Genomic DNA, 101,918 nt, shown 5'->3' on the forward strand with positions numbered 1-101,918 from the left:
AGCCATTAGTTACTGTCTCCTAGCTAAGAGGTATTGTCTGTGCACATGGCCGCACTGGGCCAGAGTCACAGTTCAAGCCAATTTTTCAACCACTTGACTTTTGGCGAGAGCCTCTGCAGTACTGCCGGGCATACAGTGTGAGTGGGCAGAGGTGCCGAGACAAAAATAGTGGCACATTTTCATGCACTGCAATTGGAGTAAATTCTAGTTGAGCTAAACTGGCCACAACAAATGGAGAAGATGCATTTGTGGCTTCATAGTAATAAAATAGAAAAAAGAGCATCTTGTGTGTATGTTCTCCTCCTACCATTCCTCCCCTTCCTAAGTTATATACTATATAGCTGCTCCTCGAAATCAAAAACACATAGAAGGGAAAACCTATCATTTCATTGTTGCATCTTTGGTCCGCATTTTTTCAGATGAATACAAGAAGTAAAAAGAGACGCTTAACTGGCTGTTGACCATGTGGAAGTTAGTGGAAATGAAATAAGCTGCCAAATACATTGCCGTCTTTTTTCCCCGTTGTCCAGATCTGATTCCCTTCTAAAGCAAACATCTACGGGTAACTAGCCAAACTGTTTTGCCTTTCATCGTGTCTTGAAACTGTCAGAACTCTGCAGCTTCCTCAGAGCTGAGCTTAGATACAGAAAAGCAAAAACATTATGGTACCAGTAATCTCATTTAAATTGTGGATGACGATTGGAAATATCCTGGCAACTCATTGTGCTCAGTGCTGTGTCCTGTAGACTTCCTGCCCCAGTACCAGAAATTTACCCCATACGTAGAAATGAATGCAGACGGGTCAACATGCGCATTCTTTAAAAATAGCAGGTTGTCTGTAACAGTGGGAAGAATTGTGTCTGTGAACCACAAACAGTGCTAGTGCAAGATTAGGCAATGAAGAAGATACTGAAAAAACCCCAGTGGGACTGTCTTTTGGGAAGCTTAAAATTTCCATCGTTGTGAAGTGTAGAACTGACCTAGAATGCCTAACGCAATGCTTATTAGCCTACTCTCGTATAGATGAAAGGCTCAAATTAATCATGTTCAGCCAGATTGTTTGTGCTTTGGGGTGTTTGCGTATGTGTCCCTTCCAGCTCTTCAACCTACTAGCTGAATTCTGCCAAAGCTGAGAGAGATGCGGTTTCTAAAAATCAAATTTATTAAAATGGGGGAGGAAGGCAAAACACCCCTCTGTTGGTGTCCTGGCCGGGCACCTGTTCTGAGGTGCCCCTAGGGCAGAGAGATCTTTTCCATGTCTCAGCTGGAGGAAGAACTTCAAGGAAGCATGAGCTCTTTTTGGACACCAGAGCTGATCAACCAGGAGAAACAACTCTGCAGGAAACCCCATTTCACTAATTCCAGGGTTTATGGAGGTATTCATGTTGTCTGAAACCAAAACTGCTTTGGAAGAAAAAAAACAGATTTAATGAATCTCCATTCTAAAGCATCTTGGTATAAGAACAAAGCTTTTGAAACTCTCAAATTCACATGTTTTACTGAAAAGGGCTTGGGAGGTTTTCATTTAAATGGTTCATTATGTCAGTGTTTTGCATATTTTTTTTTCTTTTAAAAGGGTTTATTAAGGTATCAGTTGACTTTATCTGAATGGCACTTTTTTCATTACTGATTTGTAAAGGGATTCAAGATTGGTGCATCTGACCCTGTATTAGTACTGTAAACATTTTTAAACCTTCTGCAGCACCATTCAGCTCCATTAAAGCTTCTGACGGTCTATCCTGCTGATTTAGCACAGCTTCACCGCATGCGACATGGCAGTGATCCCAGGGACTTAAATGGGTGAGAGGAATGTTTTATAGTATACTTTCTTTAAAAGCACCTAAAGCAGGAGAATTGCCTGAAGTTTAGTCTTCAGACTGACGTACTGACAGATTTGTTCCCTAGTCATGTGCTAATTGTTTTGGAACAAGAATCACTTGTTCCTGGATGCTTCTCCCAAAGCAGCATGTACAAAATCAATTTCACAAAACTCAGCGAGAGACCATATGGAAGAGGAAAGTGATATTTATTTTAAACAAAGTTGATTTCAGTCACTAACACATTGTGTTATAGATGTCACTCCCTTGCGCTCCCGCACCATGTACTCAGAAGCACCAAGATGTGTGTGATACTTTCATACGCACTTTTCTGTTAATGTTTCATTCAGGCCAGGTTTAGTATTTCTAATCTAAATCTCTACAAGCCACATAATAAGTTAAATTGTACTAGCATACATTCCTGCTGTTAGGTTATACTAGTGCAATTTTCTTCTGCATCTGTGGCTACTTTTAACTTAGAAAGCGGGAAATTATAAAAACAAGCTTTATTATACCCTAAACATACTTGTAAGCTGTTGATCATGCTTACCAACCACCCCCTTGCAGTGAGTAGTGCAGGAAAAATGTTTTGCTTTTTGTTATACAGGAATATGGACATTCACAGGGAGAAATTTCAGCCCGTTTTGAGCTTCGAGTGAAAGTTGGGTAACTCTTCAACCTCAGGGACTACCCTATGTAATTTTCCCCCTTCCTACATTTGATTCCTCTGCCTGAGACCCAGAAGTGGCTCTTCTGTATTAGCCCCAAGTCAGGTAATGGCCATCTTTTCTTGTCCCAAGTCAGCTCCAACGCCAGCCAAACACCTTATGCTCTTTTTAAATTCTTTTAAAATTATTCTAAGGCTATGACTATTTAGTCTTCCTTAGAAATCCTGGGTACAAAACCAAAACAGTGCTCTTAGGCAGTGCCTCCTGAATACCTATTTAACGTGCCCTTCGAGAAAACTTACCAGCTCTCTGCTAGATGAGCTGATCTTAGCGAGACCTGGACCTGCAGGTGCAGCCTGGGAGAGCGCCGAGCCCAGGCGTTAAGCCCGGCCCAGGCGTGCCCGCGGTCGCCGCTGGGCGGCAGCGCTCCCCCTCTGCCCTGCTCTGGCTGGAGGAGCCGCTGCTGCACAGCACCCCAGGGCTCAGGGGCTCCTGTCTAGCAAGGACCTCTCTGAAATGTGATTTCCAAGCAAGCAGATCTGCTGGAATCGTATTTTGGATGATGATTAGAATTTTGGAAGGACTGACAAACTAGCTAGCGCATTTTGGAAGTCTGTTTGTAAAGGCAGATCTTACAGAAAGCGGAGACCTTCTGAAAACAATTGTAACTCACCATTTCCAGGGTTTGGCTTCCCATGCCCCACTTGTTCCTGTCTCAGCAGGAAATAATTTTACCAAGAGACAGAGGGGACTGTTCAAGCATCTACTGACAAAAGGCTGAATATTATGTTGTAAATGCATGTGCTTATTAAACTCTCCTTTGCTCGAATTCTAGAGGCAGAAGACAGCACAGAACATAAAATTTCCAAGCAAAAAAACAGCAAGCAGGTCCTGATTGCTGTGAAAACTAATTAAAAGTGGTTCCTCCCTTGCAAGGGAGATGATGATATGAGCGTAAGCTCTTTGAGAACAGGTACAGTTTGGAGAAATCCTACTGAAGTAACTCAGTTGTTAACCAGAGTCAGCTTGCCTGGCACACAACTGGCAGGAGAATTGGAATGGCAACATCTGGGAAGGTGGTGCAGGGCTGGGAACCTCTCGTTGGCCGGTGGTGTTAGTTATGGGAATGTCAGAGAAGAGGGCAGTGAAATAGTTATGGCCACTCCCATAACTGAGGATGGCAGTTGCCCTCCAGACCCATGTGTGAAAGCAACCACTGTGATACTGGGCTTGTCCCCGTGAGAAAAGAGCGGGAACAGAATCGCTGCTCTTCATGATCTCCTCATGTGGACATACAGTATTAAAAACAGTTGCATGTTGTTCTTTCAGTGGCGACTTCCTGGCAGACACAGAAGCAGTCATGTTTATACTGTGATATCAACAGTGCCCTTTCTCCTCCACTCTTACCCTTCCTCAGTGAAACACTATCAGGGAAATCCACTCCTAGAGTCTTCTGCCTTGCTGGAGTCAGTGATTATGTTTAGCTCTAAATCCCAGTCTGAATACAACATCTAATATTGTCAAAAATTTTGATTATTCAAATTTGAGAGGAAAATGGTTGATTCAGGCCCATCTTAGTGAATGATCTATTATTAGATGGCTGGGATAGTTAGACATATCAGATGCATAATTACATACATCAGTGCAATACTAAGTTGTTAGTCATTCTTGCTTTATGGCGAAATACAAAGCAGTTCCTGTTTTTGATTGGCATCTCCATTACCTGCTCTTAGTAAACAGAGTGTTGGCTTTTTTTTTTTTTAATATAAAGTTGCATGCATCTTCACCTTCCATACAATCCAGTTACCCAGCCTGCTTTGATGTATGCTGCAACTAATAAATGAGCAGCTGCCATGGCTACTGTAGCCATACAAATACAAAGAAAAGCTCTTCAGCTTTTAAGGAGTGGCTGGAGGCAGGTAATTAACCACGGTTTCACTCCTTGCACACAAAGCACATGGAAAGAAACGCACCAGGCTTCCCTGTGGGTTTTGCATTTATGAGCACGTACTTCAAGGTTTGCAACATCGCTGCCGTTTCTGGGCACAGCAAGAGAGTAAGAAAATGCAAGGCTGAACGCTACAGCATTCAACAGAATCCTTACTAGCAAATCCAGTTATAGCTAAGCTGGCAATAACAAAAGGTCTTAAAAGTAATGGCAGATTCATGTTTGGAGAACTTCCTCCTCCTACTTCCTTTCCCCCATTTTTGAGAGTTTCTCCTTCACTCGGTTCTCTCCATTGCTTCAAGAAAAGCACCTCTAATGCATCCAGCATGGGAGGGTGTTCACCAAAATATTTTGCAACTTTTCTGAGCTCTTGGCTTTTTTCATATCAATGCATTGTCATTTATGTATCTTAATACACTGGTCCTATGTTTTTAAAGAATCCCTGATATTATAGAACTGTTAAACATAACTTTTTTAACATGCAGGGTAAATCACATTCCCCTATGTAGCAAATTATTATTTGTCTGTCAGCTCACAGTCAGAGGTCTGATTTCTGCCCACCGAGTTCACTGGGAAATTCTCAGTTGCCTATAGTGAGGGTAAAATTGTGTCCAAGAGTGTTAAATTATATCTTCTGCAGCATAGAAGAGCATACCCAGGCTTTCAGCCATATCACTCTATTTGCAAACAGCAGTGAAATTCTTTTTTGGTCTCCCTGAACCACGATAACATGATAGTCTCTTAAAGATATAGATTGGATTTCAGGACAGAAATTGCTGCTACCAGCTAGTTTGAATTCTTGTAGAGAAAGGCAAATATTCAGCCAGAAACATGCTGCAAACATGTACGTCCTTGTTGAGCTGTAGGCCAAGAATTGCAGCCTCTTTATCTTGATAACAAAAAACACTTACCAGGAAAGCTACTGATATTGGTTGACCGGAGGATATTTTCTTTCTGTCTCTCTCTCATGTCCCATTCAGAGATTAGTGTTCCTTACTTCACTTGTCTCTGAAATTTAAACCATTAGTGGTTGCTCTTTAAAGGGCAACAGTAGTTTTAAGTTGCTATAAAATTCATCTGAAGCTGAAATTGTGTTTTCATTCATACTTTTAGTGTTTGCCTAGTATATTATAAACTGTCTGGGGCTGTGGGCCAAGCATTGGTATAAACCAGAATACTTGGCTGGCTGACTTGGGTACCTTACTTCAGCAATCTGTTTCTAGCTCATGGTTTGACCTTCTTTGCAGCTGCGATACCTGTTTCTTTTCCTGCCAGATTTTTTTGGCTTTGGTTTTTTGTTTTCATTTACATCTTTTGTCTGAAGCAGAAAAATATCTTGGTTCAGAACTCTAACATCTGACTTCATGATTCCTCAACACTTTTTCCAGGCAAGGGTTTTAAAGCTTCTTTGACTTCTGCCCCTGCAACCCACCTGTTTTTTAAAACAAATACTGCTTATTACCTAACTTACATAGTTCTCTATAATTCATTTTTCTGAGACAACAAATAAGAGTATGGTTATAACTGCTGGCATTGAATCACATTGCTGTTTGTGCCCAGCCTGCCTACCTGTTGACTTCAGTAAGGCTGCTAATGTATGGTTTGCAAGCTTCCACAAGAAGGTATGGACAGCTCCCTCGTATAGAGGCTTGCCTTTTCAAAATCCCTGGGGGTTGCAGTTCATCTCTGTTCCTCCCCACACCTCTCCTCATTCCCCAGCTGTGTTTTCTGTGGGCTCACTCCTAAGCACATTTCAGCCTTGCATAATGCCTAACTAGAAAGGAGGGAATAGTGATGACAGCCAGCTCCCCTTAGCTGGCTGGGGAACTGAATGCTCAACATAAAGAGGGGCAATCAGCTTTTCTTCTTGGTCTCCACCATCCCCTTCTACACCAGCATCAACTGTGGGAGCCAGTTCAGTAACTGGTGAGAAACTGCAGCTGATGTGGAGTGACTGGGCGCCTCCAGAGAGGTTCAATTCTAGTTGTCCTCCGGGCTTCTGCAGTCTTTAAAAAGGCTGAGTGGGATGTTTTGTTGTCCTTCTGTTGCTTTTAACTGATTTATGTCTCTTTTAAACTTGGGGACAGTATTTGGGTAGCAAGTGAAGTGAAGTACTCCTCTTAGCATCTTTGGAAAAATAATACTTTGAAGAGCAGCAGAGAGCAACCTAGAGGGAAAATATTTCCTGTGGGACTTCCACATTTTGCAGTGATTCTAGTTGCAGCCTTGGATCATTTAGAGAATCATGCACGCTGTAGACCACCAGAAAAAAAAAATGCTAAATGAGGAGCTAAACAACTGGATTTTCTACTATTGTAGCATCCACTGGCTGACTGATACAGTCACTTTGAAAAACAGCGTATCACAACTCATCCTGGCTGAAATCTGAGTAGTGAAAGAATAGTGAGAGTGAACAGCAGGGGTAGGCATCGCATTTATATGGCTCAGTGCTGGCAAACTCGCTCCAGCTATGAGACTGGAAAGAGACTTCAAGCTCCTCTTGGGCCAGACTTTTGCTGCGAGGCCAACTGATGGCAAAGCTACAGTAGGAGGGACCACTTGGGGAGTTACAGCAGATAATTAAGAAATGTGCCTTTGTAAGGAAACGCCACTTCTTTGCACCACGGAGCCAGGCACAATCCTTGTCCTTGTGTTCTTTGAATACAAGGACAGCGTCTGCCTCATACAAGAGCAGGGTTGAATGTCTCAAAACATTTGCAGAGGACCAAAGCACAGGCAGGGCCCACTTTCCCCCATGTGCTGCAGCTCAGCCGGCACAGCAGCACTGTATGAGGAAAACATATTTTCTTCCTTCAGTAAAAAGCCCCTTGCATTAGAAGCAGCAGGATGAATTCTGCTATGCTTCCATTTTAAACTAATTGTGTATTGGGGTATACACAAGATAATTTTAAAGCAAGATTTTTCATTCCAGCCTGCAAAAGATTCCATTTTCCAGCTGCTGGAAAACATCATGAGCTGATCCTGTAATGAACTCTCTCATGTAAGAATTGCCTCATTACCATTAAATGTTGCCAGCTCTTAGGTTTGTGTTCTGCTTCATAAATTCCAAAAAGCAGCTCAATGTATTTAGGAGCTATTTCCCTGTTTTAAAAGGAACCAGAGTCTATTCCAGGACCCAAGCCAGACCCTTACCATTTAAATGAAGACAGATTGCCATGAGCTTATTTTAAAAGATGAAGAAAAAGTTTTTGCAGAGCATTTTTTTTCTTTTTTAAGGAACAAGAACTTGTGCTTTTTGTGTTTTTGAAGAACAGTGAATAAGTCCAGCAAAATCACACTATTGTATGTGCCCACTAGTCAGGTATTAACATTATAATCAATTTTTTCCCTTGGCAGAGGGCAATAAAGGGCTAAAATCCATTCTCCCTGATTCTACATACCAACTCCATAGGGTACAATTCACTGTAAACCAAGGTGGAGCTGCTTTGGAGGGACTAATGATGAGGTCTGGAGGATTTCTCCCTTCGGTTGTTAATTTGACTATAATCCAGGTCAATGTTGACTACTTTAGATCAGCTCTGTGTTGCCCAACTTCTCTAAAACAATGAAAGTCTCTTCTAAATTGTGACGGGTGGTTACTGCAACTTTTCGCTTTTATTGGCAGCCTGAAGTACTGAATAGGAAAAAGAGGCAATTTTCTTTTCTTACCTAGAAAGGTATAGGCAGAGCAGCACAACAAATTTGTACTGTTATTCATGTTGCGTATGCCCATAAGAAATAGAATGGAATTTGCTATGGGCTGCAAAAGTACTTCACAAAAATAAATTTGTGAAGGAGAGCATCAGTTCTGAACACTGTACCTTCCAGATATCTGGGAAATCTGCCTGGGCAATGCAGTATGGTGGATCTTAGTGGACAGTGTTAAATTCTTGTTGGATTTAACTTACATATCTTTCCCAAAGGAGCTGGAGAATGGAAAAAAACTATAATGCAGTTGGGCATTTGTCATTTTCCATTAAAAAGTGGCTGCTTCCGGCATGTCCAAGCAGATTTAAACAGATGAAAGGGTCAACTAAACCATGATTGTACATGTACATAAATTAAGACATGAGAGCTTCCAGTAATTTATTTTATCTGATAAAATGCTGCTGTGATTTTGACTTTGAGAAAGGAAGTGCCTTAGAAGGATCAGAAGACAGTATCCCATAGCAAACAACCAAAATTGGATGAGTTCAAAGATGCAAGAGGATAAGTTTTCAGACTGTTCAAGAAGGAGCATGCAGCTGTGTCCTAATAAAAAGAAACAAATGAAATTATTTGATCTCCTAAGGTTGTTTCCTTCATAATCTATGCAACAGAGCTTTTTTTTAATGCTATGACTTCTTTTTTTTTCATAATGTCTTTCAAAACAAGGCCTAGTGTCAGGAACCCCTTCTTTTCCAGCGTTACACCTATCATTTGGCTGTTAGGGTGTCCATTACATAGGATCCCTCCTGCACCGCTCGTGTAGAACTACAAAGCAGTCGAAAGCAGACCAGCCTGAAAGGCCATGGCTGGACCTGGACCGCAGGTTTCCCATGCGTATTGGGCAGAGGTGTACGGAGAGGGAAAGCTCCAGGTCTGACATGACAGTGCTGGGAGAATCTTCTAGTCTAGTTAACGCTTGCACCAGCAAAGTGTTGGTCTCTCTACAGTGACTTCTTTTATTATCTGAACCCAAAATGCAATTTTACTTGTCATGTCGTGACTAGAAATAGCATACTTCCAGCATGCTGAAATTCCAAGTGTGGGTATGTAAAAAATTTAACTGTTGTACCGTATTCATCCATCTCTTGGTGTTCCTCTCAGTTGGAAAAAGTGGGTTTTCTTCCACCTTTTCCTCAGAAAACCTGTTAACAATTATCATTTCTTGCCAGAAGGGCTGAAAAATTTGGCATCTGAACACCACCGCCTTATGGCATGTTGTACCTGAGCAAAAACTTGCCCACACACTTCACAAAAGCAGAGTCCATGGAAGGAACAGTTGTAGCACTTTGAAGTGCTATTTATGCTGTCAATTCTCTTTCCATAAATGTTTTTAAATCAAGGATTTAAATTAAACACTCACATTAATCACTCTCAAACTAATCAGTGAATCAATTCCAAATCTGGCAGCCAGTCAGTGTTGATACAAGATTTGCTGCATGTATACTCCCAAATTTTGTTTGCACAGTATTTTATTACAAATACGAAAAGGCAAATGCAGTTGTCAATTATGAATTAAATCAAACCAGAATAAACTGAAGAACATAACTGGTGTATATACGCTCAGCAACCTGTCAGTATGGACAAAACTACCTGCGAGTTGACATCTAGTACTTATTTGCTAGATCTTCTTGTAAATAATGAATAACCTTCTCTTTCCGCAAACAACATGAACCGTGTTCATTATTTGATATTCTTTACATTATTAACAGCTTGACAGGAAGCTGAGAAACTCAGCTGAAGAAAATATTTTGGAGATCCTATATAGTTCATAATAAGATTCCAGGCTGATCTTTTGTACATAGGCCTTCCTATTTTACTAGAAGGTTTCCATAATATTGTATTAGACAGGAAAGTCATGCTTTTGTACTTCTCTGGGGCATTTCCATACTGTAAGTATTCTGAAATATGATTTGAGTAACAAGAATAATAGAATCATAGAATCATAGAATGGTTTGGGTTGGAAGGGACCTTTAAAGATCATCTAGTCCACCCCCTTGCCATGGGCAGGGACATCTTCCACTAGATCGGGTTGCTCAAAGCCCTGTCCAACCTGACTGTGAGTACTTCCAGTGATGGGGCATCCACAACTTCTCTGGGCAGCCTGTTCCAGTGTCTCACCAACCTCATTGTAAAAAATTTCTTCCTTATATCCAATCTAAATCTTCCCTCTTTCAGTTTAAAACAGTTGCCCCTTGTCCTATCACTACAGGAAGGCTGGAGTCTTTTTTACTCAAGTAATGCATACAGTTGGCCGTGTACTTTAGAAAGTAAGAAATTTCCATCAGGGCTGTTACACTTTTACAGCTTCTGGAGCTGATGTGCCATGGTGTAAATTTCTTCTCAGGAGTGGTCTGGCTCAACATGGGTTCTAAAAGAAGCCATGTTCCCTGTTTAGCCCATGGCAAAACAAGGGAAGAAAGATGAAAGGCTCAGGTACAAAGAGCATACAGCCAACTCCTAAGCAACTGGAGAGCTTGAATACAAAATAATCCTATTCCTCCTGTGAAGACAGTAACACACAGAAATCTGTCTTTGTAGCTAAAGCTGGTTACATCCTAGCCTCAACATGCTTCAAAAAATTATTTCTATGATGTAGCCAACAATAACAGGCCATTATCTGATGAAGGCAGTGGTACCTTAAAGTCCCTCACTGAGTGATACAGAGCTGGGCCGGCAGGTTGACTCCAAAATATGCCAAAAGACAGGATGGCCCTGTGTAGGAAGGAAATTCCATAAACTGGAAGAGTTCAGTGGCCAAAAAGAGGAAAACAAAAAATCTACTGTGAAGGAAGAAAAGCACTCTGAGGTTCAAGAAGCACAAAACAAAGTCTTGATGATGTACCCCTTTCTTTCAGTCCTTTTTGTTACCTGAAATATACCTTCACAAATTAGAAACTTTGCTAGTAATGATTTTTTCCTGCATAAAAATCCTACTAATGGGTTCTATTGTTGTTATTTGCCCTTGGCTGGCCAAGAGTATGCAGGGCAGAGCCTGCAGCTCAGCCCCCTGCTTTGAGAACAGAAAAGTGTGGAATACAGAGGATTGCGGAGGCAGGGAGAAAACTCAGCAGGAAGGGTTTTGTGTTCAGGCACAGACCTCATGCCTTTTTCTTGGAGCTGTAGTGAGCATGGGGAGGGTGGGTATGGAAGCAGGGTCAATGACACAGGCAGGGTTTTATTGCACTACATCCACTTCATCTTTGGCCGTAGCAGTAGAAACCCTCTTGCCTCATGCTTTCAGTACAAGAGCCAGGACTGAGTGCCCTGGGGCAGGCATAGGTGTTTCAAGAAAGATCAAGACCGTCCTGTTCTTGCACACCCTAAAAATCTCTACAGAAGCAGCCAAGTTTGGCTTTAGGTCTTGAAATTGCATGGGGGCTGCTGAAAGTAAAGCTAGTTATTAACTGTATTAATTCCTTTCTAGAAGTAATTTATTCTTCTTCCTTTTTTTTTTTACTCCTCTTCCTCTGTTTTTGTGGCATGAAGATAACCTGCAGGGACAAATGCAAATTGGGTTTGTGCCCTTATTTCTACAGTGATTCGGATTGGTGGTGTATCGCTGGGAAAAACAGCCCTCCTAGCTGCTAGGCAGTTTTAGTAATAATTTAGACACTTTTCCCTTATTTATTGCAGACTTCTTTTCTTAGTTTGTTATTTTCTTTTTCTTAATCTAAACATCCAGTTTATACATATATAATCATTTAATGTAAGCAAAAGATTTATTCCAATAGTGATTTGTAATGATATAAAATTTAAAAGGAAGAAATACAGTTTGGTACACTAAAGAACGTAAAATTTCTGCAACATATCTTCTACATTGCATTAACCTATACTCGTCAACATATAAGCTCTGTTTTTCTAACTGAAAGACCTGCAGGAACACCACACCTGCACATTTGATTAGCTGAAGCTAAGCAAATCTGAACATTAATTCAGTAGAATCATCTGAACTGGTAGACAGCCAACTCAATTAAACAGCTATCCTGATAAGGAGAGACAAAAATGCTTTTGAAAAGACTTGCCATAGCATAAAGTACCCACCACAGTAAAACTACAGCAATAGGAAGATTATTCACAGCATTTCGTTGTTCTTTGGCATTTATTTCCTTATTATTACTGGAATCTCTGTTTGTGATGGAAGTGAAGCTTGGCATTTCGCACTGATTTAAGAGCTTGCTAATACTCAGCTCCCTGTGTCACTGAATGAATATATCCCTGTTAAGCAGTTTCAGTGTCATTAAATATAATCGTGCTAAATTAGCATCCATGGAGACATCCTGGTTAAAAGGTTTTTACTATGCCAGTGATAGTATACAAATAACATAATCCTGACAGAAAAGAAAAACCTGAGCAATAGCTAACAGAAGGAATTTGTTGTTGCTCTTCAGAACAGCAGGCAGGGAAGTGTCTCCGCACCAGCATCTCCTGGGGCAGGAAAGATTGCTTTTCTCAGTTAAGTCAGCAAAATGGTCATGGTCCCTGGGCATTGCTATTCAATACAGGTGTTTCTCTAAAAGAGATTCGTGACCACTGCAGACTGAGGTTTGGCAGAATCCTGATTTTCAGAGTGCTCGGCTCTCTTGCTGAGTGGAAATTATCTGCAATGCTGGTGTTTCTCTGGCTTCCTCTGAGCACTGTGCACAAGAACAGTTTGCTGTACAAATTCTTCGAATGATCCTCTTAAGAATTAATGTTGGAAGAAGGCTTTTTCCTTTTTGAGCTGTTATGCTTAACATCTAATTAGCCCATGGTGTCAAGGCTAACATGATCATTCTGTAGGTCAGACATTTCTCATGAGAAGTAAGGAATAATTTAGAACAGTCATTAGGAGCTGCATGGTCTTGAAAACAGAAATTCTCTATACTTCACCTCTAACTTTAGATAACTGTGCTACAGTATTCCTTCCAATTTAGTGTTCATTTCTAGGGTTACTAGATAAAATAATAAGCTGACATCTGTACTGTATCATACGCTTGATTACCTGTATGCAGAGAGTGGCCAAAGAACAATTTCAGATAACCAAGTGATCTGATGCTTGAGGGAATTTTCAATATAATTAATCAGCGTCTGGAGACATTAACTGGTTTGCTTAAGAAGCATTTTTGATTAATTGAGGTTCACAAACTAAGGTTACATAGAATGCAGAGCAACCTTTAGTTCAGCCTTGAAGCCCTGCACTGAAGGATGGTTCAGATCTTTATTTGAAAAAATGTTTTTATATGTAATAATTTGCCTCTTAACCATCCTTAATCACTAGCTATTTGATTATCATTCATCTCGTGTCCAGTAAGCTAAACTGACAGAAAATTACCTTCCTTTTTTATATAAAAGGAAGAGTTGGTCCTTACCTACATACAGAGAATCTTTGAGTAACTAATCTTTGCTTCTAGTAGTGGTGAAGCATGTTAAAGTATTATTAATACATATTCAGGTGCACACAACAAACAAACCTGTATTTTGAAACTATACTGATATAATCTATCTTTCACAGCCTGCTTCAGTCAGAGCACCAGGACTGTGTCAGATGGGAAGGAAGGATGAATTCCAGAAGGAGGAATCTCCACTGATCATGCCTCTTCCCAGCTTCTAGATATTCAAGCCCAGATACCTGCAACCAAGAACTTCACAGCTAGTTTGACAATTAAGTAAGAAGAGTGATGGACTTTCTCAGGTAACCAGGCAAAATGAGCTGTATTCTCTGGAGAGTAAGGGATTTGGGTTTATAGAACAATATTGCCTCCCAGAGATGACCATTTATGCTATTTTTACTGCATTGTTACAGGAATAACATTACCATATAGCAAATTGCTTTTTCACCAGCAGAACCTACCTCCTACGTACCACACCTTCATTTGCACTTCTTGGCAACTCTTGCGCAGCAGCGCACAGTCCCCTATTTTAGCCTGGCATACCAGATGGGACGCCTTGGCTTGTGCTTAAGACTGGAAGGCAGGTTTTGTAACATTTTGCTGCACATTTTCATGTGCTAGTAACAGGAGCACGTGATCCCTAATTCCTGAGGTACAACATCACTCCTACTCCCATGCCAAGCCTTTTCTGAACAGGCTTGGCCAGCTTTGCAACTGCAACAGTCATTTTTCTCTGATACCTATAGACAGGGACTAGAATAATACTGGCAAACCACCTTTCAGATCTTGTGAGTTAAGAAGGATCTGCAAATGTGAAAGGCGAGTATCATAGTATCGTCTAATGCCATAGTATCATGTAATGCTAGTTCCTGGATATTTGATTTAACAATCTAGTACAATGTTTCTGTAGACTTTCAGGGCAGTTTTGAGTAAGATCGTTATAATTGTCTCAGGAGCTATGACTTTCAATATTTCATTCTTTTATGTTTAGTTTTTAATTATTCCTTGTTTAATTCTCTCTGAATTGAGTGTTCTCTTTCAGCAAAGAATGAAAGAGCATGGATTATATATGGGCTTTATATTCTTATTTTCTTAAGAAATTGCTGGATGAATGAATGACAGGGGCCACATTTTGATCAACAGGTTACTCAGTCAACTCAACTGACCACTAGATTGGTCCATGTGTTGCTCATGGAAGTTGTGTAATTTCCATCCCTGGAAGTCTTTGGTTACAAACAAATGTGGCGAGGAATAACATACACAAAATTTAGGACAGAGCAATAGTCTATGACAAAGTTTCTCAGCCTTTTTTAGTTGAAGAACAAGCCAAACTTTAAGCAAAGAAATATATATCTTAGTTTTGTCATAATTGTTTTCTTGTATAACTAAACAACATGTGGGCTGAAATGGGATCATTCATGCTTTAGGTTTTTTAGTATCATTTTTATTTATTTGTTTGCTTATACTTGGCTGTATATTTCACTAACATTATGGAGTTTTAAATCGTTTGGTAAACATGGTAAGATCTGATGAGCCAGTGGTGAAAAACTGTTGAGAAGCATTCAACTAGGTAACTTCTACAGGAGCTTTCTATTCATTTTATCTACAACTCTCTGATACGTAGGCATTTGCAAGTAGGTGTTCCCTGGCACCCAGCTTGCACCATTCACTCCAGAAGAGTAAGAATGAGATTGCGAGTTCTTCCCCTGCATTCTTTTCGTCCCTTGACACACACTGTTAAGCTACCAGGGCAAACAAGCATTTACTGCTGCTGTCTGCAGTCCATTCATCCAAATTTCATTCTTTCTATGGCCTTTCTTGTAGGAGCTGTGTGTAAGGTTTGTAAAAGCAGCAAATTTTGAGGCAGGGGATTTGTCTATAAATTCTCATTTACGTCTACCTGTGTTATTTTTGATGAAGGGCTCTGACTGATAAAATTAAGTTTAATCTGTTTAAAGTCTAGATAGATACTGCTTTGCAGATAATATTTTATGAGGTTTTTGTGAACTCCAAGTCAGTATGAATGTCAGCATGGGAAATACATTTAATCTTTCCACACAGCTGTTTCTATCAGCCTTCTCCTCAACCATTAATAAACAGCTGATAAAGCTCTCAGGGGAACTTGCCATGATGTATACTGAAATTGGTTTGTCCAACCTGTCCCTTCTGTTGCCTAGTGGATGGTTAATGCTTTAAATTGGTCAGAGAGTTTGAGAAGACCTGGAAAATTTCAGGAGTGCTTACACAGGTGGTAAGAGGTCTGACCTTAGCCCACCACCTCATGTGAAATGAGAAGACAGACCACTTTTTTAATGCTGGGCTGAATTTTGTTGTTTGCTAATTTATATCAACAGCTCAGCTGCTCCGGATGGACACTCCAACTCACAACCTGGGGGGCTGCAGGTGGTGTGAGGGCAAAGTACTTCCCGCATGTCTGCAAGCTGTGAAGGGAGGCTCTAAGCGGTGTAACTAGGTAAATACTATTCTGGACTAATGCTTTAAAAAGATTGGGCTGAAAACCTTCTCTCAGTAAAATGGGTAAGGGCATTTCCATTATTTTCAGTACAATCAGAATTTCCTGCTGAAGAGGGAGGAATGTAATTTCAGAGTGACTTCCGTGACAGTAGAGACCATGCGTCCATGATTTACCTAGAAAGGTATTTTTCTAGCACCTGGGAATTTCTGTTTTTCATTTCAGTCAAAATTACTCTGTGTTTGTTGACAATATTTATTCATGACACATTGCTCTATAGCATAGTCTTTGCTTGCTGTGTTTACCTGACAGAAGTGACTCAGTGGGACAATTGTGCCATTGGGTAAATTATATTTACAGTAAAATGTTTGAGTTGTCCTTTGGCTGGAAGAGCATGTATGTGAGTGTTGCTGTTCATTGTTCATTGTGGCCATTTTAGATCTTAAAAGGTACCGAGGGAGTGCTTCTGAAAATACACACGCATTTGACTGAAGAAGTGATAGTATTGTAAGTGAACATTTGTATCAGTGTTTTGTGACCTTGAAAATGATACCACAAGACTGACAAGTGTTTTCCTGTGAATTTATGGCCATGGTCATTAATGGCATCCTATAGTGTCCCAGTGTAAACACTTAGAAGCCTGACATGACTTTATTGGAGGTACTCTGGATTTACATCAGAACAAATTCACTGGAAAGTATTCTCCAATACCTCCAGTTCAAACTTTCATGTTATTTTATAATTCAATATGGTAATTATACAAAGGGGCTTTAATGTTGGCTGTAGAAACAAAAGCCTTTTATTTGCAGCCCAGATGTAACATGTGCAGTGCTCTTGTAAAATGTCTGGTTTGCCTTCTAGTGTCCCTTCAGCTTTTGGTAGAGAGGATCACAGCTGAATCTAAGAATGAAGGTAAGTCTTGGTTTTCATGCCTTTCACAGAAAATGCATGTGGTAAACACTCCTCTTACAATTGTGCTTCATCTGTGCTACCTGTATGTACGTGCTCACCACTGGACGAAATACATGAGGTAATTTTCCAGTGGATAGCAAGTGGCTGAAAGATGGAAGCAAGTGCATCCTGTTATTTAATACTAGACATTTGGAGTGATTTGGTTTAAATGTTTAATAACACATGTAACTTGCAACTATTTATTAGATCCTTAGAACACTGCGGGTTTAATATCCCAACTAGTTGGTGTAACCATTTGGTGGTTACTGAGTGGGTATTTACCAGAAGAATGAGAGTCCAGGCAGCAGGTTCGGGAGACAAACTGCCTATGTCCTACACTAGATGTAGGAAATGCTCAAATAGTTCAGTGACCAAACCTTTAATAGTTGAAAGTTAGAATCTAGGCCAGTGGGCAGGAAATGTTATTATATATGGCTTTTCTGTCAACATGCAATGATTCAGTAGTGGCAAAATCCACTTTCTAGAATACCAATGTTCACTTCGTCATAGTGGCCATGTCGAGACTGACTGGGTACTGGGGCTTAAAGAACCTCTTACCCTTGAATGACATTTGGCCAGTATTTCCAGCTGCCTGAGCTTCATATCTTGTGAGAAGAGAACTGCTTGCAAATGCACGGGTAAATTATGCACAAATACTCTACCTGAGACACAAAAATGGATATAAAGACCGCTTTCCTTTTCACCAGTAGAGCTTGTTTCTATCCCCACAACCTTCTTCTATCTCACACAGTACATTTATTTTATTTCCATTAACAGGCACTCCGTGCACCCATTTAATCAAGGGAACGAAATAACCCAGTACTGTTGAATCAAATTCTGATATAGTTAAAATAAATGCAGATGTTTCCTCTATGGAGGCTTCCCAGGTGGTTAATTGACAGTTAGGCAAATGTTATTTTCTTGCGCTGCTAATGATTTTTTGTTAAGAGTGTCATAATACATTTATTTACCTAATCTAACATTGTATTGACAGCAGGGAGTACAATGCGCTTTTTGTAAAGTCAGTCTGAAGATTGTTATTCAAAGCAGAATCAAAGACTTACAAAGAAGGTAGGGACTTTGCTCCCATGAGGTGATAAGGGAAATTGCATTGAGACAACAGAGCAGGAGGTTAGCTTCCTGCGCTCTGGAATGGAGAGATATGAGAAGCAAAAGGGAACAGTAGTAAATCATGGGGTAATGGCATCACATTATTTCATGGGATGCCCTGGAAAAACAAATGGAAGAAGAATAGTATTATGTCTTACACATGCGCTGTAAGCATCTATAGGGTGATTGAGTGACACCTGGTCCTGAAGATGGGCTTTAAATAGGAAAATGGGGGGAGATGCTCTGTTAACTCCAGTAGTGACACCACTAACTCCACTAGAAACCCTGTCTTGAAAAGATTTCCTGAGAGCATGAAATCTAACTTTTCATTCTCCCACCCAAAAATCATAGCAGCTCAAGAGCATTCAATAAGTTGATTGTCCTGTGTATGGAAAGCCCTTGAGGTGACTCTTGCAAGGAAAACCCTGAAATGGAATGGAAGCACGAAGAAAATGGAGGCATTAAGGAAATGGAGGCTTCCTTTTTCATCGCTGTTTTAAAGCCAGCAGAGCGCCACTGGCATCAGCTTTCTGCATCAGATGGGGAAGTAAATATATTCTCTTACAAGATAAGTTGCTGTTGGAGAGCAGCAGCAGCTTGAAGTTGCTTGGAGCAACTCGAGATAGGCTGGAAGTGCGCTGTATGTGATGCCTTAAGCTGGCCCCTATGACATATACACCCAGCTAGCTTTGACAACAAGCTCTCAAGAGCACTGTTTGAAAATGACTCCTTCAATTGAATGGATGTAATGCCAAGAAAAAATATTCAGGAATGGAGCAAGTTCTCCTGCACTTCAAAAGACAATGCAACGGAGGTATAACAGCACAGTATCCTAATCCCCAGTGTGCACGTTCCCACTACAGAGATATCGGGAAAAGTCCCTGCATTTCATAGTAGCAGCGACTGATATCATTCTGCTGATGTCCCAGATCTGTCCCAGTTCTGCAACGTTACTTCTCAAATTTTCTCCAAAATCCCTAGAATTAGCAAGCATTTCCCTGTTATATGCTGCACTGAATAATCCAAATACAGTTTTTTGTATGGTAATTTTCTTTTCTCACTGACAGCTTGTGTACTGTTTCTCTATCATGAAAACTCATATTGAGTCTGGAAACAGCATTTGTGCATATTTGATGTATCATATTGATCATAACGGGGAGAAAGCCAAGAGAAGGTCTTCTCCATAGAAACGCAAGGTTACAGTGGGAACGCCGAGTCTTCTCTCAGTGATAAATGTCACTGACATTGTGATTGCTCTGCTCATGTAGTCTCGGGAGGTATCTCTATGCAATAAAATTTTTACTAACTTGCCCTTTACTTTCCTTTTTAATCTGCTCGCCATTTTGGCTGCCAGATTTTACAAAAACCAAACACACTGTATAATTTCTTTCCGAGAACCCTTTTACTAGTATCTCTAAGCCTGAAATTTTATATTTGCATGGGAACACAGTAATATCAAATAATTCAAAACAACTGATACTTCTGTAGCTATAACAGATCAAGGTCTGTTCTCAGTTGCCCATAAGAATTCAGCAGTTATTTAGCTACATATATATATAGTTTTTTGTTTTTTAGAGGGATTCATAAAGGAATTCAACAGACGGAGGAAACCTAAGAAGGGGAGCTCATTGCTACAGGATGTTGTGGGTGCCAGAAGTTTATATGGGCTCTTAGAGGAATTAGGCAAATTCATCTGCGAAAAATTCATCTGGGTTGTTACACCTAAAGACACCACTTCTGCTGCAGGAAATCCTTGACCTGCAGATTGCCAGAAGCTGATGGAAGTACCCCGGGGAAGCGATGCTATGTGCCTGCTCTGCTCTTAGTCGGTTCTTTGAGCATCTGTTACAAGGCGTTGCAGGAAGCAGGCCTCAATGGACACGTACTCTGACTGGGTATGGCTGCTGTTATGAGTCGCTTAAGGCAAATGGGACACACAAAGAGAGCCCCTGGAACTATAACTTGTGATACAGGAACATGACAGTACTCCTTCTGTTTGGCAGAAATGGGTGAGGACAGTCTCTCATCTTGTGTCAGGGCCCTGAGGGCACCCCACACCCCTTCTAGGGTTTTGGCTGCCTGGGTTCAGGGCCAGTCTAGTGCCCTGTGGCGCAGCTTGTGGTCTTAGGGAGAGAGCTGGGAGGACTCGGTGAGGTCCCTCCCAACTCCTGTTCACCTAGAATCTGGTTTTAAGCTCAGACTCTGGCTCCTTGGGTCCCAACCTTGGGTCTGTACATTGCAGCCACGCCACAGCCATGCCCATCCTTGGCTGTGGACCCTGCTGATGCACACACTGACACTGACCCATGAACTAGCTTCCCATCCTGAACCCGGACCTGCCTCATCATACATGGACTTGGCTGATGATCTGGGCTCCAGGCTGTGCCTAGTTGCCCCCTTCCAGCCTGTCCTGCTCCCTTCATGAGGGCAGTGGGATAGGCACTGTCTGGAGAGGCCATGCCCTTCCAGCCTGCAGATCCACTGTGGCTCACAGCTACCTATCTTTTAGCTTTATATCTCACTCCTTTCTGTGCCATACCAATGTCTGTAGCCTACTCTGAGGTCTGATATGCCATGACCAGGTCGTTGACTCAGTCTGTGATCCATTAAGCATGGAGTAGGGGATGAGAAGTTGGTGTTTTGTGCACCTATGTCTTTTTTGTACCTTTAACTGTGGGACATAGGTACATATCCTAGCTGTCACCCCACCATCACGTTGCCTGGCTGCCTCTTTGCCATGTGCATCTAGCACATGTGGTCCCACACACTGGGAAAAAAAGTGATAGGTCTGACAGTAATATTATGGTTGGTCACGCAGCACCATGGATCTTATAATTCAGTTACACCTTCACAAAGATTCTTTTACAAAAGTTTATAAGGTTGAAGGTTACCATGCCAAACACAAAGGTTAGGGGTATGTATGGACAAGGCTGCTCAATGAACTCCAGCAATGATGGTAAAGTGATTAAGGCATGTCTTGCCCGGGGTCTGTAGGAGTTTTCCAGGGGGTTCTTTTGACTTCAAACAGGAGAAGATAATAAAATGGCCTAGGCTGAAACATGGCTTATGGCACACTTGCGGCCATAAGTTAGGATAATGAAGAAGATCACTCCAGCTACCAACAGATTGTCTATCAACACATGCAGTGTTCAGAGTTGAGAGAAGCTAATAGCACAGCATACTCTGCAATTGGAATCTGTTAATCTAATTTGCCTCACGAGACAGAAAATCAGTGGCAGGTTTTCTCTTCCTGACTTCCTTCCTTGAGAATTCAGTGTCAAAGGAAGCTAGTGTCAAACAGCCCTGACGTATTATAATTTCTATGCACAAAACACATAATTCAAGTTTCATCACCCTTTCCTGTCAACAAGTTTCAGTGCTGTTGGGGAAGGATCATGTCTATGTTACTTGACGCCTCTGCTAGAATTGAACCACGTCCAGGCTCAGGATGAGAAACTACATATAGCAAATGATTTAGACAAGTTTCTTCCCTCAGTAAAGCATCAACTTATATTAACAAAACTTTTAAATGTTTAATATTGCATCTGCTCTTTAATTTGGTTTTGCTTTAATAAAAAATCCATTTATTCATCTCTCCAATATGCCACAGTTCTGTTTCACCCTCTTTATAACTGTGATGCACTTTTCCACTCAAAAATTTGGAGCGCTTTTCCTGTCTGCTCATATTTTCACCTTACTGGGCCTAATCTCAAAGCCTTATTCTGTTTCTCTCTGGCTGATTAACTGATGTCTCACCCCTTTCCTTTTTCTAAAATTAAGTTGGGGTTTTTCCTTGGAAGTCATCACATGTTGATTCATTTGTATTTTTGCTAATTCTATTTGTATTTCCTTTTGCGTCTATATCCTCTCCTTGTGTTTTGGGTCAAAGGCATTATAAATAAATTAACAACTCTCTCCCTGTCTGCCGGGATAACTGCTTATAAAAGTCTGGTTTCTAATTCCTTAGAGTTGATGAGGGACTTATGCCCTCAAGCATACAGTTTGGTATCGCAGCCTGTACCCTTTCTAATGAATGCTCCCATTATATGCTTACTTGTCCAATCTTCTTTTGAATCTGAGTAATGTTTGACCTCTGAGATGACCTGCAGCAAAAAAAATTCCACATTTTAATCACTTCCTATTTTATTAAAAAGAAAATCTAAAAAAAAGATAATACTTTTTTCCTGCATTTCAGATGTGCTGTAGCTTGGTTCTTCCCCTTCGTAGGGTAAAAGCAAATAAGAGCTCAGCCCTTCTTTGCTGTACCTTGTACTTCTGCACTGTCTTTTATTTCCCTCTGTGTCTGTCTCCTGCCTGCCCTAAACGGTTTGCATTTTTTAAATCCTTCCTCATATAAAAGCTTTTGTATGACTATTCATGACCATCGTCGGTCTCATGTCTTTGCATTTCTGCAGCTGTTTTTTGTGAGATGATGATACATCTGGCTATGGATCCTCCCAGTTAGACACATCCTTAGTTTCTAAAATAGAAAATAATACTGCCTCATCTCATTCTCTAGGCATACTTTTTTGATCATCCGATCATAATGTGAGCAATACCTTCTGCTTGATGTCTTTAAAGTGGCTGTATATGCTCTGCACTACAGATCCAGGCTATCCAAAACTGGCAGCTAATTCAATTCTAAAATAAATTTTAGAGTGTGTACAAAGCAGAAAGAACAGATTGACACACAGCTACTATGAAGAGTGTCCTTTGATATATAAACAGATAAAGTCTAAACCAGACATAATTTTCCAGAATCCATTTTCTGAGTGGTTTTTTACTTTCAAATATCATTGTTCAAGTCAGGCATTCGCCAATTTACTACATGAAATTCAGAGCCTGTTGGCCAAGCTTTTATGCTAAACTATCGTGCTGATTCTTCCTTTTAGTTGTATGTAGGTTTCCAACACATTCTTCTTTTTACCTGATAATAGAGAAATGAACTGGCCTGGGATGTAGATCTTTTAAAAATGGAGTCTCTCATAAAGCAATGTATGGTTTTTTCAGTAGATGCTAAGCAGCTGAACTATTAAATGCACCTGGAGTTTCAGGTGCTTAACACTTGGTCCTTACTCTCCACCAGCTTTCAAATTACCTATATGCTTTCAATTAGATTCTTTATACCCTGTCATTGGCAGGATTCACATTCTCTACTCTAGGATAAGTCACGTTTCATGCACTCACAATATCTCCTCTCCTTGCTTGCTTACTTCACCAGCCTCAAATCTGAGATCTTCACAAATACAAGAGGGAAAAATCTAGAACTACCTAGCAGTACTCTCCTTAAACTGTAAGCTAGACTAGGTCTCTTTAAGTGAGAGGAAGGGGCCCCAAGGTGAGCCCTTCTAAAGCTGGAATTGCAATCCCCTTCTTTCCTTCTGTGGTGTATAGCAGTCTTATCAAGGGACATGTTCCTAGGGGAACATTTGGAAGGGCTTCGGAAAAGAAAAAGAAGAATTAAAAAGACCATGAGAATATGGGAAAAAAGGTTAGTTATTTCTGGTTCTCAGCTGTTGAATTATCTTGAGAATGGTAGATATGTTTAGACAGGAAAAAGTTTTATGTAGGTATAAAGCCATAAGGAAATACAGCAGAGTATATTGTGCAACAGGGTTGAGGAGCAATGCTGAGTTGCTAGAAGGTGCGACTTCCGCTTCAATGAAGTGTCTCCTTAATTTTAAGGACAAAGATGTATGTCAAATCTGGCAGAATGCATGTTGAGTTTCCTTGTTATCTTTCCCTAGTCTTATGTGAGAAATGTTGTGAAAAGCTAGTGCCGAGTGTTTAAAGGTAAATTGCTGTAATCAGACTCAGTTTGATAAAGATCTTCCTCTTGCTTAGGTGCGAAGGAGAAGGTTTCTTAAAAGCAAGGAGCACTTCTGACTCTTACTATAACTCTTCTGATACGATTAAAAAAAAAAAAAAAGAGATTTCTAAAGCCTTTTATGGAGCTCCTAGCAAGAATGAGTCTCTTAACCGTAACTACATCTGCAGATCTAGTCCTTGATGTCCAGTATGCAAATTCTGTAAAGCTTGTACTTAAATAAGAGAGGGTTTTATTGATAATCTGACCTTGTATGTCCCCGATTCTGTCTTAAATAAGTGGTCCCATTAAAGACCAGGACTGTATTGTAAGTGTTCTCCGCCTGAGGCAAACCTCCTGTGAAAGTGCCTTTACATAGGACTCTTCTGAGTAAGAGATGGAAAACATTCAGATAAGTCCTCTTCAGAGCTGGAAGATTTGTGTGTCTGAGAAAAGGAAGACTAATGTGGCTTCACTGCAATACTTCTTTCACCCCTCAAGTATCCTCTGCTGGCTAGGAGCTTAGTGTGATTTTTGAATAGGGTACCTGATTTTCTGTTTGAAGGCAAATCTGAGGATAGTTACTGTGCAACAACTCTATAGAAAGATTAATTGCTTTAGGCAGACAAGACTGTGGGGATCTAACGTGTTGGACCTTGGACAAGAGACTGTTAGAGATGAGAAGAGGCTCAGCTGGCTGCCAGGTTCACAAGTAGTGGACTTCAGCCTGGTCTTTCTAGCCCTACTGCTCTGTCAAGCACCCTAAAACTAACCCACAGCCCATCAGTACAGTGAGGAAGATGTTTTCATGCTCCTTTGAGACACATGTGAATAATTAGTTGATCTTTTCTATTCAGACAAAGTTAATAGTCCGCAGTATATTATGTGTTTAGTAGACAAATAAAATATGGTGGATTTCTGTTATCTAACTCTACCATGGCTTCTTGTTGTTATGTATGGGAAGCTCCTTCGGGAAGAATTTGGTAGGAAAAAAACCTTTCTCTGCTTGATAATCCTGAAATATGAATACAGAATTGCCTGGGCTACAATGTCAGAATAATTAACAGTGAAACACCAGTGGTAAGGGACCTATCAAATGGGATATCTCTGGATCAGTATTTGGTCTGGTATTAATTCATGAAAATACTAATTAAGGTTTCTATTAAAGAATCTGGAAGATAAAATGAAGCACACAGTGATCAAATTTGTAGAGGCCAGGCTGTAGCTACAGAATGATTGATCAGGAGATTTTAGAGTAAGAAGCAAATTTTAAATAGAGTGAGATTTTAATTTAGATAAACGTTAAACAATGCACTAGAGGGTGACACTTTATAAAATGGAAGGCTGCTGATCAGAGATCGGTAGCACAGGGAAGAACTTGGGAGAGTGGGTAACAAATGGGGCACAAATCCCAATGCCATGGAGCTTTAAAAAGACAAATAACTTTCCTGGCTGCACAGAGAGTAAAAGGGAGGTCATTTGTAGGACAATGGCCGTAAGAATACCTATTCTGTGTTTCTAGTGTGACAATGCAAGTGTAAAGTTTCAACCTGTTATCCAAGTGAAATAAACTCTTTAATTGCGACCTCAAGGTTGGATGGTAAAGGAATAAAGTTTCTGATAGCGATGCAGAGCTGATAGATACATGTACACAGCCTCTGAGAGGCACATGAGCACAGTGTGCTTCACCGACAGCCCATCTCTCAGCCATGTGGCACCTAATCAGGCACCCTGCATATGATCCATTGATGCTAACTTCTGATGCATTCCTGAACTTGGCAAAATACAATGGGAGGGAGCTGCTTTGGCCATGGAAAAATGTAGCAGGATGTAAGTGTAGTCTTGGCCTCTATCTACCATCTTAACCACCTGTTCCTACCAGCTACAAAACTAAATTAACAGTATCTCTGATTGGTGGGGAAGGCTGATGAATGTCAATAATGTAACCAGGGAAAGAAGTTTGGAGAAATGGGTGCTGCTTTTGAGCTTTTTTTAGAGCTGTGGTCTTTCTTTTCTGAGTTATTTCAGATAGATTGAGGCCCTGGCAAAGCAGAGGTTTCGTTGCAGGCAGTTGCTTCTTATGACTTGGTATTCTTGGGAAATGAGATGTCTCTGGGAAGAAAAAGGGGAAGCAAACTGCTTCATGCATGTGTGGATAGGTAGGAAAAAAATATCAAGATGCTTTGATGTCTAGGAGGAGTTATAGACCAGTTATCTGGTCAAACAGTTCCAAGTCATCTCTTTGTAACAGAACTTGAATATGTAGTTATTTGTGTGTCTGTGTGAATGCCTCTACACAAGAGCGCTGTATTATGTTTGAGAAGCATTATGAAAACTCAGGTAAATTCTTTCTTGCAGTAAAAATAAATATTATATTTTGGCACTGCACCAACAATAAACCTATACATCTGGGAATCAGTTTACTGGTTACATTTTTAAAGTTATATCTTCTTTCTTTAAAAAGCACTTATTTTTCCACTGGATCATTGACACTACTTGCATACGCTTGTAATTTCACAGAACTGTAGACTCCTGGAAATCATGTAGTACAATACCCTTGTTCAAAGCAGAGCCAGAAAGAGCAGACCGCTGAGGACTAATTGTAAGGTTTTGAATATCTCCATGGTTGAAGATTCCACAACACTTCTGAGCAGCACGTTCCAGTGCTTCATCATTATTACAGGTGTTTAATAAATAATGATATTTAGATGGAACTTCCTGTATTTTAGTTTGTGCATGTTGCCTCCTGTCTTTTCACAGGGCACTGCTGAGAAGTCTGGCTCCTTCTGCATTTCCCCACCTCAGGTATTCATGCACATTATGAAGACCCACCTGAGCCTTTTCTTCTCCAGGCTTAACAGTCCCAATTCTCTCAGTCTTTCCTCCCATGATAGATGCTCCGGTCCCTTAATCATCTTTGTGGCTCTTTGCTGGACTTGCTCCAGTATACCCATGTCTGTCTTGTCCCAAGGACCCCCTAACAGGACATGGAACTAAAAATATACTGTTTCATTAAAATCTTAGAAAATCGAAATCAGTGATGCATATTGAAGATAGAGTTGGCGTCATCCAAAATAAAAAAGGAACTGGATTGAGTTTTAGCTAGAATTGAACTAATATATCCAGCTCACAAGAACAGGAAATTAAATTAGTTGAAAATCTTATACTAACAGCTCTGCTGGAATGATTATTATTTATCAAAGCAAAAAGGCAGGGGGAGATAGGGAAGAAGCAAATTCTCATTGTGACAGTACACAAACCCAAAATGCAGTACTTCCTTTATGCATCTAGGATATGCTTAAAGGATCCAAAAACCATGGCTTCATTGGGATAGAGAAGTCTTGGCCCAAGGAACTTTGAAATAAAAGGGTTTGGAAGATGACAATCTCTGGCTGAGACACTGGGATGATAGGAGAAGACAACAAAACTGCTCACGACGAGCACGAGTTACATCTTGCTACCTGTCCAGCTACTAGCAGCTTACAGGGAGTAGTAGGATGAAGTCTGTATTTGTTGATCAGCTCCTTATTATATGTGTTTTCAGGGTGGGGGTGTTGTGTATATGTGTATCCATATAGCTACACACATATATCTATATAGATGCATTTTTTTTTCACTCAGTGAAAAGAGAATTATTTACCTCTTTTACAACAGGATCTGGATGCTGTTTGTGGATTTTGGCTGCTAGTGGTATATTTTATTACTATCATTAAAGATTTTTATGATGCAGGGCAGGGGTTGTCTAAGTGCTGTGTGGGAGCTGCTAACTTCACCTTGACTGATACCACATGCATTAGTTGAACAAATAGGTTAATGCCATTCTTGTTGATACTGGATAGGTGCCATGCCAGAGCTGAGGGGTTTAGTCTGTGTTGTTTGCTGTTTTCTGAACATATAATGGATCATTATTTTAGGATAAATTGGGCTCATTCCTAGGTAAAGCCAAAGTGTTTAAATTTCTTTCTTTTCCTGTCAAATATACCATGGCATAAGAAGCCAGAGGATTTCTTTACTAAAACCACAGGGCACAAGAAGAAACTGTTCTTTCAGGTGTCAGAAAGCCTGTTTGGAAATTTCTGTCACGTTATTTTAAACCAGAGAAAAGTGAATTTTTCACTAAAACTCTCAAACTAAAACATTCTGACAGCTGATATGGTATGTTGAAAGCTTGTCTTTGCTTTCCCTGGCTTGTTACTGCCTTTCTTAAAGGGAAGTGGAGAGGGGGAGAACATTAGTGATATGTACCACTGACTCTTGTTAGTGCAATTTTGTCTAGTTCAGAAAGTCAGTTTAATACTACGCTATTTCATCTCTGTTTCAATAAGGAATTTAAAGGGCTATTCAAGAAAATGTAGAATTCTGATGTTGGCCAAGTTATGTAGCAACCAGGTGATATCCTCCTACACTTCCAATGCTCCAGCCATCTGGATTACTGCAGATGTCTCCCTTTGTGCTCGGTAAATACCCATATGCAGCATACAAGAGGTGGGTGTACACATGGCTGCTGAAGCACTGATGCTAGAGGCCAGCCTGAAACAAACCTACTGACAAGTGGTCCATTTCTCTGGAAGAACTTGGTCATGCACTTCAGAACTTTGCAAAGAAGCATCTTCAGCCTGGTTTGATTTTTCAGTGAATGGCATAAAACATAACACTGATCTTAGATAAAAGGTAGAGGTTATCCAAAACAAATATGTCCCAATATTTGTCCATTTTAAAGGAACTGTTACAGCAAAGTGGAGCTCAATGCTTTTACCTGCTTGAACCTTCTATGCCTATGGCTTGTGTCTTTGGTTTTAATATCCTTGTCCTTCTGCTTATGGTGATCCTGGCTTGCAGAGTGTTTGCAATTAAAATTCTCATGCTATGATGTGTCACTGATCTTCATAATATTCCCCTGGCTTCACAGCAACAAGCGTACTTGGCAATTTCCAGTGCTGACAACTCCAGTTTTCTTCCTCTGCTGTTCAGGTGTTCCGAGCCACACAAATCTGATAAAGCACAGAAGCAGTGTTTCTGACTCAGCAGGGCTTTGTACCAAAGTGAGGGCAGGAGAGGTATTCTGCCGAGTGCCCAAAATTGGCTGGCATCTCTGGATGGGAAGTGAAGTGAAAAATGGAAGATCACCTTGTAAGCAGGCCTGGTGCCATCCGAACAGATGGGCTGAAGCATAAGCAGCCAAACAGTCATTTAGGAACACAAAATGGATTTGTTGAAGGCAGGTTTCCAAGCATGAAATGTCAAAATGGTTGCCTGTGTCAAGCCTCCAAACCTGAAGGGAAGGATATGTGCAAGTAGTGTGGGATGAGCTAACGCTGAAAACAAACATGAAAATCTGTCTTGGATCCTTTCCTGGATCCATTGAAAGATTTTTTTTTTTCTTTCATAGCTGTGAGACCTAGAAGGGATGAGTCAGAGAAGAGTCCTGCAAAGCAGTATTATTTCCCTACCACATGGATCACTTTCCACAAACTGTGCTGACAAGGTAAAGAAATTATTTCTTTTGCCTCCCACAGATGTTGATGTGCAAGAGGCCCATAACATTGCTCTGGCTGGTTAGTCTTTGGCAGCTGTATTTAATAGCTTCAGGACAAATTCTGTAGTATTAGCCAAGCTCTAAATAATTTATTATAGACAGAAATATACCTTAGTAAAGACTTAAAAGACTTGGAGTTAATCTCCAATAACTATGGAGTTGTAGTGAGGACTGAATTGCCTCGCTGTAATAAGTACTCAGCTCCTCTCTGGGACTTTTCTGCTTAAAAGATCAACAACAACAAAGGGGAGAAAAAACCCAACCCAAATTTCCATAACTCTAAAACTCAAGATGTTAGGATGATAATTGATGGAAATGTGCTTTGCTGCTTTTCTATCCACTACAAAAGCCAGGCAAACATTTATTACTTGTCTGCTGATCAAAGGTGCAAAGTAGAGAAGGGCTTACTGAAAGAGAAATGTAATGACTTGAAAAGAAATAAGTTTGCAGGTAAGATTCAAGGCACAGGCTTCAATTGCAAGCTAAGCTTTATCTGAGCTTACATTGTTATGCCCTGTAACTGGTGCCTTGCAGTTCCAGTTTAGGAAGTGGAGAATGAAAGGAAGCATTAATCTGGCTGAAATCCACATAACAGGATTGTGTGCAAAACAAAAGTGAAATCAGACAGTGCAGTCGGTGAAATAGAGTTTGAGGAGGAGGGGGGAATATGCTAGAAACAGCAGTTTTCTAACCTCTTTACTGCAGCTGAACAAGCTTTAAGAGGCATTGGGATTTATTCTTTGTAATGAGAGAGGTAGGAAAAATCGGGACCTAGTTACTGTTTGATTTTTTGCAGCAGAATATTCTTACCAGAAGTAGGCCTGTTAGAGCTTGCTGTCAGGGAAATGATTTGCATTTGGTAGAACTGCCCCTCAGTTCCTCCAGCTCACGCTGCCCTTGTGGCAATTTAACACTGGTCATTTGTTGTACGCTCTGCATTTGATGTTTTGATTTTCACCAGTTGCTCTGCAGAAGACGATTGTGCAACTGTCAAGGATCTTTGGGAAAAGGCAGAAAATATGCATTTAGATCTCAAACTCCAGATGAGGAAGCCTATTTAACTGTTCAGTAGCAGAAATTGCTTAAATTATGGATAATCTCCTGCATAAATCTGTCTTTTATTTCATAAAGCTTCCTATCCATGCAATTTGGAAACTTCTTTCGACAGTGAAAGACAAGAGGATTCAAGAAAAGGTAACAACAAATTAAAAAAAAAAAACAACCACCCTCCTTCAATTGTAACCCTGTGGGTGACCTAGCTTTATCTTAAAGGGAGAGGATCAGAAGTTTAGCTGCAACTCTTTGCTAAATGTCAGTATCTGGGAGTAAGGGCTATGCTTAAGTTTTTATAAGAGCTTTGTGATTTTGAGAAAATTGGCGCTGAGAACAAACCATTTTTGACTCTGAGGAAATTACTGGACACTTAAAGCAATTGGGGTCTGAGACCATGAAGCTTTAAGAAGTCATTACCTGCCTGTTGAGGATCACAAAAATCCATATTTCACTGCTGTCATGAGCTGTTTTCAGTGTAATTCCAGTTCATCTTGAGTCACTCACCTCCATCCTATCTGGCTGAAGAAATTGTTAAATTTTCTTTTACTTTTGATATTCTTGAATCCCCTTGTTACACTAAGGGGGGGGGGTGTGTGGTATATCTGAGAAAACTGATTCCTAAATATGTGTACAAAAAAAAACCCAGACTTTGCTTCTCAACTCTTTTCTTAGCCATAAACATTAAGCTCTGCTGTTCTCTGTGCTGTAAGAGCTTTGTCTCTACTAAGAGATGTTAATTAGTCTGCGATCAGTTGTAGGGACTGGTCAGTATTTGGGCTTTTTGTCATGTAAATCTGTGTAAAATAAAAGGTTCAGTCCTTGGCAGTAGGGCATGTAATTTAGGTTCTTAAATGTTTTGGTAGATCATGATTTCTTGAGTTAAATGCAACATGACTATCCTTAGAAGAACTGAATTGTTATCCGAAGTTGTTGCAGTTTCACAAGGAAATGGAAGATGTTTAGCACGGCAGGAGAAGGGGCAAGTCTGGAACTGGGCCATCTGAGTTACTGTTCTTCTTCATCCAATATGTGCTCGATATTAAGCTATGCGATGAGCACTCAGAAGCTGCCTATAGCAAGAGCTGAAATTCTGCATTCCTTTGAAACAGTTAAACTTCTTTGCTCTTTGTACACTAAATGATGTTGAATAGCATACTTCTCTAAATGAGAGGTCAGCAAGCAAAGAAAGGCACATTCCTTTGACATGATATATTTTGGAAAAAAAAGTACCAGGGCTATAACTGGTGGGGTTTGTGTCTGTGGGGGGGAAACCTGCGTTTTCCTGTTTTGGTACAGTAACGTTCACTATTTTCTTTCTGACTCCTAATGTTTTTGCAATGGCTAACAGCTCAAGCACTCTATGCTTAAAGAAACTTTGTATTCATTCTCCTTGGGTTTGTCTGATGTTGGCAGGGCTGATATTCACCAAATACTAACATTTGCTTCTTTGACTCTACAAACACGGAGTGCAGTTGAGCTCAGCAGGTTGCCCTGCATGGTGTTGAGAATAAGCTTTTTGTTTCTGAGGACCATGTTCTTTTATCTAGCAGGGTAAATCCTTTAGATTGTTTGCTTAATACTGGCTCAATGCCTTTTAATAAATATTATAAGTAGATGACTGTTTTTTTTTCTTTGAGGGTTTTTTGTAATTGTTTTTTCAATATTCACCCATTACTGATCTGGACAGGTATTAAATTGAAGCTCAGGAGGGCTGATGGATCCATGCTAACACCGCTATTGTCATGTTCTGTTCAGACAGTTTTTGTCTGATGCTTATAGTGCTGCTTGTACAGTCAGGGAGGCAAAAATCACAAGCAGAGGATGTATGCAGGGCTAGTTGGCTAATAACTTTGAGTTGGTCAGGGTTTGTCCTGACAGCTGAACTTCAGAGGATGTATAGATCAGTCATAACTCGAACATTAATTGGTGAGACTGAATGATTTAGGGACCAACCTGTAACTTGATGCTAAATTAAATTGTTCCGTATGTATAAGGATGTGAGTATCTTCAGTGCAATATCCTTCTGGCACTGCTGCTCCGAACTGCTGGAAGAAATCCATTTAATCAAAACATGCATTCATGTGGTTATTAGCCTGTTAGTCCCAAGACAGAAAGCTTTATCAATATAAAATGAACTGAATGTGATGCTATTATTCATTCTCTTTACATTGCCTGATATTATGCTGTGAATGTAATGAGGCTTGTTGAAGAACTGCTGTTCACTGTGATGTTCCAGAAAAGATATGCATCCTAGGAGACTTGTTCACTGATCAAACATTTTAAATGAAATACAACATTAAAATAAGTGTAATGGTTTCAATCTGACCTCAGATTTGCATGCTCACTTTAATGAGTTGCATTTTACTCTGGAAACTAGATATCTAAAAATGCTGTTTACTGGTTGCTTAGAAACTTTACAGAAACTGATCATCAGAAAGAACATTAGGCATGAAATATTTCAGTAAAGACCGAAGCTGTGAAATAAATGCATATTGTTCAGAAAAGATAGATTCTGTAAATTACCACAGAATCTTATTAAGTCCAAGAGGTAAACAGATTATAAGGACATGTGTATAGATAAGAACATCCAGACTTATACTAAGAAGGATAAACTTGCTTGCTTCAGCTATACTGTATGGTTTAGAAAGACTGTTTCCATACTGGCAGTGTATTAAATGTTTCCTTTCTTGGACCACCTTCTGGAATCCTTCCTTACTGAACATATCAGGCCCAGGAGCATGAACTTCAGGGAGTCTTGGTATGATCTAATAATTATGATTTTTAAGATGTTCTCTCCTATTTTTAACTCAATCTTGAATGTTTTAAGGTATACAAATCTGAAAGCTTCTTAACAAGCTTTATAGAAATGGTATGAAAATGTGTTTTATGGCTATATGGTAGAGTTCCTTTGAGAGTAAGTGACATTTTAACAGCATAGTAGAGTTTAGGAGGTAATTCTGGTTAAATGAGGCTTCTATCTAGACCCGTATAGCTACTTACTACAGGAATATGTATTTTCTTAAGAGTAATTCTTATCTAATTCTATATATTGAATTTTTTTCCATAAAAATGATTATGATTAAGTTCTTGGAAGGTATGAGGCATTTCATATTAATTCAGTCTGAGTAAGGAAATGAAAGAAACAGTGTCCTAGGATGTGGAACTGTCATTGACAGATGAAGTAGAATTTTTTTTCTTATAACTCAAAAAATAAGCTCCAAATAAAAATGAAAATGAAGGAACTTAGAAGATATAGAAAAGAAGACACCACAGAGAAAGCGAAAATATAATGGTATGTTTTGATATGGTTACTGCTTCTTTTGGGGGCCTGGAAAATCCAAAGCCCTGTGAATTTTAGCCTTGGAAATGACTGCAAGCAATCCTGAAACAGCAGCTGAATAGCCCTGGAAATGAGTTTTCCTCTGTGACTATGCAATGGGTTTGTGGTTTTAATGACATGGCCGACTAATCCCAGTCAAATCCATTTCTGAGTATATAAATCAGAAAACTTCGCTCCTGCTGATAATGCCATAGTATAGCTATAAACATGTCAGTTATTTTCTTGTCAAATATAAAAGGCCTATTATTTCAAGGTGTTTGAGGCCTCTCTGCTTAGATAAAATACAATAGAAAGCACGTATGTGGTTTGTTTAATGGTGTATATGCTGGGAGAGTTATCTCCGTTCCTTGAAGTAATCTTTCATTTGGCAAAGCAACAAAAAAAATCTGCCTGTGTTGCTAGTTTGGGTTTCCCTTAATTAGCATTTGAGGAAATGACTTTTCAAGAGTATTGTAAGGTTACCTCTTTCTAAAACATGGCTGTAAAACTTAGATTTCCTGTTGAAAATGCCAGCTGGACCCAGGTAAAACTTTTTTCTGAGAGAAACAACAGGACACTTTTTTTAGCTTTACAATTAGCTTCCAAAGGACATCTGACCAACGTTAAAGAAAATGGAGGAATCGTCATTTTGTGCTGAGAAACCACCAGCTTTTCTTCTGAATCCTGGCAGTAAATAGCTACTTCTTACAGCTTCTCCAGCCAATACTTCTTTAGAATTATTTTTGAGCTACACACCAGCCACAAGATGAATGCTAAAATAATTTATCTAGCTAACAGTTCATGCATAAGAGTGATACCATCAATGAGCATCTATACATGAGCATTAACAGATGGGGTTTAATCCTTTAGGGGAACCACCAAATGAGCTCTAGGAGTCCAGAACTGAGGCAGCACAGAATTTGTGCATTGTGCTTGGCATTGAGAATATGTATGTCTTTAGTAATTAACACAGCTGCTTTGGCAGAACCCTTTTCAGCCTCTTTTTGAAGGAAGTGAGCTGTATCTGTCTTTCTCCCCCAGTAACTGTGGAATTTATGGATAGAAGAGTCTCAAAGATGTAAAACACCCACACACTTAATGAAAATAAGATGAGTAAGAGGGGAGGCATCCTATTAAAACTGCCTTAAGAGTGGCATTTCATCAAAGAGATCATGCAGGGGAGAACAATCATGAGTACTTCAGACACTGAAAGAGCTCCAGTCAGTGCAGGCACCTCTCAGGTATTTAAAAAAAAAAAAGAAAAAAAACAAAAACCCACCCACCCCCCAAAAAAAACCTCAACAAAACAACAAACAAACCCCAAAACCAAACAAAAACCCCTCAAAACTCCAAAAACAACAACAACAACAAAACCTCAAACCCACCCTGGAGAATATATCTGAGAAAATCCTTGACTCAGATACCTGGTAGTAGTTGATTCCCTGCTGCATCTTGGTTAACAAATCAATCAAACAGAGGACACCAGACTGCTGGAGACCAGGCAGGATATTCCCTTAACTGTCATGGGAGAGCTATTCCTTGCCATGAAAACATATTTGCCTTTCTAGAGTTCATAGTTCAGTCAGTGCTTTCTAAATGAATTCGATTAGAGTTGAATAATAGCACCTATGCTGAGTTGCATCAAGCTGTCTTTCCTTCGAATCACGGTCCTAACTGTGACGGAGCAGGATTTGTAAGTCACTCTAAGGTCTGAGTAGGAACAGAGTATCACTCTTCTTGTGAAGATGTTCCCGTAACACAGCTTATCAGACGTTTGCTTGTGTAGTACATTGTTCTTTTGCCTTACCTTTTGTTTGCCTCAAAAATGGCAACTCTGCCGAGTTTAACAGTCAAAGTCTTATCTCAAAGTAACTGTGAGCACAGACAGTGTGCACAAAGGATGGGTCTTTAATCAAGGAGAAAAAGCTTGCAGGCTGCATTTAACCTTTGGAATAATTTATGTTGTCAGCCCATACTCTGAAATTTTGGTTAGAGGCACCTATAAAATATTTTATATAGATGAAATAGAGGTTACAGTCTTTGTGCACAGTTTACAGACAGAAGTTCTCTTTTACAACTACAGTCAGCCTGGACTGCAGAAATAATTTCTCACAGCTTTAAAATCTGCATTACTTGAATCAAAATGGCACTGTTGAACTTTGTGAATGGAGTCATTACATGGCCAGCAACATTAGTATGACTGAATCTGATATGTTTGACATGCAGTTCCTGAAATTATAGGACTACAGGCATTTTAAAGGACACATTTCATGTCCTCAAGTGACAATCTAAGACTTTTACAAGAATCAACTCTTCCAAGTGGGAAAGATTTCAGACATCTAGGCAGCCTGGAGAAGGGATACTGAGGATGCAGCTAAAGGGTCTGAATGGGACACATTACCCAGCAAAAGACCTAGCAGGTTTTGCTGAAATAGCTGGCACTTGATCTCTGCTCTGAGATTAACAGTACCTCCCATCACACACAAGTTAACCTCTAGCTGGAAATGATGCTGTCTCTTAGTGTGTATAGGAGATATGAGATTGATCATTATTGCCAGTGTGGTAACAGTGATAATGCTTGTACTATGGGTATGGTAGCCCAAGTGTTACTGTCGGGTTAAAAAAAGAGGGAGGCGTCTGTAGTCTGGCTTTGTTTTGCTTTTCTAAAGATTTCTGTATCTAAAGACGCATTTGGTGTAGCTGCCTCAAGTCTCCAGTACAAGTGCTTTGTGAGATATGTGGGTATTATAAATGACACAGTACTCCTCTACTAGGACAATTGAGAAATCTGCATAGCTGTTAATGAGAACTTCATTATAATGGCTTTAGACAGGTCAAGTTAAGTTTAACAATAGTGGTATGCCTTTTCGTATGTAAAAACTATGCATATGTTAAATTTGAGATGACACTATAAAAGTGCTTCTTGCTTTGAATGACTAAGGTGTTATGATTTTTGTGGTTGAACAGACGCTTGACTCATTTCTCTAATGAAACATTTTCACTGATTTCTGTTCTTCGTTGTTCTGAAGCATAAGAAGCACTAACTGATTGCTGTGTATCCCTGGTGGTATGTCCAGAATCTGAAATACTTTGTCATTCTCTGGGGATGATGGGTATTATGTTGTTTAATGTTTTATGCTTAACACCATCATATCAAAATGATTCTTGTGTCTTAACAGTTCCTTGCAGTTCACAAATTCATTTGGAAAACTCTACCTTCTAACAGAAATGGGTAGCTCAGGTATCCTCTTTGTCACATTAGCTTCTTCTAAGCTCATTTGGATCAATATTTGAGAAATTGCATCAGAAGAAATCCACATTTGCTCTGATTTGGCTTTATGCTAGACTTTCTACTGTAGTTGCAGAGAAATTCCTTTCAGGATTGTATGAAGTTTGCCAGGGATGTGCAGATTCTTCTTTTTTCCGCTTAAGTAGATTTTCTTCTTGAATTGTGATAATTGGTATTGAAGCTTGGATGTTTTGCCCCTTCATATAAACATCTTTGTTGAATTACCGTCTTATGATTGAAACATAAACTGGGTCTCTGCTGCTTTGTCAGATGTGACTAGTCAAATTTTCAAGCATATGTTATGTCTATCTGTATACACACACTTTAAGATAAGCAAGTTTTGGTATTGTCATAAGAAAACAGCTACTAATACAAACCACTTGAAGGAAGCACTATGCTAAACAAGAAACCTAATCTTACGGCACCGAGCTGCCATTTTGACAAAGGCAGGAGCTATGGTCCCTTAGATCTTGAAGAACTTATCTAGCCGCTTATGAACTGTGGCAGCTCTTGACTAATGGTGTATTCTGTTCTTATTTTAAGAAGTTGAAAATTTACTAATCTAAAGGGTCAATGCTTTTTTATATTTTGGAGTCAGAGTTTGAGATGGTCTGCTGAAGAAGTCTTACACTGTTGACATTTAAAATAGGATTGCATTACATTTCCTGGAATATTATTTTTTTCATTTAGGCACTTTTAGTGGCACTGATATCACTTCAATCAGATATGGTCAGGTTCTTCACTTAGGCCAGTATCACGACAGAATGACTTCTGATGACAAGTATTGCTTGGGGGGAAAGTGGTACAGGCTGGCTGCCACTTCTGAAATCTAGTAAAATGAAAAACCTTAACAGAATAGGCAGTACAGTAGAAAGCTTAAAGATTAGAAAGAGGCGAAGCTGGACTTTTACAGCATTATTTGAACAACTGGTAGACCAGTGTATGTAAACACAAAAATGTCAAGGATTGAAGGCAAAGAGAAAATATTTCAAAACTAAGATATATTCCATTACTGTAGCTTTATTTGTGTACAAATGAAACACATTGGATTTAATTAAAAAACTCTCCCTGTCCCATCCCACTGTTTCCTCCCTTTTTAAACTGTGAATAAGTCTGCCAGATACAGATGGATTAGATTTAATTTACGGGACCTTCATGTTGGCATTTCTAATGCCACTGAAAGACAAGAAACCTACCAAAACTTAGGTAGCATTTAAAGTTCTGAGACAGTGAAACAAAACAGGTGCTTGTGATGCCTGTTTTCTTAATTGAATTTTTTCAGCTGTGCCCTGTCAAACTAGCTTATCACACCATCAGGTGTACTGAACGTGTGTTACAATTAAGAGGTACTGGGCTCACGTGCACTCAGTAACACATGTATATATTCACATTTCTCCCCAGGAAAATAGACAGAAACATAACAGCTCGATTCTTTTTTTACCTATTTTAATATGAATTAGAGCAGAAAATGCTCAAGAGGCATTAAAAAAGCTAGTGGAAAATGCTTTTCAATGCTAGGAATTCCAGGACTGCCAATCCCAACAATTACAAAAATGATTTAGCCTTTCAAATTCTGATTTCTTTTCAGAAAAAATTCATTTGGCCTTTCTATTCAAGTTTTGAGGTTCATGCTTTCAAGCTTTTCTGTGCAACTGAAAGCATTAGAAACTTTTTTCAGCATAGGCAAACATCTTTGATATAATTGCACAGTTCCAGCAACCAGCATGTAATATCAAATAATATGATATTAAAGCCCAGGAACTGCAAATGCTATTAACACAGAGGAATTGGGTCTTTGGTTCTTTCTCTGGTGTTCATGCCATGCCACACCTCTTTCTTTATGGTATTTGCTTTGCATCCACAGGAATATTGTTATAGGCTACTACAGCCTGAACTCAGTCCTTAGGACAAAGGGGGCAACCTGAATTAGTGATAACAATCTCAATAGTTGTTGCCTTTCATAGTAATGTGTGGTATTTTCAACGAGGGCTAACATAAAAAAAATTGCAATCACCCTGTGTATAGGACTCAGAAGTGGTGGCATTGCTGTTAGAAATTTTAAGCATGAGCAAATCTCAGGTAGCTGCTACTTCCATTGCAGTGCTCCAAGAGGCGCTGTGTTTGAGCAGGACTAACTTTACATGGTAGGAGAGGACGTCATGCCACAGCTATTTTAAAAGGTTGAATGGAATTACTGTCACAAACGACTAGGCTCGTTCAAATCATTTAACAAAAATGAGTCCTGCTTAAAGATAAGTGCTTGTGAACCTTGTATGCCTGCAGTAAACCTGGAAGTTATTAGAAAATATTTGCTAAAAAGTTCCTGTTGGAATTGTGTGAAGGGCTGCAGAAATGTATGGTCACTTGTTCTTTTCTTCAAATCTGATGTATTTCTTTAAGTGGCCTAGGACTTGGGGGGAAAATGGTGGTTTTCCTTTTGTCACAAACTGCACAAGACAATGTGATTTTAAAGGTTTTGGCAAATCTAAAAATGGACCTTATTTCTTCTCACTGATTTTCAGTTTCTCTGTTACAGTTCTGCATTTTTTATGCTTTGACCCTAGAAGTAGGATCTTGATTAGTCTCTGTAGGATATAATAGCTTAACTGCTGCAAAGCTTAGCTTCTTCAAACCTAGTTCTCTCCTTAGATATTCCAGTGAGACGATGGCTTAGGATATAACAGACTTTATCAACAGGAAAAACGGAGACACTATGGTTAGCTTATTTAAAATCCTGTGTTAATCTGTCCCAGGAAGAGAAAAACAGCATGAGACAGTGTAGACATGTTGAAGATGTGAGGCTGTAAACAACCAAAGATCAACTTTGCTAAAAGGGAAAACAATTTGCAGTGAAAATTATGGGAGATATAAAAGACGAATTCTTAAAAGCACCTGCTTTACTGGAATCTATATCTACTGAAGAAAAATCTTTAGGAGTCTGGTTCTGTAACCTCGAGCAGCAAAATCAAGATTTTTTTGGTTCCCACTGCATATACACATAAGTAACTTCTAATTAATCCATGTTGCTTCTACAGCGTCAAAGGCTCCCAATAATAGTTTTATTTTTCCCCCTGGATGGATTATTTTTCCACAAGTCAATGAGTGATGAATCAGAAACATTTACAGCTTGATATCTTTTTAGTTCAGCATATTAAATAAGCTGTAGATATATGGCTGGATAGATGTATGATTAGATACAACCTAATGATAGACTAACGATAGATATAGATACAGAGATTTATGATTAAGTAAATCATAGATATGATAGGAATCAGAAATATACATGTAACATATATTTGATGTGGTATGACAAATATGATCTAACAATATCTTAATGCGTCTTGTAATATGATGATATTATAATCTTCTGACCTTAAATATATTATATGAAATATGTAAGATATACTATAGAAAACACATCTCTAATTAGATATAAACACATTCCGGGCAGTTCTTAAATAGTATATAGAATCTTCAGGTTTATAATTTACTTTAAGCTGAACTTCAAATAGGAAACAAGCTTTTCACTGATCTATCACTGCTGGTTTCTGTAGTCTATAAATAGGGTTGTATCCTCAGAACTCCTCAATAGATTTGGATTACGTTGGAGGCCCTTAAAGATGGAATGGGAACTGCCTAATATTTTTACTGAAAGAGAAACTACTTTTTTTTTTTTCTTCTGAATAGGCAGTTGGCATGCTGAATCTGTACAGAATGTCCCCACTAGCCAGATGGTGGGGAGGAGGGTATACGGTACAAGTTTCAACTCTTTTTAAATTAAATCCCCCTCTGGTGCTTCTTGGCTTGTTGCAGATGCACAGAATGCAGCTGACATTAGTCACTGATTTACTGGAAGGGAGAGAAAGGGGCACCTCAGGGCCCTTTTAACCCCCCCATTGCGACAGGCTGATGGAATATACCCTCCCCATTCATATCGTATAGCCATGGGGTTTGTTCATCCCATATCCACTCCTGCCAACTTCAGCTGGGGCTGTATCCAACCCTTGGTGATGTATGGACTTGAGTCGTGATCTATTATTTAATACAAAAGTTAGGCTAAAGATGGCGATGTTGCCGGGAAATACTCTAGCACCTATTTCCAAGGCAGACAGGAGCCTTTTTGTGCTGCCCTGAAATGGATGTTTGTTTTTTTAATTCCCTTGTGCTGAAGTTTGATATTCATCAGCAGTGGTATGGGAACACTTCTGAGCATTTGCTCCCACCTCTGTTTTGTCCTAACACAAGCTTGTGCAGCTGGGTAGGAAACCAGGTCAGAACAACCTTGTTAAATTCGGGTATTTTTACTAAGTGTACTTCACTAAGTTTCTAAGCATTACGTAACCTGTGTGTACAGTTTTCAGTCCTCCCCTTGCAGCCTTATTGTTGGGGTCAATTAAGAATGCATCTGAATACAGATTTAGTCTTTTAATTCACCACTTGGGGTTACCTTAAGGTTAGGGGTCTTTTACGCTAGAGCAAGTAGATGCAATAGAAGCACGCTACATTAATTGCTTTTATCAGTAATGTCTACCAGCTTCAAAAATGTGACCTCAGACCACTTTTGTTAAGACACAAGGGAGGAGAAAACCCTCTGAATGGTAGACTTCCATTTTTATACACATAGTAGTAATTCTGAAAATGAAAAGGGATGTGGAATGTGAGCTGTCCTGTAAAACAAAAGTTTATAATGAATTTCTCCCAACCTGAAAAGCTACCACATGCTTTCACTTGATAAGATTTTTGGCTCCAAGTCTGAATAAAATTACATAGTCCAACACATTATGCTTAAGTGTGTTATCAAACAAATTATCTTGCTCTTGCCAGGAGCCGAATCTTACAACTATGTAAACATCTGTTTACTAACTGCCAGCTCCTTACTGAGCATTACCTTCTCCCCCATTTTATCCCATGAATAGTCTTGAAAAGGAACTTGCAAGTGCTGAGAGACTTGGCAAGATTACTTGTCTGTAATATATGCTGAATTCCTGAAATTCTTGGCACATTAGCTTTGAATCAATTCAAACTCAAGTACTTCACTACTGCTGGTTTTTTTTTTTTTAAACTGTTTAATTGTTTAAATGTCTTTATTCTCCATCACAGACATTTTGCTGTAATGTAACTGAAATATTTTAAAAGTAAATGCGGTGCTCTTCTTTCCCATTTAATGAACTGCAGTTAACCCTTCAGCAAGACATAAACCTTCATGAGGGAGTGGTTTTCCACCTTGTGCTATGCTCAGGCCTTAACATGGCTGTAGCTGCAGCTGACAGCGCAGAGGAGCGGTACCTTTGTCTGGTAGCAGACATCCTAACAAGGCATGTTGCCTGCCTCAGCTAAGACTTCCAATAGTAACTTGCTTCACAGCATATTCCACTTACAGAGCACAATCTCCTTGGACATATCTCTTGGCTGTCTTTTTCCAGGCAACGGGAAACTAGCTCTTTACTTCACAAAATAGGTAGGATTGTCTCCAGAAGTGTGAAGCCTCGGTAGGTAGGATAGAGGCACTTCTTTCAAGAGCTTCCACTTTAGTAGTGAAGCTTTTACTGGAGTAGTCAACTTGGAAAACAGTCACTGAGGGTAAAACAGAAACAGCTGAAGAGCTCTGTATTTCCTAAATGAAGGGAGGAGAAACCTTTATGGAAAATAGGCAATAAATATTTTTAATTATTTCAAAACCGTGCAGCTGAAGGAAGAGAATGGCAGGTGAGTCTGGACTATGTGGGAGAGATTGAAGGTATCGAGAAAAGTATAGAAGATGAAATACAGGTTTGAGACAACAGTTGTGCTATGGTCAGAAGGGGAATTCACCTGGTTGTTCTCTGAAGGACATATTAAACCAGACTTTCTTGAATCCTTTGAGATTGTATGTTCATAACAGTTCAATCTGATTTAAGGTTGGAGCCCCCATAGTCCCGGCACTGCCCCACACTGCCTTCCTGTACCAGTTCTGGGAGTTCAGCAGTAACGCCACCTCTGAGGTAGGCTTTCTGCTTAGCTGGATCGGTCCCCCTGAGCTGGGTTACCACGAGATGACAGTGCCAGGGCCAGCACACAGGAAGCGCAGAACTGAGCATCAGCAAAAGGAGAATGGTAAAAGCCTGATTTTATGTCAACTTAAGTTGCTGTGGTGCTGCACCCCCTCTCTGAACGTAGAAATTAGTACGGCCGCTATTTAGCGATGGGATGAGAGGGTTTCATTTGACGGTGTTTTAAAAATCAGTGAAATCTAATTTAAGACTGTCATAAACCAAAGTTACTTAATTAGCATAATTGTACAGTGTCAAGACAGGGCTGAGCTAAGGTAATTTGAAAATGTAGCTATGCTTCTTACATCTTAACATGCTCAGATTTATAAAACGAAATGAGTACTTGTTTTCTCTGGGAAAACTGTATCGTTTATCTTCTTTTAAACTTGTGAACTGATTTTATTATTTTATATATGTATGTGTGTGTGTGTATACACACACACACACATACATATATAAAAACATTCAGACTTTATATAGAATTTATATAGAATTACCATGGATTTTTACTCTGGAGATTTCTGTTTGGAGCTGAGGTGATTGCTGCTTTCACCTATCAGTTGAACACCATGGATGGAAAGGATGTGGGGAGAAAATATGGAATACATTTACAAATGACACAAGCCGTTTAAAGTGTGTAAATTAGAAGTCCCAGTATCATCCCTCCCCTGTCCTGAGTCCAGTCATACAGGTGCTCTGTAGAGAACTGTAAAAGCACTGGTGAGTTTTTTGGCATCAAGATGAAAGACAACGAATAAGAGATTAAATCAAATGAAAGTCCATCTTGACAGAAAGTCATTTTTCTTCCAGAAAAGCTAATTTGTGCTCAGTCTATTGAGGGTGGTTTGAATTATACCTAAAGCAAATAGTTGAGAAGCCTGTTTTGACAGAAGGATCACATATTAACCTTTTCTGCCCCAAACTGAACTGCTATAGAAGGGTTTGTCATATTAAAATACTGTTGATGTTACGATTCACAAAAATGTTTCCCTCTTTATAAAACACAAATTTCTTATGAAATTAACAAGATCTGTAGTGTATTTCATTAGCATTACTCAACACAGACAGAATTTAAACACATGCATCTTTAACGGGATCCTTTAAGAGGAACTGGAAGTTCACTTCAGAGCAACGAGTATTTCAAGTGCTGTTATGGTCTGAAAAGTGACTTCAGCAGAATTCTGTATAATAGATCTCCAGTCTGTGAGCCATGCAGTTACAGGTATCTTTGATACATTTATTTTTTTTCCCTTGAGATGAAGTTGAATTGATTGTGATCCTGAAGACCGAACCAAACCTGAAGTTAAGCTTGCGTATACACTTGCTGCAGGTTAAGGCCTATCTGTTTAATGCCATTAGACTGAATTCTCCCTTCTTTCTTTCCAACTGATTGATGGTACTATCTGGAATGTCACACATTTATTACCTTTTCATTTTTCCAAGCCTTCCAAAGGTTCTTAATTTTTCTGAAGATGGAGAAAGGCAACTAAAAGCAACCTTTTGGGTTGCCTTTAGATTCATAGTGAGGCTAAGTATGCTTTTTTACAGCTGTCTATTCAAAAATATAAACCCAGACAAAAAAAAAAACAACAACCAAACAAACCCCAAAGAAACAACCTAACCATTTTATCAAATCACTAGGTTTCAGCCCTGAAGGCCGCTTGCAGAAGGAAAGGTCTGACTTGGGCATCAACAGGAGGCAAATTAGGAGACTCCTGTGGGGGAGAGGGATGGGGAGGAAATGGGGTGGGAAGTGGGGTGTGGTGACAGGATGACAAGAACGTTTTTGTTTTGCTCATGCAGAACATTGAAGTGGTGACAACACACCAAAGGAAGGAGAGCGCCTGGGGCTGGGGGCTGCTTAAATTGGCACTGAATGCTCAAGAAAATCTGCTTTCCTAAATGCAAGCCTATTATCAGCAGGTCCACTTGTTTTTAGAAAGTATTTTCAGGTCTGCAAACTAGAAAGATAAAAATAGCGATCTAACAACCACTAGGATGTTCAGTCTTTTTTCCCCTCAAACCTATCAGTATTGCATATCCTTTCCAGCACTATTTTTAAAAAAGAGATTCTAGCTGTGAAGTTTAGAGATTGTCTGGCCTTTCATATTTGAATTTGTAATTGTTGTTCTAATTTGTGTATGCATTTTCACTGGAATTAGTTGTGGCTAGACACGTTTGCTCATTGGATATTCAAATGAGCATTTTATTGCTAAATACTTTACAAGAATAAAAAATGTAAACCAAATATTATTGTAATTTTTGAGTACAACTGGTTATTGTAAGCAAATATTTTTCTTTTTAATTTCAGACTATCTCCACAATCATATTCTAGTATTGTTTTGGGTTGCCAAATAATGCCACGCATTTTTGTGAGGCTTTCTGAAGATATTAGGGCTGTCCTAATACTCTTCTGTATCAAGCTGACATTAAGGTCAGGATTTTTTAAGACACAATATTCAGCAGCAGATGGAAGTAAAACACTTTGAGCCTTGTTTATTTAACAGTCACAGTTTGTAGGTGTAGAGCGTGGCGGAAACAGTAACATAACTTTCAAGGAATGGATATAGTCCTGGTATAATGCAGAAGAGGCACTTCCCAGCTGCCTGGCAGGATCACAGGCTTGCCTGATTGGCAGATGTACCCTAATGTGAAAGAGAGTAAGCTCTATGTTAAGCTTTTTTAGTTCTCACTATACAGTAGGGCTTTCTTTTGACTTTCCCCTCTTTTAAGACACAGGAACAAAGATGGTTCCTTAGTAGGTGGACTTTGTTACTGATATTTAGATCTCAATAGCTCCAGTTGTGAACAAGCTCAGTAACGTTCAAGAATTCTTTCCCAATCTTCTCCTCAAAACTCCTCAAAGCATAGTATAAAGAAGCCCAAGTATGTTGTGGATGTAAATAGCATTTGGACCTACAAGCTTTGGGTTTTTTCCTTCATGAAAATATTTACCTAAGCTTTTCATATTTAATGGTAACATCAGATATTGAAAGCAAGAGCTACCTGTTTTAACAAAGTAACTAAATGTTTTTTCCTAATGAGTTATTGTGCATTGCTTTTATGTTGAAATTGAAGCATCATAACTAGCATCAACGTGGTTCTTTGCTTGCCTTACAAACAAGTTAGCAGAAGCAGTATCTTGGAGAAGAGTCATTGCTACAATGATGGTGTTACTTGCTTGTAGCGGGACACTTGGAGTAACCATGGAGATATTCGAGTAACATGGCAACTATGTGGGACAGGTCTGAGCATTAGGTATTCTCAAACAATTAACCTGCTTGTTGTCATCTTATTTTCCCGAATGCAAATATCTAGGGCCTGTGCTTTAACTCTTGCCCTTGTAACTCTTCCCTACCTCTCACAATATATTGATACATTTATATATTTTAGCACTCACACATTTATCTTCAACAGCTTCAAAAGTACGCTTTCTGACTGCACCTTGTTTAGCTAACGGGTTGGGAGATTTAATTAAAAATGTTTAAAATTTAGTTCTGTTAAATGCTGCTTATGAACTGACAAAGACCGATTTTTGTTTCTTCTGCTGCTGAACAAACACAAAGTGAAGGTGACAGGTCGTTAATCATGAGATGTCAATACAATTGTATTTCTCAGACCATGTTATCACGCTCCTTCAGAAACGGGGTGTAAAGCCTACAATTAGCATGCCTCCATTAGATTTTGACCTTAAAAGTCAAAAGGCGTTTTGTTCTTACTGGTGCTGTGCATCGTACCTTAAATATAAAATTTATTATCTCAGTGGAAATTACTTTTCTTTAACAACTTCCCCAGCCTTAGAGCTCAGCATTGGAACTGTAGTTTCAAATAATATTCCTTCGGTGTCTAGGTAAACATAATCTAACTGCTAAAGCATTTGCTTTACACGGTACTTACCTAGTGATAAGGGTTGGTGGTTATGCAGCTGGTAGCTAAAACCAGGTTTTAAAAGTAGCCACTTGAAGCGTTTAAGATACTGTATTGAGTCCTTCTTTTTTTTTTTTTTAGTTTGCTAAAATTTGAAAGACCATGATAACTTGTCTGGTGATTTGAAAGAACGGAACTGCAAGTCTAGCCTGGGTATACTGTAACCCTAAAACCAGCAGCTACTCCGTGTGCGTGACACCTCGGAGGCAGCCAGCGCAGAGGGCGGCAAAGAAAAACTCTGAAGCGAGTGGGTGTCGCGGGATCGCTTTCCCACGACCAGCCCAGGGCCGGGGCTCGGAGGGCCGGGCTTGGCTCCTGGCGCTGGCAGGGGCCCGGCGGACCGAGGGCACGGCCGCGCCCCGGCGCTGGGCGGCGGCAGCGGGCCTCACCCGGAGCCTGGGCCGGAGCGCTGCGGGCCGCGGCGGTGCTCCCCAGCTCCCTGCGCTGGCGGCTCGGCTCCATCGTCCTTACGGCAACCTGCCGCTTCTGGCGGGGAGGCGAGGAGAGACCTCCAGAGCTCCCCGCTGCTGCTGGAGCGCTTACACACCACATTCCCGTGGCGACGCACCCCGCCCCGGACCGTGGCTATAACGGCGCCCCTCCCCCCTTCCATGTCCCGCTCTTGGGGCGCAGGCGCCCGCCCCGATGGGGTGGGGGGATCCCCCCCCCCCCCGCCCTTCCGCCGCCGCGCCCCGCCCCGTCCGCCGCCTCTCCCCTCCCCACGCCGCCCGCGGAAGTGAGCGGAGCGGGGATGCGGCTGTGTTGCTGCTGCCCCCGCTGCTGCCCCGAGCCGCGGAGGTGAGAGCCGCGGCAGAGAGGAGGAGGAGGAGGAGGAGGAGGAGGAGGAGGAGGAGGTGGCGGCGGCGGTGGTGGTGAGGGCGCTGCCGCTTGCGCCCCTCTCCCCCACCGCACCAACCGCCGCCCTGCTCCCCGCGGCGGCCTGCGCCACAGGGTGAGCGGGTGGGGCCGGGGCGGCGGAGGGGAGCCGCGGCGGGGGCTGCGGGGCGGGGGTCGCCCAGCTTTCAGGGAGCCGCCGCTCCCCGTCCGCCTGGCGCTGAGGAGACGGGGTGGGGGGGTTACTTGGGGTGAGGGTTTATTTTTAGTCCGCGGGGAGCCCCTCCCCGGGCGGGACGAGGCTGGCGGCGGCGCCGCTCCGTGTTGCTGGAGCCGCTGGGCGACTAATCCTTATCCTCGGTGGCCTCCGGCGGCTCTGCGGGCTCCCCGTGTGTATGTGTCTGCTCCGCGCTGGCCTGAGTGGAAAGGCGGTGGAGACCTATGGGGCTCGGCTGTTGTAGTCTGGGTATTTTTTTTATTATTATTTTTTAAATTTCCTCCTTTTTAGCGCTGGTTTCTCTTGCAGATGTTGCTGCAGGTGGGGGCAGAGGGAGCAGTGTGATTGCCTGGGATCTTGGGGCATCTCTGTCTTCACCTTTCAGCTCCCACTCCAGCGCTGCTGTTGCTAAAGACTTTTGTAACTCTCGACTCAAGTACGATTTCGATGGAAAATGAAGGTAAAGGTCTCATCAGAGTCACTGACTTCATTGGAGCTAAGAGGATTTTTGCATGCAATTTGGTGACAACTCCTACTGGTGCGTGTGTATGTTTTACCGTTCCAGGGGTTTGCAGGGTTGCTCTCGTGTGTTAATCTCGTGGTAGGAATTTTGATCTGCGTTTTGTAGTTTAAGACTTGTAGGACCGTGGTTTTTCTTTATTTGTACTGCTGCTTGTTGAACTAACCAGACAGATTTTATTCTCTCTTGACAGATACTCAAAACATCTATGGGGTGTTTTAGTGCTCTTTGTGTTTGGAATAGAAATCTCTTGTTTAGATACGGGCTTCTGAGCAGTAGTTGCTTGTATTTGCTTAGATTATATGCTTTTGATAAATTTTATCTTTCAGGATGAAATTGAGAAGCATTAACTGCGTTTTTGTTTTGAAATATTTTTGTGCATATTCTGTGTTCTTAAAATGTCTTGATTTTGCTCTTTTGGGCAATATTTAATTAAAGTGGCGCTGAAGTTTTGCATTATACCGCTTGAAAAATCTGGTATAGAGTTGTAAACTCTATGTACTGAAAGAATTTGCTCTGTTATGCTTTTTCCGTCTTGTCTAGTTGGGAAATGACTTAATCCAGGGAGGTATTTCAGTTTTAACATGTTGGGCTTCTGTTTATGCTCTGGGAACCTTGAAAGTCCTTTTGTATTGGTGATAGCAACTGTGAGCTTCGCTGATTTTTCCTTTCTGTTCTACTCTGGGTGTTGAAAGTGTCTGAAATGTATTATTATTATTATTATTTTTTATATATATATATCTATAAGAAAACTGTTGTTTCCCCCCAACCCCCTTATGTCTTCAGTAGTCTTTGAAGATATTAGGTGGATTTTTTAAGTGTCTACCGGATTTCCTTTGCAATAGTCTGTTATGTGAGACATAGGAGCTCCTTTTCCTTCCACCCCATTCTGAAGAGAGAGTTGCTTTTCTAATAGTTTGACCTGAATGGAGAAATGGATTGAGTTTGTCTAATTATTTTCCATGGCTGGATGTTGTTCTCTTTTGAAATACGGTTGTCTTCCATGACTGGAAAGTTGTAGTAATTGTGAAGTCCAACCTATGTTGAAAACTACATAGGTTGTTATAATCTGGCATTCAGAACTCTTTTCTAATTTCAAAATAATGTCTTCCAACTGAATATTTGTAATAAAGAGCACGGAAGGAGCACCTTCAGGTAGAAGGAATTTTGCAGTGTCGAGGAGCATCTCTAAAAGATTGATCTCTGTTTTGGAGGCTAGGTAGCTGATAGAAGTGGTGTCAGTGGCTTTGCGTTTCAGTCACTGTTGCAAATAAAACGATTTTTTGAATGGGCAGCACTGGGGGTGGGGAAGCAAGGCAGATGGAATGTCATTGAATAGAAATATACTTACGGGGGAAAAAAGTAGCTGTCTGACATTTGTGTGCCAAACCCAAAATGGCAGGATGGCTTCTAATGCCTTTTAGTTCTGTTACCAAACGAATCGTGTACCATAGATGTAGTTTATAATTAAGTTGCATAAGTTAGTACGGCCCATTCTAATGTTTCTGAATGCTGGTAGCACAAAGATGGCATTTCTTAAGTTTCTTATGGAATAAATAATGTTAGTAGTGTTGGTATGACAGAAGTAACTTTAAAAAGCTTCATCTAGGGGAAAAATAAAAGATCAGACATGTATTTCAAAGGCAGAAATAAGTGCTATGGCTTGTGGAGGGCTTTCAAAATGGAGTAGGTTGCTGAGGGTAGGAGGAAAGCTAAATTTCAGTATGAATAAAAATAATAAAAATACTGAGTTGTCTCTCAACATTTGAATTACTTCCTCTTGTCTTTCCACTCCCCCCTCCCCGCCCCGTCTCATAATTTAGTATCTGGGGAGGCACATATATTTACAACTGTCTACTGTCTGTTTTGGTGTTCTTGGTATTTCTGAGCTTTTTTATTCATTTGACGTTTTCAGACAGCTAGACACTAGTAGTCTTCATATTGGAACTTTTTAACACTCTTTACAGGATCCTCAATGTATTTTCTCCAGGAGACAGTTGAAGAATCTTTGTAATCTTGTAGAACAAGTTAGAATATCTTTAAACTTTTTTTTTATTTGTAAGCTTGTGTTTGAAAGGTCTCTTTAGTTTGGTTATTGAGCAAGAGATTTCAGATTTGTGCCTCCTCCCCCGGTACTTGAATGAATATTCAAGATCGGGAAGCGATAAGATGGTTTGTAAAACTGATGTTTTTCTGTGTTAATTCAGTTTTCATTATAGCAGGATTGTATGTTTACGCTAAGCTAGTTAATGGTTTTGCCTCAAGACTTCTGGTTCCTCTCTTATGTTGGGATGATTAAACTTCTGCAAAAATTAATGAGTCTGATGGTAATGGGGAAGGAGAGATTTTCCCATCATAGGAAGACTTCTACTTAGGTCAATAAAACTGTGGCTTAGAGGAATGATGTTTGTATTTCTGTTCGGAAAGACAGAATTTTGTGACTTCTTCCTGTAAGTGGAGCTTTTTCTTAAACTGTAGACAGTCAAGAGAACTTGCAACTGTTAGACAAAACATAACTCTGAGTGCAAAACTAGGCTTTGTAATTTTTTCTCTCTGTTGTTGCCGTTGGGATGTCTTCAGTAACTTTCTATAATTGTAGTCTGATTTTTTTTTTTTTTTTCCCTTTTGTCACTAGCTTTCAGATTGTGACAGGTTCTTTGTTTTGCTGAAGATTGTCTTGTAGAAGACTGCCTTTTAATAGAAAAATAAAGAATACGGTTTAGGTTGCATCAACTTTGAGCTTCTCTGCTCTGAGGTCAGACTATGTTTACAAATGCAAATTGTTAAATAGGAGTACTGCTTTGTTACCAAGACCTTCTTGTAGCATGTGTTTTCAGATCATTAAGTGCCTAACAGAAGAGGTCAGAGTAACATTTTTCTCACCTGTAAACCAAAACGACTTTCCCAAAATCATGTAGAAGGTTGGTACAAAAGCTCAGACCAGATTTACAGGAGTAAGAACATCATACGGTGATTCTGAAATCCTCCTTAATCTTCGTTGTTTTGAGTCCTGGTTAATTTCAGCTAATCCTCAAAGATGCTGTTAATTTCAGCCTGTAGTCTGTCAGTAATTTCAGGATAGTTTTGATAATTGGATGAACAGTGAGATAGAAGTCAAGATTTTTTTTTCCTTTGAAAAAGATGCTTTAGTTCTTCACAATCCTGAGATGACAAATGGATCATTTTTGTTTGTCATGTGCTTGCAGTGCAGTTGAATTTCCTAATGAGTTTCATGGGTGTTTTTCTTGAACGGTGAAAATGGGCTTAGTTGTTAAACACAGAAGATCAGTGAATAGATTTTGATTTTTGGGGGCAGTGAGTTAGCACCCTGGACTTAGCTCATAATGGATTAGGCAGCTGTAAGTACTGACAAATGGGTGGAGCGTGTGTACATGCAACTGAAAACAGAGGGGGAAGGGATGCCTGCAGCAGCAACAAGAAAACAATTTAAATTGTTCTAGAGTGGCATCATCAGTTGTTTCATGAAAGTTATAGCCAAAACAATAAGGAAGAAATTTGTGATGAAAAGATGTTAGAAATCCTGAAATGGACTTGGTGTTATCACAGCAGTTCATGTTCCTTTTGATATGTAGATGATTTTTTATAAACTAAAGGTGAAATGAGAATTTTAATATTCATTGATTACTGTTTCTTACCATGTGCAGCGTGCAGAAAATTAGAACTCAATACTTTACACTTATGTTGGCAAAAAAGTCACTTCTGTTTAACTTAGAGGATAAGGTAAGAGAAGAGATTTTTCTTTCTTTTTTTTTTTCTTTTTTTGAAGTGGAGAGCCTTCACTGAAGGCCAGTTCTAGTAGATACCCTCCTCTCTTAAGAGTGCTTTGGTAAGTTAAAGAACTGCTAAGTTAACATAGCGCTTGTCTTGCATTAGAAACAGACTTCCTCTTTAATTGAACAGTCATTGTAATTTTTTAATCTCTTGTTTGACTCGTTGATGGAGCGTTAGATAGCTTTAGTCTTTCATTTTTTTCCCATGCAGATAAATCAGTAATATTAATCTGTAATAATCTAGAAGTGGTTTAATGTGGAATCTGCTTGAGTTCAGACATCACAGAACATATATTTATTATTTTCCTAGCTTTGTAACTCCTTTACGTGGGGAGTCTATGGCATAATCTCTTCTTAGTGAGTCAGGAAAAACAGTGGTGTAAGGAAAATGCAGACAATTTTCAGAGTAGCTAATTTAACAAAAGAGAAACAAACTCTTTACCAAAAAAGCAAGCAAATAGTTTGACAAGTGTGTGGTGATGTTGGGATGCTCTTCTATACGGCTGAATGAAGTGGTCTCATTACTGCTGAAAGAAGATCCTGCTCTCAGCTGTGTTCCTGCTGTATGTGTTGTGTTGGCTGTCATGGTTGTTGAGTTTGTCTGGCTTGCTAGCTCGACAGAAGGTTAGCCCAGCCCTTCTTTCCTCTTGCCCCTGTTGAACAGCTTTCTATTGAATTAGTAAGTTGAATGGGCTCATGAAGCATCCACTTAATGCTGAAAACTGAGGGGCAAAGCAGTGAGACCTCCTCCTTTTAGCATAAGCAGACCATTAGCTTGACTCACTTCTTTATGTAGTTATGCTTCAGTTCCATATAAATTCAACCTTTTGGGTGGGAGTGCTGATCTGCCCGAGGGTAGGAAGGCTCTACAGGGAGATCTGGACAGGCTGGATTGATCTGCCAAGGCCAATTGTGTGAGGTTTAACAAGGCCAAGTGCTGGGTCCTGCACTTGGGTTGCAATAACCCCATGCAACGCTACAGGCTTGGGGAAGAGTGGCTGGAAAACTGCCTGGCAGAAAAGGACCCTGGGGTGCTGGTTGACAGCTGGGTGAACATGAGCCAGCAGTGTGCCCAGGTGGCCAAGAAGGCCAACAGCATCCTGGCTTGTATCAGGACTAGTGTGGCCAGCAGGAGTAGGGAAGTGATGGTGCCCCTGTACTCGGCACTGGTGAGGCCGCACCTTGAATATTGCGTTTGGTTTTGGGCCCCTCAGTACAAGAAGGACATTGAGTTGCTGGAGCGTGTCCAGAGAAGGGCAAGGAAGTTGGTGAAGGGTCTGGAGAAAAAGTCTTGTGAGGAGTGACTGAGGGAACGGGGGTTGTTTAGCCTGGAGAAGAAGAGACTGAGGGGAGACCTTATTGTTCTCTACAAATACCTGAAAGGAGGCTGTAGCGAGGTGGGTGTTGGTCTCTTGTTCCAAGCTGCTAGCGATAGGACAAGAGGAAATGCCCTCACGTGCCAGGGAAGGTTTAGGTTGGCTATTTAGAAAAATGTCTTCGCTGTAAGGGTTGTCAAGCATTGGAAGAGGCTGCCCAGAGAGGTGGTAGAGTCACCAACCCTGGAGGTATTTAAAAGACCTGTAGATGTGGTGCTTAGCAACATGGCTTAGTGGTGGACTTGACTTTGTTAAGTTAACGGTTGGACTCGGTGACTTCAGGGCTCTTTTCCAACCTAAAAAATTCTATGATTCTATAGATGACAGTGGAATTTTGCAAGAGTGGAATAAGTTAATAAATAGATTTTAGTGGAGACCTGCTTTTGAATTGGTGAAAGGATTCAGATGAACCTAATTGAGACTGGGTGATAAATTTGGCATTTACAATGTGGTTCGTAGAAGCTAGAAGGAATGATAAAGTTACCATGCAGAGAAGAGAAGGAAGGCCTGGATGCGTTCCTGTGCTTCTTGCTGTAGGTGTGCCTGCTCGAGCAGGGGGATTGGACAAGATGATCTCCAGAGGTCCCTTCCAACCCCTACTGGTCTGTGATTCTGTGAAGATAAAATACGATAATCAAGGTATAAATCTGGGACACACATCTGTTTCTAGTTATGTGTTTTGTAAACTTTTTACTCTAAATAGTGAGAAGGGATAAAATGGATGATAGGTTAGCAGATGCAGCCTACAGAATCTTTAACAGATGCTTTAAAAATATTTTTAAGTCATAAATTTTCTGCAGCACTTTTTTCTGCATACATAATTCACAGAAAAAAGCTTGGCGAATACAGTGTTGCTGCTTTCTTGATACTAATTATAAGAAAGCCTATTACCATAAGGAGAGTAATTATGCAGTGAGTTATGTTTGCATTTAAATTGGCACTGACACTGGCTTGGTCCTGAGAACTGTTGCAAACAGTAAGTTCAGGATTTTTTTTAATCAGAAGTTTATTCTGTCACATTATGAAGTAACTGCATAGCTGACAAGGATATAATCAACGACTGGGTCTTGGAGCTTCATTCATTATTTTAAACAAATAAATATTGAGCAAATAATTCTATCGGCATTTTTGCCTAATGCAATTATATGGCCACTAATGTCTGCATGTGTCATGGATACGTTAGTAGTATATCAGAGTGCTAAAATTCTTTATTAGTGTTTGCTGTTCAAGTGCCATTCCTTCGTTTTGAGAAGCTCAGCACTTCAAAGTGTTATGAGATAGAAGCAGACTATTGGAAAGGAGCCATATGATGTTATATCTAAGCTTAAATGGTCTCTTCTAGAAAGCTAGCAACCCTCTGGCAAGATAAATGACTGATATTTAGACCCAAAGTCTTCTGGCCTTCAACTTCTAAAAGTTTTCATGTGAATCAGGATTTAAGCAGAGGTGTATGCTTTTTGAAGTCAAATGAGATATGGCCATCAGTGCTCTCTTCCTTGGGTGATGAGTTTCTGAACTGAAACTTTGCTTTCATCAAGGCATTAGCACTGTTTTGATCATTTTAGTGTGTGCTTAGGATTCTGTATTTTTTGTTCTTCTGATTAATAAGTAATGACAAATGTATGACATGTTCAAGCAGACTTTTCCAGTGTTCAAGGAGTTTTTTGAACAGGAAGAATCAAAGCTGAATATTTTGGCCAATGAAATACAGGTTGGTCTGATACGTTTTTCAATGCGTTCTTGATAACTCTGATGCAACCTCGGGGCTTTCAGCAACCTGAGGCTTTAAATTCATCACAGTACATCCTCCAGAGTATACAGAAATGCTCTAAATGGTAAATCTTTTGTAGCGATTGAATACAAAGTTTGAATGTTTGGCATTCTTAAGTTTCAACTGTATACTACATAAAAGGGCTAAAGGAAGATAAGGTGGTTTGGACAGATGTGGTATTGGGGGTTTAGTTTGAATTTTGGTTGACATTACTCCTACAATCTACAGTAATGCAGTCAGGTTAGGACATCATTATTTTAGTGAAATATTTTCTCGAGCTGGAAAGCGGGCAGTTGTAATTCACAAGGCTTGCGAGATAACCACATGGAATATACTATGATTACAGAAAATTGCTCAGCTTTGCTGTTGAGCTGGTAGCCTCAGTTGAACTAGGTGTCCTACTTTCCTTTCTATTTTTTTTAAATTAAAGAAGACATGGTGAAACCTCCTGAAAGAATAAGATGCATTTCAGGTTGTGGAGATGTGTTTCTCAGAAGTGTCTTTATAGACGATATTTTTTAGTACTTAAATATTTTTAGTACTTGAAAATAGAATCATAGAATGATTTGGGTTGGAAGGGACCTTCAAGATCATTGGGTTCCAACCCTGCTGCCATGGGCAGGGATACCTTCCATTAGACCAGATTGCTCAAAGCCCCTTCCAACTTAGCCGTGAACACTTCCAGGGATGGGGCATCCACAACTTCTCTGGGCAACCTGTTCCAGTGCCTCACCACCCAAAATAGTTTCTGAGCTTTGTAGATTACTGTAGAGTTAGTAAGTTGAATGTTAAATGGAGCACTGTATTATTTGTTACATTGCCTGAAGTAGATGAGGTTGGGGATAGGTGTCTCTCTTAAATATTTTACAACTTCTAAGATTGGGCAAACCTTGAGATTCAAGATGGTCAGTGCCATCAGAAATTCAGATTTCTGTTTCTTAGTTTGTCAGAAATGCAGGTGTGTTGTGTACCAAGGAGTAGAGATCTGCATTATGGTGGGTGGTTGGCCATAGTGAAAGTCCTAAGCACTGCTGAAATAGCACTCAGAAATAAGGCCATTTTTTTCAGGCTCACAGGGCAGCTTAGCAGGTTGTTCTCGTAACTTGGGTATTTATATTTCTGTGGTTAATGGGCGGTGTCTGTGCCAGGTTGAATATTGCCCTTTGTCTAATGTCTTATGAAATAACGCACAATAGCAAGGGGCTGAAACTGTGACCTCCCGGGATAGAAATTGCTCTGCAAGGAGAACTCATTAATGCAAGCTAGTGTTTCTCTTTCCTTCTGGCTGTTTTAGAGACAGAACCTTTCTGTGTACCCTTCTTTTGATGTGGGGACTCCTGGGTTTAAACTAAAATACTGTTGAATAGGAACAAATTTCTTTGAATATTAGAATACAGGGCTGCTGCAGCTCTTTCCCCAGAAGTGAAAAATCATCACACTGTCCATTCAAATGAAGACAGTAGACAGTAACTTCAGAGCTTTCAAAAAAAAGTATTTCTTCTCCTGAGCAAACAGGGCATGGTAGAAGAAAAGTGGCTCATTAGTCTGCAGACTTCAGTCTTCTGCGGGTGGTAAGGGACAGCTTTTTAAAGTGGCAAGTAAAATACTCTTTTTACAAATTGGTCGTGTATGTTGTTGCTCTAAGAAAGCAGCATTATTTCCCATAAAGGTATTTGCCAGAGTATAACACACTCTGACCAGGTTCTTTTAGATAATCCATGATTGGAGGGTGAAATGTTTAATATCAAGTGTGTATTTGAAGATATTTGTTACATGGGATTTTTGATTTAACAGAATGATACATGTGTACTGTGTTTTAAGTATATTTTGTAAGTTACACTTAAAATATAGAAATTGCAATACACAGTTCAATCACAATACCAATGTGATTCCTGTTACCAGCCTCTATAATATGCTCATTGTCATGATGCTGGGCAGCCCCAGTCGCCAGAAAGGAGGATGTGCACTGAAACCAGCTCAAACCTATTGGTCTCTGAAATATTGTTGGATATTCAGTGCATGTGTTGGGCTGAGGCACATAAGTATCCCCCCACGCTGGCCTGGCTAACTCAGACACTCACATTCTTTTGATTAAATCAGGGAGAAACAGTTATACCACTATGTGATCAACTCAACCGACAATTATTTATCCAAACCAAAGGCCACCCTCTGGTCCCCATTGTGTAGAGGTAGGGTTAGCCTCTTTGGAACAACTGTGGTTAGTCACACCCTATGTTATTTTCTGAGCTCCGTGGGTGCATTGCCCTTGCCCATCTCCTCTGAGCCTTCTGTTATGGGGGTTTATTGGTCAGTTGCAGTATTTGAGTATTTTTCGTATCAAAATTTACAGGGGTTTGAGGCTCATTGCAGAAATTGCTAGCTGAGAATACAGGAAGTGTAATCGATCTTCATGATTTACTCAGATATGAGGCACAAACAACTCAATTCCATCACTGCAGTCTGTGTAGATATAGCCTTCCTGAATATAACCTCCAATTTTCTGCAGATCATTAAAAAATTAGTTAAAAAGCCAAGAATAAGACATTAAATAATGGAATGTATTTAATCAAGGTAAGTTTGTAGCTTGTCTGCATTTAAAGTTTGCAAACTTGGTTGCACTGATTTTTATTTTACTAAATCTGTATCCACTGCACTTGGCTACTTCCACCCGCTTCTTTTGTTAGCGTAACTGGTGAATTCCTTTGGAGACTTAATTCCTGTTAAGATCTGTCAGGATTTCATGGAGAAAGTTGCATCATAGTCACAACCATGTCCGGTATTGTTTATTGCAGAACAGTCTGAGGTCTTTTCACATGTTCCTCTCCACCCTGCTTCTGCTTCTGGAATCCTGCTATGCATCTGGGTTTGCCTCTGGGTATGCGGTTGGTCTAGGACTTAACTGTGACCATTGAGCATGCTTAATGCTTTTTTTCTTTTGTGCTTGGATTTTTGCTGTGTTTTGTCATCACGTGGTCATTGTTCTGTGGCTGGGACCTATACTGAGGTTCTAGGAGCACCTTGCCTTCTAGACAAATGGGGGTGGTAAAGATTGCAGAAACATCTAGTGAAATAGATGCTTTTTAGGTCATTGCTAGAAAGTGACTCTGTGGAATCACAGTCATGATGCTGAGCAATGACCTATTTAAATGGAGAGTCTGAAGATGGCAATAAGATGATTAAAGATCTCCAAAACCTCTAGCCACCATGTCCTAATGAACACGAGAAGACTTTGCACTGATTCTTCATATCTGATGGAACCGATAGAAAAAGAGGTTTACTTCCATTCTGGGTAGAGTCTTTTCCTTAAAGATACCTTTCACAGCCAAAAGTCTTTGAGTGGGAACTATTTCCAAAGTCCATGTTCACACACACGGAGACTCGGGCCTCTGTGCCCATTGATATCTAGTTCATCTCTAGCCCTGTGTATTTTCAGAATGCCAGATGGTGCAAAAGGTGTAAGCACTCGGTATTTCATTATGTTACTGTGTGCACTGATGTCTACAGTAGCTGATCTATCTGTCGTTACCCCTCTGCATCCACCATCCTGGCTCTGAATTGTACAGAACTGGGGAAGAATGTGCTTAGTAGGATCTGAGCTTTTTAATCCTTTTAGTATACATCATGTGTAATTTGATCACACAAAAAAGTCAGGAAGTGAGAAGCTTGTAAGTTTCAATCTGTTTTCTATTCAGCAAACCACATTTTTATTATGTTGTTGAACATTGTCATTTTTTTCAGTGTGGGGAAGGTAGATGAAAAAATGGAAGATAATTCTTATGGTGGGTGAGGAAGTGCTGATTCTTTTGGGATCCCAGTAAGAAGGGCACAAACACTTGCAGATCACTGTTACTAACTCAGAAAAGGTGACAGCAAAGTATAAAATCATACGTCTTTTCTGACACTGGGAACCCTGAGATGATAGGGCTTTGGATGGATCTCTGGTTAGGGCACAGCACACTGTAGATCTCATCTGCTCTAAGTTCACTAGTACTCTCATGGGGTTTTGCTCACAGTACAGGTTAATCAATCACCGGTAGCAGTTGGGTCTGGAATGTGGGCTTTGATGTATCCCTTGGACAGCATGCTCTAATATCCTCACCTCAATAAAGCTGCAGTTCCTGAGCAGGTGCATCTAATATTTGAAGTGGAAAAGACAAAGTACTCTACATATACTTAAGATTAAATGCACATAGGTTAATTACACTGATTATGTGTACCTTCATTAATTTTACTATTGATTAGACACAGCATGATTCAGCAGCAATTGCGTTCTATCAGCGATGCAGAGGCATATACCGGGCTGTGGGTCACAAACTGCTTGTACAATAATAGCCTTACAGGTTGATCACTACAAGCAAATCAATAGGTCTTTGTAGTACTTGAGTTGGCTTCAAAGGGGTTCAGTTTTACAGGGGCTGATAGGGTCGGTTCAAAGTGACCAAATCAGCTCTTCAGATGGATGGGAAGATTCAGAAGAAAGTTATAGGTATGGTTAAGAGGCAAATATTGGAAAACACTCAGAGTCAATGCTTCTAGTCATCTTTATACATTTCCAGTTGTGCCGCAGTGTTTCCCAAGAACTGGCTCTACTGACCTGCAGTGTCCCAATTAGACTTCTTGTGTGGCAGGGTAAACAGTTCTATGAGATTAGAGTGCCCAAACCCAGAGGCATTCTTGACTCTCAGGTTTCTGAAGGAACTTCTCAAAGAATCAGCATTTCTTTTTACCTCAACTTAAATTTATTTTTTAAACCTCTTCTCCCCCACTTCCCCTTCTACTGTTCTTGGTAGCTTTGTTTTTACACCACCTTTGTATTTTGCACTTGTGGATCAGTTGAGTAACTGCATGCAACATCTATAGGACTTAATATTAACTAATTAGCCTAAATGTTTTAGTCACAAGTTTGTCTTAAAAAAAGATTTTGCTATGAGAATGTTCTAAATTTTTAGACCACTCTCAGTGAATATATGTCCTGCCATTTGCATTCTCTGAGGAATCAGAGCTAAAATTTCCCCTTTAAAAAATTATAAAAGTATCTCAATGTCAGTGAGCCCTGCTGATTGATAATGGACTGTTCCTGCTAAGCTGAGAAACAGAATGGTAGAGATAGGTTGTTGGTAATTGGTATTGGCCATGGTAGAAAGAGGGTAGGCAGAATTTTGTGGGGTATGAAGAAGAAGAAATGGTAACACATTTCTGTTAACTGGTTAACTAGATTTTCTTTAGAGAAAACAATTTCTGGTACTGTAAGCCTTCCAGACTAATTTGTATTAATTTTGGTAAACATACTTTGGTCACAGTTCTGTGGTCATATGATTGATGCGTGTTTCTTGGTCTAGAAGTGGTGTTGTGTACATTGGAAGTGGTCCAAGAAAAGGCCTTCCTGAGGCAGCTATTTATTTTTATTAGTTAGCATCCTGCTCCTTTGTTCCTTGGTAGAGTTGGCTGCAAGCAGGGAATGGGAAGCTGTAGCCATAGCTCCAAAAGCTTCAGCAGTCATGTACGTGCTGCATATCTGATATAGCAGCATAGACCAGTATATTTTCTTAGCCCAATTATTCATATAAAAACTTGCCCTGCAACGAAGTGCTGAAGTGTTTTAAGGTATCAGCTGATAGATGCTTGAAAGTGAATTGCCTCATAAGATGGGAAGACATCTTGCTATAGGTAGGACTCCTTTAATATAGAACACTGGTTTTGGGGATAGCTTCTGTTGGCTATGCTAAAAGGTGTTGCAGAAGCTCACTTTATATTTTGGAAGGTAGTGATGAAGGGAACAGTGATCAGTTTCTCATTGGGTAAGTAATTGAATTTATGTCAAATGTTAGATATTTGAAACTGTTCTTTTCTGAACTACAAGTGTGGTTTAATCTGCACAGGCTGTAGAGGTTTTGAAGAAATTAGATGAGTGTACATCTACAATTGTCTTGTGATATGTAATTTTGCTCTAGAGAAAGCAGCTGGCTGTAAAAAAAACCTCCTGAGCCTTTATTTTTCTAATTATTTACCAAATTTTCTCTGTAGATTTTTTCACTGCATACAGTACAGTATTTTTCATAGAAGTGGAATATGAATGAAACACATTCAAAATCAATGCCTTTTTGAGTCTGTTACAAAAAGGTTGTCGAAATAGACTTTGTAGCACAGTTCTGTGCTAGTGAAGATTTATTTGGGAAAGCCCGATCTTTAAGAGTATGTTAACGTTTCTGTTTAAGGTTTTTTAAACTTCTTAAAATAACCTTAAAAAGCTCGTTATTAGGCTTTCTGAAGTCCTAATTGATAATATTAGGGAAATGATCAGTTATATGTCCTTTTTTTGGAATTGTTATTTGTCTTTAGCAGCCATGTCAGTTGTTACAGGGAAAAAGATTTTTCTTAGCACTAAAATTTGTAATGGCTGTCAGTTCATTTCTGCCTACTCTTACTGGGAAAGCTTGGCTGCTCAGCATTTTTGTTGAGAATGTGGAGTCGTCTTGGTCAAAGTCATATGTTTGTGGTTTTGTTTTGAAACAGCACTTAGGCATAATGGTTTTCAGCCCTAAACTGATTTTTGGTAGCTTATTCCATGAACGCAGTATATATTTTCAATAAAAATCAAAAGCTAGTACTCTAGGATGGGAAACCTTAACGAAAAGAGCATGAGCCAGTAATTTGGTAGGGTGTTTTATCAAAGAGTGGAGATTGTGGCAAAATTCTGGGTGAGTAGTTTAGAAAAGTGTGTGGTCTGAAACAGAAGTAAGGTTAAAATAATAAAAAAGTATAAACATTTGAAGTATGAAAAGTCATCCTCTCCAATGGCAATTTCCTGAGAATTTAAGTGATCTACCTTAATATTGATTTGTGTGTGTAGACTTAACAGCGGCTGGAACTGGGTGTGTTCTTAATTGCAGAATAGGCGAATTTGAATAAAACTGTTTCTTCCTAGGAACTGAATCTTGTGAATATAAACTGCTTCGTGGATGCTGGTAAAAGTGGTGGTATATTTAACCAAATGCTGTCTGTCTGCAGGGAAGACTTGGGTGGGCATGCTGGTGCATCACTTCCCATGATGCAGTTTTAGGGAGATGGACTTGTATATACCAAAGGGTATACTGTGAGGCTTAGAGTCGCAATGTCTGTATTCTTCCTAACTGGATTACCTGCCATTCTGCTGCTGTTGTGGTCAGCTTAAGTTGCTTTAATAGTTCTGTTTTGTGGAGTGACTCTTATGATGCTGTGCTCTGTGAGAAGTCTTAAACTGTGGAGCAAGTGTTTGTTGTTCTGGTCCAGAGTAGTGTAACCTTGTTGGTGTAAGGGCTTGCTAGCATTTGGTTTTGTAAAAAAAAAAAAACCTCTTGTGAGGAACAGAATTATACTAATGATTTTGTTTTTCTTCGTTGTTGAAAGTAATACTTCTTTTCAAATACTTTGTGTAAACATACGTTGAGAGAGAAAAATATGTTATTTTGTTGAACCATGGCTAAAATATTTTTTTGACTTAATTTCTTGTCTAATTTGAAGACTGTAAAGGTATTTGGAAACAACAACTTGCTAGATAATTGTTGTAAATGTATATATTTATAGTGTATAATAATGTGTATTCACCATCATTTTAAGGAACACTGACATCACTGTATATACTTCAGGTTTCAATAAGTATCTAAACGATGCTAAAGCATATTTAAGTCACGTATTTTGTAATACACTATAAATTTGGCCACAGACTTTCCAGTTCTGGTTTTTGCATAAACTCATCATTAAAAGGATAGTAAAGTACAAAACAAAGTTCTTTCAGTGGAATGAAATATGGGAACTGCAGTGGAGGCGTGGCAGAGCATGGCTGAGCTGCAGTCCGGCAGCCCAGCTGCTCGGTCCCCCTGGCTTCACGCAACAGAAAGCTGAGTGGGGTCCAAGAGGTTCTCCCTCTTTGGAGACCAGTAAACACACTGTTAAGGTGCAGTTCTTTCGTCTGCCAGCCCCCCCTGCCCATGAACTCAACGCCCACAGCCCATATCACCTTGTTTCTCCTCTTAGTGTCTAGACCTGCTTTCTTATAATTACAGTGAAGGAGCAAGTCTTGTTGGTTTACTGTTTCACTCGGCACTACATGGCAGGTGTAGAGTTTCCAAGGGTTTTTCTTGAAAACGAAAGGATGTGAATTCCAACGGTAGCACTTTCACCTTTGTTCATTGTTCCCTTGGGCCCCTGGGATGAAGCCTTTGTGTAGTCTGTTTAGGTAAGCAGCTAAAAGAACAAATGTTGAGTTGAATTAATCTCAGCTATTGTATTTGAGTATACGGCAGACAGCGTGCGGTATAGAAAATGAAGATTGTCATACCTTTTGTAGGGCATAAAAATGCTGGCAACTTTTAATGTATTGTCATCTTGAAGAACTTTATGGACGCTGAGAGTTAAAATATAAGATAGAGGAGATTAAAAAATTGTCTTGTATAAAAGCATAAAACTGCCTATTCAAATCCCCTGCAAGTATAATGGGAAAACCATTTCTGCAGTGTGCATGTTTACATGTCACAGAATCACAGACTGGTAGGGGCTAGAAGGGAACTCTGGAGAACATCTCGTCCAACCCCCCTGCTTGAGCAGGTACCCCTAAAGCAGGGGGCACAGGACCACATCCAGGCGGGTTTTGAATGTCTCCAGGGAAGGAGACTCCACAGCCTCCCTGGGCAGCCTGTTCCCCTGCTCTGTCACCCTCACAGGAAAGAAGTTTTTCCTCAGATTCAGGTGGAACTTCCTGTGTTCTAGTTTGTGCCCATTGCCCCTTGTCCTGTCATTGGACACGACTGAAAAGAGTCCAGCCCCATCATCCTGATACCCACCCTTTAGATATTTATAAGCATTTGTAAGATCCCCCCTCAGTGTAATCTTCTCCAGGCTAAACAAACCCAGGTCTCTCAGCCTTTCCTCATAAGGGAGATGCTCCAGTCCCCTGATCATCTTGGTAGCTCTCCACTGGACTCTCTCCAGTAGTTCCATCTTTCTTGAAGGTGTCTTCCAGTTAATGGAAGGGGGATGTGCATGTGGCAAGATGGATGAGGTATTAATTGTGGGTGCAGTAAGAAGGAAGAAAGAGTATCACTCCAGTTTCTCATTTAATAAGCAAGAAATTGGAAACTCTAAAGCTTCATTAAATATCAAAGCAGTGCTGAGCTGTGTGATCAATGTTACTGTTGCTCTCTTCTGAAGATTACAACATTTTAGCTTCCTAAAATTACAGGAAAACATTACTTTTTATAGCACCGATTTGAAGGTTTTGTACTGTACTCAAGTTTTATGACTTCTCTTGCATCTGTGCTCTTGCTTGAGGTTTTCTTAATGTTTCTTCTTTGTTTACAAGGAAGTGTAAATAGGCCTGCTTAGACCGTCTTTATTAATGAGTAGAAGGTAGGGGCAGGGAGTGAAATGTATCTAGAATTATTACTTTCTGACCAGGTGTTGATGGTAGTGAGTTAAAGGATTATGAATATATTTAACTGTTAGGATCTTTGTCATCACTTCACAGATCGTTACAGAAATTAGTCTTCTTGGTTGCAAGTCCATTGTTTTATTATTGCAGATGGTACTGCATGAAAATAAGCTGAATTGTAGATTTTCTTTTTGAAGTGCAAATGGTTATCAAAAACTACCTTTCAATGGCACTAGTACTGCATTGGTATATGTTGTTTGAAATTAAATGTTAGTGCTCCCTTTCACTTCAGACTTTGGTTTTGTTTCTTAGGTTGCACGTCTTCAAAACATCCCTGACGGTGACAATGAGACAATGATTCCTGTACTGTCTTCAAAAAAAGCAAGTGAATTGCCAGTTGACGAAGTTGCAAGCATTCTGCAAGTAAGTGATTTGGCATCTCTTAACAATGCACTGATGTTTCCAAACAATAAGTTTGGTATTTCTTAAAGACAGATCTTGTCACTGAAAGTCTATGCATTATCACACAGTTTGATATTAACTATTGTCTACTTCTAAAAGCATGTTGATTTTTAAATTGTTACTTGAAATGCTTTAATATCTTCAGAAAAACTGGGTTTTTGGAGGGGGGGGATGAGATTCAACTGGAAAGTGGTTAGATTTCTGTATGCATTGAAGATTGTTTTTTTGCTAATAAAACTCCTAGAGTCAATCTTTCTATAAAATTCTGTTCTGTTTTTCATAGCTATTGCTTCCATTTCTCTAAGGAATCCTTAATGTCCTTAATTTATTTTGGTAGCCTCCGTTTCAGGTGGAGGAACAGGATTGAGAAAGCTACCCATTGACAGATTTATGAACCACTGAATCTGGGCTAGTTTTTATGATAGATGGTCTTTTTTCATTTTCTGTATGCTTGACTGCTTGAGGAGTACACCATGATAAATGTTGGTCACTGACAACTCAAGACTTTGAAGGTATTGCTGTGTCATTTGGCTGAGTAACTGAACTCCTGATGTAATCCTCAAGAGTATAAACTATGCCCACAGTTTGGCTTGCTGAAGAGTTTTCTGCAGGGATGATCAACAGTCATTAGAGATATGAAACAGCATCTGCTTCTGTAGTTCTTTGTGAATTTCTTTGTTGAAGTACTCTTAAGTACTGCCAAATTGAGTTTTAAAATAGTGATTAGTTAGCTTTTATTGCCATACAAACATTAGTACCAAGCTTGTCTTTCTGATGTTGGCCAAATTTTTATAATCAAAGGCTATATATTTTGGTGTGGGAAATTATTTTGAAGTCTAGCTTATCAGTGTAATTGCTGACTGTGTTATTCTTTGCATATTTTAATAGGCTAATCTTCAGAATGGCTTAAAGAACTGTGAAGTTTGTCATAGACGGGCATTCCATGGATGGAATGAATTTGATATTAGTGAAGATGAACCACTGTGGAAAAAATATATTTCCCAGGTTAAGATTTTTTTGTCCTTTCTGCTTTTTCGTTTTAATGCTTGTCAGTAGTTTTGCTCTTCATTACTTAGCTTTTGTGGGCATGAACGTATTCTTATAAAGTGTGGAAACTCTAGTAGAATAGGGAATTGCAACTTCTATAATTGATATCTAATCTATCTATTGAAAAAGCTTTTATGTAGGTACATGCCAGTGTGTTAATTACATGATTTTCTTCAGTGTATGTTCATAGCTAGCCAAAGGGTGTCCCATTTATAAGTAGCCTGAGGGCTGGAGAAGCAGAATAAAGTTCCCTGTAGGCAAAGACTTGAGTATGAATCATGCTAAGGTCAGACACGAATGTATATGACTGATAAACATTTAAATGGAACATGAAGTATGAATAATTTGGTAGACAAAGTAAACTTTAAAAAGTAAAACCGCTGCCTTTGAAGTGGGGGTGGGGCCAGCCTTGATTCTGGTATTAAGCAGAACTGGCAGAAGTCAAGTGTGAATTTTTTTCCTATCAGTGTTATTTATTATGTGTATATACATAGGAGCCCGTGTAGCTTCTCAAAATGGTGTGGAAGTGTCACTACTTCCTCCTGCCCTCTGACTACATGAGCCATTTACAGCAACTTTTCACACAGAGGATTTTTTTCTAATGAATTCGTAATGTTAAATATTTTGGTTAAGGCTTCCTACACTTTGTCTGAGCAGCGTTGCAGTTAAGTTCTAAAGTAAACCCTGAAGTAATAAATGGTGAATTCAAGAGAAACTGTTTTACATGAGTGACTAAAAAGATATACAGCACTCTGCTGGTGATAGCAGTGGGAACATCATCACATACTAGCTGTCCTCTGACATTAATTCTTTATTTTATTATGTGTAGTGTCAAATTAGTCAGATGCACCAGAACACTTATAAAGCATGTTAACCAAGTCTGGTTTAGGTAGGATTTAAGATACATATTTGCTTTGAATGTGCTTATCATGTGTGCTTTCAGAATGTTCTTCACTTTAATTGTAGGAATGTTCTTTTTTGTAACATTTCTCAAAAAAAAATGACCATGTTAGCAACCAACTGTCATGTAGAAGCAAGATCCTTTACTATTTTAGCCTTAGAAATCTGAAGAAAGCATATGATCTAAAAGGAAAACTTGCATCTTGTAAAAAAAGAAATCAGTGAATTGAAATTAGGAAATATATTGTTGCCTTGATAGTGATCAGTTGCTGGGAACAGGATCAGCCTGTTACCTCAAAGACATTTTGAATGTATTTCGGGCTTCTTTTTTGTGTGCTTAAACAACTACAGGAGGGTATTCTTTTTGTCTTAAAAATGTGAATCAAGAAATGTAAGAAGCAGTTTTCGTCTGGTATGCATTGAATACACTCCATTCAAGGTCTTTGAACCTTTGAATTCAAGGTCTATCTGGTAGGTTAGAAATATTTTAATTATAGAATAATAAATTTCAAAAATAGATCAGGTGTGCTTTGAGGGGTAGATAAAATGGTCTTTCTGTCAAGAGGATGACTGAATTAATTTTCTGTTTCATTTCAGTTCAAAAATCCCCTTATTATGCTTCTCCTGGCATCTGCAGTCATCAGTGTTATAATGCATCAGTTTGATGATGCTGTCAGTATCACTGTGGTAAGGAACTAAAATTTTATCATCTTTGAGAGTACTTCAGAATGTATGACCACATGTACTTCCAACATCACATGAATGCCACGTGGGATGGGATCACTTGATTCTAATTCATTAATTTGATTTGGATGCTGCCATTAAATCTGTTAAGTTTGTGACTGGATTTTGATTTTGTTTGGTGATTTTGTTTTTGGTTTTTTGTGTGTGTTTTTGTAGTTATTTTGTTTTTGTGTGGGGTTTTTTTGTGTGTTTTCTTCTTTTTTTTTTTTTTTTTCCTTTCTTGACTGGTAGCGGTAGTATGTACCAAAATACATCAATGAATAATTATCTGGCTGTATCTTGTATCTTTACTCTTCATTGGTTGAAATACCTGCCTTAAGGCATTTGCTCAGAGGAGTAATTTTTGATGTCTTCTATGTAATTTTTATCTTAAATTATGCTTTAATTTCAAATTGAAACCAATGTAAGCCTTCTGTAAATTTATTTGAAAGATGTAATCTTTTAAAACATGAGAAAGGAGTGTAACCTGAACTCTCTAGAAGTAGCAGAAGGAAGATAGAAGCTGAAATAATGAATTTTTGTAGAAGTTTGCAGTTAAATGGGGGGCTAAAATAGTGAGCAAATATAGTACTGCTAAACATTTGTCATTGCAGCTGACACAGAAAAAAATGATAATGCCTTTGACCTTTTTAGGGTGATAGGTGATAACTGAAATTGGGTTTTCTCTATCATCAGAGGCAAGTTCTAGCTGATTTTTGTCTTGGCTGACCTTTGCAATCTCTATGTTGAGTTTTGTAATTAACTCAAGTAACTGGAGGTTTGACAGAACCCCTTTAATTCTCTAGAAAGAATAGTTTTCTTTGCAAGATAAACTATATGGCTTCTTTAAGAGAAACCATGCAACTTTGAATTTGAGTATAATGATAGTTTGGAATGGTCTGTTGTGCTCATAAGTTGAATTTAGGTAAATTATTGTATTATGAAATGTATTTAATTGTTGTGGCTGAAAGTTGAATTATTTTGGTTTTTTTTCCCTTGGTTAGTGCCCTTAAGTCTCTCCTAACCCTCTTGAGCAAGTCAATGAGAAAAGAACACTGCAGTTAGTGTAAGAGAGTATTAATTTCTGCATTCTGTGCTACAACCTGAGAAGGTATCTTTTAACAGCCTTGTGAACATTGGTAGAGGTGTCTTAAAACATGGAGAAAAGGCACGGTTGAGTTAAAGTTCATTAGTTGTGTTTTTTTGTATATTTTCTGACTAACCTACTGTTTAGTCATCTTGTTATTAATGCCCACTTTTTCGTCTAGTGAATATTTGTTTTGCTTCATTTTCAGATGATAGAGAAATTTTTCTATGACACTGTATATTTGTGCTCAGAGCCTTAGCAACAAAATTAGTTTGCTGCTGAAGATCTATGACATATTTCTTTTGGTGGCAATGCTGGCTTTTGCCATGTTTTTAGCTCTGCTGATACAAATGTATTGTAAAGCTTTTTGATCTGGTCTGGGGACTGATAAAGATTAAAAAAAAAATAATACATCTTCCCATTTGGAGGATATCCGCTTCTTGATGCAACCCATTGCACATAGACACCAGCTGAGAGACTGACGTGAAACTAGAAATGCAAAGCTGTGTCAGGTAGCATGAACTGCAGAAGATAATATTGGCTCCAAAAGAAACACGTGTAGCTGTGGTGGAAATATTCCATGGAAAGATGGAATAGATATAATATTGGAACTAATATTCAGTTGGTGAGGCTAACGTTAGTGCCATAAATCAGGCAGATTTACTGGAATTATCCTTGATCTAGTTAAGAGTTCTTCAAGGAATTTTTTCTCTTGCAAAATGGTAATATCTTGGTTATTTTCTACTAGTTACAGTATGTACTTTAAAGGCTTGCTTAATGGCTGTTGTGTTATGGTTCTGTAAGAAAATGTAACAACTCAATTTTACTAACAAATTCAATTAATGTAACAAAAATCAATCTGAGAGTGTGTTGAAGGGGAAGATATTTACTTTACACAAAATTGATCTTTGTTACTTCCCGTAATAGATTTCATTCATTTGCTCACTTTCGCATCACATGCTTATAAGCCCCATGATGTTTATGTTGAAGTGTTGTGACCAGAATTGAGTGTCGTATGGGGGACTATGAATGCTTGCTATTGAGGCCTTAGTACTTATTTGGTTTCTTTGAAATGAACAATTTTTTAAGCTTTTTGTTCGGGATCTCTAGGATGTTGGCTCTTTGGGGTGTACTCAGTGTCTTGTCTCACTCCTTGGGAGTCTTGGGCAGAGTTCCTGAGTCTCATCTTCGTCTTTTTCTCCTTGCTGGGATATTTTATGGCTCAAGACCTGTTCTTCAGCTTGCTGCCTTATGTCTAGTCTTCAGTTCATTCTTAGTCTTTCTTATATCTGGTTATTTGAATGAAACCACATCTGTGATGCTCTGTAGCAGTTAACATGTCATTCCTTTTAACCTTTGTTCTGCTTACAGAGAACACCATTCACACTTCATTCAGACCAGTTTTTCTATTTGTGTCATGGATTTCTCTCCACTGCTGTCTCTTGCTCACTCTTTAGAAACACGGGATAGAGGAATTTTTTCTTCAAAATCACTGTCTAGTTATTAATCTTATTTTTAGTAAAATCAGGTTACTGAGTTTTTGGACATCACTAGAGCAGATGTAAGTAGGTAATGGCATTGCTTTTGTAACAGAGTGATTTTGAGCATGAGAAAGTTTGTTTCCAAATCACATTGTTAATATGTAGTAACATTTATGGCTGAGCAAAACCAAGTATCATCATTTACTTTCACGACCATTTGGAGTTCTTTTATTTTACTTACTTTTGTTTTCTTGCAGGCAATCGTCATTGTTGTTACAGTTGCCTTTGTTCAGGTAAGACAGTTGTTGTCCAAATAAGATTATTGCTTTCATGTAAACGCTTCTATTTATAAGACTGAAGTAGTTGTCTTGATGCATTATGCTGTGAATGGTTGAGTAAAGAGCTCTGAGCTTTCATCCAAGTCTTTTGCCTTTTCTAAAGTGTGTGATTTGTCCTGCTTTAGCTACATGGACATTTATGTATCTGTATGGGTATTATACTCAGCCATAAAACAGTACTTGTAAAGAAGCACTCAGAATACAGTGTTGAAGTACTTTCAAGTATGTAACTTCATATAAAATAGATTTTGAAAATGTAGCTCTGGTTTCAATTTTGTACAGAAATTTTACAAAAAATAATAATTAATCTTTAAGTAATTTTCTAAGTAATAAAAAGTCCCCATTCTGTAAATACCCAGCTTTACTCAATATGTACCTAAATAAAAATTGCTTTGTGTTTGTGCTCTATATCTTTGTCTACCTTAATTCTGTAATCTGTTTATTGAGTTAGAGATGAATTGTAATACCTCTGGGGCTAAGAGCATGAACACGGTATTTTTGGTGCTAATTTGTTAAACTGTAGAACTTAATCATGTATCTGATCCCTGAGTTTAGAAGCATTACTGCAACTACTACAAAGCCCTGAAGATGTTGAAGGAAAATGCAAAGGACCTCTGCTATTCTTTCAGAAGAAATGCATGTAGGCAAATTCTTAAGTCTGTAAATTTTTCAGTGTTTTGGACCATATTTGCTATTTAAAATATCTAACATAGAACGGGTTGAGGGCATCTCTTATCTGATTGCTTGGAATATTACTTTAATACAACTTTATTAATAAATACTAAATAAATAATAATGATTTTGAGTACATGTAGGTATATCTTACTGTTATTTAACTTCTGCCTGTTTTGAAAATATTATCTGCTTTATTTTTTTAAATATCACTCCAGGAGTACAGGTCAGAAAAATCTCTCGAAGAGCTTAGTAAACTTGTGCCTCCAGAATGCCATTGGTATGGAATTTTGTCCTTTTATTCTAAATTAAGTCATATTAAATTCAGTCTGAAATGAGTAAAATAAAAAGGTTTTGCTGAACTTACCACCTTTATACCAAGCTCTTATGCTGACACAGAATGTATGTGCTTTGCTTTTGCTCATTTTAAAGACTGTTGTACAGGCCTAAAAATTACTCCACGTTGTTCCCCCTCTGACGACTTCAAATGATGTAACTGATGTGTAACTTCTAAGAAACAAACAGCAAAATAGAAGTGGTATTTTGCTGAAACCAGTAACACTGCAATGCATAGTCAGCAGTGTGAATGCTTTTATTTGACAAAATGCCAGAAAAGATGTTCTTATGCTCTTCATGTTTTTATTTACAGTGTACGAGAAGGAAGGGTGGAACATACACTTGCAAGAGATTTAGTCCCAGGTGATACAGTCTGCCTGTCAGTTGGAGACAGAGTCCCAGCTGATCTACGACTGTTTGAGGTATATACCTAATATTGCTTTAATATGTAATAACTTTTCTTTTTGTGGAACAGAGGGGAAGAGAAGATTGCACTTGTATTCAGAGGCTATAAATGTTATTGTTTGGAATTCACAACTGTATAGATAGAAATTTTGAAATAATTCAGTTCCCAAATATAATTGTGCATTCTTACAATATATGTAGTTTCTGATTATAGGACGTGAAAGGAAATAATTTTCCAACTTCATGTACTGATGCATTCTTGAAAATTTTAGTTGAGTACTTTTTCCTCAGTGTTACACAAGTTGTAAAATTGTTTCCAGTCTGAATTATAAGATATTTGGCAGCTGGTACAGGTGACTTCAAGTCTATTTGTATTAATCATTAGGGTATAGTTTCAGTGTTCTCTGATAAGGGAATATTAAAAAAAAAAAAGGTGAAATTGTGCCAGTGTAATGTTTTCTCTCTGACACTTTCATCAGTGCGTGTTGTTACACCTTCTGGTTTACTAAATATTTTATTCCTAATATTAGCACTGCTGGAAGTGCTTGAGTTGAACCAGTGGCACTATAACAGTACTTGCAGATTCTCTAAAAATGGAGTGTATACATATTCATCTTGCTTCTGGTGGTTTCAGTTCAGTAGTGTCATGTTACTTTTCTGTTAGAGTGGGCATCCTCAGGTCTGGGCTATGTATCATGTTAAAGTAATTTCTGGATGTGATGAGCTGTATATCCGTGTTTGATACTGGATTAATCGGTGCTCGCTTCATAGGCAAAGCCTAAACGAGCTAGTTTCAAGAGCACCACAAATTTGTCTCAGAAATTTGTCTGAATCGTCTGTTGTTAGCCCCTGTAGTGTAGTTATTACTTGAGTGGGTTTGTTTTTTGTGACTGCAAACAGTTTCTCCTTCCCTCAGCAATTGTATAGTGTCTGTATTGGTATGAAACTGCTGTTGCAGCAGCACCTAGTTTCTTGCTCATAAGCTTGCAGCATGCTTGCACCTCTTACAAAGGAAATTAGAAGTTTCTCGGTTGTCTGTAGCCCTACACCAGGTGAAAATTTGTGTCATCTTTATCTCAACTATTCTTGCAGATCATATGAAAGTAAGAGCATGTAATCTTGTTTTCATCTTGTCTGTACTGGGTATTGTTATGGGGTGGTGGGTTTTAAAACAAAGGGACATAATCTTTTCAGATAAAGAACTAGATCTCTTCAGCCTATTCTGATTGACGCTGTCCTAGAAAATTGTAGAATTGGTAATTAGGCACTGTTTACTTCCTGAAGCCTTTCATATATATGAGAAGTTGTTTCTTCGCTGGTCTAAATTGCAGGGGCAATCTCATTTGGTGAAACATATTTGAAGACCTTTTCTGGCCTAAGTTTTCTGTATGTTAATGAGTGGTCCATGAAGTTTTATCGTAATCTTCTCTAAAGCCAGAACATCAAGAACTAACATACCTTTAACAGTGTAGGCTTTGAGCGCAATTCCTTTTGGTAGTGACAAGAAATGTTTCAGAGCTCATGGCTAAATGTGAACAGTAGCAAAGTGGCATATTCATCCTGTTTCAGCTTGGAGTCTGAGGAATACATCACAAATACAAAATTGCTATAGAACTTTCTGGAATTAATCTCATTTTTTATGGTTTTGACTGAAAGACTCATTGCAGTTTTTGACAAGTGTCCCTTTTCCTTTATTGATACAGCATCCATCTTTTAAAAATGGGTACTGCACTGGTAACTATTTGAGAGAATAGCAGGAATTAGAGGGATTTGACTGATCAGAAAGCACTTTAGTAAAGGTACTATCCTTTTTTAACATTGACTAAATTATTTTTGATCTAGCAGCCTGTGTTCATTTTGTTGTGCAGCTAGAACTGGAGCGCATCTCAATTATCATGCCACTTAAAAAACAAATCAAAACACAAAAAAAGCCACCCCAGCTTGAACCTTGGAGCTATCAGCTATACTGTGGTGGTGCCGCCGAGTGCATTGAAACTGATTCTTATTTACTCTTTTTAAGTGATATCCTTTCAAAACATTTTGGCAGTTGAGCTATATTATGCATCCTTTGACACTGTTTTTCTTGATAAGATTATCTTGAAATTTAGTGGTATGGTCACCAATAGTGGCTTTATACGTTTTAAAAATGCAAAACTATTTTACTTAAATTTTGTGAACAGAATTTAATGATTCAGGCTTTGACTCTGTTCAAGACTCATCTAAGTCAATAGATTCACATGTAAGAATTTGTCAGTTGAGGAAAGAGATTTCTCTTCCATTCTTATTCTGATAAGTTGTTTTTGTTTTAGTTTATATTTGTAGAACAAATTTTATTTTCTACATCTGTCAGCTGACTAATACAGAATAATTCATTTTTACCTCTTCCTTCTCTAACTACCCCCACGTACTACCAGAAAACCGCAAAAGTAAAACCTAAACCAAAAAAAGGCAGCTTCTGTTCCTCTAGTCTACTTGACTGTTGCCTGAATAACATTTTCCCTATAGAGACTTAGTGGTTTTGTTTGCACAGTATGAAATATGTTTTTTTCTTAGTGAGTTCTTAATGGACCATGATAGGAGGAAGTCGGTAGAGGAAGAGTTGGGAGGTTAATATGTATGTGCACTTGCATTCCCAGTTAATTATTTTGTTTGGTGACCGAATGCATCATAGTTGCAACCTCTTGAATGTTTTATAGGAAAACAATCATGACCGTAAAATTATGAGTATACTTCGACTCTTCAAAGTGAGAGCTTGTTGCATTGCTGCAATATTCTCTAGGAGTGCTTGTTGCTTTGTTGATCCCTAAAATGTGGTTGATATTGACATTGCTTCTTACCATATGAAGAAATTGTATGTATTTTTAATGGTCAAAATTGGGAAATTTCTATTAAAACTTCCAGCTACTTAGAAGAGACTGGCATGCTTTTTTACCTAGTCTGTATTTTGTTTTCAAAGGCTGTGGACCTTTCTATTGATGAATCCAGTCTCACGGGTGAGACAGCTCCTTGCTCTAAATCTACAGGTCCTCAGCCAGCAGCAACCAATGGAGACCTCACTTCTAGGAGCAATATTGCTTTCATGGGAACATTGGTCAGATGTGGAAAAGCAAAGGTAAAATTGTTATTGATAGGGAAGAATATGTTCCATGTTTCAACTCTTTGAAGGCAGTTTTACTTTTAAAGTTCATCTGTCAATTGAGAAATGTACTTTAATGACTACATATATTTTGAGTTTTCCAAACAAATAGAAATGGAATGAAAATAGAAATTTTTACTGGAAAAATTGTAGACTTTACTGTGATGATGCACTGCATAGTTTTTCTCATTGGTGCTTTTTCAGACACCAGTTTAAAAAGAAAACTAATCTAGGGCCAGGAAGGCTCAAATATACAGGGAACAGATGATGTGAAACTCTTCTGTCTAGGATGTGGTAATGTGCTTCTAGAACTACAATCGTGTTTGAAAATCTGTAACTGAAAATACAGTTTTGGCTAGTGTTAGATAGGTGTTACCCTGTTTCAGTTTTGTTACAGGTAGTTACTAAATACTCCAGCAGTGCACAGAATGGCAGTTTGTTTCACAGAGGGGAAAAGGTTTTTCGCAAAAATATATCCTACTTGTGCCAAGAATTAATTTTATAAACAAAGCTCACTGAATCATAGCAGGCCTGATGACATTTGCCCACTATTTGAGTCAAAGCTGAAAAGAGCAACCCCTAACATAAAAATCAAACTTCAGATTTGAATTGGTTTTATTTCAGTGATTTTTTTTTTTTTTAGGGGATAGTTATTGGAACAGGAGAAAACTCTGAATTTGGGGAGGTTTTCAAAATGATGCAAGCAGAAGAGGTAAGAGTGAATATTTAGAAGTAAAGACATATATTTTGTAGGTGTATATTTCATTCATTAAAACTTTGATTTTTTTTTTTCCATAGGAACTTAGCTAAACTTAATTACATTGCTTTTAATATTTTTCTTTCCTCTAGTGAAACAAATCTTAGCTCTTGAACATGAAAGTAGTAATTGAATTCAGTGCAACAAAATATCCATAGCTGACCTAAAAATATTAACTGTGAAAATAAAATTCTGAACCTGGTCAATGGAACGAATATCATTGCAATTTGTTGAAGTGTTGTTTTTTCCAAGTGGAACTATGTTTGTGCAAAAGGGATTTGTATGACAGATTTGTGTGGTGTGTGCACAGGACTACGTTTCATTTGATTAGCAGTATACTGCAGGGTTATGTGTATGTCTCCTCCTGCTTCATGATCTCCACTTTAACCTTTTATAAACTCCGTTTGACTCCTGTATACCAAAGTCCCAGAGTGATTTTTTTCTTTACTGTGGTACACTGATTCACATGGGAAATCAGACTTGAGTGCTTTGTGTGTCTAGGGTCTTCTAGCATCTTCTCTGGCTGCCTGATCAATGTAGGATCAGAATAAGACAGTCTGTCTCCAGCTGTGAGGACATAACCAGGCATAGTACAGGCAGGACTTCTCTTCCAGATATATACAGTTCTGAAATATGCCAAATCAGAGCAACTAAGGGCATTAAATGCATCAGCCAGGAGTGTATCACAGACCATGTTGTTAGCTGCAGTGCCTTACTACACCTTTCAAGGAAATACTGCTGTCCAGTCACCAAAGTGGAATTCATTTTAATCCACATGTGAGGAAAATATGATCAGAGTATTGTAGGGTTATTTTTTATGTTTATACTACAGTAATCTCATTTTGAAAGTAAATGTTGAAGGTAAGAGTGCATCAAACTTGATACTAGCTTTCTCATATAGAGTGTATGTGCCTTTTTCATAACTTGTTGAACAAAGGTGATTTTACAAGGACCCTGTCTTCCTTTTTTTGCCATGCTTTCTATACTGTAGTCCACCATATAGTACTGTTCAAAACCCCAGACTTACCGGCATCCAATGTAAAAATCCACTTTCCTGGTTTTCTAGTTTTGATTTTTTTTAAATTAGAATTTTTGCTTCATGTCCCCTCCTCCTTTCTATACCTTTTTTTTGGCACTACATTGTCTAAATATTTCCATGATTTTCTGTTTGGCTAAATTAATCATCTGCAGAAAATTCAACAAATTCCTTTTGAGATACAATTGGTTTTCCAGTTCTCTAATGCCTCTGTCTTGAAAAGTCAGTTTTATTCTTGTTGTCAAGATCGTTTTGGTCTTGGTAGAAGTGCAGTGGCTTTTACTCAGTATCGTTTGTTCGTTTGTTTATTTATTTATTTTAGAAAATCTTTGATACGACCTTTTGTATTAGATTTTCTGTAGGCATTACAAAGCTCCTAAATAATATTTTAAATGAATTTTTTCATTTAATTGAAGGGTTCTTCAATCTTCTTGAATTCTACACAAGAATGGAAAAGTAGTCTGTTTCACAAAGTAAACGTCTGGAAGCATAGGGTATAACTGTGTCTTACTCACTGATAGTGTCTTAAAGTTTGCACATCTGAAGTAATATGTGATATAGTTCACACTTTTTAACCTGTGCTTGTTAACTGCTTCATGTTTACTGTTCATCAAGGCTCCAAAGACACCTCTGCAGAAGAGCATGGATCTCTTGGGAAAACAGCTTTCCTTGTATTCCTTTGTTATAATAGGTAAGAGAATTTATGTAATAGAATTAGAAATTATTTATGTAACTGAAACTAACATGTAGGCTTGGGGAAATGGGGCTTGATCTACCCTTAAATATTTTGACTCCTCGTTTTATTGGTTGCCTTGAGTTCATGTGACTAATCATCTGAAGATTACTAATGCAATGTAACTTTCATCATAAGGGTGTTTCCTTGCTTTTTCCTGCAAACGTACTTTTCTGACTTAGTCTTTGCCCTCTAAATGCTTCATTTTAAATTGCAGTGTGCTTTATAGTCTTATTCAAGGTGTGCGTGAGTGAGTACCTCGCTGCTGGTGTGACTGGGCAGCTTGATTGGCAGAGGCTTTCTTCACCTTTGCCATAGTAATGGAATCATGTTTTGACAGTAGAAGAAATAATAAATTTTTATGGGTAGCACGATGATAAGCTTGGTTTTGGCTATTTGAGTTCTTATTCTTTTCCCCATGAGGCTATAGTACATGTTGGTTTTATTTTCTTTACAGGAGTTATTATGCTGGTTGGCTGGTTGCAAGGAAAGCATATACTTGATATGTTCACAATTGGTGTGAGGTAAGATTTTTGTTCTTAAATAGTGTAGATCATGCCTTACAGGAAGTGTCTGAAAACTAGTGATGTGTATTATAGTACACTTGCACACAGACTCTTTTTAAATTCACATAAGTAATTTGAAATGAAAAAAGACTTTGTGCTGTAGAAGAGCAAATTCATGCACATTTTTGATGATAGGGTGTGTTCGTGTCAGTTTCTTAAACTGTGCATTTGTATGGTGATTTGAGTGTCTTATGGAACATCTGCAAACATGATAAGCACTGTACAGTTTTAATTTCTGTCACTGAGTAAATAAAGAAAACATAATTTTATAACTGGCATCAGACAAAACTAAGTTGCTGCAAGCCTTGTGTCACATAGTTCATTAGCTCATTTTCTAACATACTCTGGAAACTTAATTCCAGGCTGTTGTCTGCTGAGAATAACACTGAATTTAGAGGATCTAACTGTACTGCTAGAAAAGTTGCTGAGTTGCGAATTATGTGGACAGTGCGTAAGGCAGAAGTGTTTCTTTAAGTGACAGGATCAGGCTCTGGAGATTTACCCTTTTGGGGAGGAGAGGGAAAAATAACACCAGGATGTGCATCTGTGAGCATTGTGTAATGAGTTATTGTGATCTTGTTTACACTGTTATTTGTTTTTATTTGTTTGGTCTGGGGTTTGGGTGGTGGTGTGGTTTTTTTTTTTTTTTTTTAAAAAAAAACAAAACAAGACCTTCCATGCTGTTCCAGCACTTCACTTGCTGCCATGTCATGATCTGGAAGTAACAGCTTGTGGAACAGCGGTCACTTGAAGTGGTGGCATTTCCCACTTCTGTTTAGTGCTGACTACACATATTCTTCACAATCTGGGCTGCTTTGCACAGTCCTAATTAGTGTTTTGTGTAGGCAAAACAGATGTACATTTGATTGCCCCCCCCCCCCTTTTTCTTCATACTTTTGCATAACTAATGAATAGAAATGTTGAAGTTATTGCATTTTGTTACTGTGTTCAGTGTGTATCTTACAATGAATGGTATACAACTAGAATCACATGGCTCTGCTTTCTTTCACTTTTAACCTCAGTGAACACAGCTACAGAAGCAGTGTTCTGAAGTGTAAATGCATCATTACTATGTATTCATGTATGATATTCTAAGGCAAGACTTGTATATTTACTTTCATTACAGTTTGGCTGTAGCTGCAATCCCTGAAGGACTCCCAATTGTGGTTACAGTGACACTGGCCCTTGGTGTGATGAGAATGGTGAAGAAACGGGCTATTGTAAAAAAACTGCCTATTGTTGAAACTTTAGGTATGACCAGAATGTTAGGAAATCAACACAAATATTAATGACTAGTAGTTAAAATGAAGCAGGTATTCTTATTTTGCTAGCAAAGTGGTGGTATCTTTAAAACACTCCTAAACTAAATGCATTTTCACAGAATTCAGGTATATGTTTTTGAGGGCCCACCAACTACTTTTTTTTTTTAATTTAACTGAAATAGTCTGTCAGTATTGCACTAGCAGCACTTTAAACTGTGTGAGTGATCGGATGTACAGGGTACTCTTTTTATACTTTCTTGAAGATGTTCGTGTTAAATAAGTCTTGTAAAATGTTTTCTAAACTAAATTTTTGGTGTAAATTTAGGGATGATATTGGCAGTTGGAAACAAATCCAAGTTTGAATACTAGAAAAAGCTTTCATAGTAATGCACCTGCAGGATGTTATGCTGCTCATATTAAAACTTAAAATAATTTAAAACCATTACATCTTAAAAACATTCTGTACGTAGTTTCAGTCATGAAACATGTGAAGCACAGGACATGGAAAAGAAATAGAAATAGAAATACTAAGTTAAATAATTCTGCTGCATTTGAATTTCTTTTGCATTTGAAGATCGGAAATATTTTTTTCTAATGCTGCTGGCAAGAGTTTCATTAGTGGTGCAAGGTTTTTTCTTGCCTTTGCAATTCTTGCTATAGTGTCCAAAAATGTCAAGATACTGCAACACTGTTTCAAAATGCTCTTTTCCTCATTTAAAAAGGCATATCCAAATCTAACATTTCTGTAATCTTTTCATTCTTACTAAAATTTGCAGGTTTAGTAGTATAAGTCACGCTTTTGTGTGATGCAAGTGTTGTGGCTAGTGTTAGATGTTGCACTTTTTAGTAAAGAAGAATGAGTGCTATAAGCAGGCTCTTAGCTTTCCTCCTCACCAGGAATCACAGCTGAGATTTTAGAGACGTAGTTTGAGATACAGCAGAATGAAATGATGGAGAGGTAGTGAATGGAAGCATTTCAGAGCAGTAGTGAATTTGGGCTTCTAACTAGGGTGTTTTATTTATTGGGCAAACTTGCGAAGAACCTTGCACAGCTGTTCATTAATAGTTAAAAATCAGCTGTCTTTGTTAAATCTCATTTTGTTTTTTACGAAGACAGCTGCAGTATTTCTAGAAATTTGCTTGTCTTGAATACTTTTTAGTGACTCACAATGTTCTAAAGAAGCATTGTCTTATAAATGTTAATTGCTTATTTCAGGTTGTTGCAATGTAATTTGTTCAGATAAAACTGGAACTCTCACAAAGAATGAAATGACTGTTACTCATATTTTTACTTCAGATGGGCAGCATGCTGAGGTATGTAGTGAGGGTCTGTCGGACTTCAATTTTCCTTTTTACTTTATTGTGTGTACCAGCTGAAACATGCTTGAGTGTACTGCAGGTAAAGCATCCGTTAAAGTGTAACTTTGTTGCACCAAATTTCTGTTCCTCAACACCCACTTAATTCTGTTCTTCAGTTCACTTAGTATTGTAGCTTTTGAGTCCTCTATTGCAGTTATCCAAGCTGTCTCTGGTTACAGACAAATTTTTTGTATAATTAAGTTCTTAAATCTCTTGATGGCTGTAGGACACAATAAAACTCTCAAACTCTTCTCAGTCAGGGTTTTTTCACATTACAGTTAACAGAGGGTCTTGTCACTGACTTTTGTAAGCATAAATACTGGATTTTTTTTCATATTATTTCCTGTTATTTACCTATGTTGGCTTATATATACTGGCTTTTATTTTTCTATCCTTAGAATTCTATAGGAATACTGTAATTGCTTTTTTTACTAGCACAACTTGTTTACATCTGGGTCAAATCAGCTCCTTTTTCCTAATTGCAAGAGAACTTGAAATGGCTATATAATATATTAGCTGTTAATGCTGTAGACATGAAGGCTTTTAGGATCCTAGTGGGATGCCTGGCTTTTATGCACCAAAAATACAATTTTACTGTTTTTAACACCTCTCTGAGGTCTCAGCTGATAGGCTGTTCAACTATGACTTTTATTTTTTCCTTCATTCTTCTTACTGGATCAAAGTAGGACTCTGCTCTGCACTTCCATTCCCCTGCCGGGGTTATGCATTATTAACCAGGATAAAGGCAAATAGGAGGAAAAAATTAGAAAGCAAAAGAAAGAAGAAAAGAAGAAAGCAGGCCTAATACTGCAAGGCAACAACATACACTGCATTTATGTATGCTAAGGAATAAAATTGCTACTTTTTAAAAAAAATCAGTCTCTAATATATTTTGTTGAAGAACTCGCCCTCAGAATTTTTATGCCTTAATCTAGCACCTGCCACATTAGAAGCTGAGTAGGAGAATCCATCCATGCTGGGTAAAATCAGTCATTATGAATGGCTTTTTAAAAATTTTCTGTAGTTTATAGTAAAAAGCTGAGCTCAAAATGGTTCATAAACCCAGTGAACATTACATTGCATACTACCTTTGGCTGTTTGTCTTGCAGGTTACTGGAGTAGGTTATAACAGGTTTGGAGAAGTGATGCTTGATGGTGAAGTTATTCATGGTTATAACAACCCATCCATTAGCAAAATTGTTGAGGTAAGATGTTGGCACAGGGAGGTGAGTTTTAATTGATGACATAGCATAAGAGCTTTTTTATGGCATTGACTTTGTGTTCTGTTTTCTCCGTTTTCCTTCCTCATCTCTCAGGCTGGTTGTGTGTGCAATGATGCTTTGATCAGAAACAACACGTTAATGGGGAAGCCAACAGAAGGAGCTTTAATTGCGCTTGCTATGAAGGTGTGTACTTGATGGTGCTTTGTGGATTCATGGCAGGTGGGAAGCGTGTAGAAATAGTGTTTTTTATTTTTTTTCCTAATTTTCCTCTGCTCTGGGGCTCCTGGGTTTGTATTGCTCATCATTTGTATTGTTGCTCATCCCCTATGTTTCTTGTCTATTGGAAGTCTTTGGGCAATCTGAAAGATGAGAGAGTTATTTAGAACTGAAGTAGAATCTTTATTTTCATCTTCTTGCACCTAGGACTGTCATTTTATGTGCCACAAGCTAATTTACCTGTTGAATATTGATTGTGCTGTCTCTTTCCCAGTTCTCATCAGAAGCAGTAAGAAGTTGGTAACTGATGTATTGGTGACTGCAGCATTTATAGTGCCCTTTAAGTGAGGTAGTCTGAATTGTGGACGTTGTAGTTAAATGTTTTTGGTGTTTTTGTAATGCTGTGACACACCCATTACAGCTACTGAGAAATGTGGCAAGGCATCTTAGCACTTGATTTTTTTTCTACTATGGGAAATAAATTGATAAAAACCTTGAAAGATGAGTGCATTAGTCTTTCTCTCCCTGTGTAACTGAGGCCCGAGATGTATCTATCTTTTCCTGCTGAGACTTATTCCAAGTCCCCAGTCTTTGACTGGAAAGGAGCAGTGTGTGACGTTATTTTGGCAAGAGCCCATAGAAAGTGAGAACAGGAATCTTTCACAGCTGTTGCTGAAAAGGGAGGTAGTGAAGGAGTTGTGAAGCTCTAAGTACTGAGAATGGCTTAAGGCAGGCTGCTGCTTCTGCATCTTTTTTAATCAGCACTTTCTCCTGGACTTGGTTAAGGGTAGAGCATGGAATGCTGTGAGTTGCATCAGGGTTGGGGAGAGAACGGCATTCCGAATGATATAGATTTTGTCTGGAGTCTTCATGGTTAGTTTCAGATGAAAAACAAGTCATTTCAGGTTGGAACACACAGACTCAAAATCAGTGACTTGCCTTCTCCAGACTTTGCCACAGTCTTGTGTTATAATTTTGTGGGCCCTCCTAGCAGAGAAAGTACATAGAAGATATTAAAAAAAATTAAAAATACATTGGGGCTTTAGACATGTTTGTCAAATCAAGAGCTACATTGCTAGCCATTGCAAGACTTGTGTTTGTGGATGGTCATAATCTACAAAGTATTTCAAGATCTTTGGGTCAAAGATAGTATAACCATGTTAAATGATCTGACTTATGCTGAAGCCTGAAAGAAGCCTCTAGGTTCTTTCAGCACTAGTTTATCTAAACTGGAACAGTGTTCTCAAAAGCAACTTTGGAGATTAAACTGGTTTTTGAAGTAATGATTGTTAACTAAGATGTCTCAACAAGTTAACAAATTGCATAGCTGTTTGAAAAGAAAAGGTCCTGACATTATGGTGGTACTTCTGTTTTATACAGATGGGTTTAGATGGGCTCCAGGAGGACTACATAAGGAAGGCTGAGTATCCCTTCAGCTCAGAACAAAAATGGATGGCTGTTAAATGTGTTCACAGAACACAGCAGGTAAACTCTGTTCCCTTGTGCACTAGCTCTGTAGAATGGTTATGTACCTTGTTTAATATCCTCGTTTTTCACTTCAGAGGTTACAGCAGGCTGGTAGTGCACAGTCCTGGGAATATGTTTTGGTAACAGTCACAGTTTTAGTTTCAAACTCTGAAGTGGAGATGAGATTAAGAATCACAAGAAATTCTTGCCATAAAAGACATACTGGGAAATAATTTTAAGTATTGTGATATCTGAGACTTCGAATGTATACCTGGCTGATCTTTCCTCCTCTTCCTCCCCCCTCAAACATCTAAAGCAATTCTGCCAATCTGCTGCCGCTTCAGGGCTATGTAGTTACATAATGAATGAAGAGTAAGGAGATGCATTGATGTTCAATAGTTAAAAATTCTTTTGCCTGAAAGCCCAGGTCTTCTGGTTTTCAAGCAGACAGCACATTCCCCAGTGTTGACAGATTTTATTGATGTCAACAGTGTCCCACATTATCAATACACACCATTCTTTAACCTCTTTTTTTCTGTCTTCTTGTGCGTCCACATGCATATTTGCGTTCATATTTCATTTAAACCAATCTGAATGCTTTTGTTACAAATATTGACATAGTCACTGCCAGTCTGATAACTGGAGCCTTCTAGATAATATGTGCAACAATAGACCTTATCTTGGATTTATGGAAAATTTCCTAGCACTTCTGAGAAGAAGAAAAAAAAAAAAGGCTACTGGTAGTGTTCAAGTATCACAATAAAATCTTTGCTTTGGAAACAAAAGTATTTGACTGCTTTTATCTATATGGATAATATGGTTGTATTAGCCTTGTCTGTGTAAAGAGTAGTGAGCAGGAATTGCTATATGATTTTCATCCATGTAAGGATTTACTGTGTCTGTGTTTTGGTATCAGCATTTTTAAAAGATTGTTGAAAGAATTGGTAACAGTTTTAAAGGGAGCATAAATTATTTGAAGGCTAGGAAAACAGTGGGAATAGAAACTTAGAGCTCTATCAGTTAAGCCTGTCAGAAAGACTGAGGTAACTTGACTACAGTGCATAAATACTTCACAGGGCAAAAATAGGTGTATTAAGAGAGAGCTTTTTAGCCAACAGGGAAGAAAAGATGAGAATCAGTAACTGGAAATTGAGCTGAGGCAAGGGGGAAGGGAAAGAATTGGTTAATTTACCATTGGAGTTGTGTTCCAGGTAGGTGGTGGATTCTCAGTCCCTTGATATTATCAAGGCTAGATAGCTATCTGAAAAATAGAGTTGTTAGGCATGGGACAAGGATGCAGGTGATGTTTAATGACCTGTGCAGCTGGTCAGATGATGAACTAAATGTCTTTCAGGTCTAATGTTCTGTGTAGGTTTCATTTCTGTCCTTTCCATGGCCTCTTGTGACCCACAGTGTCTAATGTGTATGATGTCTACTGAAATGGGATATTGATTAATAGCTTGGCTCTTTTGACATTACCACTCTTGAACATTGTGAAATACACAAAAGAACAGATTTTTAGATTTAGAACTGTAACTTTGATTTCTATTATATTCTGAAGACTAGAGAAGTACAGACACGCCATTTTTACATTTGCATGTATGTGTACTTGTGTATGCGTATATTTATGTATATGTATACGTGTGCAGACAAAAATTTTTCCTTTTAGGACAAACCTGAAGTTTGCTTTATGAAAGGTGCTTATGAACAAGTCATTAGGTACTGTACATCATATAACTGTAAGGGGCAGACACTACCTCTCGTTCAGCAACAGCGAGAGCAATACCAGCAAGAGAAGACATCTATGGGCTCTGCAGGACTTAGAGGTAAGACATCTTCAGGGTCTCAAAATAACATTTTTTTTAATGACACTGCTTATTTAAAAAAAAGCACAGCAGGAATTTTTTTGTTCAGTGAGTGCCACTGAGTGGTTTAACTTTTCTTTTAAATGGGGGAGTGGAAAAACAGGTGGTGTTGCCTAAGGCCTGTATAATAATTAAATTGCAAAGGGTGAGAAAAGGCACTGCTGGTTCCTGACATGTCTTGCATGTGACCATAACTGAACAGTACATTGCTGCCCAATAGCTTCCATATCTCATTATAGATTTTGTGAATTTTTTTAAAAAATGTGAATGTTTGGGGTTTTTTTTTGTTTTGTGATTTTTTTTTTTTTTAATTACTTTGGGTTCTGTACCTTTGTTTTGTGAGTTAGGCTAGCGCAGCTGACTGCAGGTCAGGAGGTGCCATTAGGACTACAACATTTTATATTAACACGTTGTAGAGATTTTTAAGATGACTGTGAGTACTTTTCGCAAGATGATCAATAGGAGGTGATTGTGGGCAAGCATTATACATGGCTGGCTCTCTTTGGCCTCTGTAAAGAGACCTCTAGGCTGTTAAGTCCGTCCACAGCTTTTTAATGGGAAGGTATGGGTACCGTATGGCTCAGGAAATTCCCAAGGTGCACATTACTAGAAACTGAAATGATTTGCCAGGAGTGGTATCTTTTTGTGGTTGCTTTGTTTGGACAGTCATTCTTTGTGTCTGCTTCAGACCGCAGTCAAACAAAAAAACATCCAGGATAGTGTTTTGAAAAAAATGAATTTGCTTTTGTCTTACAACTCTTATGTCATTTAAATATATTTGAATTAAGAGTTCTACTGTAAAAGACATTCGAGAAGATATTGAGCATGTACTCAATAAAATTTGCCTCTCTAAAAAGAAAAAAACAAAGCAGAAAATAAAAATGTTGTAAACAACAACAACAAAACCCCCCAAAAACCCAGCCATGTGTGTAGAGAGAAACCTCAAAGCTAGGTGCTGTTCTCTTCCCATATAGTGAAAGTATAAATGCTTTCATCTGAGAACAGATAAGAAAGTTATCTTTAAAACCTGGAATATGTATGTTTTGGTAAAAAGACTATCCTTTGGAAGAAAGGAATACATGTAAGTGGGCTGTTCTGAATGCTCATGATAACAGACATTGCTTCCAAGGTTTAAAGAAGTGGAATACTCAGATGAGCAAAGCTACTCAGTGTTTCAGCACTGAGGCCTTTGGTCAATATTCAGACATATAGTTGTATGCCATTAGCTTTCATTTAAAAAAAAAAAGTTGTTTTAAATGCTTATGTAAATGTTAATTTCAAATATTTTTTTTCTTCTTTTTTTTTTTTTCCCCTCCTAAAAGTTCTGGCCTTAGCTTCTGGTCCTGAGTTAGGACAACTGACTTTTTTGGGGCTTGTGGGAATAATTGATCCTCCACGGACTGGTGTAAAAGAAGCTGTTACTACACTTATAACATCAGGAGTTGCAATAAAAATGATTACTGGAGATTCACAGGAGACTGCAGTGGCCATTGGTACGAATAGTCCACTTCCTTTCATTTTTCACTTGTTTTCTCTTTTTGGCAATGCCTAGCTAATTGTTACAAAGTGCGGGCATTAAGTCTTTAACGTTTTTGAATTCTGTGTGATGGATATAGCACGGTGGAATTAGAAGAAGTTAAAAATAACAATCCTAGCCTGAGGTGATACTTTGGTTTCAGCTTAACCTCTAGTTTTTTGAATTTGGTTAAAGTATGACTTTTGCTGTTTGAGCATTTATATTTTCTTACTGTATTTTGTTATAAGATACACTTGACTCTGATTCTTATTCTTACACCCCAACACTGCTCTCCCTACCATCAGCTTTGGATGCCTGTCTTAAAGCAACAGAGAAATGAAAATAGCCAGCAATGAGTATTTAGGATCAATATGGCACTTCAATACTCTCAAATACAGTTTTGTCCATATAACTCAGTTTGAAGTTCAAGTTCTATTAATAAATATTTAAACAATTACTTAACTTTATGTTTTACAATATAATACATTAAAGTATAGGTTCTTAAGCCAGCATATGAATTCTTTATGTACAGAATGATGAAGAAAAAGTTGAATGTGCACATAAAAAGTACACCCACAAGCTAGCAGTACTTTTGCAGAGGGCTTTTTTATCCTTGTCTTCCCCATGTCATCTTTCATTTTTTTTGTTATTTTTGAACTGTGATTTCTTCAGAGAGGACTGAGCTCTCGTGTTTACATGGCACCCGACACAATGAGGTACAGACCTTTAGACCTAAAAAGTCCAAGGAAATAAATATCTGATTAGGATAGACTTTGTAATATGTGTTTTGTTACTCTAAAGTTCAGATATTGACTCCAGCATACTGAACCAATAAGGTGTTAAGATGTTCTGCTCTAGGCATTTCAAATCTGAAATGCTGCAGAAAATACACGTTTAAAGAAAAATAAAATTTGGTACATAATGTTTTAAAAGGGTAAGTTGTTATTATACCTTTTCTATTGTTTATTTCCAGCTAGTCGACTAGGATTGTATTCCAAAAATTCACAGGCAATCTCTGGAGAAGAAATAGATGATTTGGATATTCAGCAGCTTTCTCAAATAACACCAAAGGTTTGTTTTGATATACTACTTACTGAAATGCAGTACAGGATATATGTTATATTGAGAAGTGCTTTTTTTCTGTGGAAAGCTAAAATGTGACTTCTGAGATACAAACAACATGGTTCTAATAGAAGTAGGTGATACAGTAAATTAGCAGAGGCTTTTAGTACAGAAATACGGAAGCTGTCCCAGATCAAACAAGTATCTTTTGGTTTGACATATGACCATATGAAAACTTATTTCTTTCAGCTCATACAGTATTTTTTCAGTGAGTTCATTACTTTTGTCTCTTTTAATGATGCAGTTTGTTTTTACCTTTCAATGCCTATATTGAAACTTTCACTTTGCTACTCTCAGTGAGTATCATTGCCTTTTTCTATTGTTAGACCGTTTTATTTCTTTGAATAGCTCAGCTCATGTGTATAATCCCGCAGTTTGCATGTTCAGACAGTCCATCCTTTCATAATTCATAAGAGGAGCTGTCTGTATCTTTAATGACTTTTAATCAATCTGAGGTCACTGGTTGAGAATTTTGAAAGGGTCTATTTATTAAGTTACTGCTTGTTACTTTTGAGTTTTAAATAACTAAATCTATTGGCCAATGTCAAAGTTGTAAATGTGAAGGCATAATCAAATGCAGTTGAGGTTCAGGCTTGGCTATGTTGCAAAATTTATGCATAAAAATGCTGCTCTGTTTGCAAAAGACTGCAAAGTTAGACTGCAGCTTGCTTGAGTCTGATGTAAGCAAGCCAAAAGCCAAATATTTACAGTCAAAAAATGTTCATGTCAGCTTTGTGTCTTTCCTTGGTGACTCACAAAAACAAACTTAGAAAAAAAGAGTTGTGTGGCAAATAGTAATTTTTGGTTTATTTGGTAATGCTTGTTCTTAAGGGCTGTCCACCTTAAATAACTGAAATAGCGACAAATTTACTTTGTGCATGTTTGACCTGAAACCAAATTCATTTTGTATGTATAATTCCTAATAAGATTTTTAAATAAAAATCAACCATTAAGATTGATATCTGTTTACAGTCTAAAGGAAAAAGAGATGTGAATGCTAACAGTATGGAGTTTATGGAAAGCTAAATTTGGCATGCTCAAATTTCAATTCACAGAGAAGAGCAGAGACAAAAAAAATGCTGAAAAAAGTATTTATTCAAAGCTGGCATATTTTTTAATTAGCTTTAAAATTTCAATCTGTTACTAATATGCTACACAAACTAGTAAAATTGAAATGTCCGGAGTGGCTTGCCACTAGTGCTGACATTGGAAAAGGACATTTTTTTTATAGAGTCAGCATGGTAATCGCTTGCATGAATTTAGTCAGGAAGGCGAGCAGCAAGTCATTATAACTCAGTTGCTTCACAATTTCAGAGGGTTTTAAAATTGCATATTCTGTTTTGAAATAAGTAGCACTAACTTTGGTTACCAGAACACACTTGGAGTTTTCTCTGGAATTAATGATTTTTACTCTATTAAAAACACAGCTCACTGGTACTTCAACTTTAGAGCTAGCAAGAGTACCGTTGGCCTTTGATAATATTTTTTCTATCATCTAGTTTTATAGAATCTAGTGCAATTCTTCACGTTTCTCAACTTTTCACTACTTCTTTACTGTGCTTTTAACAGATCGCAGTATTTTACAGAGCCAGTCCCCGACATAAATTGAAAATCATAAAGGTACGTCTTACTGGAGGCTCAAATACTGGACTGTTGCTATGAGTACTGTTTGTGGTGCCTTTACTGAAATTATAATGTGCTACAGCGTGCCAAGATGAAACCAGAAATGCACTTGCTTTGAAAGTGAAGTCTATTTGAAAATATTACTAGAAAAATGCATAGTGTCCACAAGGGATAGGCAGCTGCTGGTAGGCAACGTCGTGCTTTCTTCTATGTAGGGAGCTGAGGGTTGATAGAGATTTTGTCACACTGCAGTTGAATTGACTAGGAACTTGGAAGAACCATATTTCTGATACTTCTGATACTCAGAACTGGATAAAAGGGCATGAATTTCAAGCCATGTCTGAGGTAATGCTTCCATTCAGAAGTTGACAGAAGAAGGGTAGCAGAGAGGGGTATACTCAGTGTAACAATTGGAGCAATCAGAAAAACAACAGTAAGGAGAATGAAGTCAAGCATTGAGACAGTTGGAATATACTGGGAATTATAAGAGAGTGATAATGGTAATGTAAATACAGTATCATCTTTCTTTCTCTAGAGCTTTTTACTTTCTTGTAAAGGCAGATTTTTTATATATCCTAGCTTTACAATTTAGGCTGTCTGAATATATGAACTGAAGTTTAACCTAAAATCCTGTATAAAAATTCATTAAAATAGCTGCATTTTTTTACAGTGTAATTACAAGAAATTGGGGGGGAAAGGGGATTGGGGCGGGGTGATGATGCCAACCTTGCATCTAGAAAAATATTATAGAATTATTTTTTTTTTTAGTTCCTGATTTAAGCTCTTTTCCCTTTTCTTTTCTATAGTCCCTGCAAAATAATGGTGCAGTAGTAGCTATGACAGGAGATGGAGTGAATGATGCTGTTGCTCTGAAGGCTGCAGATATTGGTGTAGCAATGGGACAAACCGGAACAGATGTTTGTAAAGAGGCAGCGGATATGATCCTCGTGGATGATGATTTTCAGACAATAATGTAGGTGACATTTATGTACATGCCTTGTGCCATATTGTTTTAATGAAATGTTGCCTGGGTTAAAACCAAAAGAAGTTCACTGAACTTGTAAGTGTAGAAGCTGTTAGAGTTCTCCGGTAAGCCAGGAGAATTATCTTTATGGTGATTACCTGTATTATCCTCTTAAAAAAGAGCTGGGAACATAATAGTACAAGGGGCAACTAAGCATTTCTGTCTTTATGTATGTTAATGGAAGAAAGAATGTATTTATGTGTTCAGACCTTTTGTTACTTTGTTCTTGTACATAGATCAGATGTAAGTAAGGAAGGAGGTTATGCATGTATGTGCTATAAAAACTAATCTGTATTTCTGCTTCTCCAAGTAGAATTATGCTTGTAGTGTATTTGGAAACATAACTGAAGTGAAATTGTGAGTCTGTTAGCTGTCAGTAGGATTCATCTTCATTTAATTTCTTACTTCAGAAGCATAAATCTTATGTAAAAATGAGAGAGAGCATTCCTCTCAAGATTTAAAAATTTTACACAGTGCTGTGTAAACCCTTTAAATGTGGTGGTGTTTCAGAAAAGGAAAGGAATATAAGCTATTTAAATATCACAGGTGAAAATAAGTTACCAACTTGCTGTAACCAGCTATTCATTACTTGTGCTTTTTTGTTTGTTTGGTGTACTTCAAAAAGAGCATAGCTAAACTTCTCTTATTTTGAATTTAATCCACCTGCCTTTGGAAGGTAGTGGCTGTTGGCAGAGCTGGACTGCTGTCTAGTGACATAGCCTTTGTTTTGAAATTACGCATCAATCTCAGAACACTTCAGTTTGTCTGAAAGTATGACGCTTAACCCTTGGGAAGAAGTGAAATGTAGATGCACAGTATAAGAAAATCTACCTAGGTAGCAGTATGTCAGAGGATGATCTGAGAGTTAAAAAGTTTCCATAATAAGGCAGCCAACAGCAATGTGCTGTTGTGCAAAAACAAGAAAGAAGGGAGTCATTTTAAGATATTCAGAAGAGTACATAGGAAGGACATTTGTGGTAAGTACTTTACTTGGGCTTGCTGATGTTTTTGCTGGAATGCTTCATCCACTTTTGCTTGCTTCATCAGGAAAGTTCTCCAACAGGAGAGTAAAAAGAGTGGTGAACACTAAGGGGGGAAAAGTATGAGCTGCCATAGTTTTACATCCTTCCTCCAATCCCTTTAATCTTTTTGTCTTAAAAGTTACAAAAGGAATGCTGATGAATTATTTCTTGGCTATTGAGGGGTGTAAGAAAGAAATCAGTTTTATTTGCAGCAGAGTAGACTTGAACTAGGTGTCACTATAATTGTGATAATGTGATAGGCAACTTGCGACACATGCTGGAGTTTGAGAAGGTGGTCTATACATATTTCATTCTGGTGCAGTAGGAATACATGGTCTTCCAAAGTCATGCTATATTTCTATACTTTTGTTAGTGTGTGGGTTTGCCTTTTTTTTTTAATTATCTAACTTGAATCGGAAGGACTCATCAAGGATGATGGTGAATCCGGAACATGGATGAGATTTAATACTGACATTTCATTTTGGAAGTTAAGGGGCTGGAAAAATAACTGTTGTGATTAATCTCGTAGTCAAGTTGAAAAACAATGACCGCCAAAGTTATAAGAACCTCATCTCCATTTGTTTCTTGACATTTGTATTGCTGCTTAAAGTAATAGCTTTTCTTGGTTTGTTTTAAGCTTTTTTTGGCAGTAGTCTCGTTTGTCTAGCAATGTAATCTTTGTTTTTAATTGCAGGTCTGCAATTGAAGAGGGTAAAGGAATTTATAATAACATAAAAAATTTTGTTAGATTCCAGCTGAGCACGTAAGTTTGGAAAGTTGGCAATATCAGAAAGTTCTAACCACATTGTGAATGAATCAAAGCATCATGAAACAGATGCTGCATAAATTGTGTGAACAATGGAAATGTTGCATGGAATGCTGATATGCTATGCTTTTGAATTGTTGGTATTTTGTATTTGGAGGCTTGTTTCATTTTTAAAGGATCAGAAAATAGTGCAACAAAAAGCCCTCTAACTTTGCCATAGTTCTTCCTGTTAAGATGTGAAAAGTCAATAAATGAGAGGATGGAGAGAAACAGCATAGCTACCTTTGGGTCCTTGTTTAAAGATGATGTTACTAGTCATTCCCTCCTTAACTAGAGCGAGTATATCAAATGGAGGAAACCAGGGAAACAGGAGGTTAGTTTCTCTGTAATCCATATACTGGCTTGTGGAATGATTTAGCTCTGTGAAGCTGACTTCCTTTTCTTGCATATAACGATGCCTATGCTGGCTATATCATGTGTACATGTAGGACAAGACGACAGGAGTTCATTGAGCCTTAGTTTAAAAAATTTTGTGAGTTTATCTTAGTGAATCTGGATTCAGGAACATCTTTTTCCTTTTCACCATGTTTTTCATGTACTTTTTTGAAGCCTTCATGGCATTTCCAAGTGGTTGAATAAGGTTAAAGAAATTAAAAAAAAAAAACAAACCCAAACAAAAAAAACCCAAAACAAAACAAAAACCCACAAAAAGCACCAAAAACCCCACAAATGCCAAATACGCCCCCAAAGAACCCCAAAAGCAAAAATCCCCACCAAAAACCCTCAACACAACAAAACCCAGAAAACACCAGCCTCTTAAACCTTGCACAGAAATTGTAAGAAGTGTCATATACTTCCAATCTTGACTAGTGTTCTGGATTAGTAGAAACTAGAAATCTGCTTCTGAAAAATAACTAAGCATAACTGTCCTGGGAAAGTGTGCTTGCCTATTGGCCTCAGGAATGGTAGCCTTAGTTTTTTGATGAATGAGTTACCGTTTTTTTTCTGTCCCTCTTTGTAGGGAGAGCATAATAGGGTTTAGTAGAGTGCTAAATTCGGAGTTGTTATAAGCCTTGCTCTCTTCTTGTTGGTTATGAAACCACTTATTCTTGCACTGAAAGCAATTAGCGCATACTTGTTAGAGAGGTTTCTAACAGCAAGCTTGCAACCAGCTAATCTGTTTTCAGCCTCTGGCCTAGCCTTTTCATCTTGCTAATAATGAGGGGTGGCGTAGGTATTGTTAGGGAGTTTGGGTAGTACCTTGCCTTGACTGATTAGTCAAACTAGTGACGGGTGCACAGAGTAGTTGTGTTTACATCAGAAGTGTAAAAGTACTTTGTTTTTCAAAACCTTGTTTAGAAGTTCCACTTCTGGCACAACAAAAGTATAGGACCCAGTTCCGCAGTAAAAAATTAATTATGTGAAGGTGAGTGATAACTCTGAAATGGTATCTTAAAGTTTGGGAGGTTTTTAAAACATAAATTTGCTGGTTTTTTTATCATAAAAGCAACGCTGTTTTAAATATGGGCTGCGTCAAGATGAGTATTCTAAATGAATTCACGCTCTACCTTTAAAGTTAGGCTTACATCAAGTCATGATTCACACTGTCAAAATCTGTATCTACTCTTAAACACTTGAAGCGTTGATTACAAAGCAGTTATCAGTGGATCTTCAGAAATGTTCCGTGCTGACAGTTATAATTATGGGTTCTTTCAACAGGAGTATAGCAGCACTGACTTTAATCTCACTGGCTACATTAATGAACTTTCCTAATCCTCTCAATGCCATGCAGATCTTATGGATCAATATTATTATGGATGGGCCTCCAGCTCAAAGGTAATTACTTTAGACCATTAGAGGTCTGTAGTCCTTTTATTTCAGCAAGGAAAATGGTTGCTCTTAAAGGAAACTGAAGTGTTAAACTTCAGGGAAATGTTTCTGAAACAGTAAACTTTTTCTTTGAATTACAATGTTTGCAGCATAGTTCTATGTTCATTCCCTTTGGTCTGCTTTAGTGTTTAATGGTAGTTATGGGGGTAGCATGGATACCTAAAGATCCACAGATATGCCCATGAAACTTGCATGCAGGATTCTGGCTTCCCTCTGGGTTCTTCCTCTGACTCACTTCACTGCAGATAGATGGTGGAGGGAGAGGTGGAAAGGAGCTAGCAGTAAAATCTTTAGCTAGGTTGATCACTGTAACAGAAACAGGGAACATAACTAATATTGCAGCTTCCTTTAAAATTAATGTCTGATAATTTTGATGCTGTTGATATAATGTATTTATGGACTCACAAACTGCAGTGTTAGAATACTGCCGGTTAGTAATACATATAACTCAGTTTTCTGAAAGTGAGAATACCACGTGCTTACTTGAATGAGAAGATTCTTAGGCTGTAAGAGAGAAGATTAAAATCTTTATTTCAACTCAGAAAATCTAGTCCTTACGTTAGAAGCAGTGAATTATTTTTATCAAGATAAAAATCTAAGATGTTCTTTCAATTGTAAGTCTTGGGGTGGAGCCTGTGGATAAAGATGTTATTCGGAAGCCTCCAAGAAATGTGAAGGACAGCATTCTGACCAAAAACCTCATTGTCAAAATACTGGTTTCATCAATAATTATTGTGTGTGGAACACTGTTCGTCTTCTGGAGAGAGGTATGACAAAAGTACACCACTTAAAGCAGTAACAAACTGATTTAAAAGAAGTCCCTTTTATACCAGAGTTGGAATTCAGAATTTGTATTAACTTAGTTGCAACTTTTGTTCATGCTTATTTACTAATCTGTTCAGCTAGCAGACCAGAGAGTAAGATTTTTTGAAGGAGTTGTTGAAATGAGGAATACAGTTTTATTCCCCAATTTCTATTTTAACACAGACTTTTCAAGGGCCCAAATCTACTTGGGAAACCTTGGCGCATAAAAAGTAATTGTACAAATCTTCTAGCCAGATGGTTATGAAATAGCCATTTGACTTTCTTTCCCAGTAGAAAAAAATGTTGTTCGAACGTTAGTGCATCATAGAACTCTTGGTATTTCATGCGTTTGCATAAATGTTTGTCAGAAGGCTTGATTTGATCACACCGTGGAATTACAAATTGTTACACATTGAGGTGTGTAGCTTTTGCTGTGTAATATTTATTACATCAGCTTGGGGCAGACGAGTTGCTTTTGCTTTCATTTACTAGCTAGTAGAACTTGAATTCTTGTAATAACTTTGTTTAGTTGTGGAGGGTTTAAAGCATGCTAAAGCCATTTCGTTTTCTTTTGTTGGCAGTTAAGAGACAATGTAATAACGCCTCGAGATACAACCATGACTTTTACCTGTTTTGTATTTTTTGATATGTTCAATGCTTTGAGTTCTAGATCTCAGGTAAGTGATTTGCATTGTCCATTTACACAGTACTTATGCAATAAGCAGAGTTTGCTTTGAGGGAGGATCTTGCTGTGTTTGTTTCAAATGTTTTACTGCCGATCTACTTCACATCTGCTATTAACCTTCAAGTTTCACATATTTACTAGGTAGGATTTCTTAAATTACAGATTAGTTTCCTTTATTTGTTTACGTGATGCAGAGCTGGTAGTAATGCTTCTCTCCTGACAGCAAGAAAATTTTTATTGAAAGCTGAAGTGTGATGGTCCTTTGTATTGCTGTCTATACTGGGTTGGTTTTTTTTCCTGAAAATTCTGTCAATTCAGCATCCTTGCCAGAATCTGAAACTTCTTGAAGGCCTTAACTTTTTTGTTTTGTAACCCTAAACCCATAATTCAAGGAAAATGTCTTAAACTGTTCTTTCTGCCTATATTTGTTTTAAGGAAATCAGTCTGAAATTTTGTGCTAGTTGGGAGAAAAGCACATTGCTAGTACACGTTACTACATTTACTCTGATTTGCAGTCTGTTTTCTGATGTGAATTGTCAGGGTCAACAAAAACACTTCCTTCTAATGTAGGAGGCACCTTCTAATGCACTGTACTTGCAGAAAAGTGAGCTCAATATACAAGTCATTGACTATGAAGACAAGACTTGTACTCTGTTTACCAGAGAAAAAATGCCATTAGCGTGTTCAAGAAGTTGTTCTGGATTATCTAAAAGGTCAACAATAATTTTTAACATTTTTCTAAAAGTCTGGATGAAAAGAAATTGTAGTTATGAATTATTTTCTTGTCTAGATAATTAAGGTTACATGTACGGAGTAATGTGTTGTTTATTTTACAGGCAAAATCTGTGTTTGAGATTGGACTTTGCAGTAACAAAATGTTCTGCTATGCCGTCCTTGGATCTATAATGGGGCAGTTGTTGGTCATTTACTTTCCTCCACTTCAGAAAGTTTTCCAAACAGAAAGCCTGAGTGTCTTGGGTGAGAACAGTTCCCTTTTCAAAATTGTACATTAAAGATTAATTTGTAAATGCATTAGCTGATGGTTCTCTACAGAAATACAAAGCCTGCTAACTGTTCTGTTTCGGGTTGTTTGTTGTTGGTTTTTTTTTTGTGGGGTGGGGAATATAGTTTTAGATTTTTTTTCTTTGGGAACCATGATTTAAATGCATATGGTACACAACTGATCAGCACGTTCTTAAATTTCTTAGGTGCTTATGTATATTAGGTTTTTTAATATAATTTTTGAGGCAGGCAAAAATGAAGCATAGAGTTTTTTGAACAGTACTTACTGTGCTATTTAGCAAGTTGTTTCTCTAAATATATACACCTCATTTAGAAATCTTGATCCTTGATTAAATAATCAACTGCATTGACTTAGGATAAATAGACATGAGGATTCTAAGACACTGTAGACCATAATGCTGTTGGCCTCAGTAAGTCTTATATTTATTACTTCTGCAGTTTTCTGGAGTTAAAGATGAATGGTTTTCATTAAATACATGGTTTTACATAATTATTTTTATTGTGGTGTCATTTTTCATTATAGTAATATTTTCTCAGTATGAAGTTAATTATGTTGCTTAGTGTTCTTTGTTTTCATAGGTGTTAATAAAGTATTTCATAACCCTAGTTTTAAAAGTTTGAAATACCATGCCTGTACTTATGATTTGGGCATAAACTATGCACGTTAGTCTTCTGGTCCTGCAAAAAGTGATTCTTGCTTCGCTTCTCCCAAACTGTCCCAATGATTAGGAGGCAATTTGAAAGTCCTATAAGTGCTGTTCTTTGTGAGTCTGCCCTCAGCCTTAAATAGCAAATTTTAAAAAGGCTAATTATCTCTTTCCAGATTTACTGTTTCTTCTGGGACTCACTTCCTCTGTGTGCATAGTGACTGAGATCATAAAGAAGTTTGAAAGAAGCAAGGAAAAGATCCAGAAACGTGGAAGTTCTTCTTCGTCAGCTTCGTCTTTTCTTGATGTATGATGCATATTGCATTCTTTTGTTTGCAAACTTAGGGATTGCTGTCTAAAGATGTAGGGGAAAGCAAAACAATATTTAGAGGATAAAGAAATGCTGAGGGCTTTTGACAAGTCCTTTGTTTCACTGGCGAATGACGAACATTCACGTTTCAAGACTGTTTAGAATTTAACTTCCAGCTGTGGGAGTAAAAAATAAAATTATGCAACTTTGGTAACATTTTTCCTCAAACATAAATTTACTTTTGAGATTGAATGGGATTTTGTGTGTGTGTGGGTTAATTTAAAGAAAGATCTAAGCCCAAGTCCCATTTTCTGCACTTAAAAATATAACTGTGTAAAATCCTTCTCTTAGATATAAATATTTTAGTTTGTTTTTATTTAAAACATTGTACTATTTTACTTTTATGGTGGTGGGACTTTGCTACTAATACAAGGATAAAAAAATATTTGAGGCATTCCACTGGGTTTAGAGTCTGTCACAAGAGTGCCATATTCTAGCTACTGTATTTATTTACTTTATCCTGCAATGTGTAAGCGGCTCAAGTACCTTGTGCTACAGGTTTTTTTGTATCCCGAGTTTGTTTTTTTTTTTTTTTTGCACAGGATGTGACCGCTGTCGGATCACTGTTTTTCTTTTCTTTTTCTGTGATTGAAAAGCCTATACTGCAATTTGAAGTAAATGTTTGCTTTTCTTAAAAGTCTGTTGCCTCTTTATTATAAAAAAACCTGGCATTTACACCAGATTAGCATGCTTGTTTTAATATAATTTTAGATACAAGCTTTGTTTCTGTCTTGTTCCGTATTTACTTTAGCTTGTGACTATTAGATCACTTGGGTGATCGTAAGACAGCACTGTTACTGAAATGATTTGTAGTGTATTGAATTAGAAAATGAAGGCACTAATCTTGACCCTAATGGCGAAAAACCCCACCCGTCTTTCAGAGAAGCTTTGTTTTCCTTCCTCTTCCTTCTTCCGCCCTGATCGTAAAAATAAATTTTTTTACTGGTAACTTATAATTTTAACCTGCAGAATGACTTCTTGTGGCTAGAAAAGCACTATAATAGATTAATGTCTTGGTATGTTAAAAGCATTTTTAGTATATGATAAGATCTGAAAATTCTAATAGTCACTGACTGGAAATGGTGTTCTTCCTCAAAATAGACTTGCTGCTGTTGTCATCAGTGTCTTCTCATGAGAGTAGGACTCATCAACTCTTGAGGAAATGCAAGGAACAATCACTTAGGGAATCTTGAAAAGAGGATGCCTAAGATCTCTAGGGGGAGTTGGAGATGCAATGGTATCTCTTCTGCTTGAAAACATGTGGATACATCTTTTCACACTGCAGCCTGGGAGTTGTAGCACTGGTATTGGCTCTGGGCCATGCTGTCATGATGGTCATCCTGTCAGTTAAGGAGGAATTGTTGTAAACACACACTGGGATATTTCTGCATTTACCTTTGTGGCTTGACCCACATGCCATGCTCAAAATCTGGGGAGTTCATGGAAAACAAGGCAGTTTGGAAAGTGCTGTATGAATTTCTTTGCTAAGAGGTTATTTTAATTGCTATCTTTCTTCCTCTGGAGATTCCCAGACTTGCTCAGGAAGGGGGACAGGTCCTGGTCCTGCAGACAGGACATGACTGCACCATTGAGTCTGCTTTACAGATGCAGTTCATCCGTTGCTCTCGCTGACCCTGGGCCTGCTCAATACGCACGTATTACCTGGACTACCAGTGTGCTGGAGATCTAATTATGTAAAGGCAAAGACTGCTGCATATGGCCCTCGTTTCTTCCTGCAGGATGTTGTTATGTGAACCACTGAGCTGGTGTGGCCTGAACAAGATGGCCTCTTACAGAAATGCTCTCATGTTTTCAAGCAAGTTTCTTATTTCCAGCAGTTCTGCCTTTCAGAAGTTGAACAGATTTGTCAGTGTTCCTTGTGTTGAACTATTACCATCTTTGGCAAGGGGTGCTGTAGTTGTTCAGTATTGTTGTGTGTTCAGTATTTCAATACAATTTCAGAACACTTTATTAATAATAAAAATCCTTAGTATTCTTCAGTAAAGATGAACAGTAATAACTGACAGTGCAGGCTGATGAAGAATCTCTTGAACAAACTTGGGTTTTGAGAAAGTACAGCACCCGTACCTTTCACATGGTAAGTCTTAACTTGTTGATGTTCTTCCATGGGATTTGACTGCTTTGTGCTCTGCACTTGGTCTTAGCATCCCACAAATCCAGGTAAGTACAGAAGTGCAGATGAACACCAACTTGTCGTCTTAGCTTGCAAGTGTTATTGCCTAGTCTTTAAAGAAATTTGATGAAGTACACCTTTCCCAGCACAAGTCTCACTTTCTGAATAAAGTGTCAGTCTAGACAAGAAATAAAATCTCAGTCTCTCAAGATCAATTAATTCTGCCTTTCTGCAGGGTGAACTTAATTGAATGCAATTCACTTTAAATATACCAAACTCAGTTTTGCTGTGTTTTCCAATGGAAAAATAATAACAAGTCATTCATATAGCTCAATCACATTATTTATGAAAAAGATGTGAACTGAATTACATTGCCATTTTTTGACTCCACCCTTCATCCCTATCAGCTAACAGCAAGTTTAAGAGATTTTTCTCCAGAACAATTGAATCAATAGTGGGATTTTTCCACACAAAGTGAGGCATTTAAAGGAGTGAAAAGAGAGAGCAACCCAAGGAATTTAGTTGCTCTTACTAAAGCACGGAATAGAGAACTTTTCAGTTTTAATAAGAGCCCTTTATCTATTTATGTATTTTTCCCTCAAAGAAGATTGAAAACCTATAATGACTCAAAAAGGAAAACTGGAACATTTGATTTAAATTCTGACTAGTAACCCTAGAATCTGTAGGTATTTTCTTCTGCATTCAGGATTGGTGTTTGCAATGAGGTGTATTTCATTTTAGCAGCAGCAAAGAACAGCTGAATTCTGCATTGAGAACACATTTCCAGCAGAGCAATTCTTAACTGTTGAATCGGCACTCCCAAAGGTATTCTTAAAATGCCATGTGATCATAGCAGTGTTTTTATCCAAAAGTGGAATACTTGAGTTTATCCCAGTCTTCCAAAGCTACCTAATTGAAGATACTGCTTCTCAGCAAGTCTCAAGAATTTTTGTTCTAGAGTTTTCCAATATGGGATTCAGAGAAACTTAATATCTATCTTCTCACCGCACTAACAGTGAAATCAAACGTCCTTGTATTTTTATATTTAAGACTTACTTAAAATATTACTATTTCTGATTATTAAAAACCGTAAGGAACTACTAGCTTGGTCACATGAAAGGTGTGGGATCATACTGGATCAGAGGATGATTTGGACGATTAAGGATTTAAGTTGTAGTTACTAAAATCAAGAACTTAAATTTAACCCCTTTCAACTTTTAAATTCACCTGACGGAAATGTGACTTTGTGGACTGCTGCAAACTGAGGTCTGTTTACAAATGGGTTGTACAGTTGTTGTAGGGT

At 38.5% G+C, this 101,918-nt stretch overlaps 1 protein-coding gene across 6 annotated transcripts; it reads left to right on the top strand.

The window, feature by feature from the left end:
* The first annotated feature begins 29,314 nt into the window (after positions 1 to 29,314).
* Positions 29,315 to 99,118, top strand: ATP2C1 (ATPase secretory pathway Ca2+ transporting 1). 6 transcript variants are annotated; one of them, XM_075083379.1, is made up of 28 exons: positions 47,711 to 47,801; positions 48,364 to 48,592; positions 65,231 to 65,341; positions 66,269 to 66,385; positions 67,925 to 68,014; positions 70,876 to 70,911; positions 71,847 to 71,908; positions 72,278 to 72,386; positions 75,326 to 75,481; positions 76,149 to 76,217; positions 77,914 to 77,989; positions 78,489 to 78,555; positions 79,724 to 79,848; positions 81,076 to 81,173; positions 82,328 to 82,423; positions 82,535 to 82,624; positions 84,038 to 84,142; positions 85,794 to 85,950; positions 87,312 to 87,482; positions 88,479 to 88,576; positions 90,197 to 90,247; positions 91,057 to 91,223; positions 92,991 to 93,059; positions 94,782 to 94,898; positions 95,572 to 95,719; positions 96,338 to 96,433; positions 97,278 to 97,419; positions 98,288 to 99,118. In XM_075083379.1, the coding sequence occupies exons 3-28, from the start codon at positions 65,273 to 65,275 to the stop codon at positions 98,422 to 98,424; spliced, it is 2,718 nt and encodes a 905-aa protein (XP_074939480.1). In that variant the 5' UTR covers positions 47,711 to 47,801; positions 48,364 to 48,592; positions 65,231 to 65,272; the 3' UTR covers positions 98,425 to 99,118. The 6 variants fall into 6 exon arrangements, with proteins under 6 accessions (XP_074939475.1, XP_074939474.1, XP_074939480.1 ...); XM_075083377.1 differs by having other exon boundaries at positions 48,364 to 48,514; XM_075083375.1 differs by having other exon boundaries at positions 47,725 to 47,955; positions 48,364 to 48,514.
* The last annotated feature ends 2,800 nt before the right edge of the window (positions 99,119 to 101,918 follow it).

This window comes from Phalacrocorax aristotelis, chromosome 2 (assembly GCF_949628215.1).
Source record: "Phalacrocorax aristotelis chromosome 2, bGulAri2.1, whole genome shotgun sequence".
Lineage (NCBI taxonomy): Eukaryota > Metazoa > Chordata > Aves > Suliformes > Phalacrocoracidae > Phalacrocorax > Phalacrocorax aristotelis.

Bases quoted from the DNA above. Each gene is read 5' to 3' on its own strand.
- ATP2C1 (XM_075083373.1), top strand. From the start codon at position 30,476: ATGGATAATCTCCTGCATAAATCTGTCTTTTATTTCATAAAGCTTCCT. The intron at 88,577-90,196 runs GTTTGTTTTGAT...TGCTTTTAACAG, and splicing joins TTTCTCAAATAACACCAAAG to ATCGCAGTATTTTACAGAGC. The intron at 95,720-96,337 runs GTATGACAAAAG...TTTTGTTGGCAG, and splicing joins TGTTCGTCTTCTGGAGAGAG to TTAAGAGACAATGTAATAAC.